The sequence below is a fragment of the Dermacentor andersoni genome, chromosome 3 (assembly GCF_023375885.2).
Source record: "Dermacentor andersoni chromosome 3, qqDerAnde1_hic_scaffold, whole genome shotgun sequence".
In the NCBI taxonomy this organism is placed as follows: domain Eukaryota; kingdom Metazoa; phylum Arthropoda; class Arachnida; order Ixodida; family Ixodidae; genus Dermacentor; species Dermacentor andersoni.
Window position 1 is genome coordinate 86,300,435 of NC_092816.1, and position 121,896 is coordinate 86,422,330.

The window sequence follows — 121,896 nt, forward strand, 5'->3', positions numbered from 1 at the left end:
TCTGGATGCAAGATTGTGACGGCAGCCATTTTGGATGGCCTAAGAGCAGGATTACGTCATATTGATCGTTCTGTATATATAGATATACACACACACACACACACACACACACACACACACACACGTATATATATATATATATCAGGGGCGTAGCCAGGGGGGGGGGCTTATGGGGCTTCAGCCCCCCCCGAAATTTTTTCGTGCTGTCCATGCACCGCCTACCAAAGCAACCCCCGGCGCCGGAAATCATTCTGTATTTTGTGTAGAGCGTCTTTTTCACGCTCGAAAAGCCATTTCACCGCGAAAATTGCGAACTCGGGCTGAATTTCGCGGCAACGCCCATGCACCGGGAGTCACATAACGCAAGTAGCCCCAGCCGAGCACAAAGTTTCAAGGACGTTTTGATGGCGAACGGACTTGCCGCGGCATCTCGCGGAGGTAACAGAATCTACACTCTATCATGGAATTTACGGAGCGCGTGGATATCAATTGCGAAACTTTATGGGTATAAAGTTCTCATAAAATTTTTATGTGAAAGGTGCACTGACATTTCTGAAACGTGCGCTTTAGATTTTCAATTGCGGAACATTGTAAGTTTAATGCGCCCATAAATATTTGACGCCAGAGGTGCATTGACATTTCCAAAGTCGTACATCGGGCCATACAACGAGACAAGCCAAATTAACACACTATCAGACAAGTTGACAAAGCCCGCAGTGAGGCCTGATGAGACGAAGCGTTGTGGTGGTTCATTCGTGCCGTCACGTCACATAAAAAAATATCAACATTTTTTTTTCACCTGCGCCAAAGCATCCAGTGAAGACACTAAAGCCAGCAAAGGTAACTAGGTTCTTATTTATTGTTTCTACTTTTACTTTTAATCGCGAGGACACGTTGAGCCTCTTAAATTTTTTTTTGTTCTCGCTCCCCTACCCGCGCGCTGCCAGAGCCAGCCAGAGCGCATGCGTTTTTCTCGTGTTGCCCCGTCCATCAAGCAGCGCACTTCGGTGCGCGTTCGGTTTTCTCTGGCCGAGTGCATTTTCGCCTGGCAGAGTTTTGGATGCTTTCTGGTTAGCAGACGAGAAAAAGAAACAATGGTCGCTAGCCGCCATCACTGTGGGGGCTCGACGGATTGCACCGCGTTCGCTTGAGCGCAACCTCTCCAGAAAGTCTTGTCTCGCCGATGTAGGATACCGAGCAGTATGCGCATGGTTCTTTGTGGACCAAGCGTCTCGTGTTTTCTTTGACATTCCTTTAATAGCCATATTAGTTGCCCAAAGTAAACATTCCATTGTGACCAACATACTTTGCGTTTTTTTTTACGGTGCCCCTGCCTCACAAAAGGAAAAAAAGAAGCATTGTTGCGGTGCAGCGAATTGTCGCATCGTGAAAGTTCTATTTTGTTACTTTTTTTGCGGAAAGAAATGGGCCATGGGACGCTTCAGTTGCCGGATACTCTTACTATATTATTGCGATAGCAATTATATGGACACTCTAGGCGCACTCCTGCCGTCGCCGTCGTCCTCATGCTCCGCATAAAGTCCAAGTGCGGTAACATCGTGACCCCGCGCCGCATGCTGTATGTGCAAGTGAAACGTGCGGGGGGGGGGGGGGGGGAATGGGTGAGCCGACGATGGTAACTGTCTTGTGTGCGCAAGGGAGAAAAGTGAGGAGCAAGCGCGCCGCCTTCCGTCGCGCGCGATACATCGGATGGAGTCGATGGAATGGGGCCAGGATCTAGGATTCTGTGAATCTGTGATTGCGCAACATGTTTATTTGCCTTGTTTGACGCATTATATACCGTGACTTTTTCTTAGATACGTAGATTTATTAGAGACTTATTTATACGTATGCTTAAATATCTTGTTGCGAGGTTTTGTGTATACGTGCAGTGAACTGTTTTGCCCTTTATCAAGCTGTTTCTTCCCATTTGTATATTCCATTGTATCTTCGCATTTCTAATGTACGAGGGCGAGTCAAATGAAAGTGAGCCTACCCACCGCGCGCAATTATTGTTCTGTTGGTTATCTCCAAGGCCTGCGCGTAGCACACAGGGATCACTCATTTACAAAAGTGACACGCTGGTGTGAGGATAAATGTTCTTTAATGCTCTCATACACTGGGTTGTACATGGTTGCGTGCCGTAATGGACGTTCCAGAAGTTGAGCAGCGTGGTGCCGTGAGGTTTATGACAGCTGAAGGTGTTTCTCAAAAAGAAATTAGTGGCCGTATGTCTGCCGTGTACATGGAACATTGCATTTCATTGGCCACTGTGAAGCGTTGGAACAAACGGTTCAAAAAAGGACCTGAAAGTTGCAAGGACGATCCCAGACCGGGCCAAAGCCATCGTGCAATCACCCCTAACAAAATTGCAAAGGTTGATGAGCTGATAAGACAAGAACGGAGGATAAGCATCGATGAACTGCTAAGCGTGTGAACATCAGTCACGGTTTGGTTCACGCCATAATTCATGAAAATCTCGGTTATCGGCTCTTGTGCGCGCAGTGGATGCGCAAGATGTTGAACTACCGCCAGAATACGGAGAAGATCGGCGTTGCCTTTACTCATCTGATCCGCTATCACAATAAGGGTGACGATTTCTTGTCTGCAATTGTGATTGGAGACGAACCATCATGCCACTACTAAGAGTCTGAAACACGATGGCGAAGCTTACGATGGAAACATTCGAACTCGCCACCCCCAAAGAAAGCAAAGGCCGTCATTTCTGCCAGAAAGGTGTTGTTGACTTATTTTTCGATCGTCAGGGGCCATTACTAATAGAATTTGCTAAATCTTGAGAGACTATCAATTGTTTCCGATATTGAGAAACGCGGGATCGGCAGTGTGCCCCAATCAAGAACAAGCTACGTGGAAAATTGACGAATGAGGTCATCTTGTTCCATGGCAATGCCCGTCTCCACGTCGCTGATGGGGTTAATACAAAACTGGCAAAGTTCAAGCGGGAAACGCTGCAACATCTGCCACACAGCTAAGACCTGTTGCCTTGCAACTTCCACATTTTGGGGCAAACGAAAAAACAGCTCAAGGGAACCAGATTCGTCTCGGACGATGAAGTGAAAGTCAGTTGCAGAGGTTTTGAAGGAGCAACCCAAGGAGCTATATGAGACGGGAATTGCGCGACTCGTTAGTCAATGGGACAAATGTCTAAATGCTCATGGGGGTGTTACGTTTCGCCTACAACGCGCGGTAATGCCGGCGCGGATGCAACGGACGCCGGGGCTTTGTTCAAAACGGCGGACATTTTGGCCTGTTCGACGCCGCCGCAACGCCTACCCGCCAAGCGTGTCCAGGCGTGTTTCAGTGCCACGTGTCTTCGTGTGTGCGTGTGTGTGTGTGTGCCCTCGCTTGTCAAAGCGCGGCAGCCGGGGAGCGGAGTTCCCCGAATGAGGAGCCTGGACGTCTCTCGGCTCAACTGTTCGCGCCGTCGTGTGGGTGAGGGTTGGCGATGCGTCACTACACTCGGTTCAGCAGGTCTCTCGGCCCGACAGTTCGCGCCGTCGTGGGCTCATGCTCCGCCGTCCCGTGACCTTCATCCCGTGACCTTCCCTCCTTCCCTTTTGGACCGCGACGCCGAGAGTATAAGAGCAGCTGCCCCCGGACGCCAGGGGAGAGGCTCCGATTTGTACTGTTGAGTTACGTGCTCTCCCGTCTCTCCACTCCGGTCGACCTGACCGGCCGCTCTTTTGCTATGTTAGAATAAACAAGTTGTTCTGTTACCAGTCTTCTCATGCTTTGCCGGGACCTTCGGATGCTTCCAGTGCCCCAGGCCGCCACGCCAACGCTACCCTTGGGGCTTGCGACCCATTGGCATTAACGGGCGTCAGCACCGAGACCCCCACAACTCGTGCCAGCGGTGCGATTCCAACATCTGGTGGCAGCGGTGGGATTCCAACATCTGGTTGCCAGCGGTGAGATCGCGACAACGGAGGCCAGCAGCGAAGAGATGCGGTTGACTGTATGCTGAGCAGCACAACGACCATCCGGGAGCAGCGCAACGAGCCCTGTGTGATGACTGGTTGCCTGCAGCGGAACGACTGCGCTGAAGTCTTGGCTGCAAGGTTTGGTGAGTGCGGGACTTTCTTCTTCTGAGTTTTGCCAGGCTTTTGTTAGTGTTAGAAACAGAGCTGGTAATTGTGATTGTCGTTGCTGCCGGGTTAGTTTGCGGCAAGACAATAGTAGGCAGTAGAGAAAGCAGCATTCAGAGCAGCCATGGATTTGAAGTCATTGCGCAAACCGAAATTGCTGGAGCTTGCGAGAGAGTTGGGTCTGGATGTCTCAGACAAACTCAGAAAACCAGAACTGCTAAGGGCTATTCTTGAGTTAGAAGCTGAGGATGACGAGCTGTCGGAATGCCTTGAGACCATTGAGGAGAGGGAGACGGCAAAAAGACAGGAGCGTGAACTTAAAGAACAGAAAGAGAAAGATGAGCGTGAACTTAAAGAACAGAAAGAGAAAGATGAGCGTGAACGAAAAGAACAGAAAGAAAAAGAAGAGCGCGAACACGCTTTGGAAATGAAGCGTCTCGAGTTAGAGATGGAACGCGCTCGTAATGGAAGTCAGGCACACGGTGCAGGAGAACGAGTATTGTTCAAAATGACTGACCTGATGCGGCCGTTTAAGCTTGGAGAGGACATTGGTTTGTTCCTGGTTAACTTTGAGCGAACGTGCGAGAAGCAGGGGTTCTCTCGGGAAACGTGGCCACAGCGCTTGCTCACTTTGCTACCCGGCGAGGCGGCCGACGTAGTCGCTCGCTTGGAGAGAGAGGAGGCAGAGGATTTCGACAAAGTGAAATCGAGTCTGCTAAAAAAATACCGGCTGTCAGCGGAGGCGTTCCGTCGGAAGTTTCGGGAAAATGAGAAAGGCAAAAGTGAGTCATATACAGAGTTTGCCTACAGGCTTATGTCAAACATGCAGGAGTGGCTCAAAGAAGAGAAAGCGTTTGGTGACCACGAGAAAGTTCTGCAGTGTTTCGGGCTAGAACAGTTTTATAGTCGGTTACCTGAGAACGTGCGGTACTGGGTCTTGGATAGGCCAGACGTTAGTACGGTGGCTAGAGCCGCTGAGTTAGCCGAGGAGTTTGTGACGCGTCGGGCTCGCGGAGCTAAGGACGGTCAAAAGGGTGAATTTGGCTCCAAGTTTGAGAGGCCGAAGTTCACACCCATGAGAGCAAAGGGGGATACACGTAGTGCGGATGCGAGTGAAAGCAGTCCGACCGAACGTAAGGAGACGGCGGCAACCGAAGCCGAACGCAGAAAGCGGTTCGAGACGAGGCAAGCGCGCGTTTGTTATACGTGCCAGAAGCCGGGTCACTTTTCGGCGCAGTGTCCAGAAACAAAAACACAAGTCGTGTTTTTGTCTATATGCAGCACTGACGAGAACATGAAGCTTCTCGAGCCTTACATGCGAGACCTCCTCGTGAACGGGAAAGAGTGCCGAGTGCTTCGCGATTCCGCAGCTACAATGGATGTAGTTCACCCCTCTTACGTAGAACCCGATATGTTCACGGGCGAGTGCGCATGGATCAAGCAAGCAGTGGAAGCTCATAGCGTGTGTCTGCCGGTAGCAAAAGTGCTTATTGAAGGACCTTTCGGAGCACTTGAGACGGAGGCCGCAGTGTCATCTATGCTGCCCCCCCAGTACCCGTACCTATTTTCGAACAGGTCCGATCACCTCCTGCGCGAGAAGGGGCTTTTGTTTGGTGAGGCTAGCGTTCAGGCCTCAACCAGATCGAAGGTTCGGGAGCTCGCTGCAAAGGCGGTAGTTGCGGGGCCGACGTTGTTGAACGATGAGAAAGGGTCAGAGGCGCAGCAAGCTGGTATTCGGAGCACGCCCGAACGGGATAAAATTGAGCCTGTAGCGTTAAGGGCACCAGATACTGGAGAGGAAATTCCCGATGCGGGAAAGTTAGAAGAGCTTCCGGTCGAGCTTCCGGGACTAGGCTCAGTGACAAACAGGAAAGACACCGATCAAGTCATTAGTGACTTAATAAGTAAAGCATCGCTGTCGCCTGAGCAGAAAACCGAACTACACCAGCTCTTACAAGAGTTTCAAGGTCTGTTCTCTGAGAGGCCTGGTAGGACTTCTGTCCTTACTCATGACATAGAACTTACCTCCCCAGAGCCAGTACGATCCAAGGCGTACCGGGTGTCACCCCGCCAGAGCGATATTATGGAGGCTGAGGTAACGAAAATGCTACAGCTCGGTGTTATTGAAGCGGGTGAGAGTGATTATACCTCCCCTTTGATTTTAGTTGAGGTACCGGGCAAGGAACCTCGTCCTTGCGTCGACTACCGCAGGCTTAATTCCATCACTAAGGATCAAATTTATCCGATCCCTAACATCGAGGAGCGCCTTGAGAGAGTGAGTAGCGCTCAGTTTATTTCCACCCTAGATCTTGTCAGGGGTTATTGGCAGGTTCCACTTACAGAAGAGGCTAGTAGGTATGCGGCGTTCATTTCACCCATGGGGACATTCCGTCCTAAAGTTTTGAGTTTTGGTTTGAAGAACGCGCCATACTGCTTTTCAAGCCTCATGGATAAAGTGTTGCGGGGACAGCAAGAATTCGCTTTACCGTATCTAGACGACGTAGCGATATTCTCCGCATCCTGGCCGGAACATATGGCGCACTTGCGGGCAGTGCTAACCCGCCTGCGCGATGCGGGCTTGACAGTCAAGGCTCCCAAGTGCCAGTTAGCACAGGCCGAGGTTGTCTACCTCGGACACGTGATTGGTCGGGGTCGACGCCGCCCCTCTGAAATAAAGGTGGCCGCTGTGCGAGACTTCCCGCAACCGCGCACGAAGACCGATATTCGGTCGTTCTTAGGTGTCGCCGGCTACTATCAGAGGTACATCCCCAGGTACTTTGATATCGCGGCTCCCCTAACGGATGCTCTAAGAAAGACAGAGCCGCAAACAGTCGTCTGGGATGAGACGAAGGAAAGAGCTTTTAGCGCCCTAAAGAGCGCCCTAACAAGCCAGCCTGTGCTACGATCGCCCGACTACACAAAAGGGTTCGTTGTTCAGTGTGATGCTAGTGAGCGAGGCATGGGCGTTGTACTGTGCCAACGGGAAAATGGAGAAGTAGAACACCCCGTCCTGTATGCTAGTCGTAAGCTGACCAGTCGTGAGCAGGCGTATAGCGCCACCGAGAAAGAGTGTGCGTGTATCGTGTGGGCCGTTCAGAAATTGTCATGTTACCTAGCTGGCTCGAGGTTTATCATTGAGACGGATCACTGCCCTCTCCAATGGCTGCAGACCATCTCTCCCAAAAATGGCCGCCTCCTGCGCTGGAGCCTCGCTTTGCAACAATATTCCTTTGAGGTGCGTTACAAAAAGGGGAGTCTCAACGGTAACGCCGATGGCTTAAGTCGAAGCCCCTAACGTGGGAATCAGCCTCAAAATTGCTTGTTACTGATGTTTTTCTTCCTGAGGCAGGATTTTTTTTAACTTATTGCTTTTGTGTAGTGTTTCAAAGTGATGATGTGCTTTTTAGTGCAATTTTTCCGATTTGTGGACGCGTTCTGAGTGCTGCTAAACTACTGTAAGGAACTAGGCAGCAGTATAAAAGGGGGAAGAGCCTGGCAGGGCTTAGTGAGGGTTGTGCCGTGCTTGCTGACTGAGCGGTTGACTTTTGGCGTGGTTCTAACGCTTGCCGGAAACGAGAACAAAAATGTCAACTCTCCCGAAGTCAATTTGCAGTGTCCTGTGTGCACCTGAACGTGAGAACGAGGCCTTCTCTGTGCGCTGCGCTCAAGAAACGCCCAAGGACGCCCAACTTCGGTTATGAGCATCATCGAGCGACATCCCTCCGGACAGCGGATGCAGTCCCCTGACCATCGGGATCTCCTTCCCCCGGCGGGGCGGTCTGTTACGTTTCGCCTACAACGCGCGGTAATGCCGGCGCGGATGCAACGGACGCCGGGGCTTTGTTCAAAACGGCGGACATTTTGGCCTGTTCGACGCCGCCGCAACGCCTACCCGCCAAGCGTGTCCAGGCGTGTTTCAGTGCCACGTGTCTTCGTGTGTGCGTGTGTGTGTGTGTGCCCTCGCTTGTCAAAGCGCGGCAGCCGGGGAGCGGAGTTCCCCGAATGAGGAGCCTGGACGTCTCTCGGCTCAACTGTTCGCGCCGTCGTGTGGGTGAGGGTTGGCGATGCGTCACTACACTCGGTTCAGCAGGTCTCTCGGCCCGACAGTTCGCGCCGTCGTGGGCTCATGCTCCGCCGTCCCGTGACCTTCATCCCGTGACCTTCCCTCCTTCCCTTTTGGACCGCGACGCCGAGAGTATAAGAGCAGCTGCCCCCGGACGCCAGGGGAGAGGCTCCGATTTGTACTGTTGAGTTACGTGCTCTCCCGTCTCTCCACTCCGGTCGACCTGACCGGCCGCTCTTTTGCTATGTTAGAATAAACAAGTTGTTCTGTTACCAGTCTTCTCATGCTTTGCCGGGACCTTCGGATGCTTCCAGTGCCCCAGGCCGCCAGGCCAACGCTACCCTTGGGGCTTGCGACCCATTGGCATTAACGGGCGTCAGCACCGAGACCCCCACAACTCGTGCCAGCGGTGCGATTCCAACAGGGGCTACTTTTAATTATAGTACCCCGTTTGTCATATATTCGCATTGGCTCACCTTCATTTGACTCGCCCTCGTATATTCTGCAGAGCTCCTGCTTTTTATACGTGCTCTGTTGCGACTATAATTTCGGTGCAATTACGATACACGTCCGGTGACAGCTGCTGCTGCGTAATATGCTGGAACAAATGACAGCGTCATGGAGATTTTTCACTGGCCGTTGCATATGTACAAGAATGTAAACAAGGATCTTGAATGACAAAGTGTAATTAATATATTTGTTCTCAACTTGTTCATTTCATGGCCTTTACATTTTTCATATCAGCGGAATGCACTGCTTTGCTGGCTTCGAACTTATGTAGTTCTAAAGCTCGTGTGATATTTTCTTTCCTTATTAAATAGACAAAACACATGAAAGCATTGACATCAGTTATGTGGGGCACAATTTTTGGCACATACGAGTACATTCTTTTATGGAAAAAATACATATTTTACTTGTATTGACAGTGCTTAGCGTTCAAGAATTCGTTTGCAGCATCTTTGGCAATGGCAATGTAGTTATTATTCATGTATTTGATCCCTAGGCAAATTGTTTGAGAGGAAGCTTTAGCTCGGGCCCTACTCCGACGCGGCCTATTCAGATACATGTAAAACGCAGAAACGCTTTTCTGTGATAACTCCTGAATCGCTTTTAACGAAATTTGTTGCATTTGAGAGAGTAAGTTAAATTCTAGTGTCTGTTGGAAGCGGAATTTCAATTTAGGGCCTGAACTTTGTTTAAAATATATAGAAAAATTTGAAAGTTCGAAAAAAAATAGAAGCACGAAGTTTACAAATTAATAGCTCTGCATCAAGAACAGATATCGCGGTTCTGTAAACAGCATCCATTACACCACTCAAAGCGGACAAATTCGATATGTCAATTTGTATCTTACGTGAATTAGTAATGTTATGTACAAGGGTTCTGCAAAAGCCGTACTTCCATAATACTTAATTTTTTTAGACTCATGTGTAACATATCAATATTGTCCGCTGTAGATGTACTATTATGTGCGATTCACAGAATTGTGATATCAATTTTCATTGCTGATTTACAGAGTTGTAAACTTAATTGTCTCGTTTTCTGAAAATTTTCGGATTTAGCCACTTTCAGTAAAATATTGACGACCTAAATCGAAAATTCGAAACAAACGTTCACTAGAATTTAAGTTTTTCTTTTAAATCCAACAAACCTCGTCAAATTTGGGGCAGTGGTTGCCGAGAAAAACGAATTCTCCTTCTACGTTTGTTTAGACAGGAGCATCCGACCTAATGTTTCCTCTTAAGGAGGAGGCCGACCTGCAACGTGAGCCCCCCCCCCCGAACAAAATTTCTGGCTACGCCACTGATATATATATATATATATATATATATATAAACTATCAACAAATAAAATTCAATTGTGAGTCTGTGCGCGTCCTGTCAACTTCTACTTGTGTTGTCCGTGTGTTTATGGCGCGGTAAACCACGTATTACAAGATGATGAAATTCCACCAAGTAGCCCAACTTGCTGCCCTACTGGTAGGTGTGAGCACTGCGCATTTTTCCTGAGAATACCTAGTCCACGCGTATGTTATTTTGTCCTCATATAAGCTTATATTATGCCAAGCGCGTATGTGTTGTTGTGCCTTTCTTTAGCGCTTTTTTTGACGCAGTAAAGAAGTTGTTGATTCGCTGCACAACATTTTGCCCGTTTTCCTCGTGTACTTGGCCAGACCCATTTCTTGTCAGAAAAATGGTGACTGACGGTAGGAATAATTCAACGAAGATCCTTTAAAACTCTACGGGCCCAAGTGTGGAGCTAGGCATGTATGTCGGCCCGAGGTTCTTACCGAACATACGATTCCATGAACAACGTTTCCCACTTTAAAAATTGTTTTTTTAGGTGGTGGGAGATCGGAGTGTATTTTTTGTTTTGTAGTGTCGTCAAGCGGAATAAGGACCGGAAGAAGGCGTCTGTCCTGTCCACACCGCCCTTACTCCACTCAACGACCCTACATGGTGCCCCAACTGGCCCAACGGTCAGCGCTTTTGTACTCTTTGTTTCTTATTTCCCCCCGGTATCAACTAAAATAGAGGATACATGCATCATCGCTGCGGCTTTTTTATACTGCGACCATCAGAAAACCTAAGCGAAATGTGATTTATGCACCGTTTGTGGAGTATTCGAGTATGGGGCACTGGCTATACGTTAACTGTCTGACTTTACTGACGAATGAGTAACAACCACCATGCGGCTACTGCCGCGATCGGTTAGTGACATTATACAGGTATCGCAACCCGAACACGAAAGTACTTTCGTGAATTATACAAATTGCTAATACCTTCACACCCAACGTTCATATTCTCCCGTTGGAGATGATCCACTTCAGTCCGGCGCGGGTGTTCTTATGTCTTTCAGATAACGGCGGCTTCCTCAATAAATTTTGAAAGTGTACAACTTTTGTTTCTCGTATTTGTTAATGATTCGTATCACCGTACCATTGGCGAAGCACAGTCTCAGTAGCTTTAACATCAATAAAACCCGATTCAACAAACTAACTTAATAATGTTGGGTGCTAAGACCTCTAGCAAAGTATACTAATCGTACATTCCATACCGCGCTTTGCCTCGGATTGTAGCGATACGGAGCCCGCTTTTGATTGGAACCGGAGAAAGCGCCGCCAAGATTAACGCCAGAGCAATAGGAGGCCCGAGTAGGAGACGCGTCAGTGAGTCTTCTGTTGCAAACAAACGAGGCGCGCATACTAAGAGGCACCGCCGCGGCAGACGCCACGTTAACAACGGAAGTTTCGGGAGCCACGTGATCGGAACTCCGCGAGATCTCGGTCGCGCTCCCAGGTCGAAGGTGAAAGCGCCTCTGAGCGCTCTCGCCTTCGGCCCCTGTCATCCACCGTCTTTCACTGAAGCTCCACCGTCTTTCACTCAGCTCAAAACAACGTGCTTAACTAAATATTTTCGAGTAATTTTTGAAGCCAACAGCGGCTAGCTCACAAAGGTAATAAAATTAACACCACTCCGCCCGCCCCACTCTTTCCTATTGTGCAAAGTTGCTGCTGAAGCCGTATTACGTAAAACTGTTCTTTTCATTTCGAATTCTTCTTGGCCTTCGTGATTGGCTGGCGGCACGCCACGTCTACATTATCGACGATATCGGCCACTCGTTGCGATGGGTAATCTTCATTCTCACGATGCCGAATTCGCAACACTTTTCGTTCGTGAACGCTATTTGCGATTGGTTGGCCGCCTTTGCTAGTTATATATCGAGCGTCAGGTTTGGGTGAAATTTTATGTTATAAGTAATTCTAGCGGATAATTTTTTTGTGAATATGGTCCCTGATAAGCGACAGTTCTTAAATTAATTTCAACCCTATCTGAAACGTTTTGCTGGATCCCGTAATGCGTGTTAATTTCTCGTGCCTCTCTTTATCAACTCCAACATTTGCGAAATTCCCCTAGATCCTATGCAAAGTCCTTTGTTGCCATGCAAATTTTCATTCTGATCAAGGGCGCAATCCACAAAGTTTTTCGTTCGTAAGTGCTGTCTGTCATTGGGGGGTCGGCCACCTGCGTCAAGTATACCTATGTCCGGCATCATTCATTACTGGCTAGAATTCTTTCTTACTACCAATCGTACCGTAAGAGGTTTTGTGATTACAGGCCCAAGGGTGAAAATCACAAAGCTTTTCGTTCGTAAACTCCTCACAAGTGGCTGGCCGCGGTCGATAATATAACATGCCCAATACCCGCGTTGGCTGGCATCCGTTCTGATGCTAGAAGTCGTGATGTCGTGATGAATTTACGCAGCTAGTCGTGATGTAGGACACATCATTAGTAAAGGTGGTCAGACAATGACAAGTAACACTTTTGAGCAAAACGTTTTTGTGAATTCGGCGGCATGTTTGTTGTTTTGATATGTGACTACCTCTTTAGTCGCTCTGTGATCGTGCGGCGTTCTCAAAACAGTACAAGTTATTGTGACATACCTACAGTTATCGCGTATACTTCAAAGTATCTAGTATACTATGCGAGATACCCACTCCGTATATTCAAGCTTTCCTTCTAATCACACTCTAAGTTATCTTACAGCAACCATCAAAAAGAATCCAATGGATATTATCTGCGAATAGCAAGACTTCGGTGATGTTTTAACAGGGACAAAGTTAAAGCCAGATATTTATCATTTCACCTGCGCGCGAGGCGCGACATCAGCAGCATCCCTGAACAGTTTAATTTCGATTCGAATGATAACGATTGCTAATATTATGATGATGAGGATCTCTTAGTTCGTTTGCCTTTTATTGCAGACTCCGACTGTGCTTTTTGTTTTCGTTGCGGATGCTTTCCGAGCAGGCACGTTATGGATGTGAGAAGTGGTTAGTGTCATTACAAAAAAAAAAAAGAAAATGAGAAGGGGCGCAGGTGCAAATAAATGTATCATAGCTTGATGGACATGCGACGTAAACAAGTACATGACATTTCGTAGCTGACAGGAAGCCATATAGCAATCAGCTGTGAGTGGTGAGGAAAGGTGAAGGAGGAGGTAGGTAAGTTGCGAGGCATTTTGCAAGTGAGAAGATTTAGCACTGGTTTCCGACTCACCGCCTCGCTCACCGTCGCCGCCAGCTGCGACATGCCCTTGAACAATGCGCCGTAGCGTATATAGCAGCGTTCGGCGAAAACACTTTCGCCGAGGAAAATAGATGTTGCAGCGAGTGAAACAGCCACTAGTAAAAATGAAAAGTGGTCGACGGACAATAAGTTCACAGAGACATTGCTGCAGTTACTGCACATGCAGAGTTGAAAGCTTTTATTTTATTTGATTTTATTCCCCATATGGCTTGCGGCAAAGCCTGTGGAACAAAAAAGAAAAATACAAAGAACAAAGAGGAAGCCGGAAAAATTCACGTTTCCGGCACCGTACGCGGTCTGTCTGCTGTACGTTGTAGTTGACGTAATAGTGTTACAGTGAGTACCTGCGCCAAGTTTGCTTCTGGCCGTGGCGGTATAACGGCAAAGGTAAGGCTGTAACGGCAGACCGACACGTCCCTAGCGTCAACCGCTAGCTATCGTCACCATTTCCTGAACTTTGTTTATGATTTGCATAGTAATCTCGACTTTAACCAACAGACCGAGGCCATTTTCCTAAATTTTGCAAAAGCTAGCGTTTCACAAGGTTCCACATAAACATTTACTACTAAAACTTTCCTGTTTGAATATCACGCCAGATACGTTAAAGTGGATCAAAGAATCATTGACTAATCGCTCACAGTCTCTTGCTATTAACGGTCGCAATTCCCTTTTCCTACCTGTAACATCCGGTTTTTCCCAAGGGTTGGTGCTAGGTCCGCTACTATTTTTAATTTTTGTTAATGATTTACCGGCTAAAAAATCTTCTCATATACGCATGTTTGCCGACGACTGCGTGATTTAACCCACTGTTACTAATACCGCTGACCAAGAAATGCTTTAGGACGACTTGAACAGCATTAAGGAATGGTGTGACGATTCGTTAATGGAACTTAATTCTCGTAAATGTAGACGCCTGTCTTTGCACTGCCGCTGTCATTCGCTTGATTTCCCATACGCAATAGCCAATATTACTGTGCAGTCTGTCCCATCATATAAGTACTTTGGTGTCATTCTGTCCAACGATTTGTCCTGGGCCGCGGACATTACTAATGTAGTTTCGTCTGCTAATAGGACACTTGGATACTTGCGTCGTCATCTCGGCCACGCTCATCAACACGTACAATTAGTAGCATACAAAACTCTTGTCATATCGAAGTTAGAATACGCATCACTCATTTGGAACCCCGCATCACGCCTCCTTTACTAATGCACTTGAATCGCTTTAAAACAGAGCAGCCAGATTTATTCACTCTTCGTATTCATACGACATCAATGTATCATTCTTGAAAGCGGAATTGCATTTATCACAACTTTCACTCCGTCGCCGTATTGCCAGTCTTTGCTTATTTCACACGCTTTTCCACAGCTCCCTATGCTGCGTACCCTACATAGTCCCCGCCAGCCCGCATATCTCACCGCACGCGTCATCCATTTCAAGTTTCCTGGCCACATACCAGCACTGTCACTTTTGCCACCTAATTTTTTTCCCGTGTTGCAGCAGACTGGATTGACCTATCCAACGACATCGCTGCCATTACGTCCTGATCCACTTTCGCGGAAATCATTACAAATCACTTTTCATTCTATTGAACAATATAAGTCTTCTAAATGTTTGTTCCCACCCCTTATGCAACACCTCTCGCGGGTCTTTTAGGTAATAAACTGAAATGAAATGAAATTATCGTCATTATTATACCCACCTTGCCACCGCCACTATCACGATTTCTCACTAATAACGGCACCTCAGAGTTCACGTACCATTTCAATAGGTGGTCTATGCATACCCGCGCCCCAGCGAACGTTACCTAAACTGATAGCCCAGTATAATGGCGCTAGGATGTTGGATCTCAGGTCGGTAGGGTGTGGTGCCAAGCAATAGTCATGCAGGATATATCGTCCTGTCGTAATAACGGTAAAGAATGAAGCTCTGCCAAAAACCGAGTAAAGGACGTGCGAATTCTTTATTGGAAGAACTTTATGTCAAATAAACAAGCAACGCGTAAAGCACAGGGCGAGCACGGTTTCTTCGTATTTGCTGATTGATATTTGTTGGCCGCCTTCAGTAATATTACATACAGCATCAAAATTGGCTAGAATTCGATCTTACAAATAACTCCAGCAAACAAACTTTTTTTCTGAATACCGGCAGAAATGATTTGTTAATTCAGCCTCTGGGCACGAATTCAACGAAAAAAAGTTTTTGCGCTACATCTCTTCGGAAGAATTGACAATAGCCAATGACACAATGTTTAGCGAAGGCGACCGACCGACGTCAGACAGCTCTTACGAATGAAAATATTTGTGAATTGGGTACCAACTCCTCCAGGCGGACTTGAGTCCGGAAACCAAAGCAGCACTTAGGCGACAGGGACAGAGGCGAGCACGATCACCGAACGTCGATTCGAATCGCACCGGCTCGGGAGCGGCAAACTATTTGCGCGTGCCTCGTCGTCCATTTCGGAGGGGTCGACTTGCGCCCGCGCAGTTTCGAGAGTCGTACTTACAGCATCCGAGACCTGCATGCAACCCGATCAGCACGCGCGCATCTCGACACCGCAGTGGCGACAGCGTCCGCCAATTTTCCGATGCAGCAAGTGCGTCATGCGCCAGAACGGAAACGCGATCGTCGATACGTCGGTGTAAAGCGATCACCGGCCGAAAGTCATACGAGGTACGCGTGGCAGTACGACAACACATGTGGGTCGATCGAGGCTATACGTGTTCACTGCTTCTGTTATAGGCCCTCGCGATACGATAGACAGCACACTGAGGAAAATTAACACCCTCGAGGGTGGATTGGATGTCAAAACACCCTTCGTGTACCCTTAGTTGCTGTGAAAATTTAAGAATTTATTGCACTACTTAGCAGAACACGCTCAGTGCACCCTTTCATTATTTCAGGATGCTAAAAGGATGTTGTGCGCGAAACATACAGATTGCACAATGTAAGGGTGCTCGGGTGCTTCAACGTTTCAAGCAAGTAAAAAGCCATAAATGTCTGTTTCCCTGCGGTTTGCGTCATGTCATTGTTCGATCACGTCATATTGTTACACTAGGCATTGGATTTCAACTTGATACTTGATCTACATGGTGTCCACGGTGGTAAAGTGGAAAGGCATAGCTTTTTGTTAGATTTCCTGCCCTGCCTTTCGCTATTTGCTACCGGCTTCGTTTTAGTTAATTCAGCTTGGAGCTGTTTCAAGATCAACTGACAATCGTTAGCGAATCATAGGATGTCATCCAATCATAGTTATTCAGGCGCAAGCTTTTTCTGGCATAACATCGGCGCTGGCGCAATATTATGCGCAGAAACTCTTGCGCTGTTTTTGCAGTATCAGTTGTAATAAACATTCGCAGGTGCATGCAGAGTATTCTACTATACCGATGAGTGCGCAGTAACTTATTGTGGAGCTTCACATTAAGAGAAAAAAAGGGCGCTGGGCAGGTTATGTAATGCGCAGATTATATAACCGTTGGACCATTAGGGCGACAGAATGAATACCAAGAGAAGGGAGGCGCAGTAGAGGACGGCAGTAAACTAGGTGGGGCGACGAACTTAGGAAATCTACGGGTGCTAGTTGGAATCGGTTGGCGCAGGACAAGGGTAATTGAAGATCGCAGGGAGAGGCCTTCGTCCTGCAGTGGACATGAAACAGGCTGCTGCTGCTGATGATGATAATGATGATGATGATGGAGGCGTTCCGGCCTTAAAGTGGAAAGATACAACTCTACTTTGTCCTGTTCTCTCCTTCCTGTATTTAACATCTTACTGCTAGCGTTGCTTAAATTATTTCACCTTGGTGCGGATTTAAACATAAACTGATGTCTTGAAGATGGTGGTGTCAGCCTATCAGAGCAGCTAGAGGCACTACTGAACTCTTGTTGTATTACTGTTTTTGGTTGTGTCGTTGGACTGGTCGGGATAGAACACTTCCGACTGGAGATCTGGGGCGCTTTAACGTAAAGCTATTCCAAACTTTTCTGTTCCGCTTCTACAATCAGCCTTCCATGATTGGTCAAACATTTTCGGGTCACCCCCACTTCGCCTGTCTCTCACGCGACACTCATTGACGCGAAAACTCATTGCGTCAAAGTGACGTGTGCGGGTAAAACACGTATTAATATTCCGAACAAAACTGATTTTTTTTTCTGGATAGCCGGAGGCTGCCCCGTTCCGAAAGGAATAGATGACGGCTGCCCACTGATTGCTCTGGCACTAACTACTGGGAGCGGCCACGGAGCATAGATTTATTTGCGTATAATCACCAGTTTATTGCGATAGCAATTATATGGACGCTCCAGGTGCATTTCTGCCGTCGCCGTGAGGTTCCGTAGGAGTGAAAGCGTGCGAGGGTGAGCCGGCGAACGCGGTTCAATCGCGTGCGCGAGCGAGGAACGCGGCCCAGATACATGCCCTCTCCTGCGGCTCTCGAGGCAGAGGGGAGAGGCAAGGGAGGGAGGGCGTTCTTCTCCGGAGGCTGCTAGAACGCCTCGATGTCCTCCTCGCTAGCCGCTCTGTACAGAGTGGAGACAACCGCTGCGTCTACTACGGCGTTAGCCACATGAATCGCGGACGCCGTAGTACACGCCTTTGGCGGACGCCGTAGGGACGCGTTGCCGGCGCTCGTGTGTATTGAAAGCAATCTGCGACGTGGCCAAAGTGCGCGCCCGCTCGGGCCTTATATTAAAAGCGATCTGCGATGTTTGCAGAGCGCGCGTAGTGCCGGTAGCTTCGTATGCGCCGAACCGACAAATGCACGGAGGTCAATTGGCTCGGGGCTGCTGCCGCAATTCCTAACTCCAACGTTTCACACACAGTTTCCGCTGTCATCGAGCGATGTGTGTTCGTGTTTACCTGTGCGCGCGTGACACCGTGCTGGTTAATTTAGTTAAAACACGTTGACGGGCTAGTTGGTTTCAATCCATGATGGCATGTGTAAGCGCCACTGAACAAAGACGTAGAAAGGTGCAAACACACAATGATAGCACTGTCTCCGTGTGTCTGTTTCTTTCTACGTCGTCGTTGAGTGACGCTTACATATTCTATCATTGCTAATTTAGTTAGTAAGCGAATGTTTACAAGTTTTTACGGCCCGTAAGACCACTATCCTTACTTCGTACAGCTACATACTAATTTGCTATCGCAATCCGTGCTTCGGCTTTCCCGCAGAACTGCGAATTTTTCCGCGGCACTATAACATGCTATAACGTTATCGAGCCATTTCGGCACGCATTCGACATCACTTCGCCATCTATTGTTTGCTGAAGATCCATTCTGGCGGCGTTTTTGACGTTCCGTTACACGCCGCCGCGATTTTCGACCATCCCCCGCAAGCGAAGTAAGGGGAAGCGGATGAATCACAGCCGACGGCACCACCCTCTTCAGCCGGTAACCTACTTTCACTGTCCTGGCTCGATCCTATCGAACCCCTCGCCACTTGAGCGTCCTCATTGCCTCTTGTCAGCCAGTTCGATAAGGAAATCTGCTCAATGTAGGCAATGCTATTCGCTTTGAAAGCAAAAAAAAAGTGACCTCCTATTAACGAGGAGCGCGTTTCATTGGGCTTTTCAAACAACGCTCTGGGTTACCGCCCGATGATTGCGTCGGTGGTTACGTAAATTTGGCGTCAGGAGATTGAAATATGAACAGATTGGAATAGTTTTGCGTTGTAGGGCCCTGGCGCCCACAATTCGAACCTAGTCTGCGTGGGGCTTTTTTTGTGCTGTGTTTTTGTAAACACTGCTGAAAACACTTCAACATTACTTCGGTGGAAGGCGTCCGAAAGCGCAGGATAATGACAAAACAAAAGATAACGCTGTAAACAGAAAACGGGCGTAGTGTGCGTTTCGGCAAAACAAACATTGGAGGAAAGGGTGCAATTTCCAAAGATCACCCTTTCACATGGGTGTACCAGTTCGCTTAAACACCTTTTTCTATAGGAGTAAGGGGTTGAGTTGTAGACCCGAGAAAAAACCCTTAAGGGTGCAATTTTCCTTAGTGTGTAGGGAAAGCTTTTTCCGAAAAGCTGCAGGAATCGCACAATACTGCAAGGCCTGTACTCCCAAAAATATTCTTACACTGCACAAGTGTCCGTCGGACGTATTATTACATGATTAAGCCATGAATGAAAAGCCTACAATTAAAATGCGTTCTGAGCCAAATTCGCAAATTTCTTTCGTTCCTAAGTGCTCTTTACCCGTGGCCAACAGCCTTCGGCAATAATACATCCAGCATCAGGATTGGCTCTATTTTGCTTTTACGAACAAGCTTATAGGAGGTTTTCGTGAACACGGCCCTGAGGCCGAATTCACGAAAGCTTTTCGTTCGTAAAATTTGTATGGCTGTTTACCAGCCGCGTTCACTAATAATATGTCAAGCATCATTATTGGCTCTTACAAACGCGTCTAGCATAAAAAAAGTTTTTGTGCATGCGGCTCCAGAAGTTCATTCACTGTATAACGCCTTCCTACGATGCAATGGTGGAAAAGAACCAATGCGTTCAAAATTGAAATGCCAAGCATATACTTTATTACACCTGTTGACCGTGTCGTAGAGCACCAGCATGATTGCGACGCCCCTGTGAGTTCTCGCACGTCTTTACATAGTGCCTTTGAAGTAGATGTAACAACTCTCTTCCTCGTCTTACCCCTATAAAGCCTTCGGGTATCATTTTTGTTGTTATGATGTTTAGTTCCCCACCCACATCGTTCCTAAGCGCAATTGAAAGGGCAAAGGCGAAAGGGAAAACGCTGCTCGAAGCGCCCTACGCGAGCACGCAGGGCAAGGGATGTATCGCGCAAGACATAAATTATTGTTGACGCCTCGAGTTATAATTAGTCGTGCCGGGGCATACTCGGAAAGCGGCGATAGCACATGCAACAGAAGCCAGGTTACCGTGATGCAACTCACGGCCTTACCAAGGTGTTCTCTCTCAATTTGCTTTAAGTTTCTATTGAAGACCGTGCCGAACGTTATCTTGATGATGGATAGAAGCACGCAGTTATGTAATAAGCTCGAACAGTGTCGAAGAGAACGAAGTATTGCGGCTGTTTTTGTTGGATAAAAATCTACATAATAACCGTGGAGGTTCAATGCCTGCGGCACTGTTTTGCTGGCAACCAGGTCGGCTGCTTCAATTACTGACTGTGGTGGATACGTTCGCGTTCTCAAACTTTGATGCGCGTTAAAGGGACACCAAAGTTAAAACACCTGCGTCGATTTTGACTGAGAACCTACTCTTTGAAAACAAATTTTGTTATATTGAGGCAAGTGGTTGATTACTAAAAGAGGAAATGAAGGTCCACATCTACATACTCCTTTTTTTAATTTTGCGATGGCGCCAAACGCCAGCGGGACTTCACAGATGTCAAAGCATTTTCTCGTATTCCTGCCATTGTGGCTCGGTGAAATGCTTTGAAAGTGGCCAAGTTCAGTTCTTGTTTCGTTTAGAATGCAACGTAGTTGACATTTAGGGGTGAAAAAAAATATTTTGAGCTAGAGCCGAGCAGACGTCATCGAAATTCATGACGTCAACGCGTGCTGGCGCGGGAACTTGAAGGGGACGATGGGGAAGGGGGCTCCCGCCTTTTGTTCCGGCGTCTTTTCGCGCCTTAGCAAGCCCCTTAGGACGATACAAGTGGCTTTATTGGTATTTCAGAAGGATAACTTGCTATAATGCCGTTTAGCTTAAATTTATCTTAAATGTGCGTTTAGGCTACCCTATTGATGGTCAAAATTAACTCGGAACCCTTCGCTAACAAGAATGCCTCATACCTGGGGCATCGCCTAGGACGGCAAACCCCGTCGTCGATCGTGAGAAAAAACATCACTCTGTCGAAGCGGACATTTTGCTAGCGTCGAGTAATTAACAGGTTCTCGCTTAATGGAGCTTATAGAGACATCGAAGCACACACTCAACAGGTAAATTCGTCGACTTGCGTGACCGTGATGCGAAACAAACAACCCGGCATGTTGGGTGACAGCCAGCGTATTATCTCGACCTACCAGACTCGCCAGCCTCGAACTTTGACACGTAACGCTACTAGAGCTGGACGGCGATGAATGCAATCGCAACGAGGAAAATAATGAATCGAAGGGTGCGAAAAAAAAAAAAAGAAATTCCTCCAAGTCGCCGCAGGTATGGACGCGGGAAGCGAAGGACGTGAAAGTTCACCGCGTGGGGGTTGTTTGTAGCTTGGCAGACTTCACTTTTGCGAGATAATGAGCGTCACAGTTGGTAAGCTAATTAGTATAACGACTCTCATACAAGTAGGGGTGATCCATTAAGCCGGCTTGGTGAGATCAACACCTGGTAAACAGAGTGTGGAAACTTGCTTGGCGAAGATGGGCTGTCGAGAAAACAGCCCAGTTGTAACGAGAAGCTTGTGCCTTGATGATGGGAGGAGTGTCCTCAAGGCCTTCCATTTTTTGTGTGTGGCTATTATTACAGTAGCACAGAAGCATAGTCTAGTCGCTGGACGTTCTAAATGAGACGATAACTAAGATGTTTTTGATAGTGCTCATGGCGTGATTTCTCACGTTAACAACTTGTACAAATCAATCTCAATCAAGACTATTATAGAAAAACAAAAACGGAATGGCGTTTCGCAGAGCGCCATGCGCATATAAACGTAATAGACATTCTGAGCATACGATTGGAGCTTAAGCGCGAGCACTTGCACTCTTGGGCTGCAGCTATCAAGGAGAAGTATTTTAATGACTGGAAAATGCAGAGAGGTCGGCCGGATAATGGAGCATCTGGCCTGCTACTCTGCGTAAGGGAAGGGGAAGAGGGGAAGAAAAAGGGTGACAATGGGGGATGATAATGGGATGAATGAGGTGAAGGACACATTGTACAACTGGTATCACAGGCGTTAGTCCAGGCCCGTGTCATCTAGGAAACGTGAAAGAGCACGCATTGTCTCTGTCGTCTGCCAACTCTGTGGCCATGCGCCTAACAAGATGTCCTCCGACAGTGGTCCATTGTGTAAATGTCTCAAGGTATCTGCCATTGCCAGTCTTTCGCGCGCATACTCAGGGCACACCACGAGTACGTGGTCTATAGTCTCTACAGCGCCACACACTGAGCAGTCCGGGGAGTCTGTCCGTCCAATTATGTGCAAATATTTGCGCGTGAAGGCGACGCCTAATCACAGTCTGCGTATCAGGCATGTATGAGGGCGTGGAATTCCACGCAGAATAGGAAATCTCATATCGGGATCCAGCCTTTTAAGGCGGATGTGACGAGCGTCTGGCTGGGCCCAGTATCTTCTCGTCGCACTCCTCATTAATTCCGACAGGAGGCATGTGATGTCCGGTCTGGAGAATGGCACTACAGTTCGCAGGATTGCTGAGCGCGCGCCTTGCTGCAGCATCGGCCATCTCATTACCGTTGAGCCCACAGTGTCCCGGGATCCATTGGAACACTATGCGGTGGTGTTTTTCTTGAGCGCATGAAAGTAGCTCGGTGATCTGCAGTGCCAGAACCTGATATGCGGTGTGGCGCAGGAAGCATCCCAAAATTTGCAGCGCGGGTTTTGAGTCCGTGAAAGTGCACCACTCTTGAGGTCTTTCCCAGCAGATGTGGCGAATCGCTTCCCGAATAGCCACAAAACTCTGCAGCGGTTGATGTAGAATTATGATCTAGTATGAAACCTCGAGTCATCTGTTGGGCTGGTATCACCACAACTGCTGCCGATGCCTTTGGTGACGCGGAGCCGTCTGTGTAAACATGAACATATGTCTGGTATTGTGACCAGATGTACGCGAGAGCAAGTTGCTGTAGTCCAGTGACGGGAACCAATGATTTCTTTAGCATGCCGGGGACATGTACGCATACGTACATGTCCATACATACCATCACCCACGGTGGTTTGACGGGGTGATATGGAAGGGCATAGCCTGATGTTATGTGGGGTAGAGGGCAGCGGAGTGCACTTGTGAAACTGCTGTCCGGCCGCTAATGTAGAACCGACGTCAATGGATGGCAGTGGTGTCGTGTCAGTAAGCGTAAATACACACGAATTGGTTCGTGGGACAGGTATACCGATAATGGGCATACGCGGGCTTCCTCTATTGTGCCTTTGTTGGAGGCACGCCATGGCAACCCGAGGCATATTTTGAGTTACTGCGCTTGAGCGCTCTCTAATGTCCGTAAGCAGGAAATTCTCAAGTTTGAGAGTATCGGAAGGCTGTGTCGAATGTCGCCTACGAAAAGAGTCTGATAAAGTCTTAGTAATGAGCCTTCCGTGGGGCCCCATTTCATGCCTGCTGCGAAGCGAAGAACATGGCAAAACAGATTAAGTTTTTGCTTCAGAATATTAACATGCCTCGACCATGACAAACCGCGGTCGATGATAATGCCCAAGAATCTGTGGTGGGAGACATAAGGCATTATGACACCGTTAATAGAGATCGGGTAGCGGCAGACGGATTTGCGCGTGAATGCAACCACAGCACATTTTTCGGCAGCTAAGAGCAAACCCTGACGCCGTATGTATTGTGAAGTAGATGACACAGCCCGTTGTAATTTCGCCCGTAGTTGTGGGCGTGTTGTACCAGAAGCCCAGATGCAGATGTCATCTGCATACGCACTGATGTGGATGTGAGGTGGAAGTTCGCACACCAGGCCAATCAGTGCCACATTAAATAATGTTGGGCTGAGAACTCCTCCCTGAGGAACTCCACGGCATACCTGATGACGGTTAGTCTCTCCGTCAGGCCTGGTCATGTAAACGAAACGGCTGCTTAGGTATCTCACAATCCACAGGTAGAGCCGGCTGCCAATACCCAAGTCATCTAGGGCATCGAGAATGGCTTCGTGAAGGATGTTGTCGTAGGCCCCGTTGATATCTAAGAAAACAGCGGCGACGAGTCGGCGTTGACGTTTTTCATGTTCCACTGTCGTAACGAGGTCAATGACACTGTCAATTGAAGAACGGCCCCGCTGAAAACTGGTCATCATGTTCGGATAAAGATCATTTCTCTCCAGAAACCATTCGAGCCTCGCCAGGATCATTCGTTCGATAACTTTTCCGACACAGCTGGCTAATGCAACTGGCCGGTATGAGGTAAGCTCATAAGGAGTCTTTCAGGGCTTCAAGAGAGCAACCAGGTGGCGCATGTTCCCCTGCGGCGGAACAATACCGGATACCCATGTGTCGTTGTAATAATTGAGCAGCGCAGTGCGACCAGCCCTGCCAAGGTGAGAGAGAGACGAGTACGAGATCCCGTCAGGGCCAGGAGCAGATGAATGCCCACGCGACGCAAGAGCAGCCTCTAATTCGGGCATCCTAAAGAGCAAGTCGTAGTGGTCACTTAAGAAGGTGGCGCAAAAACTTCGAATTGGATTGAGGCTGGTTGAGTTGTGCCCACAATCATTTTGCAGAAGTCGTCCGCTACCTCTACATCATTGCGGCGTTGGTAAAGGGCCAGAGCACTGAAAGGGTACCTTTCTTGCGGGGGAAAACGTAGGCTCCTGACTACATGCGAAATACGTGACAGCGGCTTGCGAGGATCCAGTGATGAGCAGAACTTTCTTCAGCGCTTCCTTCCTAATTTCTCGAGATGGCGCTTTATTTGTCCTTGAGCTCGGCGACAAAGGGGGAGATCGTACGTGGTTTTCGTCCTTCTATATTTCCTTTCAGCGCGCCGTCGGACTGCGCGCAACCTCTCGAATTCCTCGTCGATAGGAGAACCCGGATAGGAGACCGCTTCCCCGTGATTGTGATATGTGAGCCCAACATGCCTTCTGCTTTCCGCCTTTCTGGATATGTATTGCTGTGGTCTCGAGAAGCTGATGAAACCAGCAAGGTATTAGTGTGCATACGCTGATATATTCCACACTACCGCCATGTCCTCCAGCCCCATAACACGAACCACTACATTTGCTTGACGTTAACGCTTAAAGGACGGGTCTTCTCGATACTCGGCGGCTACATTCCACCCAGAGATTACATTGATTTCTCGTACCTGTCCTCAGCAATCCAGAGTTGTACAGCTCCTCATCTTATTGTGGGCGACTTCAATGCTCATCACCGTCAATGGGGAAGTGCAGTAATAAATAACCGAGGCAAAGCCTTGTCCGACTTTATGCTCTCACAGGATTTCGTCAATATTAACGATGGCTCTCCGACGTTTCTGCGTGGCACGTCCTATAGTAGCTGCTTGGACCTGACGTTTGTTTCCTCACGACTACAGTCCTCTGTTAGCTGGTTCAGTGATGTGGAAACACATGGCAGTGATCACATACCAAAGTATATCTGCGTAAAGTGGTTCGCACCTACCACTTCGTCTCATGTGCGGTGCACAGACTGGCCCACTTTTAAGACATTCGTGGAGAATTCCTGTGCGAATCTCGAGTCACCAACCCAAATGGAAGACTTGATCACGTCCGCCCTCGGTGAGGCCACGCGGAACATGGGTGTGAGCTATCAAGCATTTCGCATAAAGCAGCCAGGAACGTTTCCATACCAATTAGCAAGAAGCTTTAGCTCCAGGCCCTGACGTATATAATACTGGCGCACGAGGAAAGATTGAGGGAGCTGTGATGGTTCATTAACCGCAGGGCCTCTGTACCTGAAAATTCATAATCAAGAGTCTAGTTGACATTGTGTTATCCACGCGGGGCAAGTAACAGCCAGAACGCTTTCAATGTGCTATTTCTTGGACGAAAACTGAGCTGATACATGGTGGTCCCTGCATCGCTACGGCTTTCGGGATCTCCCGGTGATAACAACCCTCGCTGACTTTTTCGTGGTGTCATCATACTGGGAACGAAGAGTACGCCGGCAGTTCAAACTTGCTTGCCCTACAGGGGGTAAACGTAATTATCCGGCCTCCTTTCATATTTCTCAAAGCTTGCCAAGAAGGAAGCGGCTGCGAGGATTAGTCTTAAAGAGAAAATGCGCTAGACGAACTTGCTTTAGTTGGCTGTCAAGGTTTCAGCCCGATTAAATATGCAACGCGTGCAGTCCTACCTTCTATGCAGATGTCTGGAAGAAAAAAAAAAGAGGGAAAAAGAAAATGAGCGCGAAGCGCAGCAACTTTGGCAAACATTTACTAACCCAAGCTTGGACACGACATGCGCATGAAGTCGAGCAGCAGATTCTGAAACATAAAATAAACCGCTCGTAGCGTTTGCGAGAGAGAGTGTTACGTTTGTAACGCCGAGTGCACGGGGCTGGTGATTGCGGCAAACGACGTCTGGCAATTTTGGCGACATGCTGTAAGGTTTCGCTTCGATGAGTACGACTACTATAAGGACGAGGAGGAAAGAACAAACGTAACGAAGTCGGAATGCTACGAAAAAGCAACTGAAACAAAACCGAACCATCCACACGGCCAACTGCGCATCTTCATTCTGTGTTAGGAAGTGCGTGTCGCAAGAAAAAGCGCATGCAGGCGCTGTCGCCTCTCGCGTCCAGTGTCGGCTCGAGGGTGTGTGTGCGTGTTTGTGCTGCGTTCGGGACTGGTCAACGCCGATATAAGAAGCAGCGCCAATGTTGAAATACACGCACTGCACTTGGGGGAGGCGTATCGCCTGCACTGAAGAAGGGAACCGAAGTGTACATCTCGATCTGGTCCGTGAGTTTTCGATGTGCTTTTTTCCTAATTGAAAGCGAAGACGACGCTTTTGCTCCGTTGCCGAAGTGGCTGAGACCAGGAGGAATAGTATATATAAGGTGCGGAAGCCAATGTAATTGCATTAAAGGGCATTGGGCCTCGGCAGCCCAATGCCCTTTAATGCAATTACATTGGCTTCCGCACCTTATATATACTATTCCTCCCGGTCTTAGCCACTTCGGCAACGGAGCAAAAGCGTCGTTATAAAGTCGTTACGAAATGAGCACAACTGACGTCACCGTGTTCGTTAGCGAAAAGTACAGAAGACAAAAGAAGAGCGAAAAGACGGACAAGGAATGAAACCTCTACGAGTTCCTCTAGCTTTCTCTAGCTCTACCTCTAGCTCTAGCTTTATGTTCGTGTATTACTAGGCGTATACTTTGCACCTCACTTTGAGGATTACTTCCTTTCTGCTAATTCAGAAATGCGATCGTAAAGAACGGACCAGTTTATTCATTCTTCAGTGTGGTCTTGTATGCTTTCTTTAAAGTTTCAGGCATGCATTATGTGAACGCCTGCAATATTTTAGCGACTGCGTAATAAATGCTTTTTTTTCGTGTATTATTATTAACATGTACTAAGAGGAAGTTGTACTGTATATTTTTGTTTGTTTGCGAGTGACGAGACCTCGGACATTTTTTTTCGTTGTCTGTCGTAATTATTGCGACCTGCCATGATTTCTTTTTTTTGTGTTGCTTCTGCCACGATCTATACTTTGTCTTGCGTTACTTGAGTCACTGTTTATTCTCTCATTGTTTTCTTTGTCTGCCTTCTTGTTTTCTTGATATCTTCAATTTATACGTTTCCGTGCCCTCATTCCAAAAGAGTCGGCAGGCGTTGCGCCCCTTCCGGTGGCATTTGCCATCCTTCTTCTCTTGCTTTCCTCTGTGTGTATTTTCTATATTTTAAAATGACATCTATACTACCATCTTCAATCTCTGTGACAACCATTATACCATCAGCAGAAAGTCATCCCCCCCCCCACTCCTTCCCATTCCCTCTTCTATTTTTATGGACGTTTAAACCAATAGGAGGCTCCGTTTGGAGTGATCTGCTTTATGCGCTTATTGTGTTTTCGATAAATGAAATAAATCCAGACATAATTTGTCCCGTCGAGGAGAACCCTAAACTGGTCATCACAGTTTTTCACTTAACGGAGCTATTAGTGCATAAAAACATGTGGGCTCGAAGCGTACGGTACGCTTGGTTAATGGCTTCGGCTCTCTTGTCCACAGCAAAAAGTGCGCGCATGTGCTACACCACTGTCGCCGGGTGCTGCTGACGTTGCCTCGAATACTTGAGGAATGGGAATTTTTGAGAAATGGGAACACGACTTCAATTTTCATACCTCAGCTTCGCGGTGCGCCGTTTCTTTGCCGAAAATGGTGTCTTGCATGTTGCGGCGTTAGTGCACTCGCGGCATCCCAGTAAACCACATGTTGGATTAGTATCCATGAGATGTTCTCGGTCGCGTAGACACCTATATGAGTCGTTCTTCTTTATCTATTTTACTAAGAATCAACGTTCCCACGTCCGACAAGCGGCGGTTGAAATTATGTTGTAAGAATGTTGCCCAGATGTAACACCTGGATATTTAAAACGTATCGTAGACATCCGTACTGTAGATATAGGCGTACAATCATTGAAATATGCCGGTTCTACCATATGGGGCAGAAACTTGGAGGTTAACAGGGAAGTTGTAGAACAAGTTAAGGACCACGCAAAGAGCGATGAAATGAAAACTGTTAGTAGTTAATGGCCGAGTCATGGTCACTCTGCCCGTCTGTTCCGCCCTTGTCCGCCTGCGTGCGAACCGGGGCGGCCGCCCGAAAGGAGGATCTTGTCGCGAAATTTGGTCCATGCTCAATCCGTACGACCTTTTGACAGCAGGCATCGCTTACTTCACTAAAAGTAGAGGAAGCGCTGCAGCATACGACACTCGCATACTTTTGCAGATGTGATTTCAAGTTCCCGCGTCACGGCGAAAATGCGACCCTAGGCTGTCGCATTCTGTTCTGCAAGTGCATGCGTTGGATCGGCACCCGTCATCCTTGTTCAAAGCACTGCATAGTCATCGTTTCTGCGCCACCTTTTAAATATGTATTGCAATCGCATCATGTCGCAACATGGAACGTAATTTCGGACGATTAATTCTACTGCGCGCTGCCTTGGCTGGTTGAGCAAACATCTCGAATCGTCAAACGTGCCGCGTTCTACACCACGCGAAAGTATAGTATCGCCGGAAGTGATTCGTCCGAAATGCTTATCTCCGGCGCGATGGCGCAGTTTCTGTAGTGCTAGTTACAGCTTGCAAGAATATGGAACGCATGCACTTCTGTCGCGGAAAACAGTTGCGTAGGTCGCTAAGTCGCCCCCCCCCCCTCTTCACCGCTGAGCACGCGTATGAGGCTCCGAGTACAGCTTGCTGGTATGCTTGAATCTGCTCACTCATGCGTTTTTGTTTTGTTTTTTGTTTTTCACACTGCCAATTTTAAGAGTGTGCTTAAAGCATTTCAATGCATAAAATACCTTTTTCTTTTTTCACATATATAAAACCACCAAAGACGAAGTGATGCATAAAACATTATTCTCAAAAATTTAGTGATTGCTGCTTATAAGCTGCTTCTTTTTTACCGACTTTTGCAAATCATTGCAAAAGATTTTTGTCCATTGCTTGAGCACCGATAGCTATGTTCGGTGCACCTTGAGTAGCATACTCATAATGGACTACTACATACAACATCAGCTGTGCGCCTCTCCTTTGATGTTTTACCCTCCAACACAGAAGACATAAGCACAGACTTGAATTTTTCTTTACGTCAATATATGAAAGGCAAGCAGGTTTCCGGCACCACACGTCTCCATCTTTCACACATGGCACTTATTGCATGCTCTGAATGTGCATTCATTGCCAAAGGTACATCTTATAGTGTGAAAATAGTTTGCTAGACAGTTTTAGCTGTATATTTTTTAAACTTACCTTTACGTTCTCTGTGCTCTACTTGTACAGATGCCTCCTTTAGTAGGGGTATCTGTGCTGTGCCTTCATTAGTGTAGTAAATGTTATGAAAGCTTTCAATTCATGAAATAGAAAGCCTATGCAATATAAACAAGGGAACTGCAGACAAGGACATCAGGGCAAGCCAGCTGAGATGGTGGCACTATTCTACTTGTTCTCACTCACGGTAGTGGCCGATATGGTCACAGATGCTCTCGCGGATGCTCTCGCGCTCTCGGAGATGAAAGTTCACTCCAGTATATTTTCACTCGGGATGAATGTTCACTCACAAGCACTCGTGTAATGCGGTTGCCGCATTAGCGCTTTGGTGGCGTTGTGCGTAGCAGAGGTCTGCGGCTAGGGTCCTAGGACTTTAGCCTCCGAGAGCGGACTGTTGTCTAAGCGGCCAATGCTTTTGCGCTGAACATCTTGTTGAGAGTTGTAGGCTCGACAATGACACAGAATATAATCTATGGCCTCGTTCTGTCAGTAGGATCATCCCGTCATTGATGACGATGTTGGACATTCCAATGAACAATGAGTAAGCCCGTAAGCATCCCACCAGAGCAACGCAGCATATTTCAAAGTAGCTTATAAGTGGTTTTGTATCTACAGCATTCTTCGCAACCATCCTAGCCACGAAATTAGCAGCAGAGGCTAGCACAGGAAGAAGAAAAAAACATCGCGAGTGTCGGAAACAAAAGCTCCCTACTCTCTTATAGTCAAAGCGAAACACTTGTGGAACGTCACCGCTGCTGAAGTTGAAACAACTGCCACGCTTGAGCAAACGAAACACTTAGCATTCTTGTTTTTTCTATTCCTCGATAACGCTGTTTCTTTCTGGTTTCATTTATTCGGCTCCGAGTGCAGCACTTCAAGCGTGGCTCAGATGCGTTGCCTACCTGCCCTTCTTTTTTTCAGTGACCGCGGTAGAAGGTGAGCAGGACCGGTACTGTCGTTGGAGTATTGCGCATGGAACTCCTTCTTGTTATTTCGCATATACTTTGTATGCTCTGTTAGAAATCTTAACACCCAGCAAGTTACTTTCTTCAATCGAGCTTTATTGGCGCGAAATCTACGTAAGGCTATGCTTTCTAAGGGACAACGCAATATAAATCAATAAAAAACTTAAACCAGTATAAGTTGCGCTCCTTTACAGTTTATTGAAGAACCCGGTTTCATATAAAAAAAAGATTAAGAAGGTCCGTTAGGGGCAAAAGGGTTGTCATCTGTAAGGTATATATGTATGTATGTATGCTTTATTTCCACAAAAACTAAATGCATCTTTGCGGGGGTAAAGTGGGGAAGAAAGCTGCTCGTAGCAGCTTGACCAGCTCCAAATACTCTTAATACAAAAAAAGAAGGGAGCAGCAGAGCGGAAATACAGTTTTCGCAAGTACTTACATATTCAAGCACTACAACATATCATGCATAAGCATAGCAAAATCCGGCGAGGAAGAAAAAAAAATACAACAAAAGCAAGATGTGAGCAAGCAAGCAAAAACACAAAATCTCACTGCACTTCAAAAGCATATAGGCATTGTACAACTCACATATGAGAGAAAATTTCAAGAATATCAGGAGGAGAACATGTTGCAATATCAATTTTATTAACAATAAGATCGCTTAATAACCGAGGCAGCCTGGAGCACAGCATTTGTGATCCATAGTTTGTGCGCGATTTTGGTACGTGCCAGTCAGTACTCTGGCTTTCTTGTGCTGTATGGAGTTTCGTGTCGCTTTAAGTTAGCCATAAAAGTAATGTAGTTTATGTTCTTTTTCTGTTCATTCTTATACGCAAGCACTAAACGATACTTCAAAAGGGCCTGTACTTTCGGTGTGTTAAGTTTAGGAAATAAATAAGCTGAAGGGGAATCGTATGGTTTATTGCAAATAGCGCGAAGAGCCTTCTTTTGCAGTATGTACAGCCTGTTGATATTTGTGTCAGAAGTGGTAGCCCAGACAAAACAAGAATAATCTAAATGGCTGAGAAAAAGTGAATTATATAAATAACAAGCACTCAATAGAGCGAGGAAGATAGTTAAACGAAAAAAAAATCCAGTGATTTGTGAAAGCTTACTAGCAAGAAAATCTATATGGCTCTGCCACGTCATAGTATGATAAAAAAATACACCTAGCGATTTTACCGAGTGTACAAGTTCAATTTTAGAATTGTTCATTAGCAAATCTTCCTCTAGAGTAATTTGCGTGTTCTTAGCGCGAAATAACACCGCCTTATTTTTTTGCGAATTAATAGTCAAACCGTTGTCAAATGGCCATGTGTATAGTTTATTCAAAACTGCATTAGCTCTTATAATCAATTCGGCAGGGTGGTTAGATGAAAAGAATAACGTAGTGTCATCAGCGTAGATTACGTAACGCGTATGAACATCATTGTTTACTAAATCGTTAATAATGATATTAAAGAGTAGGGGCCCTAAAATACTGCCCTGGGGCACACCTACATTGACCGACCGAACTTCAGATTTAAAGCTATTTACTTGTACAAACTGCTTTCTATGACGAAGATGCGACCTAATCAAGTCAAGTGCATTGCCGCGTATACCGTAGTGGCTTAACTTACTAAGCAAGAGATCATGATTTATAGAATCGAAGGCTTTTGAAAAATCGACAAATACTCCCAATGTTAGCAAACGTTCCTCAAAATTATTTAGAATTAGTTCTTTCTGTTCAAGCAAAGCTAGCTTTTGACATATTTTTCCGGAAAGCATACTGACGCTTAGTTATCAAGTTGTGCTTGTCCAGAAAGCCTGATATTCTGCAAAAAATTATTTTTTCCCGAGCACTTCGAAAATATAGGGAGAATAGACACAGGTCCATAATTAGGTAAGGCAGTTTTGTCACCTTTCTTGAACAATGCAACTACTTTTGCCATCTGCATTTTGTACGGGAACACACCGGTAGAAAGGCAGATATAAGTATGGGCTAGTACTGGAGCGATTATATCTATTACAAATTTCACAGGCTTGATTTTAATGTTATTAGCATTGCAGGAGTTGCTATTGTTTAGTGCGGAGAACAGTAAACTTACTTCTGAAGTGTTTGTGAGACGCAAAAGAATTGAATGCACACACTTCGTTGTAATGAAACGGCAGGCGTTTTCATTCGCATTGCGTTTTGGTAGATTAGTGAAATAATTATTAAAACAGTCGGCCAACTTCTCGTCAGGTATGTCCGCTTCATCAGAAATTATACGCAACCCTGCCGCTGAATTGGGCATTCTATTAAGCAAAGAATTAAGCAAATGCCATATCTTATTGCTGTCATGGCTGCAAGATGCGAAGGATTGCTTATAAAATGTAGTTTTCGCAGCACGTAATTCCTTAGTTAAGCCATTTCGAAATGATTTAAACACTCTTAAATAATCAGGATCCCGAGATTTGATGAATTTATTGAATAACCTAGCCTTTTCTTTCATGTTTTTAAATAATTGAATAGTTACCCAGGGTTTACGTATCCTTCATGGAGCGGATACTTTAGGAATGGAAGGAAAATGTTTAACATAATAAGAGATGAACGTTTCCAGAAAAACACAGTAAGTGCGATCAGCACTTGTAGCAGCAACAACACTGTCCCACGCTACGTGACGTAAGTCATCGCGAAAACGCACTAGCCGTTCTTCAGTTATAATTTGCGGGAAGCAAACTCGTTCTGGTGATCTTTTATCTTTCCGTTTGACAGTGAGGAATACCGGCATGGGATCACTCAAGCTGTATGAAATAGTGCCACATTGAACACTGTTTGATCCGTAGTTAGTAATAAACAAGTCAAGGCATGTGGACGCCTCGCAGGTAATTCTGGTAGGAGTATTGATAACATTGGAACACCCATACGCTTTTAAAAGCAATTCAATATCACGTGTGATATTGCAGTCAACCAGCATGTTTATATTGAAATCGCCACCACAAATCAGTTTATACTTTAATTCAACAATGTATTTTAACAATTTCTCTAGAAAGAGAAAAAAGCCTTGGAGATTGCTTCGCGGTGATCTGTAGACAACAGAATAAACAGTACGCGCATGTAACACAGACTATACCTCGTAGTCATCGTTAACACAAGAAAATTCTTGAACACAGTTGGCATTAAATGAATCGCACACAATTAGGCTAAACCCGCCACCGCGCGAGTTCATTCTTGATCTTGCAAAGCACTCGTACTTTGGCGGACACCAGGGGACCGTACAATCACTGTACCACGTTTCAGAAAGCGTTATGAAATGAAAACGAAAGGTTAAGCTGCTGAAAAAAATGTCAAGTTCATCCTTTTTATTTTTCACTGACTGGCAGTTGATATGTATGCATCTAATCAATACACCGTTCTGTGAGCTTGCATTATCATGAAGATCCAACGAACACATTTTGTTCGAGTGTCCCAACATCGTCGTTTTAACTGCAACTTACTTTCGTTCCTATGCTCAAAAAACGAACTTATCCAGATCTGCAGGCGACTTTATCAAGTGTGCGCAATCGCCCTCACTCTTTCTTAGAAACACTCTTCCAGCGCGGTGCCATGCAACGCGGAAATTATTTACACGCGCCCATTCTTTTGCAGCTCTTAGGAGCATTCGATTCTGCGTAGTCAGGTTTTCCGTAATAAAAATTCCATGCTGAGCACCTGACAAAACCCTCTTTTTGTTCAGCCATTGTTCCCTTGTTGACTGGTTCGAAAAGCGTATGATAATGCCGGGAGGCCTGTCGCCTCTGGTCTGAAGCCGGTGAATCGAGGTAACAGTTTGTTCAGTCAAAGGGGCAAGTTGCAGTTTTGATGCAATGACATTCATTTTATCTATAAGACACTCGTTGTTGTCTTGATTAACACCGTGAACCTCAATATTTAGTTTTCTGCTTCGGTACTCAAGTTCATTTATCGAGGAGCGCACTGAAAGCGATTCTGCGCTCATGTTTTGCTCCTCTAGTTTGCAAACTTTGTTCTTGAGCGCCTTTAGTTCATTGTCATGCTTCGCAACGGCCCCAATAATTTTGTCATACTTGGTTGATAACAGACTCACCGATTCCTCAGTATCGTTTACCGCTTGCTTGAGGGGCAGTAATTCATCATGTTTCCTGCTTATCTCGACCAGCATCGTGGCTATTTTGCCATCAGTTTCTTTTGGCACAGACGAGCTCTGTCCTACTTTGCCCCTACGACATGACGAGCAACGCCAAGATTTCCTATAGTCTTCCCCTTTACCTCGGTACGTGCTCTCAGAAACTCCGGAGCGTGCAGTTCCAATATGATAATAGGCTGAACACTCGGAGCATTCCATAAATTGGTCATCGTCCTTAAAGGCACTGCGACACTTGCGACACTCCGATTCACTTGAAGGACCCATGACGACAAATAAAAAAAAAAGTAAATTATGGAGTTTTACGTGCCAAAACCACTTTCTGATTATGAGGCACGCCGTAGTGGAGGACTCCGGAAATTTCCACCACCTGGGGTTCTTTAACGTACACCTAAATCTAAGTACACGGGTGTTTTGGCATTTCGCTCCCACCGAAATGCGGCCGCCGTGGCCGGGATTCGATCCCACGACCGTGTGCTCAGCAGCCCAACACCATAGCCACTGAGCAACGACGGCGGGTATGACGACAAATAGCAATCAGTGATTATATAAATGCAGGAAATAAGGCACAAGTTTCAATCACAGAGATTGTTCAACGGCAGCAGCAGCAGCAACAAGAAAAAGTACGACCGAAACGCGTACACAATTAACAGAAAAAGACCATGTGTAAGACGCACAAACCTGTAAAAGCTTGCAGAGCCGCGTTAGATTGCCGTCTGTATTCTGCTGCCGCTGCTGCCAAATGACCAGGAGAGCACAGCGCAACCCATATAAGTAGCAGCAGAAGGGGACCCCTGTGACTTATCCGCAGGATGCGCGTGATTCACGGTGAAGGATAAGCCAGGCGCCAGGTAGATGAACCAGTCTTTAGGCACGAGGAGTAGCAGATTATCTTGCACATGCTCTTCCCATCCAAGCGGTCCGGCAATCCTGTCTTCAGATCAAAAAGATGGCCCCAAGCCGGTAGGCGTGCAGCAGAGAAAAATCTGTAAAAGGTTGCAGAGCCACGTTAGATTGCCGTCTGTATTCCGCTGCCACTGCTGCCAAAATGGGGACAATACTAACACTAGGTGGGAAGGGATTTACAATATGTATAATTCACGAAAGTGTTTTCGTTTTCTTGGCGATACGTAGCCTATAGACACATTATTAGAAAATTACCATTACTGCCAACAGTTCGGTCAATTTGAATTTGTCGCTTTTTCGATGCTCTTCATTGTTCAGCAAAAACAGAAAAACACGTGTTAGCTTTGCGCTGCATTCGAAGTCGACGCAGCATGAGTCGTTCAAATACGCCTTGTTGCCCCTGCGACCATTCATGGGAGAACGTAAAACACGTTCCTTTAAGCTCTCCTATGCTTGAACAGCAAATATGTATTTTGAGGACAACATTGATGACCCGTGATCATCGTCTCTTGAGCATAGAAAGGGTACTTGTGTCATAATTATCATTACTGCGATAAGATCTGACAGCTTTACCAACCTTCTTTCCTGAAAGTGACATTGCAACTATGTATTAATACCTTGTATGTCCTTGTCTCTTATTTTTACATCGCAGCATTCTGTGTGGGTTGTAGAACGATTAGTGTGCTTTTCTTTCGGTGTTGATGGCTGTTTCAGCATGTTTACGGAATCTGTTTTATTTCCGGACCATTTGTTTGTTTGTTTTTCATATCATCTCATGCTATAATCCTTTGTTTTTTAGGCGATCTATTGCTTGCGGAGAAGCCGGCGCCACATCGGTTGCCAACATTTCCAGTGTCATCAGAATAAGTCACTCATTGGAAGAATCATTTTAATAAGCAGTTCTTGGAGATTGGATTTTTTTCATACGCGAAACAGTGGCCAGCCGCATAGAGCCAACCTACGACATATTTTGGACATGGTTCTTCGCCTGCAATGCCGAAAAAGCGTATATTTACACCGTTCTGAACACCCTTCTTTGCTGCTGCCCATTAGAATGAGCGTTCAGTGGAACACATTTTGGTTATTGCGATAGCGTGGTTGCCGTAATAAACGAAATGGACGTGGTGCCGAAACCGGTTGAATCAGAGAATATTCTGAAGATATGCCGAATATGCATGTGAAATACTCGTACTTTGATGGCAACTATGAAATAATGTGAAACACTGTGACATGGCAATCATGATGATACCTCGAAGAACTGTCTGACGATTAAACGAGAATCATCAATCTTATGAAAGATTGCAAAAAGCAGGCTACTTGCCAGAAGGCAGTCGTAGCAATCCGAAGTCGTAGCGCACACCATCAATCACGTGACGGCACTCTACCACAGGAGAAGGAGCGCAATAATTACTCGAATAGTAAGGGACATGGCAACGGTGGCAGTAAAAGTGCTGTCGCAACTGCTTCACGTTCTGACGTGCATTGGCATTCGCTTTCCTCAAGACCTTCAGCTTCCTGTGGTAGGTATGCTACCTTCTCGCAAGAGCAACAGGTGAACTTTGTTGCGTGCTGAGCCCACGAAGAAGACGATGGTGAAATTATTAGCCTGCTAAAAATGCTCGCCAATACTATTCAAATACTTATTAGGCGGCGCAGTACTTCTGTGGTATTAGTGGCAGAAAGGTTTCTGACAGCCCTGGGTCCTGTCAGATGTCAAGTCAAGGAAAATTTGAAAAGCAATTGTTCTGTTTAGCTAACACCTAGACACGAGTAATGAGTTTGCACTGTACGAAAACACACATTCGGCGTTTTGTCTTGCAGTTCAATGGAAGACCACTCCGAACTCGTTATGCTGACTTAACCATTAAACTGTTAAAAAATGAAACACCCCCTTGCACCCTGTGTATCTGCATCATCTGGCTCTCCTCAGTGTGTAGTGTAGATAGGAGTCATCGGAGAGAGCTCTCAAAAGCTTCAATGTATGTTCGTGCAGATTTGAATTGCTCTGTGATAGACATCATGGACATTTGTCATTCCGCTTTCGAGTGTCCAGGCGTAACTGTGCGTCTCGTCGAAATAGTGACAACTACTTCCAGTGTATATATTCACCTTACGGGGTATGGGATGCTGGTATCTGGTCAATATAAGGTCTTGTGCTGGTGACTCTTTTAACATATGTGGCTATTTCAATGCACATCATGTATCGTGATGTACGCGTCAGCAGCATCATCATGGTGGAGAGATCTATGAACTGGCCATCAGACGTTATTATGTGATGCTAAATGTTGGTGCCACTCTAGAGGCAATACGCACACCGTTTCTTTTTTTTGTAGATATTCACTCAGCAACATCTCCTTGAGCAACGTTGACGGGATTATTTCGTCGCGTTTGAATGACTTGGCCTTTCAAATGTTTTGTACATGATTACTTGATCCTGTTTGAAGTGAGCGACATGAACAGAAGAGGAGTAGACAAGCTCATGTTGTTTAAGCAAAGTGGGCGCAGCCTGAATTTTACAGTTGAGTTACCGAAGGAACAACAGCTCCAGTTTTTTGTACCTCAGGTGAATGTCCCACTGGGGACACTTGTGTGGGCAGAAAGCACCGAGATCAGAAAAACCACTTTTACTTTACACCTGAGGCCTTTCAAATGCCCATAAGGACGGCATAGTTGTATCTGTAATACAAGCGGTGGTGTCAGTCTTGTGTTGACACAGCGCGCACCAGTGTCTTTAACCGAATTGAGGGGCTAGAGGAGGCAAAGTATCTGTATTCCATTACAACTAGGTATTGCGAAAATGTGGCAAGATCGATCAAGGCACCTAGCAGGCACGAAGACGAACAGAAAGCCGGGATAACTAGCTCGCCGCACTGCCACATGTTCACAAGCTTATGCATAATTTAAAAAAATGTTGCGTTCCTCTATAATGGGAAGGTTGTTTGCACAGTCTCTAATAAGGCGGAAATCATTTTCGTGCATGTGAAGTGTAAGGCTGAAGGTGATTCTAAAAAGAAAGAAAAGTGCGCCGTCAAACATCGAAGCCCGTTCATTTCTTCCGCAACAAACGTAATCTATAAGATACCTCTGTCTTGCGGCAGTAGCCATATCGGATAAACTGAAAGATCTGCAAAGATCAGATTACGAGAACACCAGAGAAAAATGAAAGAGAAAGGACCGATTCTCAAACCTTATAGCACACTGCACGAAGCATCATTGCGAGCCAGAATTTAATTACGCGGTAAACGTAGGCAAGCACGGCGACACGAACAACATAGTAATTTTAGAAACATGTCACATTAGCAGGAACAGCGCGCAGGGAATCAGTCAGCCTTCTATCTCATTACGCGATAAGAAGATCGAGTGCTTACTAAACATACACAAGCGTTCAACAGATTGACTTGGCTTTCATACTTGTTTTGTCTTTTTATTTTTTATTTTTTGTTAGACATGCGCATTCCCTTAGCGTTCGCACCTTGTGTAATAACCATTCAGTTGAGAGTCAGTGCTGTCCGCATGTGCTTTTTGTCATCCGTATCGTTTCTTGCGCTGAAAGAGCTGTTTGCAGATGTATGAGGTAGGTGCCCCAGTCTAGGCGGATTATATCGCCTTGTGGATCACTGGCCCTTCATGCGCTGGTTCGCAGCTACGAGCAGCATTGCAAGCTGCACTCGATGCAGCGGTAGAATATCGCGATTAAATCGTCCCTCGGATTTCCCGGTTTGAGTCGGCAACTATTGCCTATAATGCTAGGCAGCGAGCATGACCATCCGTGACGCGTTCACGACTTAACAATCCTTCTGAACCATGGGCAAGACAGCATGATGCCTGTGTATAATTGTGGATGGCCGCATCAACTGGCGACCTGCTGTTAGGGCTGTACGTCAATCATCCCGTTCTGTCCTTAAGTATGTGATAGCAATGACAACTAGAGGGAATGGCTACGATCAGTCAACTACTCTAAGAGTTTATGAAACAACACTGCTGTCAGGAGTACCTTTTGCTTGCTGCTCCACCTCGACTGATGGCTCATTTGGAGAAAGATCACTGAGTAGCCTTTCGAGCAGTACTAGGCATTCCGTGATCCGAACAATCTACCTGTCGAAGCCAGACCAATGAGACTTAAAGCTGATCAAAGGGCATTGCTCCGTACAGATCGTCTCTGTCGGGCTTGCGACGACAGGAAGCTTTTCGAGCAAATGCTCAGCAGACTAAAGTCGCGAATGGGAAAAATGACCTCTGACTCCTGCGAGATCGTGGATGTCGTAGAAGACGAGGCTCTTGAACAAGAATACAAGTGTACTCGGCAGCTCTTTCCCTTTTGGCGTTGCCAGGGTTCGAAATAAAAAAAACAGCAGTATGCACTGCAGGGGCCGTATGGCGTAAAACTATTCCAACACGTTTTTATTCCAATCTCCTGACGTCAAATTTGCGTAAGCGCCGACGCAAGCATCGGGTGGTCACCCGCAGGGTTGTCTGATCAAACCAATCAAATGCTTCCCTCGTTCATAGGAGGTCACTTTTGTTTGCTTGAAAAAGGAATAACATTGCCTGCACTGAGCGGCTTGTCTTATCTAATTGGCTCACAAGAGGCGAGGAGCATGCTCAAGTGGAAAGGGATTCGATGGGGCCGAGCCACTGCAATGAATATCGATAACCGGATGGAGAGGGTGGTGCCGGCGTCAGCGATTGGTCCGCTTTCTCTTACTTAGCTTGCGGTGGCTCGTCGAAAATCGCGGCGGTATGCCACGGAAGCTTAAGACTGACACTAAAACGCATCCTCAACAAAGAAGAGTTGGCAGAACGAGGTCGTAAACGTGCCGAAAGTTCTCGTAAACGTTGCATGGTCACGCATAAAGTTTTATAACACGCACATAAACCCATGCTCTCCGGCAGCGGCTAGTAGCCAGTGCCTGAGCGTTCGGCAGCAGCCATCTTTTATTCCTTTTGGAACGGGGCAGCTTGCGGCTATTCACAGAAAAATTCACTTTTGTTCGGCATATTAATGCACCTTTAACGCGTACACGTCACGTTGACGTGGTGAGTTTTCGTGATTTTTTAACGTCGCGTGACAGGCAGGTGAAGTGGGTGCAGCCCCAAAACTCTTGACCAATAGTCAAGGTATAATGGCGAAAAGGCGTCGAATCTGAAATAATTTTTTTTGTTTTGTTCGGTGCTATCATGCATAATCAGTGTGTACACGTCATATCAGATGGAGAGGTATTGCGGTTTTCGTGACGTTGCGTGACAGACAGGCGAAGTGAGGGTGGTCCAGGAAAGTTTGTGACCAATCGCGGAGGGCTGATTGCAGAATTGGAATAGAAAAGTTTGCAATAGCTTTACGTTATAGCGCCCCAGGTCTATGCCAGCTGTCAGCGTCCCTTCTAGGAAACGCACAAATGTTACTAAGGTTTACACAGACGGCTCTGTTCACAAAGGCAGCATGACTACTGCGTTTTAGTGTACAGAACCTGCAGCATAGCGTTCTATTCGAATAGATTATACGGGATCTTCAAGATCTGCGGAAGTACCAAGCATTAATATGGCGCCCAAGTATACCACCCGAAAGATTAAATTGTAAAAGGCTGTTATTTAAATGACTCACGCGCCGCACTCAGCCGGCTGCCCAGCACCAACGCTAACTCCCCTCTTTTACGCCAGGTGCTTAAGATGGCCTATCAAATCACATATGAAGGCAGGACAGGGATGTTTCAGAGGATACTATGACACATTGGCATCCCAGGAAGCGAGGCTGCTGATGCTCTGGCGGTGTCAGCGCTTAACCTTGATGTCATCGATAGTAACTTAGGCAAACTTGACAACGCTAGACTGGCTATACGCCACCACCTGCCGCACTCCCACCCGGATGAAAGTGCAGTGCCACAGTAGGTCTCTATTGCTCAAGTTACGGTTTCAGATGTGTTTGGGTAGGTAAGTCGGACACGGAGCCTTGAGCTAACAGCTTCCTCTCATGTCATGCTGTAGGAGGCGCGGGGAGTACTTTTAAGGAGAAAGACAGATATAGACTTCCTTTCAGAACGAACCTCCGTATATTTCAGCGGGCGTCATTCATCCCCTCCACACATCAGCTTCACCAACAAAGACGTGTCTCGTTTGTGGATGCTAAAGTGAAACGTTTTAGCGCATGTTTTGGAATGGTCAACCTTCCACAGTTGTCGCTGTGTGCTGCTGAGGAAGCTCCGACTATTCAATCTTGCTCGAATTACGCTTAATGACATCTTGTTTCCGAAAGGCCGTGCTTCCACTCGATATGAGGCTCACAAAGCTGCGCTGGAATTCTCATAAACCTCTGAGTCTAGACTGTCGTCTGTAACGCTCGTACGCTGCGTGGGACCATGTGACTGTGTCACGTGGTGTGCCTTACTCCCCCCTTTTTCCTTTTTTATCTTCTTCTCTTTCTCTCCTTTTCCCTCTCCTTTGCATGCGGGTGGGCCATGTCTCTTCTAGGAGACATGGCCTACTTTTCTTTTTAAATCTTCGTGGTGTTTACACACGTTTACACGCTTAATAATAATAATCCTTCTTTCAGACCACCGTGGCAGAGACTTATCGCTTTGCCGTGTTTACCGAAACTATGATGGCTTGCAAATTTAGCTAATATATAGTTTAATAAGTAAAGCCCAAAGAACTTATCAAGCGGCAAGCACCAATATTCCGCGTACTACTTGTCGTTCTTGTCGTAGTTGAGCACCTTCTCGTAATTTTTGTTGGAAAATCTTTGGTCTCTACGACACCTCAGATGGTCACAATGGGGGTGGCCGCGTGTTTCCAGTATGGCCTCGTAAGATGAGACGCGTGGTGGGACGCAACGACTCTTGTGTGACTGTCTGGCCCAAGGACGACGGCCCGTTGTTTTGCTTCCGTCGGTGCGCAGGTGCTTTGTGCGAGAAGCGAGACCTGTCACCTAAGCCATAATTTGCGACGCTGGTATTATGAACTTGTCAGTCACGCTTTGCTAGCAAGACACGCGCAAACAAAACCTCAAACAAGTAAGGCATCCGGTGGGCGATAAGAATGACGCTGTCGAAAAGGCGGTTCAAGGTCAAAGTGGGGACATGTGAGCAATTCCAGGAATCGTCCGCTTCCCGCTGCGTCGCGATATCCTTGCTTCGTAGAGGGAGCTTGTAAAGAGCGTTAGAGAATGTGTGGGCGTTCGATCGGATGGATAGGTAAGAGTGGCGATTTGGGTTTGTTGGTACACTTTGGCTGGAGGTGGTTGAGCGCAGGTATATACAAGGACAAAAGGAGGCACATTGGACGCAAGATGCTATAGATTTGTTGTAGCTTATAAGTTTAGATATTTCTCCACTATGTTATAGCAATTCTTCATTTTCATGCTTCATATGCTAGTCATTCGATGTCCAGTGTACAGATTAGGTGAAGTCATTCGATGCAACTGATGAGGCATTCTTGCCTCTGCTAGTCTGTTTTTTTGTTTTTTTTTCATTGGTATTCTTATTTCTCACCCGTAAGAACGCACACTTCTACAGAGGTGTAGAGTCAACTTGCCTTGCTATCCTTTGTGCATCTTTTTCCATGATCTGCCTTGTTACCTTTAGTGAAGTAAGCATCTCCTTATTATTACCAGTAAATTAAGATAATTTTTGAAAGCATGTGAATAATAATATTATTTAGAAAGATTGATTAGGAACGATTATAAATAAGGCACACCAGTGCCACCACCTGCAACATTCTTTCCAGAGTAATGCAGCAACAACCATGCTGTAACGTACACCTCCCTCAAATATACCAATTGTGTTATTTGTAAATAGGACTTCTGAAAAAGTCCCATTTTCAAGCCCAAAGCAGCCCGTCGAGCGAGTTGGCGCCAAACGAACGAACGTAAACAACGTGGCCGACGTGAACAGTGCTCTGCAGAGTGGGGAGCAAACGGGCTGGTCGACGACGGGTGCCGACAGCAGGACACTGCAACGATAGTCGACGGATCAGCTTGCGGAACAGCCAGACCACTTTCCACGCACCGTACTCGTGCATTCTTTCGGCTCGATGCATAATCGTCCGAGGGGCAGACCGTGAACTGGACATGGGAAAGGCGTTCGCCACCCGACCGCTTGCAAGGCACATTTCTGCAGGGGTCATTCATCACCTCCAAGCGAAGCCAATTTACTTGAACATGTGCACGATGCAGGAGAAGTGGATTTCTAGAAATGCGCGCCATGGTGGTGTTCGAATGTTCATACGGACGAGGGATCCCAAGTGTGAAATCGAAGACCCTGTGTGCGGCCACGTGTTGTGGGAGCCAGCAACAACACCGACATAACAGTGGCTCTCACGCTGGTCTATACTATAGTCTGCGGGGGCGAGAGAAGATGGGATTGATCGGTGACCTGCGAGAGCCAATGATTGTAGCGGTCGGGCCGTGGGAGAGGTAGCGGCCGAGTTTGAAGCCAATGAACAATTCCTGGGAAAGACTACTGCTGAATTCTGGAATAATAGGTAATTCCTGGGAAATAACTGTCAGTTGATTGGAAATAACTGTGCACTGTAGTATGAAATGATATATCTAAGGGGAGAAAGGCAACATTTAATAATAGGATCCTACATTTGTGGAGACGACGGGACGGAGAATAAAGATGTGACCAATTTCCATTGCTTGTATGGAGCAGTCTTGTATACTTGAGCGGAGAGTAGCAGAACAGAAACATTGTTGCGAATAGGAGTTTCGGATCATAAATTGAATTAAATTGAATCGTAAATTGAACATATAAGGTCGCATAAAACAGTCACATCAAGCCTCCTCAACATAACTCCCAGTAAAGAATGCAACAATGTCACGCTGAGCTGTGAACTAATACGTCACAACTTTCCGCTTGATATGCTCTAACAGATGCAGTTTGCAGAATTGTACAATTTTGAAACTTTCTTGTTTCAGTGCAAATTTATGACTTTGTAAACATTCTGCTCATAATTTACTTACATTACCAATTTTCGGCGGTTTCTGTAACAACGCCGAGGCTCTCAATTGAAATTCGGCTTCCAGCAGTTGGTAGAATATGGCTTTTTCTCTCATACGCTCGTAAATTTAACTCAAATTTGTTCAGCAGTTGTATGAAGGGGGAATTCCTATTTTTCAGATGTGTTTGGGCAGGTAAGTCGGACACGGAGCCTTGAGCTAACAGCTTCCTCTCATGCCATACTATAGGAGGCGCGGGGAGCACGTTTCGGGAGAAAGACAGAGATAGACTTGTTTTCAGAACGACTCACAGTCCAGGTTGCCACTTTCGAAGTTCAACTGGAACCCCGGTCGTGGGGTCAAGTCCAGACGTCTAGACCCGTTGGCGAGCGTATGTGGGCTTCTAGCAGCGGCCATAGTGTAGCCAGCGCATTACTAACCTGAAAACGAAGCATGTTTGAGTTAACGAGCTAGCAGCAGCAGGGGATCACACAATCTTCGTTGTATCGCCCGCCAAAACAGCACTTCAAGGACTGAAGTGAAGGTTATCAAAGACCATGTGGTTCGATGAGTGGACCAACTCGTATTTCTTGTTCACTATTGGCTCTTATTACGCTCTTCACCAAACTTCAAGGCAGAACAGGCTTTAAACATACTCGTGCACCGTTTACGTCTCGAAGTGATGAACACACTCCGTTTTTATGGCGCATATGGGAAAGTCCTTCTTCAGAAAGTGTACGTTGTGAAACCTTGGAAGCCTCTCTAAAACATATCCTCATCGAATGTCTACAATCCGACTAACGTTGGGAGCCACTTCGAGATCGTCTGGAAGCCCCAGATAGACGACCGGTTTCTGTGGAAAAGTTGATTGGTACGTCGTATTGTTCCTATAAACAAAGAGAAGCTGTAAAAAAACCTTGGCGTGGTTTTCTTGTGGACAGTGATCTCATTCGTTCTTTGTGAACAGTGAAATTAAGTGACATGAATTATGCCTCACAACAGCGCCATGATGACTGGCCTTGTTGTATGACTTGACGCTTTTTGTATGCTTTGGTCGCGCCGCAGACTTGTACACTCTGCTTTTAACTAATGCATTCATGCATGAGTACAGTAATTTTGCTTGTCATAAGCTGGCTCAGTATTATGCATGCAGAGATGTACACTTTTTATCAGGACCTTTGTATATTTATAGATAGAGTCTAGAGAGTTTCACCCTGTGGGATTGTGAAAGCTTCTGGCTATCCATTTTTATTTTTCTATTTATACTGTTCCCTCCTGTAGCTTTCTAATATATATATATATATATATATATATATATATATATATATATATATATATATATATATATATATATATATATATATCTGTGTGTGTGTGTTTGTTAGCTATGGTTTTGGGGATAGCGGGCTCATCAGTAGCAAAACTGGCCATATTGTCACAGTTAATAAACAACAACAGCAACAACAAAAACCCTGTCACGTGTATAGCTGTTAGTTGCGGGTGTTATGAGGGCGAAGGCGATGCGTATTATGCTTGCCATTGAAAGAACGTTGATGGAATGTGTATGGCAGAAAGAAGTATGACACATTCCTAATTGCCTGTTAGATACGTGGGTTACTACAATTACACCTTGAGTAAAAATGGTAAATGCCCATTCTAAAGCATGGACCCGGAATGGGAACACACCCAGTGGAACATGTCTAGCTGCACATATACTCTGTGGCTCAAGTCGTTGTCGACTTGGCGAGAAGCGTGACTTAGGTACGCGCGTACACTTACGCTGAATCCCTGGTGCTGGGAAAGAACACGTTACTTCACTATTACTGACGACATGCGGAAGACTGGTCCAGACATCGTGATGCATGGCCGATTTAGATGCAAAACAGCAATAAAACAAGCGCAATGCTTGCATTAGAAAGAGGACAGACAGAAACCGCTGCTTAAGTATTGTGGGCGCATTGGGTTTCTCGGCGTCGTACCAGAGCAGCTTTGTTTCTTAGCCCTTGTGCCAGTGATAGCGTGCGCAGCATGGACCTCTACAACTTTGGTTTTTAGGGTTGGCTTCGTTCGCTTTCGAACTGCCAATCTTTCTTTAAAAAGAGAAAGAAAGAAGAGAAAGAACATATGATTGCCCAAGAAAAAACGGAATAACCGACGGGTCACGAGCTAGAACACCTTTTTCTCCCCCTGCCCCCTATTCACATGCAATTCACAATTCTAAAGACGTTTTGGAAGTTTCGCAACACCTTGTTTCTTGGGAAGTGCGGTAGCGCGTGCATAGATGCCTTTGTAGGCTGGACTCGCACTCATTTCCATTTCAAATGTGGTGCCCTACGCGTGCATCGCTGCAGCAGGCGAATCCCGACGGAACGAGCGGCAACACCTATATGTAAGGCGATATCTGGGCCTTACAAATATCTGGACCGATATCTAGTAAAAGTCACACGAAGCCACCAGAGAAAGAAGCCAAGAAAAATTTCAACCACAAAACCACTGCTATGGCTTATTAGATACCGCTAAGTTACGGAGAAACCAACGTCGGGCAGACCAGCCGTTGTGTGAAAGACCGAGTGAGGGAACACGCAAATAATTTAAAAAAGGATACGAGCGCCACTCTCTCTGCGCATTGCAGATCGTGCTTCTGTAAGCCACGTTTTTCTGAGGTGAGTATCCTAGGTAAGAGTAGAGGTAAAACCACGCAGGAACTGCTAGAGGCATGTCACATTCATATCAGCGGTCACGCATGTGTTAGCCAAATGTATGTTTCGCTATGTGATGCAGAAATGAAATTGTGAGGTTTGACGCAAACAAAATGACTTGTCGCTTGCTCTTTGCCGCCCCCTGCTGCCGAGAGTGTACGCGGTATATATGTAGCAAGCTTTGTGAGTGTAGCTCCATCTTTCTCTTCTGTCTGTCACTTAGAATATTTCTTTTGCGGATTTTTGAGCTAATATATCAGTCATTCTGAACACTCAAAACTTTTCGAGATGCAACCATAAAGTCTCGCCAAGCACAGAGCTTTCCTGTTCACCCTGGGCTTGAACGATATAGCCGTAACCCCTTTCCACTTCCTGAAGCCGCCGTTTCGATAGCCCCATGGTACTGAATCGCCTCGTGCATAACGTAGCTAGAAGGGGTCGTTACAGTCCGCTCTCCACGCGGGTAATTATCCGAGCCAGGTGTCCGTCTCCCAACCCGTCGCTTGCGGTGCCGCGCGCGCACCGCGTTATCTGCGGAACCGGTGTCTGTGGCGTGCACGTTATCTCCCGCCTGTGCGTTATCTCTGCCTATGCTCTTCGCGACGACGTATGGCATCTGAGCGTATAGTATAATGTTGCGAACTGTACAACGCGCACGCCGGCAGTGGATACTGGCGCTCGACCATTTCTTTATTGCGCGTCGTTTGCTCCCCTCGCAGTACCGGTGGCCCTGAGTGCGCGTCGTCCCGGGCTCCGACGACGCTGAACTCGACGCCGGTGGACGCCGCATCACCGAACCGGACGAAGACACGGCGAGACGAGGACGCTCGCTGCCCCTGCAGCTGAGATGGCGCTGACGCAGGGAGGTCGGATAGGGTGAGTAGTACGCCGGTGCGGGATTCGGCTTTCATTTCGCGTGTAGTGGAATCGGTCTTGGGGTTGTGCTAGTGCAGAAATGGGCTCGAGAAGGTGCCCGAGGTGCGGTATAAGTACGGCGCAAGGTCGAGCGGAAGCGTCGCCTGAAGGACACTGCCTGAGCCACGCATAGTGCGGATACCACGTGGCGGCGTAGTCTGCTGGCGACTACGTGGTTACATGTGCGCGCGACGTGCACGACCCATAAAGACTGTTTGTTCCGTTGTCGTAGCGCAGTCGTCAATGCTGGCACGCATGTTTCGACGATCTAGAGACTCATATTGTCTTGCGCTGCAGTCTTTGCTCCGTAATAAGATGAGTGACTGCGCATGTCGAGAGCACGATGTGTGATCGTCGCAGCCTTCCGTTCGTTACAAACATTATAACTATATTGCTGCATTGTGTTTCAAGCAAATCACAAAAACGCATTTGGCTTGGACCTAAACGCATAAAGTGGCGGTTGCGAGACCTGAATGCAACGATTTAGCGATTCCTTGACGCGATGTGTTGATTCTTCCGTAATTTTCGGGCTAGCACCACAAAACACGAACGAGTTGGCCTGAAGACCACTCCGCAGTGTGAGAAAGAAAGGAATCTTCAGCACTCAAATAATATCGCAGGATACACTTGCCTACTGTCATAACTGTCATTGAGCAGTTACGCGAACATCCTTAGCTGTTTCCAGGTGCCCTTCAATGACGTGGATATTCCTGGCATGTGAATATAGACGCTTTGGTAGCTTGAGCCCCTGCTACGAAAGGGAAGTGGAAATAGGCTATTACCAGGAGATCTCGCGTGATGTTGCAGCTGCTAGGCGCAGGACTACATAACACCAAGTTGCTAGAGGCTATTATAAACCTCTCCTCAGCATGGCGTTGTCAGCTTGACAGGATGTAGCGGCAAAAAAAAAAAAAAAAAAAAAAAAAATTAAAGTAAAAAAGAAATAAAGAAAACGGCCGTAATAGGTTTGCTCCTTCAAATAATTGGAACTTTCTTGCATCTCTCTCATGTATACGTAATCAAGCAACGACAGCTTTGGGCCTAAATACTACGTTTATACTGTTGCTGTGAAAAAAATAGTAATAAACACATATAAGGCTACACATGGCGATTCTACCAAGGTACTGTCACTCATATTGGCCTACCTTGTTTGACTGAACTTGGAAACTATTTTGTATTTCAAAGAGAATTGAGAAAGGAAAAATAAGAGCAGGTATGTATGCGCACAAGCGGTGAAGTGGAGGTTACCTTAACTAGCTACGTTAGCTTAATTGTACAGAAGTACACACATTTTTATAAACAGAGCAAGAACAGCAGTTAGTCAAGTTCAAAGAGGCTTACAAAACAAAATCTCCGTAGTTGCTCAACAGAAGTGCTAGTACAATAGGCAGAACGCAAGCTGAACGCGCGCAAAAAGCATCAAAGAAGTACTGGAACACAAACTGTGTTTTCCGCTTATTTCACCTATAGCAAGAACTTTCTGTTCTGTGCCTTCCGTGCAAAATATGGCATCAGAGGGCAATATATTATCAGTTCACTGCACTCAGCGTGTTTCATTACTTGCGAATCGCCTCAAATCACTCACAGCGAGCCACCGCCATGTAGATTTCAATGCGTGCCGCTGACCGCCTATCCCCACTAGCGCGGCGATGATGCTGCCACCTATAGCTCGATCTCGCGGCTAATGGTTATCGTAGCTACCACTTGAAAATATGGTAACGATAATAAATATATCTTATCTATTCCTCAACTATATTTCTCGTCATTAAAACCCCTCTGAACGCGCCATACTCCTCTGGAAACGATCCTGTGGCCATAGCCTCCGCGAGCATGTTGTCACATTCTTGAAAGTACCATCTGCCACCTACGTTACGCTATGCAAACGTTGCCGCAAAACATGTGTGTTCTTTCAACTTTCACAAGCATCTTTCACGCTGCCCCGCTGCCGGTGATATATATCCTGCCTAAAGCTATATTTAGACAACTTACACCTCCCGGCCGTCGTGTAGCCGCCATTATAAGCCAATCCGCACGTCCCGCGGAATAAACTTGAGCGCGAGGTCGACCTGCAGAAGATGAAAGCTAACTATCACCTCCACCACCGGGACCTTCATGATCACCGTTTGTACCATCCGCGTTACGGCTTTCTAGAGTGCGGCAGCGGTGACCCTTAGTGCCACCTACTGGAGGAAGCTGGAACGACAAAGCTCCTTGTGAGCATGTCGTGTTAGGTGGGCAGGGTTTCGCCGCTCGCTGCCATATGCACGTGTATTAGTAGTGCAGCTTGCCCAAGCCCACTAACTTGCCGGACGCGAATCGTTCTGATTTGAAATAAAGTATTCTCTCTCTTCCACACTCACGGACCCTTTCTGATGACTCTGCCCGATGACAGGGGAAGCCGAGATAGGCACAAGGCGGCGGGAGACGGTTCTTTATCGGCGCGCGAACTTGCACGATAACGCAACCGTTCATCACGCGCCGAGAAACCGCGTACTCGTGTATCCTGTCATCGGGCAGAATCACCAGAAAAGGCGGAGCTGTTAAGGAGGCGTGGCTATGACGGCGAGCGGCGAAACCCTGTCCACCTTGCAGCGCATGCTCCAGAAGAAACTGAAACTGTCGCTCGCGACAGAACTGACTGCGTAGCTCGGCAATACAAAATGGTGCTGAAAGAAGACTTCGTATGCAATTTCCAGACCTCACGTCTCAACAACGATCCCCAGTGTTGAAACAGAAGAAACTGGAAACAGGACTAGGGTGGTGGCTCGGGCTAGTTGGTAATTCATGATCAAAAATAACGTACAGCGTGAAGGACAAGGACTGCGAGAGACGACATACACAGCGCTGTCTATGTTGTGTCTCGCAGTCCTTGTCCTTCGCGCTGTACGTTATTTTCCATCATTGAAGCAGGAAGGGCGAGACTATACCGGCACTCGGGAAGGGTGAAATCGTCCGCGTGTGAGACAGGGCGTAGACCTACGGGGTCCAGGTCCTCGGTCAGCAAGCACCGCGGTTATACTAAATTGTACCCGAAGACAACCGTCTACTACGACGAAACAGGCGGAATCTGCTTAAGACGCGCGGGCTGTTCCCGTGCGAGACTGGTCTTCAATGATCAGCGTGGGCGTAACCAACGTTCAGCCGTTGTCACGGTGTATAACAGTTCTGGTTCCAAGGGCACAACCTTGAGCGCTAGGTCGAATACCGACGCCGGCACCGCGAGGCGATCTGCACGTGGAACGAGACAACCGCTACGTCTTCATTACGACAGTAATTTCAAGCAAATTTCTTCCATTTCTAAGCAGAACTAACTTTGCTTAGACAAGGGAAAATATATAATGGAAGTCGTCATGCTATGGCGACATCTGGGCATGTCAATCAGCCATGGTTCCTTTATATATGCGTGAGCGATCGGTGAATGAACGTTCTTCGTTTGGGTTCACTATAGTGTCGGACACAGTCTGCACGTGTCGTTAGGGACGTCGCTTCACGCCGTACAAACATGGCGGCCATTATGAGATCAGTGCACCTTATTATCACTGTTATTCATTTGTCGCTCGGCCGAAGACACGCCTGTCGTGCTGTAACGTTTCTTTTTTACCTAGCTTCTCGACATGCTCGTCCTTAAATATAACGGCCACGATTACTTCCCTAAGTAATTACAATTCCAGGCCTCAAGTAATGCGAGACCCGAAGTGTGTATGGATAGAAACGCTACTTATTTATTTAAAAAAAATTGGAAAATGCGCAACTTCGAAAAAAAAATATCACTCGGTTAGAATGTATTATGCGAAGACGACGTGATGCAAATAGTCTTTTATGACCCTCTTCCTCAGGCAGTGCAATAGTCCTATCCGGATGCAGTTATTCAAGGCACGGAAATTGCCATTATCGGAAACACCGAAACAAACTGAGCTCCCAATGTTTGTAATGTTTGACAAATATACCGCAAAGAAATCGACAGTGACCATGTTAGCTTTACTTTGATCATACGTGTTGGTTTTGATTCATTATGAAAACGAAACGTTTACACAAAGCCCCACAAAGCTACGGAGTCGGCTAAAGTCATAATTCTTAATACGTTCACACCAGAGCATCTTTAACATATAAGGTCATCTATCGATATTACCGGCTATGGATGTTCGGGCTGTGCCACATTACACACCAATGATGCGCTCCACGATTTCAATGAATTTTTTTCTCACGCGACGTGTATAACTATAGGTGGAACATTCGCATTCTTGTCTGCGTGTATACTGTCACGGCTTCATCACAACTTGGCAATCGATTTTGGATTTTGCGCGCTCCTCACAAACTGTCCAAGATGTGAAGTCTGTGCGCGTGTATTGGAGGTCACAACAGCAAATGCCGTAATGAACCAGGGCTAAATCGTGTGCACCCCAAATACGTCGTCTTGAGGAGACAGAGAGCGATTGCCGAGAGGAAGAGGCGCTATTTTCTGCAACCCTTTAGGGAACACCAAGACTCAGCGCCTTGGGAAAGTGGGTGGGGGACATAAAGAGGAAAGAAGGGTGAGAAGTGTTCGTCGTAGTCGCAGGAGCCATGCCTGGTAGTGACCGCTGTGAGAACCTCTTTCCCTCACCTTCCTCCTTTTCTTCGTCTCATGGTCTTGATTCAGCTTCATAAGAATAAAGGAAACAAAAAAGAGAGCAACTGATCAGGTTTCACTTTTGACCTGTCGCTGCAACCATGGCTGTACCGCCTTTAAACCGCCTTAATCAGCGTTAATAAAGAAATGGTCCTTCGCTGCACCTTCATTTAGCACGATGCTGCGGGGTGCAGGCGCACAGTGTTTTTTCTCTCAAAATTGTGCCACCTGTGCGCTGTAGTTTAACGCATGAGAATTAAACTTGAAAATGTTGTTTATTGGCCTCTCGCACACGATCACATGTTCAGGCATCTTCGCCATATTGTTTCGAGCAGTCGGCTTGTCGAAAGAAGATGAAAAAGAAGGCAGCTGGAGGCGCCTACGTTGGTGCTGTGTTAGTGGTGTGCAATAGTTGTGCGACGGTGTTGGAAGCAATTCGGTTCTCGGAATACACATCTTCGTAATTCAACCAGGTAAGCTAAGAAAATGCCGTTGCTTATCGAGTGCGTGTACCATAGGAGTGTTGCGAGAAATATTGCGGGCCTGGAGTCATTGTTAAACTAATAATAAGAATGAGAAAGAGGATGAGGAAAGCCACTTGTTGCTAAAGTCTTTAGGTAAGCGTTCTTTTAAAACAATGCTTCAAGGAAGTCTGACAGCAGCATGCCGTTTCGGCGAAGCGAAATACTGCTCGAGAAAGGGCAAGAAATTGGGAACACTCGGGGTACGAAGAGCTCGTTGCGTCGCCTGTACGTTCATAATCAAGTTACTATTAAGATAATTATTGCTTTCTTGTCGCTGCAAGAAGCGGACTTTCTGTGCCGTTTCGTTCAGTACAAGCAACATTGACACACAGTGCATTCAGCGTCTCAGGATAGCGTAAAACACTTGCGTTAGCGTACGACGCGACGCTAACGCCAAGATATATGTTACACTGCGCGGCACAGAATAGTCTTCCAGACTAGCGGGAAGGAGTGAGACGTTAGTTTGTTTCGGCCGAAACGCTGCTTATTTATACAGAAAGTCCGCAAATGTGCAGCTTTGTAAAAAAAAAAATCGTTTAGAGTGTGTTAGCGATGCGAGAACGGCGTGACGCATAATAGTCTTTTACGGCCCAGTTACTCAGCCAGTGCAATAGATATGTCCTGATGCAGTGACTGGAGGCACCGACATCAACTTTGGCGCCACCTCGACGCGGCTGCAGCAGATATGAACAAAGTCTCTCGTTAAGCCTACTGCGCCACTAATCGAGAGCTTATCTCGAAAACAGCGCCCATTTGTCGCCAGCTAACCACTGCCGATGCAACAATACACAAGTCTAAAGCAAATATGATAATTAGTGGGGAAACAAGCGAGTTGAACAGTGCAGGCCGACGACTCGGTATACTTCTGAAGCAGGCGGTTATGGCTCTCACCTCGAAGGGCGCGCCACCGTGTTCCCCTATGCATATAAAGCTTCCCTTGCGAGCGTTAGCGTTGAGCGCTGAATCCCGGAAATAGCGTACGTAAGAGCCCCAGCACCGTTTACCTACAGCGCATGCGCACAACGCAACGCTTACGCTAACGTCTCGCGCTTACTGCTACGTGTATGAGCTATACTAAACTGTCTAATATAACGTGCGAAGCTCCTTTATATCTCCCCGAAAGATACACCATCGCTTTCCATAAGGCACGGACCGGGCGCATAGCCGTGGCTGTGATGACTACACGTGGTTTTTTAAGTTACGATAATGGTAGATGACGTGGCCGTTCAGAGACTACAACGCGGACTGATGGATGAACACGCACCATGTGGCGACGAAAGTGCAACTATACAGGCGTCATCAAACCCATCAAAGCCCTGTATAGCTTACAATTGAAACATGTTTTGCCGCCAGTTTGCAAAGTTGACCTCTGAATACACATGAATACGTGTTGACTGGCCGGCACAGTTGCCAATCTCGTTCGGACTGTCAAATCTCACACCTTCGTTATCCGCCATTTAGACTAACAGGATAAATGTAGTTGCAGGAACATCGCCCGTAATTAGTGCGTGTGTGCGGATGGGAGATTTTCTCTGCGGACCAAGCAAAAATAAAGCATGGGTGCTATAACGTAAAACTATTCCCAACTTTTCTATTCCAATTCTGCAATCAGTCCTCCGCGATTGGTCAAAAACTTTTTGGACCACCCCCACTTCACCTGTTTGTCACGTGACGTCACAAAAACCGCGATAGCTCCCCATCTGATATGACGTGTACACACTGATTATGCATTATGCACCTGCCTGTCCCGCGACGTCACAAAACCGCAAAGACTCACGGCGTCAAAGTGACGTGTGCGCGTTAAAAGTGCATTAATATGCCGAACGAAACTGAATTTTCTTCTGAATAGCCGCAGGCTGCCCCGTTCCGAAAGGAATAAAAGATGGCTGCCGCCGATCGCTCCGGCACTGGCTACTCGCACCTGCCGGAGAGCATGGGTTTATTTGCGTGTAACAAAGCTTTTTGCGTGGCCGTGTAACGTTTTGGAATACTTTCGGCACGTTCACGACCTCGTTTTACGAAGTCTTCTTTGCTGAGTATCCGTTTTAGCGTCAGTCTTAAGCTTCCGTTGCATGCCGCCGCGACTGTCGACGAGCCACCGCAAGCTATGTAAGAGAAAGCGGAATAATCGCAGACGGCGGCACCACACTCTTCATCCGGTTATCTATTTTCAGTGCGCGGGCTCGGCCCCATCGAATCCCTCTCCACTTGAGCGTGCTCCTCGCCTCTTGTGTGCCAATTAGATAAGACAAGCCGCTCAGCGTAGGCAATGTTATTCGTTTTTCAAGCAAACAAAAGTGACTTCCTATGAACGATGAGAGCGTTTCATTGGTTTGTTCAGACAACCCTGCGGGTGACTGGCCGATGCTTGCGCCGGCGGTTACGCAAATTTGACGTCAGGAGATTGGAATAAATATATATTGGAATAGCTTTACGCTATGCGGCCCCATATGTCGACACTTTCAACTAGGGAAATGTACTTTTATGTCAGGAATATAAATACGAGGAAATCAGGGCAATGCTCGCTTCGCACGGTGCTTTTTTCGCACATGTGTGGTCTCAGGTGCGGCAGGCAAGCTGCCGATTCCCTTCGCACGTGCGATTCCTTAAAAGGGTAGAAATTCAGCCCTGTTGGTACGACGTACTGCAAGTGAAGCGCAATAAACAGGTACAGATGTAGGGAAAACCCTCCGAAGCAAACCCTTCGTCTGTCCTACATTTTTTGGGGGGCTTCAGGCGCAGTACGATTCTTTAGCTTCGAAGTGCTGAGCAAGGGTGGACTAGCAGAACTTCGTTGCGAAATCGCTCGTGCGGCGTGCTTGCAGGACATCATCATTGCTACGCAGATAGTCCGGCGAGTCACTATGGCCTGTCTGCTTTTCTTTTTTTTTTTTGTGGTATACGGCAAAGAGCTCTAACACGAATTAAGAAAACGAGTAACAGGGCTGGACAACGGGTCGTGACTAGGACAAACGAAGCGCTGACTTTCGACGAATATTTTATTGCGCACGCAGCAATATATACAGGGGCTTGAATAGGCAGGAGGGAGAAGAGAACATAACAGAGTAGGAACACGTTGTCAGGAAGCTAGCGACGATGACGAATGTAAAAACAGCACAACTAAATGGTCGCAATTATCCACGTGCAAGATACACGAGTTCCTTCGTGAGGAGCGATAACGAAGGCACACTCACGCGCATATTGCCTTTATTGTCGATGCAAAGGGCCTCATGCATCTCACGGGCACGCTGGTTGCCATAGCGCCTTAGTACTTTGCATTTGTCAAACAATGCACAACAACCACACCGGGAGCTGTGCATGGCTAGGTGGCTGCCGACGCACGCCTTCATTAAATATGAATGTTCTCTGAGGCGGTCATTAACACAACGGCCAGTTTTATCGATGTAGCAACGACGGCAGGAGAGGGGGATCTCGTTCACTATCTTGTGGCATCAATCAACAGGCATTTTAGTTTGTTTCATATCACGCGCACGGGGCCCCACGTCTTCCTCATTCTCTTTTCGGCACATACTGGATAACTTGTTTTTTTTTTTGCAAAAAAAGAAAAGAAAGAAAACAAAGAACCTGCTCTAATGTCTGCCTTATGTGCTACTTTTTTGTACGATGACAGACTGGGTGCATGTAGGGAATGACCGCAGTTCTTGAATGCGAGCTTCCCCCTTTTTGATCGTTACGTTTGTCAGGCCTTGGCTATTTTAAGTCTGCTAAAGGACATTCGGCAATGGTGGACCGTAAGTTGTCCGGATATCCTGCCATTCGTAGTCTGAGCACCTGGGTATTAAATCTGCGGCGCATTGTGTGAAGGCACGACAACGACAAGGCAGCCCCAAGACAAGATTTGGCAATCGCACGCTTCACAAGTTTCGAATGCGCCGAGTTGTAAGGCAGGAGGTTCTTCTTGGAGCGAGGGGCATACTGCCAGCACACATGGTCAGAATAAAGAAAACAGTTCCGGGTCAAGGAGCTTAAGTTTGTTACTATCGGGAAATTCAGTAATTAGTTCTAGTTTCTTCATACAGGAACGAAATAGATCAACACTTTGTCCAGCACAACGCCGAGTGTCCCAGGTGTTACGTCTGTAAAAAACTAAAAAATCGCATAAAAATCTGAAACTTCTTATTCAAAAAGACGGTGCATGCGAAGGCTCGTGTCTTGCTCCGATGCTTAGTGACGTTCTTTTCGCGAGTTATGACAGCTGCCTCATGGAATGCCTGCAATAGACAAGCCCTGTAGAAGTGTTCAGATTTGTAGACGACTTTTTAGTTGTTTGCAGATCTAACACCTGTGGCACTGAGCTTTGGGCTGGACAAATTGTTGACGTGTTTTATTCCTGCATGAAGAAACTAGAAATAACTACTGAATATCCCGATAATAACGAACTTAGGTTCCTTGACCTTGAACTGTTTTTATCTGAACATGTACGCTGGCAGTATGCCCCTCGCTCCAAGAAGAGCCTCCTACCTTACAGCTCGGCGCATTCGGAACTTGTTAAGCCTGGGATCGCCAAATCTTGTTTAGGGGCTAACTTGTCCCGGTCGTGCATTCACACGATGCGCAGCAGTTTTAATTCCCAGGTGCTCAGACTGCCAATGACAGGCTCCCCGGGCAATTTACTGTCCACCATTGCCGAACGTGTTTTAGCAGACTTAAAACAGCCAAGGCGTGACAAACGTAACGATTAAAAAGAGGAAAGTTCGCATTCACGAACCGCGGTTATTACCTATTTGCACCGGGTATCTTGTTGTATAAGAAAGGTAGCACATAAGGCGTGCATTAGAGTTGTCTGTCCGGCAAAAAAAAAAAAAAATATCCAGTATGTGCCAAAAAGCGAATAGGGAATACATGGGGCACCGCACGTGTGATAAGAAACAGACTAAAAAGCTGGTTGATTGCTGCCACAACGTAGTGTACGAGATCTCCCTCGCGTGTGGTCTTTGCTACATCGGCCGAAATGGCCGTTGTGTTAATGACCACTTCAGAGAACTTTCAAAATTAATGAAGGGGTGTCTTGGCAGCCACATAGCCATGCGCAGCTCCCGGTGTGCTTGTCATCCATTCTTTGACAAATGCAAAATACTGAGGCGCTATGGTGACCAGCGTGCGCGTGAGATATACGAGGCCTATCGCATCGACAAGAAAAGCGATATGTGCGTGAGTGTGCCCTCAGTATCGCTGCTCACGAAGGAACTCGCGTATCTTGCTCGCGGATGATAGCGACCATTTAGTTGAGCTGTTTTTACCTTCTCCGTAGTCGCTACTTTCCTGACGATGTATTCCTACTCTGTAACGTTCTCCTCTCCCTCCTGCCTATTCAAGGCCCTCTATATATCGCTGTCTGCGCAAGAAATAAATTATTGGCTGAAAGTCAGGGCTTCGTCTCTCTCAGTCACGTCCCGTTATCCAGCGCTGTTTCAAGTTTATTCAGATATGTACCAACCAGCTGAAGTTAGCACGTTATTGCAGTGTAGCATGAAACAGTTTCAGAATTACAACCGCTTGCTTGTCTGTTTCACTTTTCACATTGTCATCGCCGAAGCGGACTGGAATATGTCAACAATGATTCAGTCTTCCACCAATCATCATTATCATCATCATCATTATCATCTTATATGTCCACTGCAGGACGAAAGCCTTCAGCCACCACTTTCAATTAAAATTAACACTTCTTTCTTGCGTCAGTTGACTGCCATCCTATGCATATGAATACCTCATTTCATAACGCAACCCAATTCTCTGCTGCCCGGGACTCTGTTTCCCATTTCTTGGCATGTGAAAGGGTCAATGTGACGTCTATGTACGTATGTACCAGCTCTCAAAGAACGCGGTGACACATTGCTTTATATGAAACTGGCATAATCAATACTGTTAATTGAATGATTAGCGAAAATGAATGGTCTATACTAATCGTTCTTCATGTTGCCGTGGACAAGAATGAGCGGCATGCTTTTGGGACCGCTCACACTCTCTTGAGACCTGCGAATACCTCGCTCTGCAAGTTACTTCTCATTATTTTGTTGTACGTTGCGAATACGAAAAATCCATGTTTTCCTTAAACTTATGGTTAGATGCTGATAAACGCATCTCGAAATACTGGCACAAGTGTAACCATATTTTATGGTGTTTGTCCTAGTGAAAACATTTCAAAAATGAAGATAAAACGTAGACTGCTATGCCAATGCTACATCTTAAAATTATCTGTCAACTCGCGGTATTTGAAACGCACGCCTTACAGCGTGCTCCTTGTCATCAGTGACAACGCTACTGTCTAGATCAAATTAGTGCCCATTTTCCGGAAAGCCGATTGCAAGAGTGTTGCTACGCCTCTTCTGTACAATTCTGCATGAAAATCGCGTAAACGAAATAAAATGTCACAATGCTTTGACGTGGAACAAGACTTGGAATCAGGCGTAAAAATGCATTAGAGGAGATTTTTAAGTGGGTGTCAACCGGTACTTCACTCATTTCTTCTAGGCGTAGTAGAAACGGCGACACGCAGGTATTTTACTTGTTGGGGAGCATTCATGCAGGGACGAAAGTGCCAAATATTAATTTTCAGAAAAAAAAAACAAAATAGATTTCAGAGTACCTGTATCAGTATTTATTGAAGAACCTCTACTGTAACGAAGAAGAACCGCCGGCTTTCCAGGGGCATCGCCAGCATATAAAATAAAATAAAGAAGTGCCGGTCAGGCAGGCGCTTCACCAGCTCTTTGCGCATGGGCCCGGATATTACTGTTCAAAGCGCGCTGTCTACCGCACCGATTTTGATTGCTTGCTCCTTGCGTACACTGTCTATAAACAAGCTGACAATACATACAAAGGGCCTTAGGATGACAGCCACTTGTACATTATGTTTCCATTTAATATCAAAGATCTGACGGAATCTCATCTGGGCACGAATGAGGCACGAATGAAAAAATAGAACGCCGGCCATGAACTAAAACAAACGTTCATTGAAAAATAAAGGAACTAGGAAATAAAGGAACACCCATATGAATAAGGTTTTTTTCCGTGTGCCATCTGAAACGTCTATCATTCTCCACTACATTTGATCCCTACAGTTGCGTTCAAGAAATGAATAAGAAGCGGACGTGAGGCACACCTTTCAAATGGGACTGGACTTAAGCGACAAACGAAAATACATATAGGCAATTTACTGTGTAGCCAACGTTCCGTTTGATCCCGAAAGATGGCGACGTGCGGTACAGCTGTGACAATCAGGCGATACGGGTGCTGGTGGCAACGAAAGCTCTCCTTCGCTTCAAGACTGTACGTCTTTTTTTTTTTTTTTGTTTTTACATATTGCACTCCACTCTCGCTGATCCACTTTCGCGAGCCGGTTTCGTTGCTCCGAGACCCGCCCCGGTTTTTAGAACGCGGGAACCCGTCCAGCCGGGCAGCCGTGATCGTATAGTGGTTAGTACCTTGCGTTGTGGCCGCAATAACCCAGGTTCGAATCCTGGTCACGGCATAGTTTTTTTTTTTTTCGTTCCCATTATTTGATTTCTTGTAGCAAGTCACACTCTTCGTATACCTACACACTAAAGCGAAACATCAGGGTCGGGTATACCGGTTTTTTGTTCGCGGTTAACTGACAGTCACGTGGAATCTGCAGCAGGATCGAGCCCGATTCCTTCGCTGTACTTTCCTTTCGTGTCCTTCTTCACTGTGCATTTTGTGCGCTAGATTCCTACGCCGTGGCCTTTGCATTGAGCACCAATCAACAGCTTCCATGAGGGTGATCAGGGAAGGGATGATTTGCGTCTTTTTGGGCAGCCGTGATCGTATAGTGGTTAGTACCTTGCGTTGTGGCCGCAATAACCCAGGTTCGAATCCTGGTCACGGCATAGTTTTTTTTTTCGTTCCCATTATTTGATTTCTTGTAGCAAGTCACACTCTTCGTATACCTACACACTAACGCGAAACATCAGGGTCGGGTATACCGGTTTTTATTCGCGGTTCACTGACAGTCGCGTGGAATCTGCAACTGGTTCAAGCCCGTTTCCTTCGCTGTACTTTCCTTTCGTGTCCTTCTTCACTGTGCATTTTGTGCGCTAGGTTTCTACGCTGTAGCCTTTGCATTGAGCGCCAATCGACAGCTTCCATGAGGGTGATCAAGGAAGAGGTGGTTTGCGTCCTTCTGGGCAGCCGTGATCGTATAGTGGTTAGTACCTTGCGTTGTGGCCGCAATAACCCAGGTTCGAATCCTGGTCACGGCATAGTTTTTTTTTTCGTTCCCATTATTTGATTTCTTGTAGCAAGTCACACTCTTCGTATACCTACACACTAACGCGAAACATCAGGGTCGGGTATACCGGTTTTTATTCGCGGTTCACTGACAGTCGCGTGGAATCTGCAACTGGTTCAAGCCCGATTCCTTCGCTGTACTTTCCTTTCGTGTCCTTCTTCACTGTGCATTTTGTGCGCTAGGTTTCTACGCTGTAGCCTTTGCATTGAGCGCCAATCGACAGCTTCCATGAGGGTGATCAAGGAAGAGATGGTTTGCGTCCTTCTGGGCAGCCGTGATCGTATAGTGGTTAGTACCTTGCGTTGTGGCCGCAATAACCCAGGTTCGAATCCTAGTCACGGCATAGTTTTTTTTCTTCGTTCCCATTATTTCATTTCTTGTAGCAAGTCACACTCTTCGTATACCTACACACACTAACGCGAAACATCAGGGTCGGGTTTTGTTCGTGGTTAACTGACAGTCACGTGGAATCTGCAGCAGGATCGAGCCCGTTTCCTTCGCTGTACTTTCCTTTCGTGTCCTTCTTCACTGTGCATTTTGTGCGCTAGACTCCTACGCTGTAGCCTTTGCATTGAGCACCAATCGACAGCTTGCATGAGGGTGATCAGGGAAGAGACGATTTCCGTCCTTCTGGGCAGCCGTGATCGTATAGTGGTTAGTACCTTGCGTTGTGGCCGCAATAACCCAGGTTCGAATCCTGGTCACGGCATAGTTTTTTTTTTTCGTTCCCATTATTTGATTTTTTGTAGCAAGTCACACTCTTCGTATACCTACACACTAACGCGAAACATCAGGGTCAGGTATACCGGTTTTTATTCACGGTTCACTGACAGTCGCGTGGAATCTGCAGCTGATTCGTGCCCGTTTCATTCGCTGTACTTTCCTTTCGTGCCCTTCTTCATTGCGGTTCTTGTTTGCTAGATTCCTACGCCGTGGCCTTTGCATCGAGCACCAATCGACAGCTTCCATGAGGGTGATCAGGGAAAAGACCATTTCCATCCTCCTGCGCAGCCGTGATTGTATAGTGGTTAGTGCCTTGCGTTGTGGCAGCAGTAACCCTGGTTCTAATCCTCGTCCCGGCATAATGCTTTTCAAACTTTTTTTCACCCTGATGCCTGCACTACAAAGAAGTGTTAGGGACGATGTGATACTGTGCGCTTCTTTTTTCGCCTTTGTACGCGGTGTATTCCGTGCCTGATAGCGACACAGCTGGGTCTGTTGCGTCTATTGGTTTACTGACAGGCGTTCGGCAACTTCTAATCTGCGTGTACCCTATTTATTTATTCCCTGCTTTTCCTTCAGTAAAGCATTGCAAGGTGTGAAGTAAACGACCGTCGTCGGTTGTGCACTCTGAAAGGATATTTACCGTATGCGCTGGCGTTATGGGGCTTTTGTAATTGAAGATGTATAGAACAACTGTAGTGTACATAGGATACATTATGCGAATGTATTCGCAAAGCATTGCATGCGAATTGTGGAAGATGTGCGCTCTCCTCTCTCCTACGGCAAGTTATAGTTTCGTATACTATAGCTTGCTTTACCTTTTTAGTTCTACATTTTAATTAAACATAACAATTACTTTGCTCTACGCTTTCTTTGGCTTCACTGCCTGTATCTCCTGATGGTTGTGACTAACCGAGAATGAAGCCGCTCTGATCCCCTAATTCTTGTCGGTCCTTGTGTACATAGTGGCCAGGTTACCCATGTCGTGTCTAGTGTAGCAGCTGTGTAGCTTTTTTAAGCGAAAGCTTTACTGGCCGGGAACTTGCGATTTCGCCCTGGCGGTGCTCCGAGGAGGCACATGACGTCACAACGCGCGCCTCGCCGCGGATATTTCTCTCTCTCTAGCTCCCTAGTCACTACTGCGCATGCGCCACTAGTAGCACCGAACCACAGGTGTTCCGCCGCTGCGCAGCGCCACGCCTTTTCGTTTCCGCCGTTTGGTATGACGTCACACACGTTCCTCGTCGTTGCGCTTACCTCCGCTTGCTTCGCCAACTGCGTCGCATGCCTAATAACATGTCCGAGGATTGAAAAGGAGAGCTCGCGTGCGCCGCAACCACAGTTGAGGCGGCAGTATGGACGGCGACAATTCTGATAAGCAGTAGGAGGTCTGGAATCGACATCGGAACGAGATGAAGAGGAAACGAATCGCCCAGGAAACAGACGAAGAGCGCGCCGAACGACTGGCTAAGCGCCGCAACATAGCTAGACAGCTAGACTAACCTGGACTTGCAATCAATATTAACCAAGCCTAACCATGCTATGCCTTAGCTTTCGCTACGTATATCCTGGCATAGCCGAGCTAAGCCACTGCCAATTTTTTTCTTCTTTTTTCTTTAGTCACTAATTAGTGCTAGGTACATCAATAATTTCGTTGTATATCTCTGTGAACTGTACTTAATTTATCGCAGTGCCTAATTTTGCTGCCCTATGGTTTCAAATTTGCTGGATTTCGACGAAAGAGTGAACATTTGTCTCTCTAAATAAATATACCTGTCTCTTTCTTCTGGGACATCAGTTAGGCTCTCGAAATTGGACTGACATTACCATCCTGTCCGTTACACTGACGAGGGTGGCAATGTTGTCGTCATCAAGTCGTCATCAGGACAAGTCCTTATTCTCAGCTTTATGCTCACATATGGCGAAGAAAAATTAAACGTCTGAGCGTACCGGCTTATACAGGGTGCTTCAGCTAGCTTACGCCAAGCCTTAAGAAATCCACGTGTGCATTGTGAGAATGCAACCAAATTGTTATAGTTCGCTGTCCTCTTAAGCAGATCAAAATGTTCTCATTGTGAGCAAATATAGCACTAGGTAACAATAGTGATTAATAAACATTTAAATGATTGCTTAATACGCTAATCCTTAACTATAGAAGTTGTAGAGCCGATTGCTGAATATCTAATTAATTACTTTCGCTGAGGCAAGTTGCTGTTGTTTTTTTTCCTTCGGGCTACGAGAAAAGCACGCGAAATGTGAAAAAAATAGGAAAAAGAAAAGTACGACGCTGTTAGGCGCTTTCGCACGCCGACATTAGTGCACTCAAACCTGTGCCAACGCAGAAATTTCCTGCCGTGGTGGCAGAAATATGAAGGGGTGCGAAATGCGGATGCGCTAGTCGTGCGCTACAATTTAAGCAAACGTCAAAGAACCACAGCTGGTGAAAACTAAACCGGGGTTCTCCACTGTACGTCGTCTCCCGTAGCCCCCTGTACAGTGTTCTTGGGACGTTAAACGCCACGGATCAATCAATCAATCAATCAATCAATCAATCAATCAATCAATCAATCAATCAATCAATCAATCAATCAATCAATCAATCAATCAATCAATCAATCAATCAATCAATCAATCAAGATATCTTAAGTCTCTGTTTTAACTAGCTCGGAGGCTGCGGGAGCGCAACGCTGAAGCAATATGGGCACGCAATGCCAATACGGCCGCTCCTCGGGACTTCTCTTTCTGTTATGCTTTTAAGTTTTTTTTTTTTTTCATCTTGCGCACCGTTCGCGGCGACCTAGTTTCTCGCCCGCCTGTCGGGTTGTTGTGCGGTTCCGCCCGGTTTTTCTCTCCCTGCCCACCGTCCGGCCGGACAGCCGTGATCGTATAGTGGTTAGTACCTTGCGTTGTGGCCGCAATAACCCAGGTTCGAATCCTGGTCACGGCAAGTTTTTTAGTTGTTTTTTTTTTTAATAGGCGTTCATTGGTTTTATTTGCTGGAACAACATTGGCTACATAGCTCCTGTGCCGGAATAGTCTGGGCGCAGTGGGTCATGACGGTTAGAAACCGGTGCTTTGTTTATTATCTGATACGACGATAGCAATGTAGGATGCGTTAGTTTTAATCCACAGAATTACTACGTGTGCGAAGCAACACAACGCACAAACAAAGAAATGACCACCCTACAAGCGAATAAAGGGACAGAACGTGCATGTAACTATACGCACGTCTCAAGTGTCCGCACAGTCAATAAAAGTATCAGCGTTGAATGCTGAAAGCCTAGGTAAAGTTCATAAAATTTATCCAAGGACGGCGCATGCGTGCGCTTTGCACCAAAGGCAATCGCAAGGATTGGTGAGCGCGTGCTCTGCTTTGAAATCTGTAGCCTATAATCAGTTTTAGAAGCACATCGTTGTTATTGTAATTGCAGCTTAAGGATCTCGAAGATAATGAAAATCAAATTGTCATTTTTTGATGTTGCTGTGTGCGCGCCTAGCGAAACCAGTGACTATATTCATTTTAAATGTACGCGCGAAGCAAAGTTCTGCTTTAAGAGGAATGACATCGTACTAATAACTCTTATCCGAAGGTTCATAAAGCTTCGCGATGTTTTCGAGTTCCGTGTAACGTGATGAACATGAGGTCTGCAGCATCGACATTGACAAAGACGGTGCGAGCTGCTGCAATCTCAGTGTATGCCGTACATTCTTCCCCAAGAACGTCACGCAAAGGTAATAAATTGTGCGTTCAGCGAAGCCCGCATAAATATTCGTCAGCAAAGTTTAAAGCTTAGCGGTAAAAGCTGTTTCCTTCCATTCTTTTTTTCATAAGAACTACAGTTTCTAATCACTACGCGCTAGCCGAAGCGAGATCTGAACAAGGTGGAAGTAGCTGTAGGGTTTTTTTTTCTTGACTGCGCAACCGAGTCGTACTCAGTGCAGTGATGTCGGGGCATATTGCGATAGCACTGAGAACACATATAATTTTGTATCGGCCAGTGTACATTGATGGCATTGAATCCAAAGTGTTTCTCGTCTTTTTTTGCGTAGTTGTCTGAGGAATACTTCTACAGCGGCTTTGTCGCACTGCTATACCAGAATACTCCCATAGGTATCGCGGCACTTCATCTTACTTTATAAAAGAACGGGCGACATTGAAAACTAGAGTTCATAAATTCTGTCTACGTAAATCTGCTACGCAATACTGTTCAGAAACTGGATACAGTTTAGTAAGTGGTAGGCACATTGCCGACCGCGAAGGATCGAGCCTGTGGTGTGCTTAGCTGTAATCTCGACACCTGCTGATAAATATGAAGTTTGCTTGCATATAGAACGCGCTGTTCCGTGAAGCGCCTTCAGCGCCCACGCTGCTACTTTTGCGAACTCCACGTTTATGGCTGCTCACTGTTGGTGGCGCATGGCCTACGCTTTAAGTACGACTCGCTGTGCCATGGCAATAGCATATAAGAAGCTTCAGAATTGGGGCTCCAAGATTAAGGCGCCCCAACAAGGCACCGCTTTGCTCTGCCTTGGTAATCAAATCGACTCAAACCGCCCGCGTAAACATCGTCGCTGTGCGCGTACACTTCATGAAAAAGCCGTGTAGTTTCGCTGAGAACACTCGCACAGCACTCGAACACTCGCACCCAATGATAAGCTCGGGTGGTCAGTATGCGTCGAAGTGGCTTGCACCACGATCTATCGTCTGGTTTGACCTTTTTCTTTATATCCATTAGTTTGTTCTGCCCTAGTTCGTTATAAGGAGGTTTCTCTTGATGCACAAAACACACGGCAGCACCCGACCAACAAAAATGTCTCATTGACGCCAGCCAGTTCCTCTAAGAAATTTAAAGAAGTGCATTTGGTGTATCTCTTCTTTTTTAATGTTCAGCTGTCGAGAGGTGCAATTTCTCAAATAAGTCTTCATAAATGTTGTATTGTACTGCCGTTTACATCTGAAATTCATGCGTATTTTTCAAGAAAGTTTTCAAGAGAAACGTTTGCGGCATGACGACGACTGGTTCACGACGACCGTCAGCGCGGGCGAGACGCTCTCAGCAAAGCCAGTTTCGGGCCTTTAAGTGCTTTGGCAGAAATACAAGAAAAGAAATAACCATGTCGTATCGTTCAATCCCGAAAGAGCCGGGATGCAGCTGCACAGACTTCAAACATGTGCCCCCAACTGTGTTGCTCGTCAAGAGAAGCTCACTGTTCTTCTGTAGCATTAAATAGGTCACACTTTGCACTTCTACACTCTCCACGTCTGTGTGGTTGTGTCTGTGTTCAGTTGATGCGCTGCAGGTAACAGAGCCGCTCCGACGCGTTGGGGCAATTACTTTTTTTTTTAGTTTTGTTGTGATCGGTTCGTCTTGTGCGACGCTCGCTCTCGCTGATCCACTTTTGCCAGCCGGTTCCGTTGCTCCGAGATCCGCCCCGGTTTTTTGAACGCTGGCATACGTCCAGCCGGGCAGCCGTGATCGCATAGTGGTTAATACCTTGCGTTGTGGCCGCTATAACCCAGGTTTGAATCCTGGTCACGGCAATGCCTTCTCTTTCTCCTCAAAGATTTGATGTGTTACAGTATTAACCGATTAATTTTTGTTTGCGTGCATGCGGTGTGCGGAATTTTCAGCCAATTTCTGGCCGTTTCATTCGCTTTGTTTTCCTGTGACGCCCAGACTGAGGGCATTCACCCCGCCCCCCCTCCTTTTTTTTCTGTTTCCTTCAACACGGCATCGTCCTTGAGCTCCCATCTGCAGCTTCCATGACGGCGATCAGGGAAAGGTGTAGCTCCGTCCAGCCGGGCAGCCGTGATCGTATAGTGGTTAGTACCTTGCGTTGTGGCCGCAATAACCCAGGTTCGAATCCTGGTCACGGCAATACATTTTTTTTCTCCTCAATGATTTAATGTGTTACAGTATTAAGCTATTGATTTTTGTTTGCGTGCATGCGGTGTGCGGAATTCTCAGCCAATTTCTGGCCGTTTCATTCGCTTTGTTGTCCTGTGACGCCCAGAATGAGGGTTCACCCCCCCCCCCCCCCTTTTTTTTCTTTTTCCTTCAACACGGCATCGTCATTGAGCTCCCATCGGCAGCTTCCATGACGGCGATCCGGGAAAGGTGTAGCTCCGTCCAGCCGGGCAGCCGTGATCGTATAGTGGTTAGTACCTTGCGTTGTGGCCGCAATAACCCAGGTTCGAATCCTGGTCACGGCAATGCATTTTTTTCTCCTCAATGATTTAATGTGTTACAGTATTGAGCTATTGATTTTCGTTTGCGTGCATGCGGTGTGCGGAATTCTCAGCCAATTTCTGGCCGTTTCATTCGCTTTGTTTTCCTGTGACGCCCAGACTGAGGGCATTCACCCCCGCCCCCTTTTTTTTTTCTGTTTCCTTCAACACGGCATCGTCCTTGAGCTCCCATCGGCAGCTTCCATGACGGCGATCCGGGAAAGGTGTAGCTCCGTCCAGCCGGGCAGCCGTGATCGTATAGTGGTTAGTACCTTGCGTTGTGGCCGCAATAATCCAGGTTCGAATCCTGGTCACGGCAATGCATTTTTTTCTCCTCAATGATTTAATGTGTTACAGTATTGAGCTATTGATTTTTGTTTGCGTGCATGCGGTGTGCGGAATTCTCAGCCAATTTCTGGCCGTTTCATTCGCTTTGTTTTCCTGTGACGCCCAGACTGAGGGCATTCACCCCCCCCCTTTTTTTTTTCTGTTTCCTTCAACACGGCATCGTCCTTGAGCTCCCATCGGCAGCTTCCATGACGGCGATCCGGGAAAGGTGTAGCTCCGTCCAGCCAGGCAGCCGTGATCATTCTGCTTCCGGCTCCCGAGCTGAACGGATCGCGGGATCATGAGCTCCAGTGGAGCGGCTTATGCGGCTGTTAGCCGCGGCAACAGGCTTTCGACATCGGAAGATAAGGACTACCAGATTATTTTGCCTCGTCTACCTACAGGACGCATCGTGTTAAACACAGTTTTTTTGCACGGCGACACTCGTGTTCGCCCGTTTCGCGTAGAGGATTTTCGGGACGCGCTTCAAGCTCTTGGTATGCTCTCTGGCGTCGTCGCCCTTGGAGCGTACCAAATCAACCACGTATGGGCTGTGACGATGAAGACAGCCGAGATGGCCCAAAAGCTGGCTGCACTGAAGGAGCTTCAGGTCAAGGGGCGTCGCTGCCTGGTCATCGACCCTAAAGAACAGCAGGTGAAGCTTCGTCTTCACTGGCTTCTTCATGGTGTGGATGATGAAGACGTAAAGACTGCGCTGGCTTCCTTTGGCAAAGTCACGGAAGTAACCCGGGAGCGCTGGCGGGTGGATGGCGTTTCCGACAAGGGCTCGACGACCCGAGCTGTGCTGCTGCAGCTGAAGGCTGGACTGAAAGTCGACGACCTGCCCCACCAGATCCGCGTCGCCGGCGAGCTTGCGCTGGTCGTAGCCCCAGGTCGCCCCATGCAGTGCCTGCGCTGCCGGGGCTCTGGTCACGTTCGTCGAGAATGTAAGGTTCCCCGTTGCTCCCGGTGCAGGCTTTTCGGACACAACGACACGGACTGTGTACGTTCATACGCAGCAGCCGCGGGGTCGGCGGAGAGCGAGCCGTTGACATCAGACCACATGATGGACGTGACCGAGGCCGAGGATGCGGCCAAGGGAGCTGGAAGCGGCAATGCGGTGGCAGAAGCGAGCGGGACGACGACGCCGACTAAAGGAGGACCGAATAATGTCCCTCCTCCCGACGAGCCAGAAACCGCACTAATCAGCGTCAGGGTGACCCAGACAGAAAATGAGAGCCGCCAGCCGGCTACAGATACTACGGAGGCAGCGGAAAACGACAACGCGACCCCTGCTAGCGCCCGCGTCGAAAGCGTCTCGGCACCGGTGAAGAGGTCCCTGCAGCAGGAGGAGAAAGTGGACGGAAAGGCCAGCGGTGACTCCGAGGCGCCGCCAGCTAAGACGCTACCCGGCAGGCGCTCCACCCTCAAGCCTAAGCCTAACCTGGAGGCTGACCGTAGGCTCACCCCGAAGCCGACCAAAGACGAACTCGGACGACGGCCACCGGATGGCCACGGAGGCGTCTAGCGGTCAGCTAGACGTTAAGGTGAGCACCATGCTCCGGGCCTTCTCCCCTCCCGTTTAAATCAGTAATGGCTACCAACCCGTCGCTTAGCCTCGGCACGCTAAACGTTCGAGGTCTGGCCGCCAAAAGGAAACAGAGTCAGGTGTATCGACTGCTAGTGGACCACGACCTCGACGTTTTAGCAGTGCAAGAAACCAAGGTAGACGGCGAGGAGGAGACCGGGAGCATGGTGCAAAGGTTCACGTACAACTACTATACGGTAGTGAGCCACGCCTTAGGGACTTCGGCGGGGTGTGTCTTGTTCGTGAGGAAGCTTCCAGGCCTGGTTATAGACGGTTACTTCTCGTGCTCTTCCGGTCGACTTGTCGTTTGTGATTTCAGCTATTGCGATGTCCAATGGCGCGTGCTGTGCATTTATGCGCCTAATACGGTGCAAGAAAGGGTAAATTTCTTTTTGAACTTGAGGCACCACTTGTCTGTGCACAAAACGATAGCCTGTGTTGGGGACTTCAATTGTGTATTGAACATCGAAGACATGTCTACGCGACGCGTAATTTACGACAAAAGCAGCGATATCATGGCGCAGATCATACATGAATTTGAATTAGAGGATATCGCTCAGTGTTTCGGGGCTGACCGAGAAGTGAAGTACACCCACTTCCAGGGAACAAGTCATGCACGATTAGACCGTATCTACCTGTCATATCATTTAGTAGAAAAATGCCAGTGCTATGCAGTTACTGCCGTATCCTTTTCTGACCACTGCCTGGTAAAATGCAGGGTGGGCCGCAAAAAAGAACGAAACGAATTCGTCTGGGAACTGTGGAAAATGAATGCTGAGCTTCTACGGGACGATACTTTTAACGAGACGGTAGTGAATGCTCTGAATTCTTTTGGAAAAGACAGTTCTATGAAATTGGGCGAGGAATGGGAGCTGTCGAAACAAACTATTAAAATCAAGGCAATTGAAAGAAGTAGCGTGCTACGATATGAAGAGAAGGCAAGAGAAAGGGATTTAAAAACATTACTGGAAAAATTCGTGACGCTCGAATGCATGCAACCCGGAGCTTATCAAGAAGATATGCGTGCTATTAAGAAAAAGCTCGAGGTTTTCGATGAAGAGCGTTATCGAGGTGCGCTCGTGCGCGCGAGAGCAGAAAGACTAGCATGCGGGGAAATGCCTTCGAAAAGAGCACTGGGATTAGAAAAAAAGCACTCCAGACGCAAACAGATTGAGGCCATCGAATATAACGGGCTGGTAGTAACTGATACGAAGAATATAGGGCGTGCCTTCTTTGAACATTTCCAAAAGCTTTTCGCATTCAGGCCCGTCAACATGCAAAGTTTCAAGGACTTATTTTTGCAGCGAATGCCACAGCTGTCGAGTGACGTTAAAGAAACGTTGGAAGGACAAATAACTGAACAGGAAGTGATAAAGGCCATCGAAGACCTGAACCCTGGCAAGTCACCAGGTCCAGACGGTCTTTGTGCCGCTTGGTACAAATCGTTCAAAAGCCACCTAGCTCCTATCTTGACCGCAATTTTCAATGAAGCATACCAAATGAAAATATTTCCACCATCTTTCGGCCAGTCCCATACAGTACTAATACCTAAAACAGAAGAGACCGAGAAGCTCAAGCAACTTTCCTCCTATAGACCCATAGCGCTTACTAACTGTGACTACAAAATACTGATGAAGGTGCTGGCACGGCGTATGCAGTCAGTCATTAAGGAAGTAGTCGGCCCACACCAAACGTGTGGCATTCGCGGAAGAACAATCTTCACTAACATTCACAAGTTGAAGTGTGTGCTGGAGTGTTGTGATGCCATGTGTGATGCAGTAGCGATCCTCCAGCTTGACTTGGAGAAAGCGTTTGATTGCGTTTCTCACGAGATATTGCTCACCATCCTTGAACATGTTAATTTTGGCCACATAATCACTGAGGGGGTGACCATGGCGTACCGGAGTTGCTATACGAGACTTATAATTAATCAAAGGCTGGGGGCCCCCATTAACGTGAAGCGCTCCGTTCGCCAGGGTTGTCCACTCAGCCCACTCCTGTTTTGTGTTTACATAGAAACGCTATGTCAGGCCATCATTGAAAATGAATACATTAAGGGATTTTGCCTCCAAGCAGCAGAGGTGAAGTTATTGGCATATGCTGACGATGTGGCCGTATGTTGTAAAGATACGCAAAGTGTATTGAACGCTGTGAGTATCGTCAGACTGTTTGGTAATGCCACTAATAGCTTCGTGAACTGGCAGAAATGTTTGGGGTTTTGGCACGGGGGATGGGCGTCCACCCCAGACCACTTTTCGAACGTCACCTGGGTCACGACGCCAGTTAAGTACCTTGGCGCACCCCTTGATGCCTACAAGGACAGTAGCGAGTACTGGAAGGAGCGGACAAAAGAAATAAAAGAAAAAGCCGACCGATGGAACGCCGGTCACCTGTCAATGTTCGCGAAAGCAACAGCGTGCAACATGTTTCTCGTAACAAAGATCTGGTACGTAATGCAGGTCCTACAGTGCTCTCGGATTAATGTGCAGAAACTGCACCGCGTGTTCGCTGTTTTCGTGTGGGCATCGAGCTGGGAGCGATGTAGCCGAGATAATCTCTTTCGGCGCGTGAAGGATGGTGGTCTGGGGTTGGCGCACCTCTTCTTGCGTCAACTAGTAAACAGGTTCTTCTTTTTTCGAGACACAAATGACCCATTTCTACGCACCGCTATCCAAATGAGGTTGTCAAGATCACTTCCCGAATTCGTTGTAGGCACCGAAATAATGCCAGGACCAGTTCGTGGTTTCTTTAGGGAAATAATTCAGAGTGTTTCCTTTTTGCGTGTTCGTTTTTCTAGTGCATATTTGTGGAGTGTAAAACGGAAAACGTTATATCGTGATTTATGTGACAGTGTATTGCTGGTACCCATGTACAGAGCCCTGTACAGTGGAGGCCCAGGCCTAGATGTATTGAAAAGGGTGAAGAAGATGCCAGTTCAACCAGCCACTAAATCGTTCTTCTTTAAATTACACACCGGTACTCTACCTGTTAAAATCTTTCTTGAACAACGTGGGTTCTACATGCCATGGGGAACCCACTGCCTTATATGTAAAAAAGCAGAAAGCATAGATCATGTCTTCATCCACTGTTGGGAAGGGGTCTTTTTCTGGGACGTGTTACAAAGGACTCTAAAAAAAGAGCTACCTATAGATCCCCACGGAATCAGGTTTCTGCCAGTATATGACGACGAAGGTTTCCCGTACGACGTCATCATGCTTACGGGCCTCCACTGTTTATGGCGCGCAAGAATGGCGGGCTACCATTGTGACCCGGATGCCCGACCAGCGCGTGTATACTTCCGGGAATGCATGCAACGGTATGTGGAAGTGCAGAAGTTGCAACAGCCTGTTCCTGAGTGGCTGTCGAGGGTTGAACCCCTTACAGCACTAAAGGAATTTTAATCCGACAACGTCGTGCCACAGTAGCGGACGGCAACGAATGTAAATATTACTGTTCTTTGTTCCGTTTGTGTATTCATTCGTTTTTGCTTCTTTGGTCTTTGTTTATATCATTTAAGGAATGTGTGTTGTGGTGACATGTCGAGGATTGGCAATAAAGAAAAAAAAAAAAAAAAAAAAGCCAGGCAGCCGTGATTGTATAGTGGTTAGTACCTTGCGTTGTGGCCGCAATAACCCAGGTTCGAATCCTGGTCACGGCAATGCATTTTTTTCTCCTCAATGATTTAATGTGTTACAGTATTGAGCTATTGATTTTTGTTTGCGTGCATGCGGTGTGCGGAATTTTCAGCCAATTTCTGGCCGTTTCATTCGCTTTGTTTTCCTGTGACGCCCAGACTGAGGGCATTCACCCCGCCCCCCCTCCTTTTTTTTCTGTTTCCTTCAACACGGCATCGTCCTTGAGCTCCCATCTGCAGCTTCCATGACGGCGATCAGGGAAAGGTGTAGCTCCGTCCAGCCGGGCAGCCGTGATCGTATAGTGGTTAGTACCTTGCGTTGTGGCCGCAATAACCCAGGTTCGAATCCTGGTCACGGCAATGCATTTTTTTCTCCTCAATGATTTAATGTGTTACAGTATTGAGCTATTGATTTTCGTTTGCGTGCATGCGGTGTGCGGAATTCTCAGCCAATTTCTGGCCGTTTCATTCGCTTTGTTTTCCTGTGACGCCCAGACTGAGGGCATTCACCCCCCCCCCCCCTTTTTTTTTTCTGTTTCCTTCAACACGGCATCGTCCTTGAGCTCCCATCGGCAGCTTCCATGACGGCGATCCGGGAAAGGTGTAGCTCCGTCCAGCCGGGCAGCCGTGATCGTATAGTGGTTAGTACCTTGCGTTGTGGCCGCAATAATCCAGGTTCGAATCCTGGTCACGGCAATGCATTTTTTTCTCCTCAATGATTTAATGTGTTACAGTATTGAGCTATTGATTTTTGTTTGCGTGCATGCGGTGTGCGGAATTCTCAGCCAATTTCTGGCCGTTTCATTCGCTTTGTTTTCCTGTGACGCCCAGACTGAGGGCATTCACCCCCCCCCTTTTTTTTTTCTGTTTCCTTCAACACGGCATCGTCCTTGAGCTCCCATCGGCAGCTTCCATGACGGCGATCCGGGAAAGGTGTAGCTCCGTCCAGCCAGGCAGCCGTGATCGTATAGTGGTTAGTACCTTGCGTTGTGGCCGCAATAACCCAGGTTCGAATCCTGGTCACGGCAATGCATTTTTTTCTCCTCAATGATTTAATGTGTTACAGTATTGAGCTATTGATTTTTGTTTGCGTGCATGCGGTGTGCGGAATTTTCAGCCAATTTCTGGCCATTTCATTCGCTTTGGTTTCCTGTGACGCCCAGACTGAGGGCATTCACCCCCCCCCCCCCCCCCCCTTTTTTTTTTCTGTATCGTTCAACACGGCATCGTCCTTGAGCTCCCATCGGCAGCTTCCATGTCGGCGATCAGGGAAAGGCGTAGCTCCGTCCAGCTGGGCAGCCGTGATCGTATAGTGGTTAGTACCTTGCGTTGTGGCCGCAATAACCCAGGTTCGAATCCTGGTCACGGCAATGCATTTTTTTCTCCTCAATGATTTAATGTGTTACAGTATTGAGCTATTGATTTTTGTTTGCGTGCATGCGGTGTGCGGAATTCTCAGCCAATTTCTGGCCGTTTCATTCGCTTTGTTTTCCTGTGACGCCCAGACTGAGGGCATTCACCCCCCCCCCCCCTTTTTTTTTTCTGTTTCCTTCAACACGGCATCGTCCTTGAGCTCCCATCGGCAGCTTCCATGACGGCGATCCCGGAAAGGTGTAGCTCCGTCCAGCCGGGCAGCCGTGATCGTATAGTGGTTAGTACCTTGCGTTGTGGCCGCAATAACCCAGGTTCGAATCCTGGTCACGGCAATGCATTTTTTTCTCCTCAATGATTTAATGTGTTACAGTATTGAGCTATTGATTTTTGTTTGCGTGCATGCGGTGTGCGGAATTCTCAGCCAATTTCTGGCCGTTTCATTCGCTTTGTTTTCCTGTGACGCCCAGACTGAGGGCATTCACCCCCCCCCTTTTTTTTTTCTGTTTCCTTCAACACGGCATCGTCCTTGAGCTCCCATCGGCAGCTTCCATGACGGCGATCCGGGAAAGGTGTAGCTCCGTCCAGCCGGGCAGCCGTGATCGTATAGTGGTTAGTACCTTGCGTTGTGGCCGCAATAACCCAGGTTCGAATCCTGGTCACGGCAATGCATTTTTTTCTCCTCAATGATTTAATGTGTTACAGTATTGAGCTATTGATTTTTGTTTGCGTGCATGCGATGTGCGGAATTCTCAGCCAATTTCTGGCCGTTTCATTCGCTTTGTTTTCCTGTGACGCCCAGACTGAGGGCATTCACCCCCCCCCCCTTTTTTTTTTCTGTATCGTTCAACACGGCATCGTCCTTGAGCTCCCATCGGCAGCTTCCATGTCGGCGATCAGGGAAAGGCGTAGCTCCGTCCAGCCGGGCAGCCGTGATCGTATAGTGGTTAGTACCTTGCGTTGTGGCCGCAATAACCCAGGTTCGAATCCTGGTCACGGCAATGCATTTTTTTCTCCTCAATGATTTAATGTGTTACAGTATTGAGCTATTGATTTTTGTTTGCGTGCATGCGGTGTGCGGAATTCTCAGCCAATTTCTGGCCGTTTCATTCGCTTTGTTTTCCTGTGACGCCCAGACTGAGGGCATTCACCCCCCCCCTTTTTTTTTTCTGTTTCCTTCAACACGGCATCGTCCTTGAGCTCCCATCGGCAGCTTCCATGACGGCGATCCGGGAAAGGTGCAGCTCCGTCCAGCCGGGCAGCCGTGATCGTATAGTGGTTAGTACCTTGCGTTGTGGCCGCAATAACCCAGGTTCGAATCCTGGTCACGGCAATGCATTTTTTTCTCCTCAATGATTTAATGTGTTACAGTATTGAGCTATTGATTTTTGTTTGCGTGCATGCGGTGTGCGGAATTCTCAGCCAATTTCTGGCCGTTTCATTCGCTTTGTTTTCCTGTGACGCCCAGACTGAGGGCATTCACCCCCCCCCCTTTTTTTTTTCTGTTTCCTTCAACACGGCATCGTCCTTGAGCTCCCATCGGCAGCTTCCATGTCGGCGATCAGGGAAAGGCGTAGCTCCGTCCAGCCGGGCAGCCGTGATCGTATAGTGGTTAGTACCTTGCGTTGTGGCCGCAATAACCCAGGTTCGAATCCTGGTCACGGCAATGCATTTTTTTCTCCTCAATGATTTAATGTGTTACAGTATTGAGCTATTGATTTTTGTTTGCGTGCATGCGATGTGCGGAATTCTCAGCCAATTTCTGGCCGTTTCATTCGCTTTGTTTTCCTGTGACGCCCAGACTGAGGGCATTCACCCCCCCCCCCCCTTTTTTTTTTCTGTATCGTTCAACACGGCATCGTCCTTGAGCTCCCATCGGCAGCTTCCATGACGGCGATCCGGGAAAGGTGCAGCTCCGTCCAGCCGGGCAGCCGTGATCGTATAGTGGTTAGTACCTTGCGTTGTGGCCGCAATAACCCAGGTTCGAATCCTGGTCACGGCAATGCATTTTTTTTCTCCTCAATGATTTAATGTGTTACAGTATTGAGCTATTGATTTTTGTTTGCGTGCATGCGGTGTGCGGAATTTTCAGCCAATTTCTGGCCATTTCATTCGCTTTGGTTTCCTGTGACGCCCAGACTGAGGGCATTCACCCCCCCCTTTTTTTTTTTTTTCTGTATCGTTCAACACGGCATCGTCCTTGAGCTCCCATCGGCAGCTTCCATGTCGGCGATCAGGGAAAGGCGTAGCTCCGTCCAGCTGGGCAGCCGTGATCGTATAGTGGTTAGTACCTTGCGTTGTGGCCGCAATAACCCAGGTTCGAATCCTGGTCACGGCAATGCATTTTTTTCTCCTCAATGATTTAATGTGTTACAGTATTGAGCTATTGATTTTTGTTTGCGTGCATGCGATGTGCGGAATTCTCAGCCAATTTCTGGCCGTTTCATTCGCTTTGTTTTCCTGTGACGCCCAGACTGAGGGCATTCACCCCCCCCCCTTTTTTTTTTTCTGTTTCCTTCAACACGGCATCGTCCTTGAGCTCCCATCGGCAGCTTCCATGACGGCGATCCGGGAAAGGTGTAGCTCCGTCCAGCCGGGCAGCCGTGATCGTATAGTGGTTAGTACCTTGCGTTGTGGCCGCAATAACCCAGGTTCGAATCCTGGTCACGGCAATGCATTTTTTTCTCCTCAATGATTTAATGTGTTACAGTATTGAGCTATTGATTTTTGTTTGCGTGCATGCGGTGTGCGGAATTCTCAGCCAATTTCTGGCCGTTTCATTCGCTTTGTTTTCCTGTGACGCCCAGACTGAGGGCATTCACCCCCCCCCCCTTTTTTTTTTTTTCTGTATCGTTCAACACGGCATCGTCCTTGAGCTCCCATCGGCAGCTTCCATGACGGCGATCCGGGAAAGGTGTAGCTCCGTCCAGCCGGGCAGCCGTGATCGTATAGTGGTTAGTACCTTGCGTTGTGGCCGCAATAACCCAGGTTCGAATCCTGGTCACGGCAATGCATTTTTTTCTCCTCAATGATTTAATGTGTTACAGTATTGAGCTATTGATTTTTGTTTGCGTGCATGCGATGTGCGGAATTCTCAGCCAATTTCTGGCCGTTTGATTCGCTTTGTTTTCCTGTGACGCCCAGACTGAGGGCATTCACCCCCCCCCCTTTTTTTTTTTCTGTTTCCTTCAACACGGCATCGTCCTTGAGCTCTCATCGGCAGCTTCCATGACGGCGATCCGGGAAAGGTGTAGCTCCGTCCAGCCGGGCAGCCGTGATCGTATAGTGGTTAGTACCTTGCGTTGTGGCCGCAATAACCCGGGTTCGAATCCTGGTCACGGCAATGCATTTTTTTCTCCTCAATGATTTAATGTGTTACAGTATTGAGCTATTGATTTTTGTTTGCGTGCATGCGGTGTGCGGAATTCTCAGCCAATTTCTGGCCGTTTCATTCGCTTTGTTTTCCTGTGACGCCCAGACTGAGGGCATTCACCCCCCCCCCTTTTTTTTTTCTGTATCGTTCAACACGGCATCGTCCTTGAGCTCCCATCGGCAGCTTCCATGTCGGCGATCAGGGAAAGGCGTAGCTCCGTCCAGCCGGGCAGCCGTGATCATTCTGCATCCGGCAGCCGAGCTGTTCGGATCGTAGGGTCATGGCCTCTTCCGGGGCAGCGACAGCGGCCACTTTTGGTCGCGGAAACAGGATTGCAGAGGATGATAAGGAATATCCGTTCATTTTGCCACAACTGCCGAAAGGACGAGTTGCGATTAACACCGTGTTTTTGCACGGTGATGTGCGTGCGAGACCATACAAGGTCGAAGATTTCAGGGACGCCCTACTGCCGACGGGCCTCCTGCCGGACGTGGTATGCATAGGGGCGTACCAGATAAACCACGTCTGGGCGGTGACCCTGAATGATGCGACGGCGACGAAAAGACTGGTTTCCCTAAAGGACCTGCAAGTGAAGGGACGACGATGCGTCATCGTGGACCCGCAGGACCAGCAGGTGAAGCTTAGGCTTCACTGGCTGTTGTACGGAGTGGCTGACGAGGACGTCCGGACAGCGTTCGCGGCTTTCGGCAAGGTGGAAGAGGTGAGCCGGGAGCGGTGGCGAGTCGAAGGCATGGGAAGCAAGACGTCGACCACCAGGGCGGTGCTCCTCAAGCTAAAGAACGGCGTTAAAGTTGAGGACCTTCCTCATCAGGTCCGCGTCGGCGGAGAGTTGGCCTTGGTGGTTGTGCCTGGTCGACCCATGCAGTGCCTGCGCTGCCAAGGCACGGGGCACGTCCGCCGAGAGTGTAAAGTCCCACGCTGTTCCAGGTGCAGACGTTTCGGCCACGTTGACGCTGACTGCGTCAAATCCTACGCCGCCGTGACAGGACCAGCAGCGACTGACGTTGCTGAGGAGCACGTCATGGACGTGGTTGAGACGGAGGACGCCGCCAAAGGAACTGGAGACTTGGTTTCGACAGCCACACTTGAAGGGTCATCTACCGCTGGCGCTGAAAGCACGGTGGCTGAGGCTGCCGAGAAGACGGGCAAACCGGTACAGGTCCTGCCTGCAGTGAGCCTTGCTACGGGGGGCGTTAACGAAGACGCACCCGACAACGACACGACAGTAATGCTGCAGGACAAGGAAGTCAATGACGGCGAGCGGACCGCGATTATTGGTGCCCCAGTCAAGCGCCCCCACGACGAGACCAAGGACAAGGACGGCGGTGCCACCAGCACCAGCGAGGGGCCGCCGACGAAGGCGCCTCAAGGAAGGCGGATGGGCTACAAGCCAAAACCCAATGTACCACCTGGAAAGAAGCCTGCGGGCAAAACGGCCACGCTTGACGACACAAACAAGCCGGGAGGTCCCGGAGACGGCTAGCCGAGGGCTAGTCGTGAACGGTAAGCACCATGCTCCGGGCCTGCTTTTCTCGCTAGCTGAAAATGGCTGAAATACCGTCCCTTATTATTGCCACATTGAACGTGCGAGGCTTGGCGGCTAGTCGTAGGCAAAGTCAGGTCCTACGGTTGGTCACTGACCACAACTTAGACGTACTAGCCGTCCAAGAGACTAAGGTTGATGGAGAGGAGCAGACCGGGAGCATGGTGCGACGATTCACGCACAGATATTTTGCGGTGGTTAGTCATGCGGTAGGCACGTTCGGGGGGTGCATTCTGTTTGTCAAGAAACTGCCTGGACTGCAGATTCGAAGTGTATATTCCTGTGAATCTGGAAGGATTGTTTTTTGCGATGTCGTGATATGTAGTGTTGAATACCGTGTCATATGCGTCTACGCTCCGAATTCTGTCGAAGAGCGTGTCTCCTTTTTTTCTAACCTTTCTAAGCATGTCCGCTGTGATAAGCGCGTTATTTTGTTAGGGGACTTTAATTGTGTGTTGAATGCCAGAGACCGAGTGAATAATGCAGGTGTGCGCGACAAAAGCAGTAGCGTATTATCAAACCTAATAGGGGAAAATGAACTTGACGATGTTTTCGAGTGTCTGGAAGGGGGGCGTGAAGTGACTTTTACTCGTTTTCAGGGTAGTAGTCATGCACGACTGGATCGAATGTACATGTCGTTGGACATGATTCCAAGATGCCACAGTTATTGTGTAGTGCCCGTGTCGTTTTCGGACCACTGCCTCGTAAAATGTCACATAGGTGTAGTGAAAACGAAACATGCTTTTAATTGGGATCTATGGAAAATGAATGCCTTGTTACTAAATGATCAGCGGTTTGTAAAAGCAGTAAGGGATGCGGTTAACGAAGTATTCGATGATGCAACGGAAACAATAGCGGAGAAGTGGGAATGTTTTAAACAGAAGGTTAAAATTAAAGCCATAGAAAGATCGAGTTGCCTAAAATTCGAGAGGGAAATAAAAGAAAAGGGCTTAAGAAGACTGCTTGAGCAGCTGATAACGCTTGAGTGTAGAGAGCCTGGTACGTACAAAGACGACGTGCGAAACATCAAGGAAAAACTTGAAAAGTTCGACAAAGAGCGTTATCAAGGCGCTATCGTGCGTGCGCGAGCAGATGCACTAGTGGCAGGGGAGACGCCCACGAAAAGGGCGCTGGGTCTTGAGAAGGCGCACGGACGGCGAAACCACATCGATAAAATTCTATTGAACGGGACTGTCGTTGAAGACAGTGAGAGCATTGGGAGCGCCTTCTTCGAGTACTACCAGTCACTCTTTGCATTTCAGGCAGCGAATGTAGGGGGTTTTAAAGCGGATTTTCTTAATCTCATGCCGCGAATAAGTGATGATACCAAAGAACGATTAGAAGCCAAAATAACTGAGGGGGAAGTAGAAAAGGCAATCGACGATTTGAACCTTGGAAAGTCGCCTGGACCTGATGGCCTCTGCGCTGGGTGGTATAAGGCGTTTAAGAGAGAATTGGCGCCATTGTTGGTAGAGGTATTAAATGACGCGTATCAGCAGAAATGTTTGCCCCCTTCCTTTGGAAAAGCGCACACCATACTAATACCTAAGAGCGATCAAATAGATAAACTAAAATTAGTGTCGTTCTATAGGCCAATAACACTAACAAATGTTGATTACAAGATATTGATGAAGATTTTAGCTACTAGACTCCAAGGCGTCATCAAAGAAATAGTCGGAGACCATCAAACTTGTGGCATCAGAGGGCGAACTATTTTTTCTAACATTCATAAGATGCGATGTGTTCTCGAGTGCTGTGACGTCAACGGAGGTGGCGTTGCGGTTCTTCAGCTCGATCTAGAGAAAGCTTTCGATTGTGTCGCGCATGTTATTTTGTTTACCATCTTGGATCACGTTAATGTCGGTTCCATCATCACTGAGGGCGTGGCCTTGGCGTACAAGAATTGCACAACCAGATTAATTGTTAATAAGTCATTGGGGGCCCCCATTAACATTATGCGTTCAGTGCGCCAAGGCTGTCCCCTCAGCCCACTTCTGTTTGCTATTTATATAGAGGCCATGTGCGTGGCAATCAATGAAAATGACAAAATACGTGGTTTTAGATTGGCAGCGACAGAAGTGAAGCTATTGGCGTATGCAGACGACATTGCAGTGTGTTGCATAGATAAACCAAGCGTAACCGAAGCAATAACTGTAGTAAATCATTTCTGTGAAGTGTCTGGTAGCAGAGTAAATTGGAGCAAATCCCTCGGACTGTGGCACGGGGACTGGCTTTCCGCACCGGACTATTTCGCGAGTGTGAGCTGGGTGAGAACTCCGATGAGGTATCTAGGTGTTCCCCTAGATAGTTACAATAGCAGTGATGAATATCGGAGGAAGCAAACGAGTGAAATTAAAGAAAAAGTAGACAAATGGAAAGCTACTAACCTGTCTGTTTTTGCAAGAGCGACAGTTTGTAACATCTTTTTAGTCGCCAAGTTATACTACGTTATACAAGCGTTATATTGTTCTAGAGTAAATGTGCAAAGGCTGCACAGAGTGTTTGCGGTGTTCATCTGGGGTTCAACCTGGGAAAGGTGCAGTCGAACCAATTTGTTCAGAAGAGTGAAGGACGGGGGTGTGGGTTTGGCGCATCTTTTTGTTCGACAACTAGTAAACCGATTTTTGTTTTTCCGCGATGTGCGCGATCCTTTTCTGCGCACCGTATGTCAGCACAGATTGACTGACGCATTGCCGGCACATGTTGTCAGTACGGCCGGCATGACCGGAAGACTTTGTGGCTACTTTAAGGAAGTGGTAGACAGTGTGCGTTTTCTTACTGTTCGTTTTTCAAGTGATTACTTGTGTCAAGTGAAAAGGAAAACGCTGTATAAAGATGTGTGCGACATTGTTTTCCCAGTGCCGTTATACAGAGCCATGTACAGTGGAGGGCCAGGACAGGACGTCCTTAAACGGGTTAAACGCATGCAGGTGCCACCAGGGGTAAAATCCTTCTTTTTTAGGCTCCACACTGGAACCCTGTCCGTGAAGACTTTTATGGAAGAACGAGGCTGTCTCGTACCTTGGGGTTCTCACTGCTTGATCTGCAAGAAGCCCGAAACCATAGATCATGTGTTCTTGCACTGCTGGGCTGCTGTGTTCTTCTGGGACGTCTTGAAGCGAACCCTGAAGAAAGAATTACCTGTAAACCCCCAAGGGATCAGGTATCTGCCTATTAAGGATGAAGATGGCATCCCATATGACTTCATTATGGTGAATGCCCTCCACTGTATATGGCGGTCTCGAATGGCTGGGTACCACTGCGATCCCGACGCACGGCCGGTTCATATATATTTCAGAGAATGTATGTCGCGGTTTCTTGATGTACAGAAAATGCAAGAATGTGCACCGGATTGGCTGTCGAGGCTAGAACCTCTCACAGCCATGAAGGAATTTTAATTTGACAACGCCGGTCCTATACGGACGGATGGCATTATTGTAATTTTTTTTCGCTGTTTTGCATTTGTGAGATGCGTGTATTTTCTGTGTTATGTCAAAGACCGGCATTAAATAAAAAAAAAAAAAAAAAAGCCGGGCAGCCGTGATCGTATAGTGGTTAGTACCTTGCGTTGTGGCCGCAATAACCCAGGTTCGAATCCTGGTCACGGCAATGCATTTTTTTCTCCTCAATGATTTAATGTGTTACAGTATTGAGCTATTGATTTTTGTTTGCGTGCATGCGCTGTGCGGAATTCTGAGCCAATTTCTGGCCGTTTCATTCGCTTTGTTTTCCTGTGACGCCCAGACTGAGGGCATTCACCCCGCCCCCCCCCCTTTTTTTTCTGTTTCCTTCAACACGGCATCGTCCTTGAGCTCCCATCGGCAGCTTCCATGACGGCGATCCGGGAAAGGTGTAGCTCCGTCCAGCCGGGCAGCCGTGATCGTATAGTGGTTAGTACCTTGCGTTGTGGCCGCAATAACCCAGGTTCGAATCCTGGTCACGGCAATGCATTTTTTTCTCCTCAATGATTTAATGTGTTACAGTATTGAGCTATTGATTTTTGTTTGCGTGTATGCGGTGTGCGGAATTCTGAGCCAATTTCTGGCCGTTTCATTCGCTTTGTTTTCCTGTGACGCCCAGACTGAGGGCATTCACCCCGCCCCCCCCCCTTTTTTTTCTGTTTCCTTCAACACGGCATCGTCCTTGAGCTCCCATCGGCAGCTTCCATGACGGCGATCCGGGAAAGGTGTAGCTCCGTCCAGCCGGGCAGCCGTGATCGTATAGTGGTTAGTACCTTGCGTTGTGGCCGCAATAACCCAGGTTCGAATCCTGGTCACGGCAATGCATTTTTTTCTCCTCAATGATTTAATGTGTTACAGTATTGAGCTATTGATTTTTGTTTGCGTGCATGCGCTGTGCGGAATTCTGAGCCAATTTCTGGCCGTTTCATTCGCTTTGTTTTCCTTTGACGCCCAGACTGAGGGCATTCCCCCCCCCCCCCCCCCCCCTTTTTTTTTCTGTTTCCTTCAACACGGCATCGTCCTTGAGCTCCCATCGGCAGCTTCCATGACGGCGATCCGGGAAAGGTGTAGCTCCGTCCAGCCGGGCAGCCGTGATCGTATAGTGGTTAGTACCTTGCGTTGTGGCCGCAATAACCCAGGTTCGAATCCTGGTCACGGCAATGCATTTTTTTCTCCTCAATGATTTAATGTGTTACAGTATTGAGCTATTGATTTTTGTTTGCGTGTATGCGGTGTGCGGAATTCTCAGCCAATTTCTGGCCGTTTCATTCGCTTTGTTTTCCTGTGACGCCCAGACTGAGGGCATTCACCCCCCCCTTTTTTTTTCTGTTTCCTTCAACACGGCATCGTCCTTGAGCTCCCATCGGCAGCTTCCATGACGGCGATCCGGGAAAGGTGTAGCTCCGTCCAGCCGGGCAGCCGTGATCGTATAGTGGTTAGTACCTTGCGTTGTGGCCGCAATAACCCAGCTTCGAATCCTGGTCACGGCAGTGCATTTTTTTTCTCCTCAGTGATTTAATGTGTTACAGTATTAAGCGATTGATTTTTCTTAAGGAAGGGAACTGCGCTAAAAAAGACACGGACGAGTAATGACATGGACGGGCGCGAACTCGCGACTGATTTTATTCAGAAAGAACATGAATATATATATATACCTAGATTCTTATGCAATCATTGCCTAAGCGCACATGCCAAGAACGTTTTTTCTTTCTTATACAAATTGATACTAGAATCGCTTACGCATTCATCACCTGACTTATCAATGTAAAATGCCTCTGCGAGTTCACGTGCTACCTGGTTACGACTGCGCCTTAAGATTTTGGTTCTAGCCAGCAAAGGCTGGCATGCTTTATCAGGCGTAGCCAAAGGGCATGCGCCGCAATGTAAGGGCAGATTTGACCCTTTTTCGTTAACCATAGAAAGCTTATGTTCCCTTACTCCTTCATTTATACAACGGCCCGTCTGGCCAATGTAATCTTTTCCACATGTCAGGGGAATTTCATACACAGCCCCGACCGAACACCTGACAAACTGGGTGGCGTGACGTTTCGTGCAGTCTCGCACGCATTCCTCGCCGGAGACAATCCGGGGGCACAAAGAGGCCAACTTGCGCGTGGCAGAAAATACCACCTGCACACCGTAGCGATTGGCTACATTCTTTAGGTTGTGGGAGACCCTATGAATATAGGGGAGAACCGCCGGTCTGGTCTTCGGCTGACCGCCACCTTCTCGAGGTGTTCTAGGTTTCAAGCTTTGCAGAAGCTTCTCTGCCACAGCAGCCACGACGGAAACGGGAAAACCAGCCTTCTGTAACCTGCCAATCTGATTGTTGAGGCTGTCCTTTACCAGGTGAACACATGATTTCTGCAGGGCTTCCTTCAGGCACAGCATAACAATGGCGCGTTTTACCGTCTTAGAATGAGCGGACTCAAAAGGCAACAGGTCTTTCCGGGCTCGTCGTGAGTACATCCAACACGTGTGATCTGGTGTTAAAGTGATGTTAATATCTAAAAACTGCAATCTATCTTGTTCAGGTAATTCGTGGGTGAAGGTTAGACCCCTCCCGTGTCGTTTAAAGACAGATAATGTCTCTTGCACGGTAACCGTGTGCGTCAAACCGGGTTGCTTCTTAAAAATCACCAAATAATCGTCCACGTATCTAAAAACTCTCAGATCTATCTTGTCGTCCAAATAACACACTAGATCACGATCAATGCTGGCCAGGAAAATGTTAGCCAGTACCGGTGCCACACAAGACCCGATGCAAATGCCCTGACGTTGAACATGAAAACGGTTGTCAAAAGTTACAAAAGTGGACTCAAGATAAAATTCTAGTAGCTTCATGAAATTGTCCACGGTTATGCCGCTAGTATTCTGAAAATCTACTACACCATTTTCGTCGATGCAAGACCTAACTGCACAAAATAGCGCAGTTTTTTAGCGCAGTTCCCTTCCTTAAGTATGTACGACCGACTCGCCCAACAACGTGCTCTACCGATTGATTTTTGTTTGCGTGCATGCGGCGTGCGGAATTTTCAGCCAATCACTGGCCGTTTCATTCGCTTTGTTTTCCTGTGACGCCCAGACTGAGGGTATTCCCCCCCACCCTTTTTTTTTTTCTGTTTCCTTCAACACGGCATCGTCCTTGAGCTCCCATCGGCAGCTTCCATGACGGCGATCAGGGAAAGTTGTAGCTCCGTCCAGCCGGGCAGCCGTGATCGTATAGTGGTTAGTACCTTGCGTTGTGGCCGCAATAACCCAGGTTCGAATCCTGGTCACGGCAATGCATTTTTTTCTCCTCTATGATTTAATGTGTTACAGTATTAAGCGATTGATTTTTGTTTGCGTGCATGCGGCGTGCGGAATTTTCAGCCAATTACTGGCCGTTTCATTCGCTTTGTTTTCCTGTGACGCCCAGACTGAGGGCATTCACCCCTCCCCCCTTTTTTTTCTGTTTCCTTCAACACGGCATCGTCCTTGAGCTCCCATCGGCAGCCTCCATGACGGCGATCAGGGAAAGATGTAGCTCCGTCCAGCCGGGCAGCCGTGAGGATTCCACTTCCGGCCACCGCAGTGAACGGACGCGGAATGCCTTGCACCGTAGGGGCGGTTACAGCGGCCCTCGGCCGTGACACCAGGTGTACGGATAAGCCTTACCCGGATTATCAAGTTGTTTTGCCTCATCTGCCTTAAGGTACTATCGGCCAAAAAAGTAAACGGACCACCGCTTACGTGGCCGGAGCGGCTGCGGGGCCACACCGGGGCGCTGCTATCTCACTCCGCGCGCTGACGGCGAGAGTGCCCCGGGTGACGCCAGACTTCGCCCTCACTCTCACGCGGTGCCTTGTCACGCTTGATAAATTTCAGTGCACCGTTCGGTTGCTCTACTGCTGGCGGTCGCGAAGAAGGAAACAAGGCGAGTAAGCCAAGTCACCGCGGTCGACGTCAACTTTTCATCGCACTGAGGACCCCTTCAAGCCACGGAATGTTTCCATGAATAAACTTTCATGACTAACTATAGTTATTCCTATTCGTCTTCCCAATTATCTCTTCCTGGCCGTACTTTTGTAAAAGTTCATTATGGCCAACGCATTGTAGTATCTAATTAAAGCAGTTTTCAGAGGCGTCGCTGATGTTAATATTAAACGTAGTACTGGAGACAATGACGGAAAAGTGATCTCGACATATAAGCCGTGTCCGCAGTAAACCTTGCCGCTTGCGACCATCATGCCGGCGTGAAAGAACGCGTGTCACCGTACAAGCCGTTGCGGTTACTTGTGCGATGTTGCCTAAAATCGAGCAGCGGTGGACGCCGGTGACATGCACTAATATAAAAGATAAAGTGAATATAAACAAAACAACAATCAGAACGGGTCTCCGTTGCTTCTCAGTGCCGCGGTTTGTTGTGCGGCTGCCGTCCGGCTCTGTGCGACAGCGCCATGTGCTGGACTACCGGCGATGCACGGTTTCCTTCGTTGCGACCACCAGCAGTAGAGCAACCGAACGGTGCGCTAGAAGTTTATCAAGCGTGACAAGGCTCCGCGTGAGAGTGAGGGCGAAGTCTAGCGACACCCGCGGCACTCTCGCCGTCAGCGCGCGGAGCGAGATAGCAGCGCCCCGTTGTGGCCCCGCAGCCGCTCCGGCCACCTAAGCCGTGGTCCGTTTACTTTTTTGGCCGATAGTACATCAGTTTTGTACACAGTATTTTTGCATGCGGACGTTAAAACCAGGCCGTATCGGGTCGAGCACTTTCGAGATGCGCTCGCGCGTCTTGCACTGCTGCCGGAAGTGGTGGCCCTTGGCGCCTTCCAAATGAATCATGTTTGGGCGGTGACCTTCCGTGATGAAGCTTCGAAGAAAAAGATGCTTGCGGCAGGAGCTTTCAACGTGAAAGACCAACCCTGCGTCGTTTATGATCCCTGCAACCAAGGCATCAGATTGAAGCTTTATTGGCTGTTGCATTTCGTTCACGACGACGAAGTTCGAGCAGCGTTAGCCCCTTACGGAAACGTTACAGATATCACCCGCGAAAAGTGGGGTGTACAGGGATCCAATGATAAAGGGTCCACCACCCGTTTGGTGACACTTTTGCCAAAACCTGGAATTACAGTTGAAGACTTGCCTCATCAGGTGCGCGTCGCGGAAAACTTAGCGCTCGTACATGTACCAGGAAGACCCCCGTTATGCCTCCGGTGCAATGGAACTGGGCATACCAGGCGCGAGTGTCGCATGCCACGCTGTGCACGCTGCCGACGATTCGGCCACGACGAACAAGACTGCGTGTGATCCTATGCAGTGCTAACAAGCCCAGTTAAAGGCGACGAGATGGCTGAACATATAATGGATCATGCTGACGCTGATGCAGCATCCCGAGCAACGACCGAAGAACCGGCGGCAGACGGCACACCCTCTGAGGCGTCTTCACTTCCGGAAAACTCCACTGGCCCCGGGGAAGCCAATCTGGCAAGGCAAAGAGTGTGCTTTCTGGTTGGGAAGCCGACTAACGACCAAAACGTCAATGAGAAAGGACGCGCTTTTAGTAAGCGGATCAGAGACGACCGCGAAAGACGAAACGGAAGGCATTGAGGATGTTAAAATGACAGGAGCCGCTAAAGCAGCTGCAAAGAGGCCTCGACAGGCCAGTGGCGGATCTCAAGGATCACCCGAACCATCGAGTAGCGGCGAGCCGTCGCCGATGGCCGCGATAACGAGGCGACTGGGCCTCAAACCGAAGCCGAAGATACCGCCTGATAGGCGGACGACTACTTCAACATCGTCCCCGACTTAGCGGGGCGCGAAGTGTGTTAAGCCAGCCTGTCCTCAGTGTAAGACGTTACCAAGCGGGCAAGTAGAAGGTGACCTGTGCTGGTTTTTGCTTTCACTGCCTGTCCAGATGTGAGTACCGTTCCGTCTGTTTGCTAATCCAAAAATGGCTTTAAATCTGACAGTTCCCCTTTGTGTAGCTACGTTGAATGTGAGGGGTTTGGCATCCCGCAGGAGGCAGTACCAGTTAAGCCGTCTCTTGTTGGAAAATGACATTGACATAATGGCAGTGCAGGAAACCAAAGTAGAAACCGAAGAGCAAACGGACAGAATGGTCGAGCTTTTCAAGGATAGGTATAATGTATGTGTGTCTCTTGCCAGAGGCACTTCAGCGGGTTGCATGATACTTGTTCGAAAATGCACCGATATTGTAGCGCAATCTGTAAAGTCCAGTGATCATGGCAGGCTACTCGTTATCGACTTTAGCTTTTGTGGCCTCAATTGGCGTGCAATTTGTGTGTATGTACCGAATAACATTAATGAACGCGTAGAATATATAGAAAACCTGAGAACCTGCATGACGTACGAAAGAAACTTAATTTTGTTTGGAGGCTTTAACTGTGTGTGCAGGCCGCAATAGAGAGCCAACAGATCGACTTACCGCGATAGAAGTGCGACACTGTTAAACGCGCTTGTAAACGAACTTGAGCTAGACGACGTTGGTTGCATTTTTGACGGCGACGAGCACGTACAGTATACACACTACCAAGGTGTAAGTCACGCTAGACTAGATCGCATATATGTTCCCGCAGTTGTCATACCACACATTACTACATACAAAGTAAAAAACGTCACATTTAGCGATCACTGCTCGGTGATAGCGACACTAGGAACCTAGACAAAAGTGTCCAAGTTTAGTTGGAATTTGTGGAAATTAAACGATACACTGTTGGATGATCAAATTTTTGTTAAAAAAGTAAAGGAAAAGATAGAGGAAGTATGTTTGGTTGAAACTACTAATTTCACAGCGCTTTGGGAGCAATTTAAAAATGAAGTAAAGATTACGGCGATTGATCGAGCTTGCGTGCTGCGCAGCATTGAAAAACAGCAAGAGAAAGAACTGAGGAGCATGTTAGATTATATGATTGCGGTTGATAGTGCTACCCCTGGACACTTTAGCAAGGAACTACGTGACCTTAAAAGTAAGCTTGAAGTGATTGATGAAAAGAAATATCGTGGAGCGATCGTCAGAGCCCGGGCTGAAAGACTATGGCTAGGGGAAATGCCTACTAAACGGGCACTCGGGGAAGAAAAAAGGCAAGCAGTAAAAAAAGAGATAAAAGAAATAAGATATAAAAATGATGTGACGCGTGACAAGGAACTGATAAAGAAAGCGTTTGTTGAATGCTATCAAAAACTGCTAAGCCCGAAAATAAAAGACACAGAAGCTTTTCGAAACGAATTTTTGTCGCTCATGCCAAGGCTAGGCGATGAAGTAAGACAAACGCTTGAACGGCCGCTTAGTCTGAATGAAGTAAAACAGGCCATTGATGAACTAAGCACTGGCAAAGCACCTGGGCCTGATGGACTAAGGGCTGCCATTTACAAATGCTTCAAGGAAGAACTGGCACAAACGTTACATCGCGTGATAAATGAGTGCTATGAACAAAAAAGAGCACCTTTATCTTTTAGAAAATTTCATGTAGTACTCATTCCAAAATCGGATGATCCCAGGAAATCGTTGGCTGTTGAGTAGACTATAAAATATTTACAAAGGTGCTAGCCAAAAGATTGCAGAGCGTTATCACACACCTCGTATTACCTCACCAGACATGTGGCATCAAAGGAAGGACAATCTACAAAAATATACACACCGCTAGAACTATCCTAGAATGCTGTGACATGACTCAAGACAACATAGCTATGATACAACTGGATCTTCAGAAAGCATTTGATAGAGTTAATCATGATATACTACAGTTATTACTAGAACATTGTAATGTAGGTAGCGTTATCATTGAGGGCATCAAGATGGTGTATGAAGAGTGTGCAGTAAACATTATAATTAACAACACCTTAAGTGAAAACATTCCAGTACTGTCAGGTATAAAACAAGGGTGTGCGTGTTCGTCTCTTCGTTTTGCACTTTATTTGGAACCCTTGTGTTTAAAAATTCGCATAAATAGAATGGTGCATGGGTACTCATTTTATGCTACTGAAGTAAAGATACTGGCATATGCCGATGACAGCCATATTCTGCAAAGACAAGGACAGCATTAAAGAAGCTGTTAAGGAAGTTACATCATTCTGTAGTGCTACCGGAAGTGCCATTAGCTGGGATAAATATCTGGACATTTGGCATGGAAATTGGGGGCAAGCGCCGGAAGCGTATACGAACATGAGATGGACAACTATTCCTGCTAGATACTTGGGGGTTCCTCTTCAGCATTATGGAAATACTGCAGAATACTGGGCAGGAGAGACAGAAAGGCTCAAGGATCAGTCTGTAAAATGGGGAGGGCATAACTTTTCTATGTTTTCCCGCGCCACAGTCTGCAATGTGTTTTTTGTTGCAAAAGTGTTTTATGTACTTCAAGTGTTCAGTATGAGCAGAACGTGTGTCCAAAAATTACACAGAGTGTTTGCCACCTATATATGGAATTCTACCTGGGAACGCACCAGTCGGTCAAACTTGCTCCTTTCGGTGCGACACGGAGGGCTTGGTCTGTGTCATTTATTTTTGAAACAAATAGTTTCAAGGTTTTTCTTTCTGAGATACCAAAGCGATGTTTTCTTGCGTACTGTTATACACATGAGGCTGTGTAATCATATCCTGGATTACCTTGTGTCATCAAATGCAGATACGCGTGGAACACTGAGCAGTTTCTGGCGCGAAATAGTGTCCGCATATCAAGTACTGAAGCCACGGTTTTCCTTAGAATACTTAAGCGCAGAGGCGCGTAAACGATTGTACAAAGATCTAATTGATGTTTTTTTTACCAATACCGTTGTACCGCTCCATCTATCAACTAGGACCAGAACGAGACGTTTTAAAACGAGTTCGAAAAATGCCAGTAAGAGCGTCATCTAGATCATTCTTTTTCCAACTGCACACGGGTACGCTCGCTGTAAAACCGTGGCTTCAAAGCAAAGGTATCTTTGTCCCATGGGGATTACACTGCCTGATATGTCGGAAGGAGGAAACGATAGAACACATCTTTTTGGACTGTCACGATGCTGTTTTCCTGTGGGACATCCTTAAGCGGACACTTAAGAAAGATTTGCCACTAACATCCTTTGGTATCCGATTCTTGCCATGTGAAGATCCAGATGAAATGCCATGCGACATGTTCATGTTACTGTGTTTGCATAGTGTGTGGAAAACGAGGATGGCGGTCAGAAATGCCGATGTCAACGGTCAGAAATGCCGATGTCAACGCAAGATCGGCCATGCAAAACTTCAGTGAAAACTGTGTGTACACACGAGATGTTCTCAAAATCCAAAGGGACCCACCGGATTGGATACCTGTGCTTGATAAGCTGGCTTCTCTGAAGCCATTTTAGCTTCACACTCCAGCCATGAAAAGGCTCACGCGTCCTTTATTGTACTTGTAAAACTGTATTTATGAGTGCTGTGTTTGGAAGTGCCAAACCGGTAATAAAGAAAAAAAAAAGCCGGGCAGCCGTGATCGTATAGTGGTTAGTACCTTGCGTTGTGGCCGCAATAACCCAGGTTCGAATCCTGGTCACGGCAATACTTTTTTTTTCTCCCCATTTATTTAATGTCTTACGATATTAAGCAATTGATTTTTTGTTTGCGTGCATACGGCGTGCGGAATTTGCAGCCAATAACTGGCCGTTTCATTCGCGTTCTTTTCCTGTGACGCCCAGACTGAGGGTATTCCCCCCCCCCCCTTTTTTTTCTTTTTCCTTCCACACGGCATCGTCCTTGAGCTCCCATCGGCAGCTTCCATGACAGCGATCAGGGAAAGGTGTAGCTCCGTCCAGCCGGGCAGCCGTGATCGTATAGTGGTTAGTACCTTGCGTTGTGGCCGCAATAACCCAGGTTTGAATCCTGGTCACGGCAATACCTTTCTTTTTCTCCCCATTTATTCTTACGATATTAAGCAATTGATTTTTTGTTTGCGTCGTGGAGCTCTTCTAGAACGGTTGAGCGGAGGTGTTTAGGTATGACAAGTAGGAACTCAGAGCCGTCCGGATGAAGGTTACGATGGTACAGAGTACCGTCGCGGAGGACGAAGAGGTGTAGAGTGGCGTCGGCCGGAGAGTGTTCAAAACGGTCGATGAGTCCTCTGATGTTGGCGTCACGACGTTGCTCGTCGGCGAAATGAAGCAGCTGCGACACAGAGAATACACAAGCAGCACTGGTAATATTGGAGGAGTCAGGGTCGTCAACAGGATAACGCGACAGGCTGTCAGCGTCTTGGTGCAGGCGGCCAGACTTGTAGACCACAGAATACCAAAATTCTTGTAGTCTCAAAGCCCATCGACCAAGCCGGCCTGTAGGATCTTTTAGGGATGAGAGCCAGCAGAGAGCATGATGGTCAGTGACTACGGAAAAAGGGCGACCGTAGAGGTAAGGACGGAACTTCGCAACCGCCTAGACTACAGCAAGGCATTCTGGTTCCGTAATGGAATAGTTGCGCTTCGATGGTGTGAGGAGGCGGCTTGCATAAGCAGTAACGCGATTCTGGCCATGCTGACGCTGGTCTAAGACGGCACCTACGCCATGACCACTGGCATCTGTACGCAATTCTGTAGGGGCATCAGGGTCGAAGTGGGCGAGAATGGGTGGTGACGAGAGAAGAGGAATTAACGAGAGAAGGCGGCGGCTTCTGCAGTACCCCACGAGAATCGTACGCCTTTCTTCAAAAGATTAGTGAGGGGTCTAGCAATTACCGCAAAATCTTGAATAAAACGGCGAAAGTACGAGCATAGCCCTACAAAACTTCGAACGTCTGCGGCTGTCTTCGGAACGGGAAAGTCTCGGACAGCACGAGTTTTGTCGGGATCAGGCTGGACTCCGGAAGCGTCAACAAGGTGGCCCAGAACAGTAATTTGGCGGTGGCCGAAATGACATTTGGACGAGTTAAGTTGCAGCTTAGCCTTTCGAAATACATCAAGTATAGCTGTTAGACGCTCAAGGTGAGTGTCGAACGTGGGCGAGAAGACGATGACGTCGTCGAGGTAGCAGAGACATGTGGACCATTTGAAACCACGGAGCAAGGAGTCCATCATACGCTCAAAGGTGGCAGGGGCGTTGCATAATCCAAACGGCATTACTTTAAATTGATATAGGCCATCAGGTGTGATGAACGCGGTTTTTTCTCTGTCGATATCGTCAACAGCAATCTGCCAGTATCCAGAACGAAGATCGATAGAAGAGAAATAGCTGGAACCGTGGAGGCAGTCAAGGGCATCGTCTATACGTGGGAGCTGGTAGACGTCCTTCTTAGTAATGTTGTTCAGATGGCGGTAGTCTACACAGAAGCGCCACGTGCCATCCTTCTTCTTAATCAACACTACAGGTGACGCCCAGGGATTCGAAGAAGGCTCAATGATGTTTTGTCTAGCATTTTGTTGACTTCGCTTTGAATTACTCGGCGTTCCGACGCAGAAACTCGATACGGTCGTCGGTGAATAGGAGTAGCATCGCCAGTAAGAATCCGATGCTTGACCGCGAGCGTCTGGCCTAAAGGGCGATCGTCGAAGCCTAAAATATTTCTGTAGGACGATAATACTTGGTAAAGGTCTTCAGCCTGCGCAAAAGACAGGTCCGTCGCAACCATTTTCTGTATCTTGGGATCGGCGGCCGAGGCTGGCACGATGGGGCTGCTAAGCTCGCAAGAAGCATCGGTTGATAACTCTGCCATGTGATGGTCGCCGAGACAATCAACGTTGGCGGTAGAATTTGATTTGCCAATCCAAAGTTAAAGATAGGTATGCGAGTGCGGTTTGCAGTAATAGTAAGTATACTGTGAGGCATGGTAATGTCATACTGTAGTGGAATGTAGGGCAGAGGAGTGACGATGTACTCGCCATCAGAGACTGGTGGGGAAGACAAGAGTTCAATATAGGCTGTTGATTTTGGCGGCAGGCGAATAAAGCCGGTGGGGCGTAGGCGGCACTGGGGTGCGTCAGAAGGTTCTGCGAGAATCGGCAACTCAAGGCGAAGGGTACTGGCAGAGCAGTCAATAAGGGCAGAATGCGCGGAAAGTCGAGGCCGAGAATTAGGTCGTGGGGGCAATGAGCAATCAAGGTGAAGAGGACAGGGGTGTGGCGGCCGGCAGTGCTGACTCGTGCCGTACACATGCCGATAATAGGCAGAGTACCGCCATCCGCAACGCGGACGACGCGTGCCGACGCTGGGGTGAGGAGTTTTTGAGTCGTCGTCGGAAGGCAGCACTCATAAAAGATGTGCGCCTGTATCGATGAGTGCAGTGACAGGATAACCGTCAACGTCAACAAGGTTTTGGTTCGTTGGTAACGTGAGCAGAGGATTTGAGGGCAGGGTCGACAACGCAGCTTCACCTCCAGGAGCTGCAGTGCCTAGTTTTCCTGCTGGGCCCGGGAGGCGATAGGCGGCGAAGAGAAGCGGCGGGGTTGGGGCGAACGAAGCTGATGGCGTCGAGGTGAGGGCGAGCGGCTGCAGCGAAGGTTCGGAGCAATGGCATCAGCAACAGTGGGTTCATGGCGGGTGGCATAGGGAACAGAAGGTCCAAAAGTGCGGGAATAAGTGGCGGCGTATGTCTGAGGAGGTGGTGGCCATCGGTTGCGGCAGTGACGAGCGACGTGGCCGATGCGACAGCAGTGGAAGCAAATCGGCCTGTCATCAGGGGCACGCCATTCGGACGGGTGGCGGCGAGATGTGGCAGAAAAGGACTGTCGGGGACGAGGAGGGCCGGTAGACAACTGGGGAACGTCGGGTTGAGACGTTGTACACACAGAGTTCAGACCCATGTTCTCAAATTCCTGTCTGACTACGGCCTGAATCATCGCAATCGTGGTTGCTGACGGATCGGGAGGCGTCGCGGCGAAAGCTGGCGGACAGGTGGCCTCGAGCTCGCGGCGAACAATACAGGTGACGTCGTCACAGGCGGTAGCCTGACGTGGTCGACCCTCACATGTCGACGTAGCAGCAGTGTTGGGTAGCCGCGTGATGTGGTGCGTGATACGGCGGCTCTTAGCTTGTTCAAGGCGACGGCATTCTTTAATGATAGCGTCGATTGTCGAGACATTGCCGAAAACAAGCAAATTGAAAGCGTCGTCGGCGATGCCTTTTAGGACATGTGATACTTTATCAGCTTCAGACATAGCGTCGTCAGCTTTTCGGCATAGAGCCAAGACGTCGAGGATGTATGAAACGTGCGGCTCTGTAGATGTCTGAACACGAGACGCAAGAGCCTTTCTCGCGGCAACCTTGCGGCCAATGGGATCGCCGAACAGTTCCCGTAGCTTTTCTTTGAAAGTGTCCCAACTGCTTATCTCGTCGTCATGCGTCTGGTGCTACACGCGTAGGGTGCCGCCAAGATAAAAGATGACATTGGCGAGCATAATGGTTGGGTCCCACCTGTTATTAGCGCTGGCATGTTCATATAGCTTGATCCATTCGTCAACGTCCTGTCCCTCCAGGCCGGAGAACACACCAGGGTCGCGATGTTGGGCAACCGTGATGATTGGAGCAGTCGGACAAGCCGAAGCCGTTGCAGAGGTGGTCTCGTCACCGGGAGGCATGGTGACAAGCTCGATGTACCGACCACTCCGGAGTTCCGTGGCGAGGAGGGGGATCGCTCACCTCCACCAGAATGTTACACGTAGAAAGATACAGACGGAAGAGGCTATTTACAAGCTATTTACACTGGGCTGATTCGCCTGGCCGTTGAGGCCGTGAACACTCACCGTCCTCAACGCGCGGGGACTGCTTCGTCCTCCCCCCCTACCTACGTGTAGGTTAAGAGGCGGGCACCCCAGCTCGGTGGAACAATAAAGTTTTCAATCAATCAATCAATCAATTTACACTGGGCTGGAGCCCGAGCGCCAGGCCGACATTTTCTCGCGCCAAAGGCACAGACCCACTTCGTCGTCGTTCTCGCGGCGGCTCGTCTCTCGGGTATCTACCGATAATATCGTAATAATATTGACACGTTTACTTATCTTTATCGGGCGACCATGTTTCGCCGCCTAACAAATGTAATCGCACAGCGGGGGATGCGCCTGCATGTATCCGAAGTTTCTAGAAAGTTATCGATGCTTCTATCCGGCTGTATGTTGTCGCCGAACCTTGTGTTATCTGATCTCATCGCGTGACGCGAATGGTGTAGAACTTTGTGGAAGGCACGCGGGTCCGAACGATTAGTCTGGAACATTCTACGACTGCTGTATAAAAGCCGACGCGCTTGACCCGCTGATTAGTTTTCGACGATCTCCGAGAGTGTTCGCCGCGATCGTTGTGCTATAGGTGTAGCCTGTTTTGTGGGCATAGGTTCGCCCAGTAAAAGTTAGCTTTGTCGTTCACAGTATTGCTACCGTGTTCTTCAACGTCACCACCACGTGACAATATATATATATATATATATATATATATATATATATATATATATATATATGTATATATATATATATATATATATATATATATATATATATATATACTGAATTATTTCTCATTTCCAAACGAAGGGGCACAAAGTTTTGCAGAGTCTGCTTGTTAAATAAAAGGGTATTTACAATTTTTGATTGCATACATATAATGTCATCTACCACTGGGCATGTGCTCGACTTAGTAGCTGGTAAATCATGAATACCTTATTTGAAATACGAGGTCGAATACGATAATGGTACTAGTACAAGAAGAAATGGCACGAAACGTCACCAGATGCTGGTAGAGCGCTGCGTTGGATGAAGGAACTGAGCATATTAACCGCCGCTCCGCTGATCTTATTAGTGGGACACAAGCAAGGCGAGCATGACAAAATAATGCATTCTGCTGCCTAACTCGAAGCGACAGATTGGTAGGCTGCCAAAAGGCGAGGCATTCTTGTTGGAAAAGTGCAAAATAATTGAGCAAAAGCTGTGAGCCCCGTGCGTTCGCTCGGGAATGAACGCTGCCTCCACGCAGGAGCCGCACTTCTCCTGGAACAGAATTACTTGGAACTGTCGAAAAGCTTACGTTGGATGTCCGCTGTCGAGACTCCAATGCTTGTCCCGTATATTCGAACACCAACAAATATTCGACCAATTCGAATAGAGAACTCTCTCCAGTGGTAGAGGCTGCTCATCTCGTATTCTAAATTTCGAATATTCCTACACCCATTTAGTTATATACTAGAAAACAACAACGACAGTTGCCGATAATAAGCGACATGCCGATTGTTTTGCGTAAGGGCGAGTATGCCCACCTTGAGTAGTTTGAATGATATTGATTCGTGATGTTTTAATTTTTGGAATAGATGGTTGAAGGTCGCGAAACTTCCCAGAAGGTTACGAGGGGCGCCGCCTATCAAAGTGGCTGCGGATTAGTCTTGACCAGCTGGTGTTCTTCAACGTGCACCTAAATGTAAGTACACGGGGGTTTTCGAATTTCGCCCCCATCGGAATGCGGCTGCCGTGGCCTGGATTGGATCCCGCGACCTCGTGCTTCGCAGCCCAACACCATAGACAGTAAGCAACCACGGCGGGTGTTATAGTATTGAAGAGTCGAGTACTTTACCAGTTCTTTCTTCTCTTTTTGCAATATAACAGGTCATCATTGGAGGATCTCGTAGCACGTAGTGCTTCTCTATGCGTCCACGCCATGTTCGAGCGACTGTGGCCGCATGCCACTCAAGTTCTGTCTTTATTCAAGGCCGCTTTAACAAAACACGAACGGTTTTGATCGAGCTGTCGCGCTTTATCGGACGCGCTTGTCCATGTTACTTACTTTTCATTACTTTCGATAATCAGTTGTGAGAAGCACCTCCACAAGTTTTGTCATTATGTCTGAGGCATGCTGTTATGTGCTTGATCATGCTAATAAAAAGAAAGGAAAAAAAACTTTGGAGGAGGTGTGGAGAGAGAGAGAAATAGTAGAAAGGAAAGGCAGGCTAGCATAGCGCATTGATTGATTGATTGATTGATTGATTGATTGATTGATTGATTGATTGATTGACTCATTCATTGCTGCAACAATGCGACTGAAAACACTGACGAAAAAACGATATGACGAGATACCACATGACGCCATGTGCTGCACCCTCCTTTTCTTTGTCTTTAGTCGCCATATTGCAGTCGTGAACGCGCACCAGCTTGACCCTTTGTCCGTCCTTTGGATTCATCCATTCATTCATTTGGTCTAGTGTCCAGTCTCGCACGTGCTCTTTTTTCTTTTTTGACAGTGGCGGCTAGCGAGATTCCGAACTCCTTTACTTGGCGCAGAGACACATCTGTCAGAGTGTATCAGGAGAGGGCAGGCAGTTAGGGGAGGCAGAAGGTGCAAAACCCGCCGCGAAAGAAAGAATGGATTATCGCAGATGTGAGGCGCGCTACGTGGCCCGGCTAGCTCAGTCGGTAGAGCATGAGACTCTTAATCTCAGGGTCGTGGGTTCGAGCCCCACGTTGGGCGTTGGTTTTTTTCTTTTTTTGAAAACCGATAGCTACAACAATGATATGCCGGTTCTCACTAAGTTTTAGAAGTTTCCACCAGTCGCTATAACACAACGATGCGCTTAAGACTTGGAAACCGCGAGCACGCGTTCATCAACCATTGCGGTTTCTATTTCAGTTCCAAACTGAACAAATACGTTGTGCTTCCGCAAATCAAATGAATCTCACTGAGGCTTTCAGCTTTCGACGCTGATGACGCGGCCGTTGTCTGTTGGTCACCGGTGTGCACTTACCGCTGGCGCGTATTTTCACGGGCGTGTTGTCTTACTCTGCTCGCTAATAGCCTTGCCAATCTTTTTTGTTTGATTGTGCAAAGTGCTACTTCTGAGGGATATTCCTTATAGTTAGCGAGCGGTGAGCAGCCTGCATTGCCACCTTACTATAGAGGCTTCCAGCGCAATAGCTCAGTACAGGCGAAGTTGTTTCGGGACATAATACCAAAAGAATGTTAGTAAAAAAAATTTGTGCCGTGACCAGGATTCGAACCTGGGTTATTGCGGCCACAACGCAAGGTACTAACCACTATACGATCACGGCTGTCCGGGGGGACGGTTTGCAAGGAGACAGAAACTGGGGCGGAGCTCAGAAGAGCGCGACCGGCCGACAAAAAACTGGGCCACCGCGAACGGTGTGCGAGGTCGAAAAGGAAAAACTAAACAAAAGGAGAACCGTATAAAAGGCCCAAAGCAAAGGAATGGCTGTGTTGGCATCGTGCGCTTGCATTTCTTGAATGTTGCAGCTTAGCTGGTCTCTGAACGATTCAGAGAAGTAAGCTTTTGATTACTTGATTGATTGATTGATAAATAAATAAATGGACTGGTTGATAAATTGATGGAGTTTACAGTTTCGAAGCAACTCGAGGGTTATGGGAGATGGCACGAGAAAATTCTTACCACCTGTGGTTTTTTAACCACAGGTGGTAAACCAATGCACGGTATGCGGGCGTTTTCGAATTCCACCCCCATCGAAATGTGGCGGCACCGCGGTCGGTATCTAACCCGCGACCTCGTGATCAACAGCGCCACGCCATAACCCCGAATGACAAGCTTACTGTTTAAGCCTTGCCTGTGTCGTCGTTTTCAATGCCGCACAATCCCAATAAGACGATGAACGTGGCGTGCGCGAAATTTGATTCTGGTAATGGTCAGCGCAGCAAGTTGAGCTACTTCAAAACTTGACAACATATCAAATTTTTTCAACGCTTTTAGGGAATAAGATGGAAGTGACAGGATAGAAAACAACAACAGCACAAACAACAACCACAACAACAAACGCTCTTTAAGAAATGCGGGAAACATGCCGGTGTTTCTTGCAGCGTATGCCTTGCTGGGTCACTTTGTTATTAAGGCCTCGATAATGTGTCTGACAGTTATGTTGTGTAGCGGACGATCCTGAATAACGACGCGGTTTTAGAAAATGACTAAACATAACGTGTCTATGTATACAATTTTTGAGGCACCCGGTATCGCGAAGTGTTCGCTTTTCTTATGCGAACCAGTCGCACTACATTTCCGGCTTTTAATGGAGAGAGGTAATACGGGAGCGAATGCATTATTAGGCGGTTGCTTTTAGCCCAGAGAATCTAATGGTTCCGCGTTTTTCAGTTTCGTGAAGGCAATATTGTCGATGGACTCCGGTGCGGGACTTGAAGTTTGAAGCGCTCTCCTTTGGCTCTGGTTGAAGCAAGGCTGTTGACTTTGGTAACTAGAAGCACACTTGCGGACTCTGACTGTGCAGTACCTTCCTCCAACGACCAAAGAACAGCTGGGCAATCTCGAATGGCGTTGCAGACGAAGCCCGTATCAAGCCAGTTGCGGAAGTGAACAGTGAAGGTGAAAAAAAGAAAAGCAAAACCTCTTGTCCGTCTTTCTCCTATGAAACGGAAGCCTTCTTTGGCCTCGTGGTCAAAGGTTGCGAGGTCCCGAAATCGGCAGCTGACGACCGACGCTGCACCGTCCGAGGCTCGAATACGAGGTACGGTGGGCCCGTGTAGAGGCTCTGCGTTGTGGCAAACTTCAGCGATAATATTTAGGCAGCAGCGACGGGCGCAGCACAGGTAATCGTCATAGGAGACAATATCGGCGCGTCTGTGCGGTGCAGCCATTCCTTTTGTACATACGGTGTACTTTCTACATGGGATGCAAATTCGGACCGCTGTCGCGCGAAGCGCTGTGTAATTGCTTTATCAGGCTTTATCTCTGCTGCCGCTTATGGCGAAAAGATAAGCACGTCCATGGTAAGCAAGCCGCGCCACCGCGTCTTCGAGGGGTATATGGCGTCGGCGGAGCTATTCGCTGCCATCCGTTGTCGGTGCACGTGTTTGAGTGAACTCTCTACGAGCCATACACTCCACCCCGTCTCCCCCTACTCGGCCATGCGATTAGAGGTATCGCTGCTTGTAATCGTTTGTGTGTGCTCGCATGATGTAAGGCTTCGTGAGCCATTGACGTTAAGTGGCGCTATAGCCTCCTATTGGCGCGGCTGGGACGACGGTCGGGCATGAAGCCAGGATGTCTATGTCGCAAGCTGCAATGTGTCGCTCTGCAGACCGATGTGCTTTCACGATAAAAGGCAGCGATATGCCGAAATCGGGTTCTTATGTAGGAGAAACTGCAGGGTTAGCGCTTTGTTTTCTGTCTAACGACGGAAAAGCTTTGCGGGTGATAGATTATATGTTATCGACTCGTTTTTATATCTTATACAAGATTAAAAAAATAAATTATGGGGTTTTACAATCCCAAACCACTATCTGATTATGAGGCGCGCCGTAGACTGGGACTCCGGAAATGTAGAACACCTGGGGTAATTTGACGGGCACCCAAATCTAAGTAAACAGGTATTCTCGCATTTAGCCCCCATCGAAATGCGGCCGCCGTTCCCGCGATTTGATCCCGCGACCTAGTGCTTAGCAGCCCAACACCATCGCCACTAAGCAAACACGGCGGGTGTTGAGTCGAATACTTTGCCAGTTCTTTCTTCTCTTTTTGCAATATAACAGGTCATCATTGGAGGATCTCGTAGCACGTAGTGCTTCTCTATGCGTCCACGCCATGTTCGAGCGACTGTGGCCGCATGCCACTCAAGTTCTGTCTTTATTCAAGGCCGCTTTAACAAAACACGAACGGTTTTGATCGAACTGTCGCGCTTTATCGGACGCGCTTGTCCATGTTACTTACTTTTCATTACTTTCGATAATCAGTTGTGAGCAGTACCTACACCAGGTTTGTCATTGTGTGTGAGGCACATTATGCGCCTGACCATGCAAATAATAAAAGAAAACGACGTCAGAATGGATGGGGAGAGACAGAGAGAAAAAGAAGGGAGGAAAGGCAAAGGGGGGGGGGGGGGGTTGGAAGAAGACGTGAGGGTCTGCGCCGAAATCTTGGCGTCAACAGCTGCCATTCGTCCAGCGTTTGTTAGATGGCGGCGCAGTACAGTACCCAGCAAACACGAAGGTTTTACCAAGGCACGTGTAGTATCGTCTAATTTCCTAGCAAACGTTAGTCATCGATCACCAAGCGGTGATCGATGAGGAGGAACACGTGTACCTGCCGTATCGTGTGCAGGAGCAAGTATTACAATTTCTTTCGCCGCACAGTTTCGAGCATAAAGCATTGCTTGATTGATTGATTGATTGACTGATGGAATGATTCATTCATTCATTCATTCATTCATTGGTGCAACAACGCGACTGAAGACAACGACAAAAAAAAACTATGAGGGGATGCCACAAGGCGCCGTGGGTTTCTCCCTCATTTTCTTCGTCTTTAGCTGCGCTGTTGCAGTCATGAACGCGCACCAGCTCGACTCCTTGTCCGTCCTATGGATACATCCATTCATTCATTTGGTCTAGCGGTCAGACCGCCCACCCCCCCCCCCCTCCCCGCGTCTTTTTTTTTTCTTTGTTGGCGCTGGCGGCTAGCGAGATTCCGATCCCCTTTACTTGGCGCAGCGCCATATCTGCCAAAACGTATCGGGAGAGGGCAGGAGAGGGAGGGGAGCAGAAGGGCGCAAATACTCGCAGCGACAGAAAGCACGTATTTCCGCCTATGCGAGGCGCCCCACATGGCCCGGCTAGCTCAGTCGGTAGAGCATGAGACTCTTAATCTCAGGGTCGTGGGTTCGAGCCCCACGTTGGGCGTAGATTTTTTGGGGGTAGATCACCGAGGCTTTCAGCTTTCGACGCTGATGGTACGTTCGTTGACTGTTGATTGGGTGCTCACATACGGCTGGCGGAGAAGTACACGGACGTGTTGTCTTCCTCTGCCCACTAATAGCCTTGCCAAAATTTTTGTTTTACTGTGCGAAGTGCTTCTTCTGAGCGATATTCCTAATAATTAGCGAGCACTAAGTAGCCTGCATGGCCACCTTACTATCAGATCAGAAAAGCATCATTTCCTGTCACGACTCATTGTGTCCACAGAGGCTTCTAGCCCACGAGCTCAGTACAGGCAAAGTTGTTTCGGGACATAATACCAAAAGAATGTTAGTAAAAAAAATTTAAAAAGTTATGCCGTGACCAGGATTCGAACATGGGTTATTGCGGCGACAACGCAAGGTACTAACCACTATACGATCACGGCTTTCCGGTGGGACGGTTGCGAGGGAGAAAGAAACTGAGGCGGATCTCAGAAGAGCGCGACCGGCGGAAGAAAAACTGGGTCACCGTGAACGGTGTGCAAGGCCGAAAAAGAAACAGCAAAACAAAAGAAGAACCATATAAAAGCCCCGAAGCAAAGCAATGGCTGCGTTGGCATCGTGCGCCTGTATTTCTTGAATGTTGCAGCTCAGCTGGCCTCTCTGAACGATTCAGAGAAGTGAGCTTTTGATTGATTGATTGAATGACAAATAAATAGATTGATTGTGTTATCAATTGATGCAGACATGAACGCGCACCAGCTTGACCCCTTGTCCGTCCTTCGGATTCATCCATTCATTCATTTGGTCTAGCGTTCACAGTCCCGCACGCCTCCTTTTTTTTTCTTTGTCGCTGGCGGCTAGCGAGATTCCGATCCCCTTTACTTGGCGCAGCGGCATGTCTGCGAGAACCTTTCGGGAGAGGGCAGGAGAGTGAGGGGAGGAGAAAGACGCAAATGCTCGCAGTGACAAAAAGCACAGATTTCCGCATATGCGAGGCGCCGCACGTGGCCCGGCTAGCTCAGTCGGTAGAGCATGAGACTCTTAATCTCAGGGTCGTGGGTTCGAGCCCCACGTTGGGCGTAGGATTTTTTTTTCCAACTCATAACTCTACAGCGGTGATATGCCGCTACTCAGTAATTTTTGAAGATTGCATCAGTTGTCTATTGTGTGGCGCGGCTGCAATTCGCCGCAGCGTTTCTCTGTAATCTGTCCTATGTTCATCGTTGTCACGTCTTCTCGCGGCAGTCAATGACGCTCTTAATGTTTGCATACGGTATGTTATATTAAACTGATATTCTGCAATGTTAAGTGTCCTGTACGTGCGCTGTGTGTTAGCATTTTGTCGTGTAGTTTGCATGACGAGTATAATTGATTAATTCTTGTTTTCCGGCAAAGACTGTATAGTCCTAGACTATTCCATCAAATATGAAATTATGACATGACTTGCTGTATTGCGCGTAATATGTATATTGTTGTAGAGTTTGTGTATTTCTCCGAAGTTTTGGTTGGGTAACAAGTTCATATTAAATGGCTCAGATCGAACAAAAAAAAAAAAAAAAAACATCACATCGTTAATGTGCAAGAAACTCAAATCGAAAAATATAGCGTGCAAATGCAGAAGCTCGGGCCAGTTGGCAGCAGTTTATTTCGATCTGTTTTAGAGGGCACACATATCTAAAAACACAGAACATTGGAAGAGAATGAAAGAGCGCTGTATTTCCCAGTCGGGAATCAGCACTGTCTGCCGATCCGTTGTTCACATAAAAATGCGTACGCTGTGAAAGCGATCGACATAAAACTCGTAGAACATTGGAGAGAAAAAGAAAGTAAATCGAACATGCTTGCATTGAAGTATTCTAGTTTTCATGGTAAAAGAGGAGCCTCGCAACTCTGAATCCACTGCACCTAATTTGATCAGCATTGTTACATTTAAATGGGAAAGGTAGAAACTACCGACTGTACGAAGTACATTTTCTTTATCGAGGTCACAGTATACTTAAAAAAAGTGAGTCTTGAAAATCAGAAAGAAATGCGATGAAGATACAAGTTTACAACGTTGTAACTCAGCAACTCATTAATAATAATAATAATAATAATAATAATAATAATAATAATAATAATAATAATAATAATAATAATATAAAAATACTGTCATGATTTTGCAAAGTCCACTTATTGAGACATTTCAATCGCGAAAAATTTATAGATTATATGCCACTGTCCAATATGGCACTAATTCGGGCATAGTACTTTTTTAAAACTTCCGTAAGGTTTGTAAAACGAGAACAAAAAAGCCGGTGCCAACGTTTCGACAAGTAGACCTGTCTTTTTCAAAGCCTTGAAAAATACAAATCTACTTGTCGAAACGTTGGCTCCTTCTTTTACCGTGTTGTAGTTTTGCTCATAGTCTTCAATTTCCATCTGCCTCCTTCGCCGCGTTTTCCCGTAAGGATTGTAACAAGATAACATAAGCTTTAGGGTGACATATGATATTTCTCCATTTTAAATTATCTAAAGAAAAGGTGTTGTTTACAGGACTGTGACATCTGAATGTGGAAAGTTTGGCGAGTTTGTGATTAATCATCATACTTTGGTGGGGAGGCAGTGCACTGACAAGGACAAGGTGAAGACACACAAGAAAACACGACACTGGCTGTACTCGCAAATACTTCATTTCGGAACACGCACTTCATATTTATATACCTTCGCACAATCAGACGTCGAAGATAAGAAAGACAAAGCGGCATTTTCAAATTCTTTGGCCCGCGCAAACTGGGACGTCAAAAATAGGCAACCCATCTATCGTGGTGTGCAATCCTACCCTCTTCGCTGCACCCCTAACGCAATTTTTTTATTGAACATTTTTTTTCTCTTTCTTTTTTCTCGTGTTCTTCCAAGAAGACAACCTCACGATGGCTCGTGTGTCGCGAGTGTAGTGTTTTCTTGTGTGTTTTCGCCTTGTCGTTTTCAGTGCGCTGCTTTCCCACCAAGGTATGTGATTCTTCACGAAACTACGAAATATTGAAGCTTTACGACAGTCGAGTAAGAGTCATCGGTATAATACCATATTTTTTTTCATAGAAGGGTATTTTATAAGTAAAAAATGGCGCCATTGGTTCTCAAGAACTCGCACGTCACAGTGCACGGGATGCCTGACGAAGAGAAGGCAACTTGGTTCTCGTTGCTTTCAAGATCCTTGTAAGAAGCAATCGCTATAACACAACGACGCGCTCAAGAATTGTAAACCGCGAGCACGCGTTCATCAGCGCTTGCGGTTTTCTATGCCAAACTGAACAAACACGTCGTCATTCCGCAAATCAAATGAATCTCACCGAGGCTTTCAGCTTTCGACGCTGATGATGCGTCCGTTGGCTGTTGATTGGGTGCGCACTTTCGGCTGGCGCATAAGTACACGGGCGTGTTGTCTTACTCTGCCCGATCCCAAGCCTTCCCAATCTTTTTTGTTGGATTGTGCAAAGTCTTACTTCTGAGAGATATTCCTTATAATTAGCGAGCACTAAGCAGCCTGCATTGCCACCTTACTATCAGATAATAAGAAAAGCAACATTTCCTGCCACGACTCATTGTGTCCATAGACGCTTCCAGCACACGAGCTCAGTACAGGCAAAGTTCTTTCGGGACATAATACCAAAGTATGCTGTAAAAAAAAATTTTAAAATAATGCCGTGACCAGGATTCGAACCTGGGTTATTGCGGCCACAACGCAAGGTACTAACCACTATACGATCACGGCTGTCCGGTGGGACGGTTGGCAGGGAGAAAGAAACTGGGGCGGAGCTCAGGGGTGCGATCTTGTACGCGTTCCAAAATAGAACGGAGGCGGTTCGTTCTTTACGTCACGAAATAGGCGGTATGTTCCGTTCCGTTCGTCCGATAGCAGACGACACGGAATGATTAACAGCAGATATCACGTCACAATAGACGTTATGGCGTTCGGCACGGTTCAAATTGACGAATCGTATTTGGCTCGGTGGAACGAACCGCCTCCGTTCTATTTTGGAACACGTACAAGATCGCACCCCAGAAGAGCGCGACCGGCAGAAGAAAAACTGGGTCACCGTGAACGGTGTGCAAGATCGAAAAGAAAAAGCAATACAAAAGAAGAACCATATAAAAGCCTCAATGGCTGTGTTGGCATCGTGCGCTTGTATTTCTTGAATGTTGCAGCTCAGCTGGCCTGTGCACGATTCAGAGAAGGAAGCTTTTGATTGATTGATTGAATGACAAATAAATAGATTGATTGATAAATTGATGGAGTTTGCAGTTACAAAGCAACTCTAGGGTTATGGGAGATGGTTCCAGAACATTTTTACCACCTCTGGTTCTTTAACGTGCACCCAATGCACGGGATGCGGCCGTTTTCTAATTTCACCCCCATCGGAATGCGCCGGCGCTGCGGTCGGGATCGAGCCCGCGACCTCGTGATCAACAGCGCCATGCTGTAAACCCGAATGGCAAGTTGTTGTTTAAGCCTTGCCTGTGTCATCGTTTTCAATAGCGCACAATACGATAAGCCGATGAAAGTGGTGGGCGTGATATATGATTCTGGTAATGGTCAGCGCAGCAAGTTGAGTTACTTGATAACTTAACAAGGTATGGGATATTTGCAACGCTTTTAGGGAATAAGATGGAAGTGATAGGAGAGAAAACAACAACAACAACAACAACAAGTACAACAACAACAACAACGACGACGACAACAACAACAAACACTGTTTAAGAAATGCGGGAATCATGCAGGTGTGTCTTGCAGCGTATGCCTTGCTGGGTCAGTTCGTCTGTTATTAAGGCCTCGGTAATGTGTCTGATCGTTATATAGTGTAGTGGACGTGCCCGAATAAGGACGAGGTTTTAGGAAACTACGAAAAACAACGTGTCTATATATATGCAATTTTTCAGGCACCTGGTATCTCATCGGGTACGTGCGCTTTTCTTCTGCAAACCAGTCGCACTCCATTTCTGGCTTCCAAGTACGCTTAAAGGAGAGAGAGGTAATTTGCGAATAAATGCATTAATAGGCGGTTGCTTTTGGCCGAGAGAATCTAGCGTCGGCGCATTTTTCACTATCGTGGAAGCAATATTGTCCAATGACTCCGGTGCGGGATACAAACTTTGAGTCGCTCTCCTTTGGCTCTGGTTGAAGCAAGGCTACTGACACTGTTAACTGGAAGCAGACTTGCGGACTTTGACATTGCAATACATTCCTCCAATGGCCACAGAACAGGTGGGAAATTTCGAATGGCGTTCCAGACGAAGCTCGTATCAACCGCAAGTGAACTGGGAAGACGAAAAAGAAAAAGAAAAGCAAAACCGCTTGTCGGCCTTTCTGCTACGAAACGGAAGCTTATTTTGGCCTCGTGGTGAAAGGTTGCGAGGTCCGGAGCTTGGCAGCTCACGTCCGACGTTCCACCGTCCGAGGCTCGAATACGAGGTACGGTGGGCCCGCGTAGAGGCACTGCGTTGTTGCAAACTTCAGCAGTAATATTTAGGCACCAATGACGGGCGCAGCGCAGGAAATCGTCATTGGAAACAACATGGGCGCATCTGTGCTGTGTAGCCATTCTTTTTGTACATACGATCTACCTTCTACATGGTATGCACATTCGGACCGCTGTCGCGCGAAGCGCTGTGTAATTGCTTTATCAGGTTTTATCTCTGCTGCCGACTATGGCGGAAAGAGAAGCACGTCCATGTTACGCACGCCGCGCCACCGCGTCTTCGAGGGTTACGTCATCGGCTGAGCTATTCGCCGTCACCCGTTGTCGGTGCGCGTGTTTCAGTGAACTCTCTACGAGCCATACACTCCACCCCGTCAGGCCCCCTATCGGCCAGGCGGCAAGAGGTAGCGCCGCTCGTAATTGTTTGTGTGAGCTCGCATGATGTAACGCTTCGTGTGCCATTGACATTAAATGGCGATAGCCTCCTATTGGCGCGGCTGCGACGCCTGTAGACCCACGAGCCAGGATGTCCCTGGCGCAAGCTGCAATGTGTCGCTCGGCAGACCGACGCGCTTTCACGATAAAAGGCAGCCATATGTCGAAAGCGGGTTCGTATGTAGGTGAGATTGCAGGATTAGTCCGTTGTTTTTTCTGACTAACGACAGACAAGCTTTGCGGGTGATAGTTAGTTTATGTGTTATCGACTCTTGTTATATAGTATACAATATATTAAAAATTAAATTATGAGGTCTTACGTGCCAAAGCCACTTCCTGATTATGAGGCACGCCGTAGTGGGGGACTACGGAAATTTAGACCACCTGTACTACGTTAACGTGCAACTAAATTTAAGTACCCACCGGTGTTTTCGCATTTCGCCTCCATCGGAATGCGGCCGCCATGGCCGGGATTCAATCGTGCGACCTTGTTCGTAGCAGCGTAACACCATAGTACTAAGCAACCACGGCGGGTGTTGTAGCATACACGAGTCGAATACTTCACCGGTTCTTTCTTTTTTTCACTATAACAGGTCATTATTGGAGGATCTCGTAGCACGTAGTGCTTCTCTATGCGTCCACGCCATGTTCGAGCGTCGTTTGAGGCCGCATGCCACTCAAGTTCTGTCTTTATTCAAGGCCGCTTTAACAAAACACGAACGGTTTCGATCGAGCTGTCGCGCTTTATCGGACGGGCTTGTCCATGTTACTTACTTTTCATTACTTGCGATAATCAGTTGTGAGCAGTACCTAGACAAGCTTTGTCATTGGGTCTGTGGCACATTATGCGCCTGACCATGCAAATAAAAAAAAGAAAAATACGTCGTAGCGGATGGGGAGAGACAGAGAGAAAAAGAAGGGGGGAAAGGCAAAGGGGGGAGGGGGTAGGAGTTGGAAGAAGACGCGAGGGTCTGCGCCGAAATCTCGGCGTCAACAGCAGCGTTTGTTAGATGGCGGCGCAATACAGTACCTCAGCAAACACTAGGGTTTTGCCAACGCAGGTGTAGTACCGTCTAATTTCCCTACCCCCCCGTGGTTGCTCAGTGGCTATGGTGTTGGGCTGCTGAGCACGAGGTCGCGGGATCGAATCCCCGCCACGGGGGCCGCATTTCGATGGGGGCGAAATGCGAAAACACCCGTGTGCTTAGATTTAGGTGCACGTTAAAAACCCCAGGTGGTCGAAATTTCCGGAGTCCTCCACTATGGCGTACCTCATAATCAGAAGGTGGTTTTGGCACGTAAAACCTCATAAGTTAAGTCTAATTTTCCTAGCGAACGTTCGTCAGCGCACCCTCCAAGCGGTGATCGATGAGCAGGAACACGGTGTGCCTGCCGCATCGTGTGCAGGAGCAAGTATTACAATTTCTTTCGCCGCATAGTTTCGAGCATAAAGCATTGATTGATTGATTAATTAACTAATTCATTCATTCATTGATTCGGTCAATAACGCGACTGAAGGCAATGACAAAAAAAAAAAATACCAACTATGAGGGCATGCCACAAGACGCCCTCTGTTGCTCCCTCCTTTTCTTCGTCTTTAGCGGCGCTGTTGCAGTCATGAACGCGCACCACCTTGACGCCTTGTCCGTCCTTCGGATTCATCCATTCATTCATTTGGTCTAGCGGTGAGAGACCCCCACGCGTCATTTTTTAAATTTTTTTTTATTGTTTTGGCGCTGGCGGCTAGCGAGATTCCGATCCCCTTTACTTGGCGCAGAGGCATATCTGCCAGAAACTATCGGGAGAGGGCAGGAGAGTGAGGGGAGGAGAAAAACGCAAATGCTCGCAGCGACAGAAAGCACGTATCTCCGCATATGCGCGGCGCCACACGAGGCCCGGCTAGCTCAGTCGGTAGAGCATGAGACTCTTAATCTCAGGGTCGTGGGTTCGAGCCCCACGTTGGGCGTAGATTTTTTTTCTTTTTTTTAGACCAATAACTCTACAGTGGTGATATGCCGGTACTCACTAATTTTTGAAGTTTGCATCAGTTGTCTATCGTATGGCGCGGCTGAAATTCGCAGTAGCTTTTCTCTGTAAGCTCTCCTATGTTCATCGTTGCCACGTCTTCTCGCGGCAGTCAATGATACTCATAATGTTTGCATACGGTATGTTATATTAAAATGATATTCTCCAGTGTTAAGTGGCCTGTACGTGCACTGTGCGTTAGTATTTTGTCATGTAGTTTGCATGTCTTGCTGTCAGACGAGTACAATTTCTTAATTCTTGTTTTCCAGCAAAGACTATGGTCTTAGACTGTTCCATAAAGGTACCAAACTGCGTGTAACTTATAAGGCATCAAATTAGAAATTATGACGTCACTTGCTGTATTGCACGTAATATGTACATTTTTGATAAAAATTTCTGTATTTCTTCGAAGTTTTGGTTGGGTAACAATTTCATAATAAATGGCTCGCTAATCACATCGCTAATGTACAAGAAAGTCGAAAAAATGGCGTGCAAATGTAGAAGCTCGGGCCGGTTGGCAGCAGTTTATTTCGATCTCGTTTAGCGGGTACGCATATCTAAGAAAACAGAACATTGGAAGAGAATGAAAGAGCGCTTTCTGTTCCAGTCGGAAATCAGCACACTTTGCCGATCCGTTGTTCACATAAAAATGCGTACGCTGCGAAAGCGATCGACATAAAACTCGTAAGACATTGTAGAGAAAAAGAAAGTAAGTCGAACGTGCTAGCGTTGAAGAATTGTGGTTTTCATTGGTTAGGAGAAACCTCGCAACTCGCAATCCACTGAACCTAATTTGATGAGCATTTTTACATTTAAATGGTAAAGGTAGAATCTACCGACGGTACCAAGGAAATTTTTTTATCGAGGTCATCATGTGTCTTAAAAGAATGAGTCTTGAAAATCACAAAGAAATGCGATGAAGCAACGAGTTTTCAACGTTGTAACTCAGCAATTGAATAATAATAATAATAATAATAATAATAATAATAATAATAATAATAATAATAATAATAATAATAATAAAACCGCTGTCAAGATTCTGCAAAGTGCACTCATTGAGAACATTTCAGTCGGACAAAATTTAAATATTATGTGCTACTCTGTAATATGGCACTAATTCGGGAATAGTACTTTATTTAAAACTCCCTTAAGGTTTGTCCAACAAGAACAAGGTGAGAGCCGGTGCCAGCGTTTTGAAAAGTGGACTTGCCTTTTTCAGAGCCTTGAAAAAGAGATATACTTGTTGGAACATTGGCTCCTGCTTTTACCTTGTTGTCGTTTGGTCATCGTCTTCAATTTCCATCTCCCGCCTTCGCTGCGTTTTCCTGTAAGAACTGTAATAAGATAACGTAAGCTATAGGGTGACATATGATATTTCTCCATTTTGAATAATGTAAATAAAAGGTGTTGTTTACAGGACTGTGATATCTGAATGTGGAAAGTTTGATGAGTTGGTGATTATTCATCATACCTTGGTGGTGAATCAGCGCACTGACAAGGACAAGGCGAAGACACAAAAGAAAACACGACACTCGCTGCACCCGCAAGTACTTCATTTCAGAACACGCTCTTCATATTTATACACCTGCGCACCATCAGACGTCAAAGTTAAGCAAGACAAAAAACATTTTTCAGTTATTTGCCCGTGCATATATATATAATCGGGCGTCAAATATACGCCACCTATCTATCACGATGTGCAATTCTATCGCATTTGTTGCACCCCTAACCTAATTTTTTGTTGCACATTTCATGGTGTTTTTTTTCCTAGTCTTCTTCCAAGAAGGCAACCTCATGGTAGCTCGAGTGTCACGAGTGCAGTGTTTTCTTGTGTGTTTTCGCCTTGTCGTTATCAGTGCCCTGCTTCATCATATTGGTATATATATATATATATATATATATATATATATATATATATATATATATATATATATATATATATATATATATGTAATATTTCAATTTGGTGCGTTATTAAGGATTTTGTATGGTGTTCATATTCTTCACTTAACTAGGAACTATTCTAACTTTACGACAGTCGAATAAGAGCTACCGGTATAATGATATTTTTTTTTCACAAAAGCGTACTTTTAGAAATAGAAAATCGCACTTTTGGTTCGGCAAAACTGGCACGTCAGAGTGCGCGGGATGCCTGACAAAGAGGAGGCAACTTGGTTCTCTTCGTTTTCAACATCTTTGTAAGAAACAATCGCTATAACAAAACGACGCGCTTAAGACTTGTAAACCGCGAGCACGCGTTCATCAGTGCTTGCGGTTTTCTATTCCAAAATGAAAAAACACGCCGTCCTCCCACAATTTAAGTGAATCTCACCGAGGCTTTCAGCTTTCGATGCTGATGATACGTCCGTTGAATGTTGATTGGGTGCGCACATACGGCTGGCGGATAAGTACACGGGCGTGTTGTCTTCCTCTGCCCACTAATAGCCTTGCCAAAATTTTTATGTTTTGCTGTGCGAAGTGCTACTTCTGAGCGATATTCCTTATAATTAGCGAGCACTAAGTAGCCCTCATGGCCACCTTACTATAAGATAAGAAATGCGTCATTTCCTGCCACGACTCATTGTGTCCATAGAGGCTTCTGGCCCACGAGCTCAGTACAGGCAAAGTTGTTTCGGGACATAATACCAAAAGAATGTTAGTAAAAAAAATTAAAAAAAGTATGCCGTGACCAGCATTCGAACCTGGGTTATTGCGGCCACAACGCAAGGTACTAACCACTATACGATCATGGCTGTCCGGTGGGACGGTTGCAAGGGAGAAAGAAACTGAGGCGGATCTCAGAACAGCGCGACCGGCGGAAGAAAAACTGGGTCACCGTAAACGGTGTGCAAGGCCGAAAAAGAAACAGTAAAACAAAAGAAGAACCATATAAAAGCCCCGAAGCAAAGCAATGGCTGCGTTGGCATCTTGCGCCTGTATTTCTTGAATGTTGCAGCTCAGCTGGCCTCTCTGAACGATTCAGAGAAGTAAGCTTTTGATTGATTGATTTATTGAATGACATTGATTTAATATTATTATTATTATTATTAAAAAAATTAGATTGATTGAGTTATCAATTGATGGAACTTACAGTTGCAAAGCAGCTCTAGGGTTATGGGTGGTGGCTCCAGAAAATTTTTACCACCTGTGGTTCTTTAACGTGCACCCAATGTACGTTATCCAGGGGTTTTCGAATTTCACTCCCATCGAAATGCGCCGGCGCCGCTTTCGGCATGGAACCTGCGACCTCGTGATCAACAACGCCATGCTGTGAATCCGAATGGGAAGTTATTGTTTAAGCTTTGTCTGTGTCGTCGTGTTCAATAGCGCACCATCCCAACAAGGCGATGAAAATGGTGGGCGTGAAATATGATTCTGGTAATGGTCAGCGCAGCAAGTTGAGGCACAGGATAACTTAAGACATGGAATATTTGCAACCCTTTTAGGGAATAAGATGGAAGTGATCGGAGAAACAACAACAACAACAACAACAACAACAGCAGCAGCAGCAGCAGCAACAACAACAACAACAAACGCTCTCTAAGAGATGCGGGAAACATGGAGGTGTTTCTTGCAGCGTGTGCCTTGCTGGGTCACTTTGTCTGTTATTAAGGGCTCGATAATGTGCCTAATAGTTGTTTTGTATAGTGGCCGTGCCCGAATACGGAAGAGGATTTAGTAAATGACCAAAAGCAACGCGTCTGTATATATACAATTTTTCAGGCATCTGGTATCTCACCTGGTTCGTGAGCTTTTCTTCTGCGAACCAGTCGCACTACATTTCCGGCTTCCAAGTACGCTTAAAGGGGAGAGAGGTAATTTGCGAATGAATGCATTAATAGGCGGTTGCTTTTAGCGGAGAGAATCTAGCGTCGGTGCATTTTTCACTATCGTGAAAGCAATATTGTCAAATGACTCCGGTGCGGGATATGAACTTTGAGTCGCTCTCCTTTGGCTCTGGTTGACGCAAGGCTACTGACACTGTTAACTGGAAGCAGACTTGCGGACTTTGACATTGCAATACATTCCTCCAATGGCCACAGAACAGGTCGGAAATTTCGAATGGCGTTCCAGACGAAGCCCGTATCAACCGCAAGTGAACTGGGAAGATGAAAAAGAAAAAGATAAGCAAAACCGCTTGTCGGCCTTTCTGCTACGAAACGGAAGCTTATTTTGGCCTCGTGGTGAAAGGTTGCGAGGTCCCGAGCTTGGCAGCTCACGTCCAACGTTCCACCGTCCGAGGCTCGAATACGAGGTACGGTGGGCCCGTGTTGAGGCTCTGCGTTGTGGCAAACTTCGGCAGTAATATTTAGGCAGCAACGACGGGCGCAGCGCAGGAAATCGTCATCGCAGACAATATGGGCGCGTCTGTGTTGTGCAGCCATTCTTTTTGCACAGGCGGGATTACTTTGTACGTGGGATGCAAATGCGGACCGCGGTCGCGCGAAGCGCTGTGGAGTTGGTTTATCTGGTTTGTTCTCTGCTGCCGCTTATGGTGGAAAGATAAGCACGCCCTCGTTACGCAAGCCGCGCCACCGCGTCTTCGAGGGTTACGTCGTCGGCAGAGCGGCCACCCGTTGTCGGTGCGCCTGTTTCAGTGAACTCTCTACTAGCCATACACTCCACCTCGTCTCGCCCTTCTCGGCCATGCGATTGGAGGTATCGCTGCTCGTAGTTGGTTGTGTGAGCTCGCATGATGGGACACTTCGTGAGCCATTCACATTAAGTAGCGCTAGCCTCCTATTGGCACCGCTGGGACGTCGGTCGGGCATGGAGCCAGGATGTTCCTGTCGCAAGCTGCAATGTATCGCTGTGCAGACCGATGCGCTCTCACGATAAACGGCAGCCATATGCCGAAATGGGGTTCGTATGTAGGAAGAACTGCTGTATTAGCGCGTTGCTTTCTGACTAACGACAGGCAAGCTTTGCGGGTGATATTTAAATTATGTGTTATCGACTCTCGTTATATAGTATTCAAGATCTTAAAAATTAAATTATGGGGTTTTACGTGCGAAAACCACTTTCTGATTATGGGGCACGCCGTAGCGGGGTACTCCGGAAGTTTAGACCACCTAGGCTTCTTTAACGTGCACCTAAATCTTAGTACACGGGCGTTTTCGCATTTCGCCACCAACGGAATGCGGCCGCCGTGGCCGTGATTCGATCCTGCGACCTCGTGCTTAGCAGTCCAACACCATCGCCACTAAGCAACCACGGCGGGTGTTGAGTCGAATACTTTGCCAATTCTTTTCTTTTCTTTTTTTGCAATATAGCAGGTCATTATTGGAGGATCTCCTAGCAGGCAGTGCTTCTCTATGCGTCCACGCCATGTTCGAACGATTGTGGCCGCATGCCACTCAAGTTCTGTATTTATTCAAGGCCGCTTTACCAAAACACGAACGTCTTGATCGAGCTGTCGCGCTTTATCGGACGCGTTTGTCCATGTTACTTACTTTTCACTACTTCCGAGAGAGAGAGAGAGAATCAACTTTTGAACTGAGCGCTTAGTGACGGTTGGTGCGCGCTGGCACCAGATGGGGTGGAACCTTATTCTCAGGTCCCATATGCGTCCAGCAGTTCCTGGCCCCTAGCCGCCAGCGCGAGCTGGGTCGGTAGGTCGGGGCTGGACAACAAGGTCTCCCATCGCTCGGGGGGGTTGGGGCTGGGGAGGGTGGGGGGTAGGGATGGTGGGGGGTTCTTGAGCTTAGTGCACTCTGCAATGATGTGTGCTAGAGTGCCTTTTGACCGTCTGCAAAAAGGGCATAAAGTGTCATGCTCTGTTGGGAACATCTTGTGCAAGAGCACGGGATGCGCTAGCGACCCCGCTTGCGTGCGTCGCAAGATCGTTTGCTGCTGTCGGCTGAGTTGCGGATGCGGACGGGGAAGCCTACATCTGCCGCTTCTGTACATTTGCGTGATTTCTTTGTAGCTTGTCACGGGGTGCGGTAGCTCTGGCTCGTCCTCGGCCCGGATTGACAGTTCTCGGGCTTAGTGGTCGGCGAGTGCGTTGCCTTCCACTTGCGAGTGAGCCGGGACCCACACGAGCTCAACGGCCCGTCCCGGTGATTTGCATTTGGTGAGGATCGCTAGTGCCGCGGGAGAGATGTTCCCCTTGCGGTAGCTTGCGTAGGCGGTCTGGGAGTCTGTGACCACGGTCCTCACTCCCGGTTGTGCGAGTGCGAGGGCCACGGCCACTTCTTCTGCTTCGGCTATATTCGTCGTCCGTATCGACGCGCCTGTGACCAGTTTATCGATGGTGGTGACGACCGCCGTTGCTCTGGTTCCGTGCTTGGGAAGCGAGGCGTCCGCGTAGAGAACCTCTGGGTCCTTTTCCAGCTGTCGAGCCATTGCCTTGGCCCGCGCAGAGCGTCTCTCGTCGTTCCTCCCCGGCTGCATGTTCCGGGGGAGAGGCTTGGTCTTAATAATGTCTCTCCACGTTGTGGGGAGTGGCTCCGTTGTCGGTTGCTGTTCAATTTGCCATCCTATCTTGCGTAGGACGGCCCGACCGTGCTCTGTCCGGCTCAGCCTTACTCTCTGGTGGGATAGGTGTGCTTCCACCAGCTCTTCCACCGTGTTGTGGGCACCCATTTCCAGCAGCTTCTGCGTTGACGAGTAGACTGGGATGCCCATCGCGAGTTTCACTGCTTTCCTTATCGTCGTGTTCAGCGTCTCGCGGTTCACCTTCGCAAGCTGGAGGTACGGGGCGGAGTACGTTACGCGTGACACGACGAATGCCTGCACCAGGCGCAGTGCGTCTTCTTCTTTGATTCCTCTGTTCCGGTTGGTGACTCTCCGGATCATGCTCAGGACTTGCTCCGATGTGGTCTTGATTTTGTTGACGGCTGCGTGCGCCTTGCCGTCGCTGCGCAACAGAAGGCCCAGTATCCGGATCTGCTGCGTTGGTTTGATCACTGTGCCGTCGATGGTGATGATTATGTTTGGCGGCGGCTCTTTCTTCGGTCTTCCGGGCTGTACCATGAGCAGCTCCGATTTCTGTGGAGCGCAGCTCAGGCCGCAGGTCGTGGCATACTCATGGACGGTCGTTGCCGCTCTCTGCAAGGCTTCCTCCGCCCAGGCGTCGGACCCCGCGCGGTTCGTCCACACCGTTATATCGTCGGCATAGAACGCGTGGTCCACGCCCTCGATCTGATTGAGTAGTTCGGGCAGGGGCAGGAGTGCTAGGTTGAAAAGCAGAGGCGACAGGACAGACCCCTGTGGGGTACCCCTGTCTCCGAGCTCCACAGGCTCTGACCGTTCATTTCCTATCCGGATAGTTGCTGTTCTATTGGTTAGGAAATCTTTAATATAGCCGTAGGTCTTGCGGCCACAATCAGTCTTGCGCAGGTTCTCGAGCATGCTGGCGTGGGACACGTTGTCGAAGGCCCCTTTCAGGTCCAAAGCCAGTATACCCCGGGGCGCGTGCCTCGTTGCTCTTTTAATCACTAATTCGTGTAATTGGATCAGGACGTCTTGGGTGCTCAGATGCTGTCGGAAACCATACATGGTCGCTGGCATCTGATTTGTCTCGTCCAGGTGTGCTTGAAGTCTTCTGAGAACCATGCGTTCCATGACCTTGCCCACACAGGACGTGAGCGAGATAGGGCGCATGTTCTCGATCGTCAGAGGTTTACCGGGTTTAGGTATGAACCGTACCTCGGCCTCTTTCCATTCTGCGGGCAACCTCGAGCTTTCCCAGGTTCTGTTGATGTGACCCAGGAGCCCGTGTGCCGCCGCATAACTCATGTTATTGAGCAGCTTGTATGTAATGGCGTCCGTTCCGGGTGCGCTCGTCTTATTACTCTCGTCTATGGCTGTTAATAGTTCCGTGATGGTGAACGGTTCATCCAATGCCGGATTTTCCGGTCCCCCGTACTCGTCCGGTATCGGAAACCGCCCTCTCTCCGTCTTGAGATAGATCGCCTTGAGGTCTTCAATGAGCCTTTGGCCGTTGCCATCGTAAGCGTTCAGAACTTTGGTGAGGTTGCGGTTGGTTGCCGTCTTGCTGCTCAACGGGTCGATCAGGTGTCTGAGCAGGCACCAGGTCTTGCGCGCCGAGAGCTTTCCCTGCAGCCCGTCGCACGTACTCATCCAGTTCTCTCGGCACAGCTTGGTTGCGTATTCAGCGATCTGTTTGTTGAGGAGCGCGATGCGTTTGACGAGCTTCTTGTTTCGTCGTTGACGCTTCCATCTTCGCGTGAGCGAGTGCCGCGCCTCGCACATGTGTGCTAGTTTGGCGTCGACGAAGGGCGTCTGCATCGTTGTTACAACTTCTTGAGTAAATCTGTCGAGCGCGATCTTTTGTTCTCGCGCCCATTCTGCGTACGTTTGATGTCTGCCCTCCTCCTCGTTTTCTCCGCAGGTCTCGTTTTCTTCGTCCGTGTGCTTGCGCATTCGGTCCCACTTCCGATAATCAGTTGTGAGCGGTATCTACACAAGCTTTGTCATTGTGTCTGAGGCACATTATGCGCCTGACCATGCAAATAATAAAAGAAACAGAGAAACAAAGAAACGAGATTCCGATCCCCTTTACTTGGCGCAACGGCATATCTGCGATAAACTATCGGGAGAGGGCTGGAAAGTTAGGGGAGGAGGAAGACGCAAATGCTCGCAGTGACAGAAAGCACAGATTTCCGCACATGCGAGGCGCCGCACATGGCCCGGCTAGCTCAGTCGGTAGAGCATGAGACTCTTAATCTCAGGGTCGTGGGTTCGAGCCCCACGTTGGGCGTAGATTTTTTTCATTATTGTTTTCAACTAATAACTCTACAGCGGTGATATGCCGGTACTCAGTAATTTTTGAAGTTTGCATCAGTTGTCTATTGTATGGCGCGGCTGAAATTCGCTGTAGCTTTTCTCTGTGAGCTGTCCTATATTCATCGTTGCCACGTCTTCTCGCGGCAGTCAATGATGCTGATAATGTTTGCATACGGTATGTTATATTAAACTGATATTCTCCAATGTTAAGTGGCCTCTACGTGCGCTGTGCGTTAGCATTTTGTCGTGTATTTTGCATGTCTTGCTGTCAGACGAGTATAATTTATTAATTCTTGTTTTCCGGCAAAGACTGTATAGTCCTAGACTATTCCATAAAGGTACCAAACTTCGTGTGACTTATAAGGCATCAAATATGAAATTATGACGTCACTTGCTGTATTGCGCTTAATATGTATATTTTTGTAACAATTTCTGTATTTCTTCGAAGTTTTGGTTGGGTAACAAGTTCATAATAAATGGCTCGCTAATCACATCGCTAATGTACAAGAAAGTCGGAAAATATAGCGTGCAAATGTAGAAGCTCGGGCCGGTTGGCAGCAGTTT

General features: G+C 47.4%; 36 non-coding genes across 36 annotated transcripts; 34 read left to right on the forward strand and 2 right to left on the reverse strand.

Moving 5' to 3' along the window:
- The first annotated feature begins 60,975 nt into the window (after positions 1-60,975).
- TRNAH-GUG (transfer RNA histidin (anticodon GUG)) lies at positions 60,976-61,047 on the forward strand. Its single transcript has one exon. It is a non-coding gene; the product is annotated as a tRNA-His (tRNA).
- A 304-nt stretch (positions 61,048-61,351) lies between these two features.
- Positions 61,352-61,423, forward strand: TRNAH-GUG (transfer RNA histidin (anticodon GUG)). Its single transcript has one exon. It is a non-coding gene; the product is annotated as a tRNA-His (tRNA).
- A 300-nt stretch (positions 61,424-61,723) lies between these two features.
- On the forward strand, positions 61,724-61,795 carry TRNAH-GUG (transfer RNA histidin (anticodon GUG)). Its single transcript has one exon. It is a non-coding gene; the product is annotated as a tRNA-His (tRNA).
- Positions 61,796-62,461: 666 nt separating this feature from the next.
- On the forward strand, positions 62,462-62,533 carry TRNAH-GUG (transfer RNA histidin (anticodon GUG)). The gene has a single exon. It is a non-coding gene; the product is annotated as a tRNA-His (tRNA).
- A 2,889-nt stretch (positions 62,534-65,422) lies between these two features.
- Positions 65,423-65,494, forward strand: TRNAH-GUG (transfer RNA histidin (anticodon GUG)). Its single transcript has one exon. It is a non-coding gene; the product is annotated as a tRNA-His (tRNA).
- Positions 65,495-68,354: 2,860 nt separating this feature from the next.
- On the forward strand, positions 68,355-68,426 carry TRNAH-GUG (transfer RNA histidin (anticodon GUG)). Its single transcript has one exon. It is a non-coding gene; the product is annotated as a tRNA-His (tRNA).
- Positions 68,427-68,689: 263 nt separating this feature from the next.
- Positions 68,690-68,761, forward strand: TRNAH-GUG (transfer RNA histidin (anticodon GUG)). Its single transcript has one exon. It is a non-coding gene; the product is annotated as a tRNA-His (tRNA).
- Positions 68,762-69,023: 262 nt separating this feature from the next.
- Positions 69,024-69,095, forward strand: TRNAH-GUG (transfer RNA histidin (anticodon GUG)). The gene has a single exon. It is a non-coding gene; the product is annotated as a tRNA-His (tRNA).
- Positions 69,096-74,277: 5,182 nt separating this feature from the next.
- TRNAH-GUG (transfer RNA histidin (anticodon GUG)) lies at positions 74,278-74,349 on the forward strand. The gene has a single exon. It is a non-coding gene; the product is annotated as a tRNA-His (tRNA).
- A 264-nt stretch (positions 74,350-74,613) lies between these two features.
- Positions 74,614-74,685, forward strand: TRNAH-GUG (transfer RNA histidin (anticodon GUG)). The gene has a single exon. It is a non-coding gene; the product is annotated as a tRNA-His (tRNA).
- Positions 74,686-74,949: 264 nt separating this feature from the next.
- Positions 74,950-75,021, forward strand: TRNAH-GUG (transfer RNA histidin (anticodon GUG)). The gene has a single exon. It is a non-coding gene; the product is annotated as a tRNA-His (tRNA).
- Positions 75,022-75,281: 260 nt separating this feature from the next.
- TRNAH-GUG (transfer RNA histidin (anticodon GUG)) lies at positions 75,282-75,353 on the forward strand. Its single transcript has one exon. It is a non-coding gene; the product is annotated as a tRNA-His (tRNA).
- A 270-nt stretch (positions 75,354-75,623) lies between these two features.
- Positions 75,624-75,695, forward strand: TRNAH-GUG (transfer RNA histidin (anticodon GUG)). The gene has a single exon. It is a non-coding gene; the product is annotated as a tRNA-His (tRNA).
- Positions 75,696-75,959: 264 nt separating this feature from the next.
- TRNAH-GUG (transfer RNA histidin (anticodon GUG)) lies at positions 75,960-76,031 on the forward strand. The gene has a single exon. It is a non-coding gene; the product is annotated as a tRNA-His (tRNA).
- Positions 76,032-76,291: 260 nt separating this feature from the next.
- Positions 76,292-76,363, forward strand: TRNAH-GUG (transfer RNA histidin (anticodon GUG)). The gene has a single exon. It is a non-coding gene; the product is annotated as a tRNA-His (tRNA).
- A 262-nt stretch (positions 76,364-76,625) lies between these two features.
- On the forward strand, positions 76,626-76,697 carry TRNAH-GUG (transfer RNA histidin (anticodon GUG)). The gene has a single exon. It is a non-coding gene; the product is annotated as a tRNA-His (tRNA).
- A 260-nt stretch (positions 76,698-76,957) lies between these two features.
- TRNAH-GUG (transfer RNA histidin (anticodon GUG)) lies at positions 76,958-77,029 on the forward strand. Its single transcript has one exon. It is a non-coding gene; the product is annotated as a tRNA-His (tRNA).
- A 261-nt stretch (positions 77,030-77,290) lies between these two features.
- On the forward strand, positions 77,291-77,362 carry TRNAH-GUG (transfer RNA histidin (anticodon GUG)). The gene has a single exon. It is a non-coding gene; the product is annotated as a tRNA-His (tRNA).
- Positions 77,363-77,626: 264 nt separating this feature from the next.
- Positions 77,627-77,698, forward strand: TRNAH-GUG (transfer RNA histidin (anticodon GUG)). The gene has a single exon. It is a non-coding gene; the product is annotated as a tRNA-His (tRNA).
- A 264-nt stretch (positions 77,699-77,962) lies between these two features.
- Positions 77,963-78,034, forward strand: TRNAH-GUG (transfer RNA histidin (anticodon GUG)). The gene has a single exon. It is a non-coding gene; the product is annotated as a tRNA-His (tRNA).
- A 262-nt stretch (positions 78,035-78,296) lies between these two features.
- TRNAH-GUG (transfer RNA histidin (anticodon GUG)) lies at positions 78,297-78,368 on the forward strand. Its single transcript has one exon. It is a non-coding gene; the product is annotated as a tRNA-His (tRNA).
- A 265-nt stretch (positions 78,369-78,633) lies between these two features.
- On the forward strand, positions 78,634-78,705 carry TRNAH-GUG (transfer RNA histidin (anticodon GUG)). Its single transcript has one exon. It is a non-coding gene; the product is annotated as a tRNA-His (tRNA).
- A 262-nt stretch (positions 78,706-78,967) lies between these two features.
- On the forward strand, positions 78,968-79,039 carry TRNAH-GUG (transfer RNA histidin (anticodon GUG)). Its single transcript has one exon. It is a non-coding gene; the product is annotated as a tRNA-His (tRNA).
- A 5,131-nt stretch (positions 79,040-84,170) lies between these two features.
- Positions 84,171-84,242, forward strand: TRNAH-GUG (transfer RNA histidin (anticodon GUG)). Its single transcript has one exon. It is a non-coding gene; the product is annotated as a tRNA-His (tRNA).
- Positions 84,243-84,506: 264 nt separating this feature from the next.
- TRNAH-GUG (transfer RNA histidin (anticodon GUG)) lies at positions 84,507-84,578 on the forward strand. The gene has a single exon. It is a non-coding gene; the product is annotated as a tRNA-His (tRNA).
- A 264-nt stretch (positions 84,579-84,842) lies between these two features.
- TRNAH-GUG (transfer RNA histidin (anticodon GUG)) lies at positions 84,843-84,914 on the forward strand. The gene has a single exon. It is a non-coding gene; the product is annotated as a tRNA-His (tRNA).
- Positions 84,915-85,182: 268 nt separating this feature from the next.
- TRNAH-GUG (transfer RNA histidin (anticodon GUG)) lies at positions 85,183-85,254 on the forward strand. The gene has a single exon. It is a non-coding gene; the product is annotated as a tRNA-His (tRNA).
- A 2,051-nt stretch (positions 85,255-87,305) lies between these two features.
- TRNAH-GUG (transfer RNA histidin (anticodon GUG)) lies at positions 87,306-87,377 on the forward strand. Its single transcript has one exon. It is a non-coding gene; the product is annotated as a tRNA-His (tRNA).
- A 6,162-nt stretch (positions 87,378-93,539) lies between these two features.
- Positions 93,540-93,611, forward strand: TRNAH-GUG (transfer RNA histidin (anticodon GUG)). The gene has a single exon. It is a non-coding gene; the product is annotated as a tRNA-His (tRNA).
- Positions 93,612-100,405: 6,794 nt separating this feature from the next.
- Positions 100,406-100,478, forward strand: TRNAK-CUU (transfer RNA lysine (anticodon CUU)). The gene has a single exon. It is a non-coding gene; the product is annotated as a tRNA-Lys (tRNA).
- A 506-nt stretch (positions 100,479-100,984) lies between these two features.
- On the reverse strand, positions 100,985-101,056 carry TRNAH-GUG (transfer RNA histidin (anticodon GUG)). The gene has a single exon. It is a non-coding gene; the product is annotated as a tRNA-His (tRNA).
- A 3,531-nt stretch (positions 101,057-104,587) lies between these two features.
- Positions 104,588-104,660, forward strand: TRNAK-CUU (transfer RNA lysine (anticodon CUU)). The gene has a single exon. It is a non-coding gene; the product is annotated as a tRNA-Lys (tRNA).
- A 1,006-nt stretch (positions 104,661-105,666) lies between these two features.
- Positions 105,667-105,739, forward strand: TRNAK-CUU (transfer RNA lysine (anticodon CUU)). Its single transcript has one exon. It is a non-coding gene; the product is annotated as a tRNA-Lys (tRNA).
- Positions 105,740-108,341: 2,602 nt separating this feature from the next.
- Positions 108,342-108,413, reverse strand: TRNAH-GUG (transfer RNA histidin (anticodon GUG)). The gene has a single exon. It is a non-coding gene; the product is annotated as a tRNA-His (tRNA).
- Positions 108,414-112,446: 4,033 nt separating this feature from the next.
- On the forward strand, positions 112,447-112,519 carry TRNAK-CUU (transfer RNA lysine (anticodon CUU)). Its single transcript has one exon. It is a non-coding gene; the product is annotated as a tRNA-Lys (tRNA).
- An 8,714-nt stretch (positions 112,520-121,233) lies between these two features.
- TRNAK-CUU (transfer RNA lysine (anticodon CUU)) lies at positions 121,234-121,306 on the forward strand. Its single transcript has one exon. It is a non-coding gene; the product is annotated as a tRNA-Lys (tRNA).
- Positions 121,307-121,896: the final 590 nt, after the last annotated feature.